Genomic DNA, 144,179 nt, shown 5'->3' with positions numbered 1-144,179 from the left:
GTTCAAAAGGAGGCCAAAGTCACGAGCAAAATTACCTCAAATAAAGGGTATTGTTAGAAATCGTTTGATACATACTAAATGAATTGAAACAACAATTTTCTAGTCTATCAATCAGCTTCAATTTCCGTCATCATACTTTATAATTAAGCTCGAAGTATAAAAAGTCCATAAACATGCTATGAATTTCTTGTTTGGTTATTAATAGCACATAAGAAAAGCGCATTTTTAACCACTTAACACTTTTGATAATATAAAGCTATTTATCAGGTAAGTATCAGGTGACCCAAATAACTTGAACATAGCATTATTCCGGATGGCTAATATAACATAGTGAGATACCATAAGACACAATTACATTGCCATAATTTTGGCTTTTGGAGAGCAAAATTCAAGCCTGAGATGGTTGGGGACTTGGGGTTATATCTTATATGTATTGTAGAAATTCATTGAAATTCACATTACTTGGGAACATTATATCAATACCTAAAATAATAAACATATGGGGAGATAATCACAATTTAAAGTGATAAATGAGATTTTTCAAATGATAAATTATGCTCCGCCTTGCGAGAAAAACTTGTTGCTAGACTTTGAAAACCACAAGGTTGTATGTCCACCAAAAGACCACTTTAATTGAAGTGAAAACGTGATATGATTTTAAATTTTTATTAAACCTCATTCAAATTTTTCTGCAGTGCTCATGGTGAGATATTTTACCTAAAATAAAAATAAAATTGCTGCTGGTCTTTAAAAATAATAAAGTGATATTATGTGAATACTCAAAGTCGTAATATTATAAATATCCTTGCAATGTTAATGATTCCTAGGCGAAACAGTTTGCTGAGATTTGAAAACACTAAAATCGCTAAAATGTGAAATGATGTCATTCTTGTGGAACAAGAAATTGAAGTGAGAAATTGACATGATTGATCTTTGCAATGTTTATGAGCTTTTTCATTTAAGATGATAAAATTATTCCCCACTGACCAGGTCAACATGCTGCTTGCTGGGCTTCGAAAATCACAATGTAAATTTGGCATTATTTTCCATGGAAGTTTTTGTTAAAATTCATTTATCAGTAATCAGTAATTTATTTTATCACCATATAAGAAATACACACTGTACAAACAGAACAAGATAAGGAAAGAGAGGAAAATAATGCATCTCAGGGTGAAAGGGGACGCGATAAACCAGCATTGGTTATCGAGCAGCGACACTTATGAATAGTTTAACATTGGGTCATACAAGATTGAAAATCAAACTAAATATAGTACTAGAGTGAGGAGTCGGACGTCATTTACCTTTTTTTGCAATGATAATGATAAAATCTTTTACTTGTATTACCCAAATTGGCAGGAAAAAACATGTTGCTGGGCTTTAAAAATCCTTTATTAAATGATAATTCGAGTAGGGTCATGCCTTTATGGAAAAATGTGTAAGTCCAAATTACTGTTGATAATTATTTTGTTATTCAAAAAATCTATGAGACCTATTAATAAACAATCCGAAAAGCGAATAAACACACCATACAGGTATAAAATCTAGGAAATTTACATATAAAATGTGGCCACAAGAAATTCAGTAGAATGATGAAGTATGTAAAAAACAATAGTAAAAAGTGATGACCGTACATTTGAACCCATGTACATTTGAACCCATGCGTATATCCACGGGTTCAATCTATATGCGGGTGCTAAAACCCATGGGTTAGGGTTAGTATGGGTTTAACTATCCGTGAAACAAAAAAAATTTCATAGGTGCAATAGCATACAGGTACAATTGTCATGGGTTCAAATGTACGTGGGTTCAAATGTAATGGAACCGTAAAAAGTAAGTTTTATCATTTTTAATATTGCAATGACATTGTTGAGGTATGTGTTCATATCAACTGCACCTATTACAGAATGCAGAATATTCAAAACAAGAACACACAGCATATAAATGCCTTCAAGCCAGGGGTCACCAAACTTTTTTGACCGCGGGCCAGGTATAACTCAAATTTAATGTGACTTGTACAGTTGTACTATTAGCGCAAAATGCATATTCGATCTGTCTGAGTGGAAAAAGTGTCTGAGTGGATGCGAAAAGGCTTATTGTCACGTCACTTTTTGCATCTTGCTGATTGGCCAATGTTACGAAATAAACAAGGAAGTCCATGCTCTGGGAAACATTTGTGGGAAAAAATTTCGCCTTTTTTTTGTGTTATCGCAGGCCAGATGAAGGGTCGCCAAGGGCCAGATGAAAGGCCACGGCCCACGAGTGTTCTCATTACACTATAATCAGATAATAGACCATACTACTTTGAAGTCAATTTCATCTGGATTGATTTTAAAATTCACATCTATCTGTCTATAAAATTAAGTTAGTGTTTCATGACACTCACAATTGGCTAACTAATCGTCTTATCCCATACATGACATGGACTGGTAACCAGACAAGAGGCCATAGCACACCATATTATTAAGTCGGCTTGTTGACTTTTCTCTTCCCCGGAATGAATATGTAAATTATATCCTAAGACAAGGTCATGAAACCAGTAAACAGTGAATGGAGAAAATCTTCAAAATAATTTATTAACCAAGAATTTTTTTGATGCAAATCCATTTTCAAGAATTGAGAGATCAACTAGGCCTATGAAATTGTGGAAATGAAAGTGCAATGATAAAACTATTACAAACCTTCATCTTCACTCCACTCCAGGTCATCTGACTCTATCTCCTCTGCCTCGTCAGACAGGTCTGACTCTGTTAGATTGTCATTATCCGAGTCACTAGATGGAACAAATTCGTCGCTCTGTATGAGCCAAAGACCATCTTCGCAATTCAAATTCTGTAAATCCTGACAAGACATTTGGTACTTCACAGCTTCACTGTCCCGTCTGTCCACCTTGAGTAGATATGACACTTTCCAGCCTATCGTCTTTAAAGCAGCTTTATTGACATAACAGAGAGATTTCTGTACAGCAATGACTCTCTTCTCTCGATACACTGATATGGTACCAGATCCTTTCAAACATTCAATATTCAGATAATATACCTTACAAAACAAGGTAACATATCCACTGAAACGAAAATAAGAGTTTAACCCTTCTTTGTTTATGGGTAGTCTAACGTCAGAACGTCATATCTCATAGTATAGGTACACTCGATACTGCTATACCGGTACATATGCAGATATTCTTTGTATGTGACCAAAGCCTGATCAGCTCATAGTTTATCATGAATCAACAATATTATGATGATATTAGCATGAAAAGATTACGGTACCAATGAATGACTCAATATAGTATAGGCTTTTTCATATCTGTTATGGAGTCTACTGTTAAGTTATATCAATATAATATAAACTTATAAAATAAAGTATATTAAGATATTGTAGGCCACTGAAGTTATGATACTAAGTCCGAATGTTAACCTAAGCGCCTATATCTGTAGATCACCTTCCCTTCCGCCAAAGAGTCCCACCTCCCTAACATTCTGACATTGCAATAACAGCGAGGTAACTGAGAACGCGGCATTTCTTCCATCTTCTCTCTGCAAAATCTGACTACCGTGCCATTTACTTCGCTGTGCCTTCATTGCTCTGCGCTCCTGCTCTCTCGTTTTTCTGGTCTTCATTAAGCGTTTTCATCAAAGTGACTATAAACCTTTGGTCACTTTGGTTTTCATTTAGGTTACGCAACGGCGATTTTCTGGCGGTGAATTTGCACTACGGCTGCCACTTTTTTAGATGTTTTATAGCTAGATCAAGATGTTTCGTTCAAGATCTAGCTATAAAATTGGGATTTTAGATGTTAGCTATAATATCATTGGACACATAGATCGAGGCTCTTCAAACTGAAAGTTCCAACCCACCGTTGGGTCGTTAATCGACTCACGATAGCCATTATTGTCAGAACAAGCCAAACATGAACATCATATATAAATTTATTCAGCTTTGTTAGTCGTTGGCTTTGTAAGAATACTAGTTTATTGTAACTAACCAACATCAATATGATAAACTTTACAACCCATTTTTGTAATGCATGCTACTTCTGGCATTCCTTGGATTGAACAAATCCTCTTGTACATATTTGGCTTGCATGTCGTTGTAGCTAATCGAAACAGTTATTTCACATGGGTGTCATTCGAAACAAATCAATGCTTTAATTTCACGTGTTTTAGGTTAGAAAAGAATCGCAAGCGATCAAAAAGTGTGTGTACCAATATGGAATGGGGGTAACTAATTTTGTTTGCCTACTTTACATCAAGTTGTGTAAAAGTACTGAAACCTATGGGTAGGGTTGGACATTTCCGAATATCTGATGATTTCGAGAATCGAATATTTTTTTCGAATCGAATCACGAATATCTGGGAATCAATGAGAAATTGTTCCTGTCAACACGTAATTTACTGGAAACATAGAATACATCACTCAGACAGATTGCTGAGCCCACACAATAAAAAACACGTTTTTCATCAATAGATCAATACAGAAAAAAGTCATATATGTCAGAAATGCGTTGAAAAAATTTATCTTCAATAAAAAAAATGGTGAATTCACCTCGACCATTGGCGGAAAGAAAAAAACGCGATTCGAAATTTTGCTCTGAATCTGGACCGATTCGAATAATTTACAATTCGATATGATCAGGGTATATATTCACTTGGCTATCACAGACCGTCCCCGAACTCGTAATAGAACTGAAATAAGGAAAATCAGTATAAAATTATGGCATAATCCTATAACCTGGTACACACACTACGGGAGTACCGATTCGCAGACGTGTGTTGACCCAAGCACAGCTCGTTTGACATTCGGGTAAAGATCGATCATCTTCAACTCAGTTGCAGCCTCGTATGAAACCACAGGGAATTTAAACCTATCGGTCTCAGAATTAAATGAGTCGACGAAGACGTAATCTGTAACGTTTTGTCTTCACTTCAAGGACTTTGCTCAAGTTGTAAATTGCGCGTTTGTCGCCTAATATTGTTTTCGATATGATTACGACGGCTGTTGTAGTGCAATCATCGATGACTTCACTGAACGCAATTAAATAATAAAAGAGCCATTTCAAATAGTCTAGTATGGGTCGTGAATACTTGGAGCAACTGAAAAATCTTTACTCGATAAAAAGTCGGCAGCGAGTGGTGTAATCGCCACTACAGTTACAAAGGCGTCCCGTGATGATTTTGATGCGATGAATACGTATTTATAAACTCCCCTTGAAAATGTTGACTGTGCCACTGAAAATGTGTATTGCAACGAGACTATAATCGATCCTTCTTTTATGACATTTGTGCCAGAATAATATGCAAAATTTTGGTTAAATATGCCTAGGATAACAGTTAAGTATTTCGCAAGCCTTCGTATACGGAGATTAAAGGGTAATCCATTCTCTAAGGTCAACCGATTTTTACGACTACCGATCTTTATAAAGATCTTTCATTGGCTTAATCATTGAGCGGAAGTTACAAACTTTCTATTACTATCAAATATCCCACGTATCGTGCTTTAAATTGTTTAAAACATTACGTTTTTACATGTATGGATGGTTGGTCGTCTCTCCATCCATTTATTCCTATGCATTCGCCGACCAGAAATGCGTCGGAGCAGAAGATCAGTCAAGCGTTTACTATCTGCAGCATAACAATGGTAAGACAATGGTCATTTTGATCCATTGTCAATGTATTGAGGTGCAATAAACGAGTCTCGAAGAAAGAATTTCCTTGTGACGTAATAGTGGACGATTGCATTGTAAAATGAATAGAAGGCCTTCATGTATCTTCGACGTAAAAGAAGAATGCACGACGAATCATAATATGTTCAATCGAAACGTGATGAATCGTAGTTTGAAATTATTTTTTCTTTAAAATAACCAGGACAAAAAGAGCCGTGAAACCGGAGAAAGAGCCGCATGCAGCTCGCGAGTCGCTGGCTAGCCACTTTCCTATTATTGTTTTCTTCGTCGTATTGACTTAGACCAACGGTGCACAACCTGCGGCCGTCGCGAAAAAAAAATGCGGCCGTCCAAGCAAAACAGAAGCACTGAAAAAAAGTCAGACGACACGATGCGTCACAATCTAGATGGTGTATTTGCTGCCAGTTACCTGACTTTGCAAGTTTATCTGCCCACATGCAAGACCAAAGAAGTCATTAAATTGCTACAATTCTTTGCAAACTTTTATAGAATAAATTCATAAAATATTTGACATTTTATTATACTTTTGGGAACAAGAAAATGGGGGCGACCGCCCCTCCCCGACTTTCGATTTTTTTCAAAATTGTGCAACCATTATGCAACTTGCAGAATATATCTGCTCTAGAATAGGTCCACCGAAAAAAATAATCCTTCTAAAATGCGGATATTATACTTCCAAGTAGTCCTACATACTTCGTAATTGCGCAGAGTGCACCTCGCACGGGTCAAATACGCGGTTATGACGTCATAAAGCCAAAAAATTTCGCGCGCCGACGGCGCGCTATTAACCTCCTGGCGGCCGTATTGTATAAAAATAAATGCAATGTGGCCGCTAATACCAAAAAGGTTGTGCACCCCTGACTTAGACTGTTTCGAGTCTGGCGTCAATCAGTACTTACCAAAGCCTAACGGACCGCCATAATTTAAAATAGTGATAGCAAAATTTGCCACTTCATCAGGGGCGCTCTCAGCAAACTTGCCACCTCATCGTTGAACCTGCGTTGTTTCGCGAGTTCGAATCCAGTGACAAACAATTATGTGCGAGACGATTAAGTCGCCTTACAAGTGCCTGAAACAAAAACTGAATACGGTAACTATTTTTAACCAGAAATGATAACCGAACAAAAGTCGAAATCGTCGTAATATTAAGTCACATTTCGTACCTAGTATAAAAATTTTTACATTCGCATGCATGAAATACGATATTGCAGTTATATGAAACATACCTATTGTTGAAACGTTGATTTTGAAAACAAGTTGAAAAAGGACCGGAAGCGCAGTTTTAATTTTAGCAAGGCAGGTCGATGAACCGCTACAAACATTTGTATTAACTTACCAGGGGTCATCACACAAAATTTCTAAGTGAGAAAGGAATCACACAGAGAGCCAACAGACCGTTTCGAAATAAATATAAGCAATAGCTTCAATGTAAAATACAATCTTCAATCGATGAAAACTCCAAAATAATTTCTAGTAGTCAAAGAGAAAAATGATTTTATTTTTTTATTATACGTTGACGACAAGAAAAAATTAGCCAACAAGAGAGCTGTGCTCAAATATGTAGACCCGGAGGGAAAAACTAAATATTTTATCATCGATTTCCCAAAAATCGTATGCGTATGCATACGAATCGTATGCATGTTAGTAACAAGTTGTTACTGACAACTAGGGTTAGTTCGGATACCTATAATTATTAATATCCGGATAACAAATATATCCGATATTCCGCATTTTAGTGCTAATTTTAGAGATTCGATTTCACAAGATTTTTGCGGTGAATTGACCAAAAACCACCACACAGTTCTATTGTAAACAAGAGAGCAATGCTCAAATATATGGACACGCAGAACAATTCCCCCAAAATCATATGCGGTGACCAACGACTAACATACCGGCGGTGACTTACCAGTACCTGTATCGGGGTACCGTGACGGTACAGGGACTGTCATAGATATTTTAGTTCCTGTGACAATTGAAACATCAGTTGAAATATCTCGTGATATGAGTCAATTATGTACCGTATTATCGGATCAGGTACCGAACCACAGTCAAACATTTCAGATAAAAACGTTACTAAATAACATGCGTCAACTTAACACCAGCCGAATCGGGGTACAATTTTTGGTACAGTGACTGTCATAGCCGTTTAGGGCTGATGGCCAATTCGACTACACGGACAACTCACCAGGCCTAGGGTGGTGTAGCCAGTCTGCGGACAATTTCATTCAAACCGCTATAAAACAAAAACCAATATATCTAACCCGTTAATTTTTTCACCGTGGGTGCATTGGCGGCATTTATTCTACACGCTAAACCTCGTATTAACTTTCTACGACAAAGGGTTAAAGCTATACAAATCCCCAAAGTACGGCACTCGAAAGACGTATTTGCGACCGAACGACCAGTGTGCGACCACGGATTTCAAGCCTTGATCATCGTTTATGCTGCGTCGAGACTATCGCATACGCAGCCATACAGCAATCAAACAGACAAAACACGGTGGTCGCTTGTGACAGCGTGAAAACATTGGGCTTCTAATTGCATTTCTGACCGTCATATATTTCAAGAACACGGTTATTTCGAACAAAACCCGCAGAACGTTTAGTGACGTCATAGCAAACAAAAACAAATCTTACAGAGCTAACAGAAATATTTGAAATAAATAAAAGTAATAGCCTTCTGGAGAAAAATTTCATCTTCAACCACTGAAAATTTCAAAGCAATTAGTCCAGTAATCAAAGAGAAAAGCGACTTTTTAAAAACGTGTCAAAGAACAAGAACAAGAACAACAACATAATATTGAAACGATCGTTATGTCCACTACGTGTCCAATAACTCAAATTCGCAAAGATACAAATTAAAACTGGATTTATTCGTGCAGCTTACCACGTATTTTCATATACTGTATGCAGAATGCGGTGGCATTTTAGAGTAGAAGTGCTTTTATTTTAACGTATGTCGACGCAATCGCTAGATACGTGGAACAAACACAGTTATTAAGGAAATACATTTTAAAATGCTCGAATCGGCCACAAATTGAATATTTTGCGCAACATAAAAAGTTGAAAACATGCACATTACATGCATTCGTGTACAGAAAATTTTGAAATGCTACACAGATTACATAGAATCTGAAGTATTATAAATTAGCCCTCGAAATCTAAACTGGTTTATTCCATCATGAAATGCGTTCTATCAATACACGCAAAAACTAAAAGCCACACCCGACCAAAAAGCAATAAACTCACACCCCCGCATTCAATGCTTTTTAACTGGAGTCGTTTAAATTAGTCTTGCTTATACTGTACATCCAGTTCCAATCTAACTTCATAAGCAAATGAGCTCTTCTATACCGCAAATACGCAATAATCATCCGGTTAACCGTCACAATATTATCCGGATATCAGATAATAAAATAACGCTTGGTTAACCGGATAACCGCTATCCGGATAATCCAACCCCATTGCAGTACACATAGGCGTGGATGCAATGGGCGAGCTTGTGGGACTTGAGTATCCACAAATAATTAGACCAGAGCCAATATATAATGGCCCTGGTTAGACTGATAATATGATTGCATTTGATTTGTCGTTGTGGTAAGGGGGTTGTTCAGGCATAATTATATTGTGATGTCTTATTTTTTATTCGTAAACAAGCTACTTTCCCCCATTTTGACTCGTGCGTTCAGTTAGGCAACAGGAAAACAAGCTTGGGCGAGTTTTGGCTATCTGTTTACAATTTATATTAAATCATCGGTGCAAAAGTTATCAAAATAATCCATCCATTTGCATCTCCATGGCTCTGTTAACACGTATTTTCTGCTCTGATTGAAATCTGTGATTAAAAGCAAAAAAGGGAGCGACTTCTTGAAATTGAAGACGAAAAACGGGTGAGCCTGGCAATGGCGTAACCTTGTTCCAATTGTTTTTTAAAACAGACACACACATTGCATTAACATTTGCAGAATAATTTGTTTAGAGCTAGCTTTAATTTTTAACAAGTTTGTCGGAAGTTTTTTTTATTTGCTTAGTGCGCCGCGAGCAAAATAAGTTTGCCTTAAAATAAAGAAAAATAACACGAGCCAACACATTTTTTTTGGTGTCCAAGGTTTCTAAGCGAATTTAGGGATGCTGAGTACGAAAATCACACTGTTTTTTTTTTCATCAGGTCAAATTGTTGAAATATTTGCTATTATATACCTGTTTTGTGCTTGGGTCGTGTGTGCACCAAAATGGCGCACAACCTGATAACCCTAACCTGGTACACATACTATGTTCTGATTGTGCACATTCTACTCAAGCGCCCCTTTCTACCTTAAAATTAGCGGTATTTCTGTATGCATTTCAGCGTTTAGTATACGTTTTTATTGTGATGTACGCCAAACGATTATGGCCTCACACACCTTAGAAGTAAAAGACAAATTTGCTATATAAATTTATATATGTAGTTGATAAAAAGTGGACACTGTGTAGCAAATAAGCCTGCCGATTGTTGCATATTTTGTTAAGTCAGACATTAAATAAAAAAGCTGCATTGTTTTGCTTCAGTTGCAGATTTTTAGAACAAAAATTAAGCATGGCTAAACTTTCTCTTAGGCGACATTGTTTAAACAATTTAAATTTATTTTGCTATATTTGCGGAGAATATACATTGCAATCCAACAAAAAACGGGTCAGTAAATTTGTGAAGTATGCTTATCTTGCCTACTTCAATGGGATGCTGGGTGATCAAGATAAGGTATGGGCACCCCATATTGTATGCAAGCAATGTGTTGAGCATCTTCCACAGTGAACAAAAAAGGATAGAAAGTCACTCCGCTTTGGTATTCCAAGGGTCTCGAAAATTTATTTTTATGACTGCTACTTCTGTGCAGTAAACACGAAGGGAATCAATAGAAGAAACGGGAGATCGTTAGTATATCCAAATCTCGAGTCTGCAATTAGGCCAATTCCACAATGCAATGAAATTCTTTTTCAAGTGTTTGAAGGAATTGCCTGGCTCTGAAGAAGACCAAACCTCCGTTTTGTCCACTGATAGTAGTGAATGCGCTGTTTCAGATGTCGGTTTTTCTTCTTCTTCACTGCCATAGTCTTTTTCTCGTTGATAACTTAATGATCTGTCTAGAGATTTCAACTTTTCCAAAGAATTTCCTGAATTTCTAGCTTCAAGACTCTCATAACCTTCTATAGAAAACGCCTTATTGAATTCTTGTCTTATTTCACTCAGGAGAAAGACATATTATATTGCAACGACGCTGCCGGCTTGCTGCGGCAGCTCAGTGTCCAATATTGGAGCCTTCTTGTAAACAGTTCCTAAAAATGTTGCGAAATGTGTGTTCTTTACAATTCTGGCTCCTCCTTGGGTTGAGCGTTCCAAAATTGTGTTTCCTCCTCTTCACATAAAGCTTGGCAGTTTTTGAATGCATTGAGAAAGATGGCGACTGTTTCAAATATATTTGCAGGAAATTTCCGGGTCTAACCAATGAAAAATAAAAAGCTGAAATTTTTGAAGGACCCCAGATTCGAAAGTTAATGAATGACGAAACTTTCTGTAATTTTTTGAATCCATGGACGGCGTTTACAAATGTAGTAAAAAAAAATTTGAGAAAATTAGAGGCGCGCACCTACGAAAAGCTTGAAAAAGTCTCCGTCAACTTGGTGCAAATATAAGCATCAAGTTACATATTTTTCACAGCCATCTTGCCCGTTTTCCAGAAAATCTAGGTGATGTGAATGCTGGGGCAAGAAGAGCCTTTCCATCAAGATATAAGGGGCATGGAAGTTCGCTATCAAGGTCGTGGTGATGCCACCATGCTTGCAGACTGTTGGTCTATCAAGCGCGATGATGCCGGGGCCTCCCATTCTAGAAAACCAGTAAAACGTCAATCTATAGCTGATGACATCTATTAGTTAGCATTTATTACAACTTCCAGCTTTTATTGTGAATATATATTGGTGAGATTCCATGGATATGTTCAATAAAATTACAGAAAAATGTTGTTTCTCAAATTTGCCTATCTTTATTGTAGCTATCGGCATCCTACAAAGAGGGGTATACCATATAAGTAAAACTAGACTTGATAGAGAAAAAGTAACAGCATTTCTGGAATCAGCGCTAAAAACGGTTGAAACATCTTAGGCACCATGAAAAAAAAAATTTTGTCGGCCAGTGTAATCTTCCGCCTGTGACATAAGCAGTCATATCCAACGCAGATGCTTTCCGTGGCCACAAATACATTTTAGTTTCGCACATTATAGAAATTATACAAAATCGACGTGCTAGATTGAAAACTCAGAGGGTCGGATCAGAATATATATATCTGTCTATTTTTACCTTATCTTGACCTAATTGATATCTGTAGTGCATACACATTTTAAATAGTTACAAATAATTCTATAACTAATAACAAATATCCTTAGTTAAGAAACATCCCTTTTAAATTAAAAATATGAGAATACTGGTTGCATTGCTATCTGAATTGTTCGAAGAAATATTGGAAAAGCCTTACCGCTAGAGATTTCCATATCCGAATACCAAGATATTCTAGAACAGGAGTGGGCAAATTGCGGGCCACTTTAGTGTTTTATCCGGCCCACTTATTCGTGCTGAAATTAGGCTATAGTTTTCATGCATAAAAATTATCGTTAAAGAAATCGGAGAAACAACAAATCGTCCGCAAATGTAAATATTGTAATTCCACACGTACTATCAGCCCTGAATATAAACATAAAACCATCTGAATAATTTCTGTACAATAATTCAGAAACGCCAGCTCCTGACATATCAGCATTTTGATCTGCATTTTACTACGCGCGTGTTCGTGGATGTCCCAATACATTTTGTTTACTTTTGTCCAGTACAGGGGGGATTTATTTGAAATCGCTGATATTTACTTCAGCATGTCATGGGAATTTAAGACGTGAACATCAGTAATATATCGGTAATCTATATTACAGGGAATCATCCCTGTATTATGAGGACGTCGAGAAAAGGATTTCCTTGGAACTGTGCGTGAAGTGTGCAAAACTCCTCATTGTGTCATCATCTGAAACGAGAGACTAAATACAAACTAAAAATTCAATCCGCAAATCCAATTAGCGACTAAAAATGTGGAAGTGATTATTGTAAGAAAGGAACCGAGTCATAAGAGATATATATATATCACAAAATATAATGCAGAACATCATAAATTTCGTTTTCAAAGCTCTATTTTTGACCTGGTAAATCCCAAAAATTTCGTTATTTTTCATCGGATCGGAAACTATAGCAAATCCCAGCGGTTCCCAAATATGTGTTTGTGCTGTGCCATATCGCCGCATTATTTCAAAGTTGCAATGCTTTTACTTCATCGTAATGAACTGTACTTGTGGGATTTTATGACCGACCTTGGAATTTTGCAAATGGTGATTTCTTAAAAATAATCTTAATTGGCTCAAATTAATCAAATCACCAAGATCGCTTCTCTTCTTAATATATAATTAAATTAATTATATTAAATTGATATGGCAAGACATTTTTAATTCTCGTAATAGTCTTGAACTGAATATTTTGCGCAACAGAAAAACCATCAACGGTGAAAAAGTCGACAATTTCCACAAATGAGTAATCACGTCGACTGTTGCCATTGGAATTTTCGTTTCCTATTTTGGATACAAAATAAAATCCATCATATAACACTCGCCTCCTAAATTAAATCCCAAGTTGATTTGAATAATCTATTTATCAAATACGGTCATCATGACCGCAATTGTTACATTGTGCTATCTTTATTATTAACGTTATCCTAGCCCATTATCTCAGCTGTAAAGCTTTTTTATCCATTTAATGCCGGAATTATGATCCGCTGAAAGAAAAAAATCGCCGCTCCGGTTATTTGCTAATTCAAGGCCGTAGAATACGAATTTGAACTTATTTCTCTTATCTTACCCCCCATTTGGGAGAAAAAATTTTGTCACGAAATCGATACACTCGTCCACGTGATGAATTTATTGTGTCAATACTCACACGTATTGCGACTGATACGAATGGAAATATAACAAATTCAATTCAAAATAAACGAAATCGGACAACAGAAAATGTTCAGTAGAGTAGACCGTACTGTTGGTCATTAATATACGCCATGGTACCACGCAAAGCAATTTTTGGCTTTGTTTAAGCATAAATATACTCCGCATTTGGTACATCTGATTACCGGCTTGCTATCACACCCAGGGAAACGCCATCGCTGTCTCTTAGCTTCTACCACAGGCCAATGGCCAGTGGCGTCGGTTCTAACCTCATTGTTGAGATGTAGAGTAGCTATGCTTCTGATTCGTGGTGGGGTAGTAGACAATGGCCTGCCTCGCTTAGGTGGAGTCGATGTTTTCCCAAGCTTGCAAAGAGATTCTGCCACATAACTTCGAAAGGATAAAAGATCTCGCTGCTTGTTACTCGCAACTCTCAGGGACTCACAATCTCTTCTGTATAGGATCCAGCTGTTTACAATAGCCAAATCAACCAGGTGGAAGAAGATTCTCAGGTAGTACTTTATTGACCGAATGCTTATTCTATAGTAGGCTATAAGCGCATCTAACAAGTCTACGCCTCCCATGCTACGGTTATAAAAATCTACCATAAAAGGACGAGTCACCATTATGTGCTGTTTCGTGACGTTGTCCCATCTTCGGACTTCTGATGTGGGCATGGCGCTGGCAAACGAACTGGCAATAGTTACACTTCGTTTATCATACCACTTCACAACTCTTATTTCAGTGTCCTCAACACATGACGTCTTTTCCTGATAACATCCCCGTCCTCTATTTTTCAAATCTTTGTCAGATTCCAGCTCGCATCCCAATAACCGATTTTGTCTCGCCGTCCCTATACAATAGATCATAGGTTCTCAAAGTGCTCCGTACGGAGCCCCAGGGCTCCGCGAGAGAAACCTAGGGGCTCCGTGAGCTATCCGATTACTTTTTAAAATAATGACTAGTTTTGTAACTGTTCAAAGAAACAATAACAGCTTTGATAAAATTTGACAACATTATAGCCTCGAAATATGGCAAAGAGGCGGAATCGAAAAATGACATTATTTATAAGCTGGAGCGCAGCCAGGATTCTCAAGAGGTGGGGATTTGAATCGGAAATTTCCGCGCAACATTCTTTGCGATTAAAAAAACGGATAACGAGATTTCTGTTGCGTAAAATATTCAATGTATGGCCGATGCAAGCATTTAAAGTGTCTCGTCGTAATAATTCAATTGTACTCATAGTTACTCAAGTTTCATTCGAGATTACTATTAGGATTACTAAAATGAAGGAATACTATTCTAAAATAACATAAAATACGTGATAAACTGCCACCTATGAATAAATTGGAGTCGTATTTTTGCGATTCTGGAATTTGTCAAACTTGATTTGTTCTTTTGCACTCGAGATTATTATTAAGCAAGATATCGCCGTTAAAAAAATCACAAGATCTGGGCAAAATACGATTGAAATTTATTTTAATGCATGAGGCTCCGTCGGTAGTTTCAGAATAAAAAAAAGGTAAATCGCGCACACAATTGACTGTGTTTCGATTTCTCAGTTACTGTACTACGAATAACCAAAGAAAACATTACACCAAATTTTGTGATTGACAATGCCTATAAAAGCGTTTTTAATCTGACGTGAGTCTGCTAAAACCAAACTTATAGTGTGATCTTTTATTTTGAAATTTAATATTTTGGAATGCCGTTTTTCAATCAAGAAATTTGAGTTGCGGATTTACCTCTTTATTATTAATTATTATTTTTAGCATTTCGTCGCCGATGACTATATATGGTAACATGTTTTCCACATTGAACTCATAATTCCCCACGAGAACAAAAAAGCAATATTCGTCGTCATTGTGGAACAATACGTGTATAAGCCGAAGAAAATTTTTGATTTAGGGAGAATAAACACTGGCGTAAAGATGTTTAACATGCCATGCTGACGAAAACTATCGGTGATTGTAACAAAATGCAATCGCGCACGTTATTAGCAGTCTTTTAGTTTTAAGTTAACTTAAGTCTTCCGAAAACGTCAAAAGGGAAAAGATTCGACCCATAGTTTATTAATATGTTTGTCAAGTGTCAAATTTACAGCTTTAGTAAGAGTATATATAATTTATCTTTGAAATTTTGATTTATTTATGACTTGCATTAACCCCATTAAAAAAAGGTTTAGCCTTTAAAATAAGTTAAGTACTTTTAACTTACTCAGGAATATTTATCGGAAAGCTACAATTTTAACATTTCTTTTGGGGCTCCGCGAATAATGGTCAACCTTTTCAGGGGCTCCGCAACACCAAAAGTTTGAGAACCCCTGCAATAGATCTTCCTTTTGGCGAGAACGGACATCAAAGGTATGGACGTAAACCAATTGTCAAAACAGAGTATGTGATTTACATCAGTGGGCGGCAACCTTTTTCAAATGACGGACCAGTAAAGCCTGGCCAAACTTTTGGCAGACCACCTTTATAGAAACGAACTAAGCTTATGCAATAAATTATACGCATTAGGAAATTTATGTTGACAATATACTAAAAACGACGGTGAAGCTATTTAATGCAATATCTATATTTGTTTGATGGCCATTGTTTTATATCCGAGATATGGTCGACATTGACACACGTAACGTGTTTCTTACATCCAGCCTACTTCGATATTTCGTTTTTGTAGTTATCAATATTGAAAACCAGGCCTCACATTAAAAAGATTTCGGAAAGGTTAACAAAGCCTGTATCATTTCGTTGTGGAGATCTTATTCGGACTGATGAGAGACATTCTTATACGGGCGTATGGAAATCAATTGACCCAGCATTATTGCGACATACTGGCATGGCGATTGTTTATGAAGTCAGACATGCTGCTCAATAGTGTTGTGCGGTGGTCGGCAAACTTCATGTTCTCTCGGGCCAAATATACACATTTCCAGTAGCGTGCGGGCCGCAATATTTCCGCCTTCGAACGATCGCTACATTTATTATACTTCAAATTATGGCGCATTCGCATTGCTGACCTTCTATTGCTGTGTTGAAATCCTGTCCTGTGTGTATGTGGCGTTTTTTTAATATGTTATCCAACAATACATTGTTTTTATTTACTTTTTCTCAACATGAAAGATGATGTTTTTATGGCAACCTGTCTTCCAAATGATAATCTGAAAAGCGAGTACGAAATGCATTTTAGATGAAGGTGCTCAAGGCCATATGTTCTTCCGAACGTGCACATTACACGTTTTGCAATGTCGCACAGATGAGCTGTGGCACAGTCCCGGGTCTCGGGATCGAATTTTCGACGACTCGTTTCGTAACGAGTTTAACATTGAAACCCTTAACAACTGCGATGCTGACTGGGCATATCGACCAAACCGGTTTTGTTATGCCCAAGAAAGAAAAATATTTTTCTGTCCAAGCGCTTTAGAATGCTCGACCCTCGTCGCTCCGTTTCCCAGACATTTTTAAAATCAAAATTAACTCGAACTTTTTTGGGATCAATTTTTGTTTTATGTATTAACATTCGGGTCGTTCAAGGGCCGAAACAAATTAGCTCGCGGGCCGCCTTTGGCCCGCGATTTGCCGACCCCTGGTATTGTGTTTGTTTGGTTTACTGTTGGGTGCTGTATTTAAGTCGTAGGTTAGATTGTAGAGGTTTTATTACAGCATTGTCCGTTTTTGTGTCACCCCTCTACGGACCGGAAGTAGCCTTTCCGCGGACCGGCGATGGGCCGCGGCCCGGTGGTTGCCGACCACTGATTTACATCATTCTCCACATTATCGGTCAGTTTGATGACTATGTTAGCACTAGCTCCGAGATCAGGGTAACCAGAAACAGCATGTATCTTTCCTGTATATATTTCAAAGTTGTGTACCAAACCATCTGTTCCACACAACATAAAGATTTTATACCCCCATTTGTGGGGCTTTTTGGGAAGATATTGTTTCAGCCCTGACCTCCCAGTAAACGGAACCATCTGCTCGTCGATACATAAAACTTGCTCTTGTTGCAGTGGTTTGAATTTTGCTTTAAGCATTTCTAACGGGGGTCTGATTTTGAACAATCGATCTTGTTGAACATCAGAATCGCCATGAAGTAAATTGTTGTTATTGAAATGGAGCATCTTTTTTATTCTTTCCCATCGATCACGGGTCATTACATCGGCAACGCAGTTAACTTTGTTTCCACAGCCCAAAACATACGTGTTCTCGGTAGACGAAAAATAGACATGTAAACGACACAACCAAGAAACTTCTCCATTTCTGGAATTGTAACGTTTAGTTGTTTGGAGGGATCGCTTTGGCTTGCATAGATATTGGTTTCCGCAACTATTGCTCGCACTGTTTCCGATTCATACCAACGGCCTTTCCATGCAGGCAGCTCTTGTGCTGATTCTGGGTCACTTTCCTGTACAATCCTCCATACGGGCTTCCTACGTGGGATATTGATTCCAATACACACCTCGACTTCAACCACGGAAGAAACTGACATCTCGCCTGACCCTCTTGCTTCCTCATCACTTTCTCCTCCCTGGTCAATGGTATATCCTGACTAGCAGCTTCGTCATCTGAACTTTCTGACAACAAGGCATAGTCTCTAATCTTTTTTGGTGGTAAATATTCATCTTCGCTATTGCTGCAGTCACTGTCTTCGCTAACATCCCCACTAGGTGGAAAGCGAATTCTCCAATTCTCCTCCTCATCCATTTTTCACTATTTAAATAAATTACATCTACCACTAAACAATTTAAAGAAATTCCTGCACATTACTTTAGCCAGTCAATATCAGAAGCAAATCTTGATCAATATATAATTAGGTTTAGATTTTTTTAACTATTTAAACATCACTATATATAAATTTCGATAACAGAGTTACACATACTTAAAACATATTAGATTATGTTTCTATTTCTGCTCTTCAATTTCAAGTGTCTTGGTTTATGAAAGACAACTTAAACTGGAAAACATGGACGGATGGGACGATTTAGTGACAGTTGGGAAAACTGGCGTCAGCAGTAAACAACAAATTGTTAGGCAAAACTCTTTTTACCAAATGAAAGTACACATAAAGGCCTCTTACTGTGATTTTTTTCGACTCTCTGGGGTAAAGCTTTATACCCAAAAAAAGACGACGAAATCCGACTGCTACAGACACCACATTTCAACCGACTTCAATGTAAACAAAGATGGCTGACCACAAAATATAAAACATTTGGTGGCGCTAAATAGGCTCAAACGAGAGAGTGGGTACAGACGATTTCGGGACAACCGCCGCTTTCTTTCTAGCTATCTTGGTTCGTACTATAATAATGTCCCGAAAACGACCCCGTCGTCGTTAAGTGGTTATCTATCAACTTTCTTTGCGCTGCTGTAATTTGCCAGCCCCTGTAATAACGGCCCATTGATCATTGTGTCTAGGACTCTATGTATTTGCAAATAACCGTTTCTGATCATACTAAATTTTGATCATCCGGCCCAGTAACCAATTCTGTTATCCGCATCCGGCCCACTCAGGAAAAGTAATTGCTCACCCCTGTTCTAGAACATGGTGGTCCAAGGTTGTCGGCATTGGAGGCCAAAAATTATTTTCGCATAGTTCGCGGGCCACAATAGTGCCCCAAGAATAGATAAACAGTGCAATACAAAAAAAAATTATTGTGCAAATACATGGATTGGTATTCGTCATTTATCAAGCTAAAACATGCAAAAACCTTACTAAAATCTGCAGAAGTTCTTTATATCTACATTTAGTGTATTTTTTCCAAACTATTCATAACGGAAAAAGTACTTCTGCAAATGTAAGTGCCTTCGAACATTTTTTTCCACCGCCCGGCAATACTGAACGCGTGAGTGAACAAAATCCCCAATTTTGTTTTTTCTAGATTTGTTAATTGTTCATTTCGGATGGAAAGGTGGAACACTGCGTATAGTCTCCTAATATATCTCAAACCTCATCTCCAATACTCAACCTTTGTGTGCCAATCACGAAAGCAGAACCTGTTTTCGCGAACACAAAGATGAACGTCACAATCGCCGCATTTTATGGAGCTTCTCGGAATCGTGCCTTCTCTAATGGTAGCCGATATCCGACTCTTTTTTGCGCAAACTGGGCAAAGCCTTAGGCAACCGGTGGATATCGGAAAGTGAGATCCCACATTGTGCAGTCTCGTTATTGATGCAGGCGTTAGAACTCCATGCCTTAAAGAAGCTCGATGACTTCCAATAAGAGCAACAACTAGCTCCATTCTAAACTCGCCTCCGCCACATCTCTGTCCTGCAAGGTTTTCAAAGACCACCCTGGCATTATGTACAGCTACTTCCAGTAAATACGAAAATATTTTGCGATACCACACCCTTGATTTCCTTGTTAAATTATAGTACTTTCGCATTTGATTCGACAAATCCACACCGCCCATGTACTTATTGTAGTCTTTGAGTAACGGCGGACATGGTATTTCAACAAAACTAGATGCACGACGACTTCCCTTCCTTTTCACAGTCTTTTCCCCGTCATCGTTCAAATCATATTCTGGCTTATGTATCGTGGACAAATAATAGACCATTCTATTATCGACCCATGATTGTGCAAGTAATTGTCCAGACATGCGCCAGTCGCTTGTGCCTCTGGGTATTGCTCTCGCCTGCTTCACAATGAGCTCCTTTGGAAAGCTCGCAGCATTACCTTTGGAAGTTCCACAAGCGTAAACACCTTTTGAAAGAAGGTATTCAAAGAGTTCCGCGCTAGTATAAAAATTATCGACATACAGATGATGATGCAATCCCTCATACGGATTGATCAAATACTTTACCACCCGCTTGGCCAGTCCTGTTTCTGGGCCAGCTGTCGGATCCTTGCCGGTATAAATTTGAAGCCTTGACACATATCCTGTTAAAGATTCGGCCAACACCCAAACCTTGATTCCATACCGCGCCCTTTTTCTTTTAATGAATTGACGAAAACTAATTTTGCCCTTGAATGGTATTAAAGTTTCGTCAATTGCAATGTCTCTGCCTGGCGTGTAGCAGCTTTCAAACAAGGGCAATACATGCGACAATAATCCACGAATTTTGAACAATTTGTCATTTTTCCGATCATCGGATGTACGCACCAAAGCTTCGTCACAAAAATGAAGATATCCATACAAATCAATGAATCGGTCTCTTGGCATAATTTTGTTGAAACTGGGCACATCGAATACCCAATTCTTCCTTTGCCAATACATATGAAGATTTGGAAGATGAATTATCCCCATTGCAATAAGCAAACCAATGAAAGCTTTCATTTCCTCCACATCGACAGCTTTCCATTCTCTTTCTTCACAATTTTTGTCAACAGACTGCCCTAAGGAAAGAAAAAACAAAGTGTGAATGAATTAATTTTTAAATGCCTATTCGGTATTGACCAGTGGTAGGCAACTACCGCGTCGCGGCCGGCCTATCGCCGGTCCACGAAAGAATTACTTCCGGTCCGCAGAAAGGTGACACAAAAACGAATAAAGCCCTAATATCACCTCTACATTTCAACAACCACAAACCATACGAATAAAATACCACACCCTACAGCAAAACCCAGAGCATCTGACGATGTCTGACTTCACAAACAATTCCCACGTCAATATGTCGCAATAATGCTGCGTCAATTGCGTTCTCTGCGTCTGGATAGAGAAGTCTCGACTCGGTCCGAATAAGATTTCGGAAAACAAAATGAACGCGACTATTTAGACTATGCTAAACCTATACTTCGTGATATACATAAAGTTAGTACACCTTATAATAAAATTGGTTATGGCTAAAAAAACATCAAAGATGCATTTCCTAAATAACTGAGCTGCGATATTTAACGAAACTTATAATGTAGAATGTGGATATACTGGGAACATCATCCGCAAAACAAAAAAAAATTTCAAGAGCAAGTCCATTGCATTTGCAAAAGGAGTTGAAGTGAGTGAGAACAACGAAGTTCTTCCAATTTGCGTACTTTTTCATACGAAGCACTCGAATCATGCAATAACAGAATGAAGCCTTCGAAATTTATTCGAGAGGTGAGATTGTCTTATATGGAGTATTTGATTGAAACTTCAAATGATAATGAGTTGAAAAGTGTCTTTGCGATATCTACCTGGGCAGTCTTTTGGTCAATATTCATAGATGAATACCAAGCATAGCAAAAAAGCAGATTTACAGGCATTGTTAACTTTTCCTTTATGTGAGACCGATTTTTCAATATTGACAACTACAAAAACGAAGTACCGAAGTAAGCTGTGCAAAAAAACGCAATTGTATCACTGTCGACCATATTCCCGAGTAAGAAACAGTTAATGGCCAGCAAACAAATTTAGATCTCGCATTGAATAGCATCACGTTTGTTTTTCAATACATTGTCAACATTAATATTCTAAAGTGTATAATTTATTACATAAGCCTAGACCATTTGCATAAAGAGGGTCCGCCAAACATTTGGTCATGCCTTACCGACCCGCAACTTGTATAGACTATCAAATTACATCACGAAAAATTATCTACCGACAGATATATCTATTAGTTTTTTCAACAAGTTGTATCCATTGAAGGTCCTCACCGTGTATTTTTCGGACAGCGTTGAGATTTGTCATGTCGGCGATGAACTGAAGTACAGTGGAGTTGAAAAAATGTAAAAAACAGTCAATGGGAGTAGACGTCTGAGTTAGCTGGCGGGTGGTTACTCCTCGTTGACCGCCGAATTGCTCGATGGATCTTCCCTTAAAAGATTTTGTCCAGTTGTAAACAGGACGCTTACTAGATAAAAGTGAGTGGCGGCCTTTTTTGGCGCTGGGCGGTGTTTCCCATTCTTCTTGTTCTCGATGGTTTTGAATTCGTGGACATCCCGATGGTGTACTTGTCGCTACTGGAAAAATATATAGGCATATATCTCTTAAAAGTTGGGATAACAGAAAAATTGAAAAAAAAAGAAACTAATTCAAATATAAAAGTAATTTTGGAATGAAATTTGTCCGTTGAAGCCCGTGTTTTCTGGGAAACAGGTGGTATTTGCATGCGCGCAGCAAGGAGGTCGAAATCAGGAAGTCTCATTCCCGACTGAAACAGGCGCCGTGATTACGCGCTTGTTAAAAGAGCCGCCTTTTTCAGCCTATACTAATTTTTTTGTGTTGTGAAATATTCAATCCATGAAAACAACGAGCTACTAAAAGGTCCTCACTCCTTATATATAAATTTGATTGTGCCCATTGTTCAACGCAACTTGAGTCTTCTTACAAAACATTACTAATCTAAAATACCACGGTGATCTGTGGACATAAAAATATGCCTAATGTATTTATTTTTGATACGTATTTTTGCAATCTTGCGAAGTCGTTATCGTCCTTCTCAAGATCTGATATAAAATCTGGTGGAGTACAACTTTATTTCATACAGTGAAAATACATATAAAGTTTAGCAGTAAACCAAAAATACATATTCATCGTCTCGAAATACACGCGGAACAGTGGCGGCGATTACGCCATTTGTTGAAAGAGCCGACTTTTTTAACAAATAATAATTTTTCCGTTGCGCAAAGTAATCAATCCATGACCGATAAGTCGATTGCAATGCTGCGATCATTACTCAGATTATTTAAAAGATAAAACAATTCGAAAAATCCGTAAATTTGCTGTAAAATCTTATGGAGTAAAATTTATTTCAGTACAACAAAAATTGATTGAATATACTTTGCGATTTCTAATGCGTAGAGAAGCGTTTTTAGACTGAAGCGGACCTCCTACAACAAAACCGATATTGCTTACTGTTTCATTTTCAGTATTTTAAATTGCCGCTTTTCAATAAAAAATTTGCGTCGCGGTATCACTTCTTCTTTAGCACCTCGCCGCCGATGAAGGTACAAAAATAAAGTAATTATCATTGTTATCGTGGCACAAACTTGTGGAAAATTTGTGATTTAGAGAGAATATACACCGACGTAAGGGCGCATGATGCTTGAATAACACATCACGCTGACACAAATAATCGGCGATTTCAGCAAAATGCAATAGACCTTATTCATTAAAAACCCATCCTACGCGCAAAAAAAAAAGTGATGTAAAAAAATATTTTTTAACATTAGCTCTTATGGGGAATGCGATCACCAGAGCAAAAATTTGCATTTTATGTAATTTTCTAGATATCTTTCATTGTATACGTGAGCAGTTTTGAGGATAGAACATTTTTTGCATCTTTTTTGATATTTTTATTATGATAAACATGGTCAAGATTTTCAATAATCGTTCATTGAAATTTTAATGAGCGCGGTGTTTCCGATGACGTCATTCTCACTAGAGCATGAGATTCTGCCAACGCGCCGTGCTCTGTGGGATATGTGCTCTAACTGCTTGTGATAACAGAATACTGGAATACCGCCAAAATTGGTGATGTTCAGGGCTGGATTTAGTTTAGACCATGAGAGGCCCCTTCATATTTTTGAGCTCAGAATTTCTCTCTAAACAACACCACATTTAATTGCTTAAAATTTAAAAATATGAAAGCATTAAACTTTTCATTCTCCCCATTCATGGGTGTGAATTTTTAATTAAAAGAATGATAATTTCCTTGAGGCAGTTTTGCTTTCAATTTCTTTGATCAAACAACCGCTTACAGCCATACTTTAACATAGAAACTTCCAGCAGAATGCGCATAATAATAATTTCCCTTATTATGATGCAAACGACGCAATAATGGCCGTTTACAATGTGGTTGAAACTTGTTGTATACAGAATTTTCTACTCTGAAAAGCTTTATATATATATATACTTTTTGTAGGGTTTAAACTTGTCAAGTTTACAAAAGAATTACAAACTTTGAAACCGAATTTCGAGGCTCTAGGTTTCAGCCTGCCTAGCCTATTGGTAAATCCAGCCCTGGTGATGGTCCCTACAGCAAATTTCTGGCCCTAATCACTCAGCAGAGTGAAATAAATGGTTTTCAGCATTTATTAGCAAAGATAGATATTTTAATTAAACATATAGTTCAACTTAAAGCCTGTATAATGATATTATAAATATTATGTCCCATTATTACTGCATTGTGAGAAGGCTTTCCACACTATCAAATCTATAAGGTTTTAGCGTCTTCCAATGTCTCAGATGGAAACTTCAGTCTTCATTTCGCATATTCTTTTCATTAATGCCATTAGCATTTGAAGCTTGACTGATTCCAATGTACCTTTTCCATTGTTGTTTAATGTAATATCCTAAACGTGACTTCAAATTTTTTTCTCACTTCAATCATCACATGTTTGAATACCCGAGCTGACTTCTACTGATTTGTTATTAATTTACAATTTTTTTTATAAATTAACTGTCCTACTTGCTAAGTGTTCATTAAGTGAAAATCTACAAAAAAAGCAGTGTTTAATAATGGACTACATTTTTAACCGAATTCAAAAATATTCCGTAACATAGTCATTTAGTCAACCCTTCCTCCGAGGAGTTTTTGTTAAAACATCTTAATTAACTGTTAATCTTGATAGCAAACATGGGGGGCAGAGGGGAGCTGACTGTGATGGTCGTATCGCTCCCCAGTCTATACCGAATAACTGTGTGTTTTGTATATTATGATTCTTATTGATTCAATGCTTGTATTCTGGTTGACAAAATAAATCTCCCTCTCGTATTCAGTCATGTTTTTTATTCTAGTTACGAGACCGGTATTGTACCATTATAGGTTGGAGATATTCATCTTTTTTGTATACCGGTACCGTACAACTTGTCCTGCCTATTGGCATGATGGCCAACATTTTTGTTCGTAGGCCTATTTCAGTATTTACTAAATAATTTAGTTTTCACCTCTTGCAGCTTTGGTACGGTAGCGGTAGTTTAAATAACACGTCAGCATGCCTTCAGTAAATGATTGCTAGCTGTACAGGTATAAATGCGTAAAACCAGTAAACAAACGTGATAGAAATGGTACGGGCTATAGATTGTCAATGTTAAACGCTTCCAGTACCGGACGGACACAGACCCAAAGCGACATTAGGGCCGCATTTGCAGCGCATATCCCACAGAGCACGGCGCGTTGGCAGAATCTCATGGTCTAGTGAGAATGACGTCAGAAGAAAGAAAATTACGTCTAGAAAATTACAAAAAATGCAAATTTCTGCTCTGGTGATCACATTTCCCATAAGAGTTTACATCACTTTTTTTTTTTGCGCTTAGGATGCGTTTTTAATGAATAAGGTCTATTGCACGCGGTATTGGCATAAATTAAAAAAAAAATCTGAAATGGTTAGGGTTATAGGTTATTGTTAAAATTTATTGGACATTACCTAGAAAGAATATAACCTAACAAAACCTTTTATTAAAAATGATAAACATAAGGAGGAACAATCAAAATTTAAAGCGATGAATGAGATATTTTTAAATGATAAAATTTGCTCCCCTTCCTTGCCAGAAAGTGATGTTGCTGGGCTTTAGAAACCACAACGATATATGTGCACCAGAAGACCACCTTAATTATAGTGAAAACATGACATGATTTTAAATTTTCATTGAACTTCTGTCAACTTTTCTTGCAGTGCTTATGAGATATTTTGGCGCTCCCGTAGTATGTGAACCAAGATGGCGGAACCGGTACGTAGTATGTGTACCAAATATAGGTTATGACATAATTTTATTCCAATTTTCCTTATTTTAGTTCGATTAATTAGGAGTTCGGGGATTAGCCGAGTGACTCCCGTAGTATTTGTACCTGGAATTATTGCCAACCCCAAAGTGACTATAAACAAGCAAATCGAACGCTTTTCAATTTTGCCGATTTTTGTATGATAATCGCGACATTTTATCTCCATCTCATAATTATAATTATTCTCCTAGATTGTCTTTCAAACAATATAAAACTTAACTGCATATAATATAAGGTTCATGAGATATGAGGTTTCAAAGTTGCATAATTCACACGGAATGATAAGATAACTATCACAACTTTCACGAAACCGCACGATACCAGTATGATTCCACGAGGCAAATAGCAAAAGAAAAATAATGAAATTACTCGAATAAAATGCAAAACAGTGAAAAATCTTCAAACAAATTGACGAACGAGACCTCCTGACGAAGCTAAAATAAACCGACGCTGTCGCGTTCCCCCGATTCGCTGGACACAAAATGACGTCCGATATGCATCATTGCACTCTGTGTCTCCACTTGGTTTATAGTCACTTTGGCCAACCCTAACCTGTACATATACTACATTCCGGTGTCCGTCACCTTGGTTCAAATACTATATGAGTACCGGTATTTTATCTAAAATAAAAAAAAATTGGCAATGGAACAACATGATGCGACTGGACTTTGAAAATACTAAAAATAATCATTTATAATATGATCATTGATATTATGCAAAATATACTCAGAAGACGTTATTTTATAAATATCCTTGCAATGAGGATCATTATTTGAAATAATGTGGCCACTAGATATTCAGTAGAATGATGCAGTATGTAAAAGTTCTGTCGTTTTCAATATTGCAATAAGATTAAGTTGAAAACACTGGCATGTGTTTATATCAACTGCACCTATTTCAGAATGCAGAATAATCAAAACACGAACACACAGCATACTAAATGCTTTTAAGCTAATCAAAAGCTATTAGTGCATGATTAGTTATCATTACACCATAACAGAACCATACTACTTCACAGTCAATTTCAGCTGGACTTTCAAATTTCACACCTATAAAATTAGGTTCGTGTTTTATGTCACATATAACTGGCTAACTAATTCCATACACAACATGGACCGGTAGCCATACGAGAAGCCATGTTACACCATATTATTGAGCAGCCTCACTGGCTTTCCTCTACCCAGGGATAATAGCATAAATCGTATTCTAAGCCAACTTCATGTAAGTGAAGTGAAAGCCAAAAATCTTTACAATAATTATTAAAACACCAAAAATATTTTTGTACAAACCCACTTTCAAGAATTGAGAAATGAACTACTGAATTAGGCCTTGAAATTGGTGAAATAAAAGTGCAATGATAAAATTATTACGAACCTTCATCTTCACTGTACTCCAGGTCTTCTGACTCTAGTTCCTCATCCTCGTCTGACAGGTCTGACTCTGCTAGATTGTCATTATCAGAGTCACTAGATGGAACAAATTCGTCACTCTGTATGTGCCAAAGGTCATCTTCGCTTTCTAAAATATGTAAATCCTCACAAGACATTTGGTAATCAAGGCAGCTTTATTCACGTAACAGAGAGATTTCTTTACTGCGTCCGCAATGACTCTCTGTTCTCAGCACACTAATCAGCTAATACAGTACCAGCACCAGATCCTTTCAAACATTCAATATTATCTCTTTTGAGGCAAGGCAACGTACTCACTAAAACAGAAAAAAGAGCTTAACCCTTCTTTGTTTAAGGATGGTCTATATCTTATAGTACAGTAGTATACACTCCATATGTTTTGTATGTGACCAAAGCCTGATAGCTAACCATGTATCAAATTCTGATGTATTTTAGTGCAGGTAATCAGGCAAGGTCCAGCGATTTTCAAGGAGGTAGAACCCTGGTTTCTTTCATACCCGACCTCTTATATCAGTATATGGTGGAAAAAGGGGTTTCAGCCGTGACACCATTGCTATCAAAACAACGAAATCGTCTTTTTCATCAGTAAACGAGGCAATTTGAGATTATTTGTGATTGACGAAAATGTCACCAAATATTAAAAAAAACTCGTTATACTACGTTTGGGAACCACTGGTATAAGTTATACTACGGACCGAATGTTAACCTAAACGTCTATATATGTAGATCTATTTTTTTTTGCCAAATTTAAATCTATTACCAATTGGGATTTATGAATATTATAGTTTCGATTTAATCAAATAAATTATTTCAATTTACATGAAGCCCAATTTTCAGATTCTCCAGGTAATTTAGGTGATACTGTGATATCATAAAGTGTGCAAGTACCTTATACAATACAAAATGAAAATGACATATTTGAGAATTCAGATACATCTACCCATTTAATTCCATTATATCCAATTTAATTTGCATCCATGTTAGTGATCCAAGTAATCCAGTGTCCATTTCAATACATTTTTCTATTACCATCAGTCATATCATACAATACATATTATCAATTTATCCATCATTAGCATTTTATATGAAAGGATTTTGAAGGATTAGACAAATAATCAGAAAAATTACCTATCATGCCCTGGGTATTATCTACATTCGCTGTCTATGTAAGTGACTTGTTTAAATTATTTCCAATATTGAAACTGAACACAAATGGGAACAATGGGTGTCACAACATGAACATAATCGATTTATTAATTATATAGTCCAAATGATCATTTTCGAGCAATTCATTTCTTTCCTCATTGTTTATTAATCTCATCATCTCAATTAATTTGCATTTAAAAATGGCTCTCATGTCATATCCGTAGATCACTTTCCCATTCGGTCAAAGCGCTACACCTCCCTAACATTGCAGTAACAGCGCGGTTACTGAGCACGCGGCATTCTTTCCACCTTGTCTCTCTGCGAAATCTGGGGCGCCATTCGCTAAACTTCGTAAAAAGCCGGGTTTACGATCTGGTAACTGTGTCTCTCAGAATCGTGATAGCGAAATCAGGGGCCCCATTCACAAAGCTTCGTTACCGCTTAACGTGTTAGTTAAGCACCGACTTTCTCGTGAAAAGCAAAAATGGTATTCACAGAGCTTCGTAAATATTCGAGAGAAATTATTCGAGAGAGTTTTTTTGGCGCCAAATGAGACGTCTCGTAAAGTGCCTTCTTCTCACATTTTATCGAGAATCGGTATTCACGAAAGTTCTTTAACCGCTGAAGAGCTCGCTAGCTAACGAGAACAATCTTCGCCTCGTTAACAGTTCGGATTGCTCTCAGCAGTGATTCAAATTAAAATAGGCTCGTTGGGACGTTAGCATACTTTGTAAAAATTGGCATAGTATCAAGGGGCCTTACTCAGGTAAGCGTGTATGTAGTCTAGTGCCGTTAACTTAGCTGTGGAATATCTGCCGCATTTACAGATTAAACTAGGGTTGAGATTCAGAGATTGTTCAGTTGTTGAAGTCATTGTTTTTTGTTTATTCTAGCACTGGCCTACAGTATTATGAACACAGATTCACAAATGGCTACCTATATTGAAGCTTGCAGAAGAAAAGTCCAACAATCTCTCCATGTCGTATCCGAAAGAAAAAAATTAGCTAGATGCAAATGAAAGGACCTTAATAGAGGACTATAGACTCAATGAAAAATTAAAAATATGGAATCTTAACAAGCTTTGGCAACTCACTGATTCTATTGTCTGTTACACAAATAGTTCACAATATGTAATTTGTTTTGTGGCAATAAATCTCTCTCTGTGTAACTTCAGCATTTATTCCATGTAGCCTATCCGTCAGTCTATAGATTACGCCACTGCTATATGAACAAAATTTCAAAACGCAGGCTGCAAAGGTGAAGCAGAGAAAGCCGATAGGTTACCGCGAAGGCGAAAGACGCTCGACCGTAAGCGGCGACAACTGATACGGCTGAGTGATCAGTCAGTGCATTTTGTTCAACTGCGACCGTGCGTAAGATTTCGAGAGAATGCTGGTGACCGTGCGTCAAGTGCTTACGAGGTCTTTGGTGAATCGCGTTTAACGAGATTTCGCTATCACGATTCTGAGAGACACAGTTACGAGATCGTAAACCCGGCTTTTCACGAAGTTTAGCGAATGGCGCCCCAGGTTAAATGCGATTCACCAAAGACCTCGTAAGCATCTGACGCACGGTCACTAGCGTTCTCTCGAAATCTTACGCACGGTCGCGGTTGAACAAAATTCACTGACTGATCACTCAGCCGTATCAGTTGTCGCTGCTTACGGTCGAGCGTGTATCGCCTTCGCGGTAACCTATCGGCTTTTTCTGCTTCACCTTTGCAGCTTGCGTTTTGAAATTTTGTTCATATAGCAGTGGTGTAATCTATAGACTGACGGATAGGCTACATGGAATAAATGCTGAAGTTACAGAGAGAGAGAGATTTATTGCCACAAAACAAATTACATATTGCTGTATTGTGAACTACTTGTGTAACAGACATCTGTTCTATGGCGAAATCTTCAGTCGCCATAGAACAGATGGCAATTTCAATAACTCCACAGGATACTTCACCCGGATTCAACATGAAACAATGGACTGATTCAATAACTAGCACACCATTCTAATTTCATCACCATGCTTAAATAATCAGACAAAGAAACAAGATATAAATGAAGCAAACAATAGGGATGATGATCACTGTTAAAGTATCATGCTGCTTTATTTAACTTCATTCCATTATTCTCGCCCAGCACCAAATTAAACAATCTCATTCCTTTCTTTATTCTAGGATATCATATTTTAATTATATTATTGTTCTTATTTTATTATCAGCACTAAATCGAACAATCCTAACCCTTTCTTCATCACAGGATACCATATTTTATTATTATTTTAATTCAATTTGGAAATTTCACGACATGGCAAAATGATACTCTTTATATTTTATTGTTCTCTATTTCAATATACTTTTAAACCTTTGAATTGTCTGGCTGAAATGCGATCATGATAGATTTTATGGAAATGCAACCTTAATATCCTTTTTTTGAATCCTGATCTTTTTTAGCGGTATTCAGAACTATAAAATACAAAGTACCTTGAAAAAGCGAATAACTTGACAGAACCTATTACATTGCATTTCCCCAAGCCTGGAAGGAACGCATTTTTGCTAGATTAGCCATATATTACTTAAGACACTCACCCTTGAGTGGTACATACCATATATGCACATACTCCTATAAACTTGACTATTTTTCCCATTTATAGTATGTGGTATCATTACTCGAGGGTCCAAATTTTATTAATATGTATTATATTTCCTGTTGTATTGTCTCTATTTATTGATGTTGTTTTGTCCTACCAACTTCGTTGTACAAATAGTTGGGCATACTCCACCATTACCCATGTTGCCTAATCCACCCTTCTCCACAACTGTCTGTATGAAGGACCATATTATACCTATTCGATTTATTGCATTTTATGCTTATCATAAGGGGTGTATGCTTATCATAAGTAGGCTTACCATACGTCCCGGTTTAGCCGGGACAGTCCCGGTTTTGACGAGCTGTCCCGGCGTCCCGGCCGGTCGACTCAAATGTCCCGGTTTGTCAGCACGGCTGTCATGGGTGAAAAATCCATATTCCTTATTGTTACAATTTTTTAACGGTGGCAGCCCATTTACCACTGTTTTGCGACACACTTCGCTAATTCAGAGAGTAAAAAATTGCTCTATTGTTATGTCACAATCGGTATATGTTTTAATGCGTTTTCTGGCGTTAACTACAATGCCGTTAAGTTGTCGAAATGCCATAAGAAAAAGTACAAATTTTCTAATGAGTTGAAAGGAGATTTTCCTTATTTTGCGCAAACTGAAGAAGGAAAGGTCACTGTACGCATTGCAGATCTGTTTTTCTATTAGTCAAAAATAAGATGGTCGTTCTGATGTCAACGATCTTATCCAAAGCAGGAAGCACAAAACATTAATTGAGGCATCGACTCGACTGACCAATTTTTTCCGATAACAAATTCGGATGATTGTTTGTCGTTGGCAGCCGACATTTGCTTATCACACAAAGTTTTGACTGCACCTCTGAATTAATTTTGATTTTTTTAGCCTAAATTTGCATTAACTTGTAAATATACACAGTTAGAATTTCTGATGTCCGCTGTCTGATAAGCGGATTCGCTGATTTTGCACGTTTAGCCAGAAATAAATGAGAGTCGGTGATTTTTAATTGAATTGCTCCGCTGTTCTCCTCTGAACCTAATGATGATTTACTTTAAACCAGTTTCGTATCAGTAACCTTCGATGCATCAAACAGAAAGAATTTAAAGCTTGTTCCAGTTGTGGTTCGTTATTTTTTTACCTGATGTTGGTGTGAAGATAAAACTATTAGAATTCAAATCTTTACCCAGGGAAACCGCCAAAACTTTTACTGAATACTTGCTCTCTTTTCTCGGAAAAGTTGTTGGATTCTGTGCGGATAATTGCAACATCAACTTTGGAGGCGTAAAAAGACGAAAAACAAATAATGCCTTTTTCAAACTAAAAGAAATATAACCGGTATAGATTGTGCATACCATGTAGTTCAACTGTGCACTGCGATGCCATTTTCAACATGTCGTAGATACTTTGCCTGTTTGTGTTGTTGTCAAAATGTATAAATATTATTACATATACACTGTCCGAGTAACAGAGGAGAAATCATTCTGCGATTTTGTTGATAGTATCAACGGCTATTACAGCATGGCAACACTCGGGTTTTCCCTTTATTACCTGCTTTGCAAAGAATTACGGAACTGTTTGAAAGCTTGATAAGTTATTCAGATTCTCAAGAAGGATGTCCTACTCTTATGCTTAAATGTTCCAGCGTACGAACTTCACTTGAAATTTGTCCTTTGCCAGCTCACCTACTTCAACAAAATTATTTTAATTTTGAAAAAAGATAATACTAATGCCGTAGATCAGGGGTCGGCAACTTACGGTTCCAGGGTCGGATCCGGCCCGCAGAATATTATAATCCGGCTCGTGACGCTTCACTAAATTATAGTAACAAAACAGCCGTTTTGACGATTATATTTTTTAAACTAAATTATATTATAACCTAACAAGTATATAATTCACAACTACTCGTTTAATGAGCCTATAATTTAATTATAATTAGACAAATGGCAACAAAACGCAGAAAAATGATGCGAAGTGCAAAGGGTTCAATGGCGCTGAAAATATTCAAATGCAATTTTTTGCGATGCAATGAGGAAATAAATCTATATTCTATTCGAAAGATGTATTACTGCTTGATTTTTATTATAAAAAGTATCATTCGTTCGGTTTCAGCTTTCTAAAAATATGTACGGCCCGCCAATGACTCGCAGCCCTTAATTTTGTCCCGCGAGCGACAAAAGGTTGCCAAGCCCTGCCGTAGATGTCAGAGGTGAAGCTAAATTTGAAGGAAAAAGGGTGAAGACTGTTAATTCCGTCGCAATCACTTGTACTTCTGGAATCCTTGGAACGCTCTGGCGAAATCGATGTAACTGTATTTAAAAAGAATGTTTGCGGTATATAGAGCTGCATGATGAAGCCTAAAATGCTCCCCAGGCCCCACATATGGACAAATTATGGGTGATTTAAACTGGACTAAAGTGTTTGGTATGCAAAATTGATAAATGATATGTTCGGTTAGCTAGTCAGGTTTTGAATAGAGATGCACTTTTCGACGAATACTGATAAGGAGATATTTATCTGAGCATGGTTCAAATGCAATTTGGCTTACTTTGCGGTTGAATTTAAGTGGACAGAGATGTTTAACGTTTTTTCTAACAGAAATATTAGCATTTCGAATTTGCAGAAACTCGTTGATTTTGTTTGCCGGAACATCGGCATCTGTTGAACAGATTTTTTCTCCATTGTTAAAACTTTCTGGTCTGGAAGCAGGTTCAGAATGCCAGAAGAAAATATAAAAGCACTCGTAACCTGCAAATTTAATGGTGATGTCTCTTGTTATCAGTTTTATGACAAAATCAAAACAAGAATTTTTGAGAAGGGTTCCATCTGCGAACAAATACTTTTGGTCTAAATAAATAATACAAACTATTTTTTTGTGTTTTTTCTAATTCAATGATCAGTATAGAGATTTAGAGCCGTATATACCCACAATGGCTTGGTAGACGTTTCAATATTACAAAGACTGGCAATCAACCAAATGTTTGCCAAATCGCACCGTCCCGGTTTTTTGTTTCAGATTTATGGTAAGCCTAATCATAAGGGGTGTTTAATCTGTAAATGCGGTAGATATCCCACAGCTAAGTTAACGGCACTAGGCTACATACACGCATACCCGAGTAAGGCCTTTTGATACTATGCCAATTTTTACAAAGTATGCTAACGTCTGAACGTGCCTATTTGAATCACTGCTGAGAGTAATCCGAGCTGTTAACGAGGCGAAGATTGTGCCCGTTAGCTAGCGAGCTCTTCAGCGCGTAAAGAACCGATTCTCGGTAAAATGTGAGAACGTCTCATTTGGCGCCAAAAATATTCTCTCGAATATTTACGAAGCTCTGTGAATACCATTTTTGCTTTTCACGAGAAAGTCGGTGCTTAATAAGCGGTAACGAAGCTTTGTGAATGGGGCCCCTGGTCTTTCCCTAACGTCGACACTTGGGTTCCGCAGCGGCGATTGTCTGTCTGTGAATATGCACTAGGGCAGGGGTCACCAAGGTTACTCTAGCCTACAATTTGTCAGCCCACAATTACATGGTGATCAGAGGGTTAATCAATCATACATATATTTACAGCGATTACGGTATTTTAAGCAAGGTTAACCCAATGAATTTAGTTACGGGACTAATAACATGTTCTTTTACATCAAAACCAATTGCCACAATCAAATGTGCCGACCGCTAAACAGAAACAGAAATTTCGGTTGGCATAACCAGAATTGTGGGCTGGGGTAACCGAAATTGTGAGCTAGGGTAACCAAAATTGTGGGCTACGGTAACCCTGCTCTACAACAAAATTCAACTGTTTCTAAATGCCCTACTTATTTCCACGGTAACTTTTTCCCTTTTTTATTCATTCTGAAGCAAAGTTGTAATAGAAACTTTGCGATACAATAATACCTGAACTGAAAAAAGCCTCCAAACCTCGAAACTGAAATTGTGGGCTAGAGTAACTTTTTGCACCAACAGACGAATAAATATCCGTAAACACTAGAGGTCGGTGAATACCCACTAGCAGAAACTTGGATTTCTGATGGAAATTGACAATGATAACTATTTTTAAAACTGTACATTGCTATTAGGTGAATGAAAAAGTACACGAAGCAAGTACAATATAGATTATAGAAGACATATAGATAGTGGATCGTGGAATTGGTGAATTGAACAGCAATATCACATTTCGTGCCTCCGTTATTCACAAAGAAATAATTACTATTTTCTTGAGACTTGCCACGCGTAAATTTAATATAGTTTAACAAAATAAAAAAATATCTTTCCGAAAATAATAAAAAAAACTTGACTTTTGTGGGGAGTTAATATGCAAATTATCTTCGAATTGTCAAATTTGCTCTCTGCTACATCTAAAATGACTCATTTTTGGTCGATATATGGAAGTATATGGAAATACCTTTCAGAAAATGATAAAATAAACTTGACTTCTTTGGGGAGTCAATATGCAAATTAGCTATGAAATAATTCTATGCTAGGTCCAAAATGATTTATTTTCGTTAAATATTTAGTAATATATTTTTCTATTTCCTGAAGACTTGCCACGCATAAGTTTACTAAAGTTGGATAGAGTATAAAAATACTTTTCAGAAAATTATCAACTAAACTTGACTTCTTTGGGGAGTTAATATTGAAAATAATCATCTTTGAAATAATCATCTGCAACGTCCGAAATGATTTTTTCAGTAAATATTTAGTAATATATATTCCCATTTTCTGAAGACTTGCCACGCATAAGTTTACTACGTTATGCGTGGCAAGTCTTCAGAAAATAGTAATATATGCTACTAAATATTGACCGAAAATAAATCTTTTCGGACGTGGTAGAGGATTATTTTAAAGCCTATTTGCATACTAACTCCCAAAGAAGTCAAGTTTGATGTGGCATTAGTTTCCTCTCCGCAAATATCTGATTCATACCTAATTTATGAAACAATGATTGTCAAACAACACTATATGCTAAACCCATTCAAAATTGTAGTTATGGATTGTAAGGTAAGTTCGATGATGTGCAACAATCATTATAATGTATCAAGCGAAATATTTTCCATGATGAGGGTCGAATCCAAATTTGTAATGACTACTAAATCAGTAGATACAGGTCAATGGTATTTATAGAAAGAGCACTTTTTGACTGTTTATTCTCCCAAAAAATCATTTTAGTTCTTGGGGGTAATATCATGCCATCAAATATTAGGAGATTGCGGCTCATTGATTTTCGCCGGAAATTCAGGTAGAGAAAATATCGGGAAACCAGATATGTCTTGGGCGGCAATAATTTGCGCAAGGAAAGTGTCGGGAGACTTTTTCCGCCGTGTGTCTCATATATTACATTTCCATACCATTCGATAATTCAAAAATCAACCTGCAAAACGATTCAAAGAATTTGCGACACCTACGAATTACGGCGGGTTAGAGAAGAAAGTGCGATTACTGAATATTAGTTTTTGCAGCGCAAAAATAGTGGACAAAGTAGCATTCAGTGGTTTTATTCGACAATTTTACGTAAAGACTGTATGTGAATTTGACCTACTCAGAAAGTGTTGATGGGCTAAGAATAACATAACAACGCTACATGATTCTAGAATCTAGCTAGATCAATCAAACAGCAATTTGATTGTCAGTTTATTTACATTTTTTTCGCTTTTTGTACTATTAGGATTAAGATTTTTCCCCAAATTTTGATTCTTGCGGTCAACTTAGGAAATTTGATTTCGACGATACAACTACAATATGGCCATTACTACATGCCACAATAAACAAAAAATCAAAGTCAGTTGGCAAATGGATAGATAGCGTTGTACAAGAAACGCCTTGAGGCCTAGGTATTGATGTGGACAACAGATTTCGAGAGAAAGGGTCGTTTGTTCAGCTATTTAGTTGATACAGGCTTTCCTCTAACCCGGATTGATGTAAAAATTTTATCCATTCAATACACCTCGAACTCGAATAATATTGCTTAAAATGAATGCATTTTAAAATACCAAACACAGAATAACGAGTGAACTAAAATGATCCAAGTAAGAAGATACACAATTTTGATTTAACGGTAAATATAGGTAACTATTGTCCAGCAAAATCAGTTGTTTAAGCTCACTCATTTTACGCAATAGGATCCTGTATTTGATTATAGTTGAGTTGGTTTATATAAATCGAGCACAGAGATGATCGGACATGATTTAGGAAACTTAAAGGTTATCAGATTCAATTCGTTTGCTTAGCTAGAATCACCGGTCCATTCGCTTTTATCTTCTACGAAAAAATACGTTTATTCACTTTTTTCTTTTTTTTTTAAGTCATTTTATAATGTAGTCTTGATAAAATCTGCCAGTGTCGTATTCAATTTATTGATTTCTTTTCTTGATCATAATATTTATACACACAATAAGCGGTGAGAGCACCTACGACACCAATAGTAGCTCCTATTGCCAGTGAAGGTAACGATATTGTCAGTGCTGCCATTGATGCCTCGAGTACAGCTATGGCCGGAACAACTTTTGTCACTGGCTTTATGACTGTCCAAAGTTTTTTTATGATCGGCAATGCGGCAACAACAATTTTCAGTGCCATCTTGAATTTTTCCTTAATGGTGTTCCAATCTAATTTGGGTTTCTGTTGGGAACGCTTCTGGTTTCTTTTTTTGAACACCTCAAACTCTTTGCCTAGTTCTTCTAGACACTGATTCAGCACATCGGCCCGATCTCCACTATCTATTTCTTGTATTTCTTCTTTTAAGTTTATTTCCAGTCTTTGTGTTATTTCTTCATGTATATTCTGGAGATCTTGGGGGTCACAATAATCCTCATGGAGTATCTGTGAAAAACGATTCCAGGGTCAGGGTGAATATAATACAGACACAAGATAAATGGCTGTCATTAGGAACGAATTATTGAGAATATTGCTGCCAAAAATGCAATAATATTAACAGGAACAGAAAAAAGTGATTTATTACTGACATCAAATAACATTTCGAAAGTAATAGTATAAGATTTGCAGAGACAGAGATACCTATGGCTATATAAATTAATAGTCCTAAATCATGAGGCACTTACCCCATCCATTGTTTCACAATATTGTGCTTTCATTTTTGTTTTTGATTCCTGTATTATATTTTCAAAAACATCCTAATAAAACAAGAAACCGAAGTATATATTAATTAGTTATTACTAACCAAATATTATTTCAGTTTATAACTTTTGTTTTCTATAAAGAAAAAATAAACAAGACAAGGATAATATGAAGTAAAGGTAATACATTACAAGGTAATTTTTTGTTCATCTTGTTATCTTTTTGACAATCTGAAAAGTCTAGGTCCTATACCTAAGCCTGATTGTCAACTGGGAGCAGTATACTTCATTCGATTTATTTTTAGTACTTTTTCCAAATGTAATTTAAATATGTCATAAGATTTTTTAAATGCACCACGGACCTTGTTCCTTGCGTTCAAATCTAAGCAATCTTGATATTCTTCATTCAGTAACTTCAGAAATCTATCTCGGAACGCTGCAATGTTTGCCCCATGTCTGGGCCACCTATCTTCAAACAACTTATAATATGCATTTTTCATCTCATTTAGTTGTTTCTTTAAATCATCTTCGGCAACATACAGGACAGAGAACTAGAAAATGAGAGTGATTCCTTCAGATGTCAAGACGCCAAATTGACGTAATTGCGATGCATTTACCTGAATCAAATCCCGGTTGCTCATTATTATTTTTCACTTAAAATTTTAGGAGGAAAAAACAAGCAAAAGTAATGACATAGGTTAAATTAAATTAAGGCATGACGCCATGATAAATAGTAGTAATTTTAATTTTAGTCATTTTATAAGATGTAATAATAAAGCTTAATCATATCAGGAAACAAGATTTCTCAATCATCAGGCCCGCTATGGAAATAGTTAATTCACCAGTTAATCAGTGGTCACATTCACTATGGTGAGGAGTGCGGTAATCTTTTTGCACATACTCATTCTTCATAACAACTAAAACAGCGATCAATGTTCAGCATGGAACTGTCCAAGTAATTTCAATAACTGATAACAATGAACTAACAATTTTTGAACTGGTAAGTCATAACTTGTACAAATTATTCAATACAAACTTTTTCAAATTCCTCTTTGTATTGGAGTGATAATTCATAAAACAGAAGACAAGCTTCATATTGTCTAACAAGATCCTGTTGTTCCTGTCCAGGAAATAAAATTGGAAGAAAAAATAAGAAATAAGTCTATATTTCTCTATTACAAGCCAGTCTGAATATCTCTGGTTTCTATTTCCTCTTTCTCGTTGTTCAACAAGACATGCTAAGATAGTAAAGTAATAGATTAGAAATTGTTTAGTTTCTGTAATCTATTTCATAAAGACAGTAAACAAGAAAATAAGTTTATAACAGTGAAACACACAGCAACGACATCAATTTGCTTATAGAATTCATAGTTCTAACAGACATGTCCAACGAGTGATTAAAACGGGGAAAAGTTAATTGAAATAAAAATGAATAAAAAAATAAACTATTTGAAAAGAAAACGATTATGATAGTTTCACCAATACTCACTTCAGGCAAAATATCTTCCGGTTGACGGTCGGATGGAACTTGACTTCCTAAAGCCATAAGGAAACCTAAATCATCATTCATTTGTTCAAACTTCTCTTTAGAGTGGTTGATGCTCTCTATCAGTAGCAATTCATGTTCTTTACTATAGGATGCATATTTTGCAGTCTCACTTCTGTAAGCCTCCAACAAAGCTATTTGATTTTTTTTATGATGCTTTTTGAAAACATCAGGTTCATTATAACCAGCACCAAGGTCCTAAGATGAAAAAAATGGAAAGTTTTAAATACAAATATCCATACCAACACGTGCAAACAAGATTAATTACTTGATAAACATTGCTATCAATTTTTTGAACTCCTAACAAAATCCATACTATAACAATAAATGAGAAAGGTTTTGACGCTATATCTATACGCAACATACAAAACAGTGTCAACAGGGGAGCATTCAGGATTATCCAAAAAACGGGTGGCAACGGCTTCAGAAACGGTACAGGTTCGTGAAGAGAGCCGACTTAGTGTGAAATGACTTATTCTGTCGCGTAATATTTAATCCATCACAACTACGAAAATTTAAAATGGGTTTCTATTTCAATTCAATTGTTAAACGTTCCTCGAGATTGCGCGAACCTACGACAAAATAAAGGCATTGCCAATCTAAGGTACCACGACAATCTGCGAATAATTTGGTTTTGATACATATCTCTGCGATCTTGCGTATTCGTTATCGCCGTTGGAAAAATCTCCATGCGAAGGAATCAGAAACCACGTTCTTTAAAAAACACAGATTAAATGACTTTGAGTTAACTAAAAAGACAGCAGAAATTTATGATATATATCCGATGCATCAATTGAAGCTAGTTTTGTTATATCATGGAATATTGCACGTGCTAAACACCCGATGTAGTCGCCGGTTTCGCATCGCACTACACAAAGGCTAATCTCCCAAATGTAACAGTTACAATGCAAAATGATTCAATGAGTTCTAATATTAATAATTTCAAAAATTATGCGGCTCTCACATATTTCCGATTTGCTGCATGCGGCTCTTATACTAAAAAAAGTTGCCCACCCCTGTTATATACCGTCATAGAGTCGCGGGTCTTCCAACAAAACTTATGGCGGTTCCATTTTATTCTTTGTATTTTATGTTACTGCGGATTTACTCATTTGTTTATCCTTAGCACCTCGTCATCGATAATAATATAATAACTTTTTCTCACTGGACTCCTAGTTCCGTGCGATAACAAAAAAGTAAGAATTAATACGACCTAGTGGCATAAAACATATGTCCAGGGAAACTTGTGAGTTAGCGAGAATAAACGCCGAAATAAGATGTTGACGTCACGCTGGAAAAAACAACCTGTGATTTTAACAGAATGCAATCGTATGCGTCATTAGCGTTTCTCATTTCCTAAAAAGGGAGATGGGAATGTTTCGACCCCGACCCCACATCCCCTGACTGCGCCACTAACAGTAACATCAGAACAAACCTTCGGAAAAGTACCGGGCATTAGAATCTCTTTAACACGATACCACTATCTTAGGGTATATTTTAGCCAATCAAGATGCAATATAGAATACCTACTGCCTGTTGATTCAGGAATACAAACAAAGTGACACGCCAGAAGGTATGGTACTGGAAGCAAAACTGCATCACACAAACAAATCATGAATGCATGTTTCAAAAACTGACATGCTGAAATTTATGTTATAGAAATCATGACTAAAATTCAAGATGCAACATTATATTGTTTGTATATGTCATTTTTACAGATTTCTTCGAAATAGGTTCCCATTTAATGATTATATTGCTCACCTTTTTCATATTTTCCCGATATCTAGTCAGAATTTCATGACTCTTTTGTGATGAAAAATTTTGTGCTTTGATCTGGACGATAAATTATAACGAATTGTGTCACAATTCATTTGTTTACAATGTATACAAAACATATTTTCTGTTGCCATATAAATGACAAAAATCTAGTTACTAATTATATAGAATAGAGGTTTCTGAATTGATGACTGTAATAATTAGAGTCTAATTCATAACATATAGCTAACTTTGCTTCATCTCGATACACCAGGCGTTCTAGCAAAATGTATATACTGATTAATTCACAGGGACCAGCAGTTGAGGTAATAGCTCTTAAAATTTAAGTTTAAAAATAGTTGGTTTAAATTATAATACACATAGAGCACAACAAAGTGTGTGTAATAGCTTATCGCAAAAGCAGGTTTGTAAAAAAAATAAAATAAAAATGCCTATGATTTGTTTATACCAGGGGTCGGCAACGGCCCGCGGGTCGGATCCGGCCAGCGACGCTTCACTGAATTATTGTAACACATTCAGCTGTTTCGACGATTATATTCTTTACGTAACAGAATTTATTGTGAGACGCGTGCAGACTAAATTATATCATAATCTAACAAGTATAAAATTCACAATGACTCGTTTAATGAGTCTATAATTTAATTATAATTAGACAAATGGCAATAAAAAAGAAAAGTTGATGTTAAGTGCAAAGGGTTCAATGGCGCCGAAAATTGTCAAATGGAATTTTTGAGATGCAATTCAACGAGGAAATGAATCTATATTCTATTCGAGAGATGTATCATTGCTTGATTTTCATTACAAAAAGTATCATCCGTTCGGTTTTCAACCTTCTAGAAATATGTGCGGCCCGCCAATGACTTGCAACCCTTAATTTTGGCCCGCGAGTGACAAAAGGTTGCCGACCCCTAGTTTACACCTTTCTCAGATCATCCCAGTTCGCATATATATGAAACCGGTCCTGACATTCCGATATCAAGATCTCCTGATAATCAATTCTTAGATCTTCTCCACCAAATCTACTTTGATCTTCAAAATGTTGTTTTGCCGCATATAGAGATTTTTCATAAAACTCATCACGATTTCTTTCCAACTCTTTAGCATGCCTGAATTCTTCCTGAAATTATAATTAACAACACTAATACTAATTTTACTACATAATTCATATCTTTATAAGATTACATTGATGTGTGCTGTATAAGCTGTGACCATAAAGCCTAGCGTTTCCTATTTTTGAATGAGGGTACTGTGCAAGAAATGTGTTGATGCGAGATTCATGGAAACTTACTAATAATGCACAATGATAGATAAACACTTGATTGTTAATGATACTTTAAAAAATATGTACCATCATTGAGGCCAAGGGGATTAAAATATTTTATTAAATTGTTGAATTTCTGACAGATTTAACACTAATAAAATAATAATTCAAGCCACAGAAACCTTGTTACTTTTCCTTATACAAACGGACAATATCTTACATCCATATTCATACATTTGGAGCAATTAACTGGTCTGCTATCCTATATTTGACATCGCCTAGTAACATCTTGTGCACTTAATAGTAGAGTAAAACTTTAGCATGTTTATTTAATCAATGTAGTGAATGAAAAATTATAAGTTGTATATTATCTTCATCCCTCTATGGAAATTTGAGTAAAGTAGAGTATATGATTTTAGTATATCCTACTTCCTTGTATGTTTCTTCAAATATGCGCGAGGCTTCTGTTACGGCAATTCTATTCCTCATCCTAGCAAAGGCCTGTGAAGACAAAAATTTACACTTTTTTAAGATTTGAAATATCAATTCAGCAATTTTGCGAAGATCCAGTTAGACCCTGAAGGCCTAAAAATTAGTAACTTAAAAACTCGTAAATTAAAAAACCAATTCAATTGTATAAGATGTGAATATAATCTGTTGTCGAAAGATTGTCGAAATTTCAACATCAACATATTGATGGTAAAAAACAGAAAATTTTTTTTTTGCTAATCGTGCATTAAAAATTCCATATAATCAAATTGTATTGTACAATAGAGCTTCGATTATAGACTGCAGCTGAAATAATGTGGCAAAATTATGAATACATTGTTAAATGTATATCTACTTCAACATTGTATGGTTTATATTATAATTTCAAGGTTAACTTGGAGAAGCAATTGGAATAAAACAAAACAAGACAAATGATTCAAATTAACGTTAAAGTTTTGAATGGATTTATCTAAGTTCAACAAAATAAAACAAAACATTAAAAATTACTTCAATTAGAACATTTGAACAAAAGATTTTTAAGAGTGCATAATGTTTAAATACTGAGCTACTTTTCACATTCATAGACATAGTGCATACCAAAACCATGTTCCCAACATCAGGAACCTTTCCATTGATGAAAGTTTCATTACAAGATTGAAGAAGAAACCAAAGGTCTTGCCCTGTTAGATATTTCTGATTGAATGATTTTAACTTTATGTTAGTTGGTTCAAACAGTGTTTCTGCAAGACCTTTTACATTCTCAAGAAAGTCTGCATTCATGTCTTAAACAAAAAATAGTTGTTTCAAAACGCTGAATTGATAACATGCATTGTATTATCAAAATGGAAACGAGTATAGGGTTTTGTTTTTTATCAAATCCAAAAAAAAACATCGTGTTTTAAAACAAGGGCTTGTTTTAAATCAATTTCATTCTGTACTTTTCGTATTTTTCATCGAAATACTCTTTGCATAGCCGCGAAACTATGCCAAAACGTTGCATTCTGGCAGCTACACACGCAGCCGGAATTATAATTTCAAAAATATAAGTAAAATTCTTATTTTGACTTTTATTTCTATTGCGTACATTTATCGCCACGGTGGTATCTGCAACAAAGTCATAAGATTTTAATCGGAATGTTTATCCTAGATACCAGAGAGATGTTTTGAGTAAGAAAAATCGTGAAACTTAGCCCACGAGCCTAACTACAAAATTAATTAGATCAAGGGCAGCCTTCGAAAAACGAGTGGATTACGATAATGAAGAATCAACTTACATCGGCGACAATCTACTGATTTAAACGATGAGACGCGCTAATCTGGAGTTCTAGACTATGCTAATTGTAAGAGTCCTCTGATGCAAAGACGCTACAACTAACCTATTTTGGCGCCATAATAAGGATTTCGAGCTTATGTATTGACATTTTTCTCAGAAAATAAAGGCGTTATTACTGTTAATACTGTTCGATAAATTATACTTAGCATACTTTGTTCTTAATGTTGAAGTGAGTTTTTCATAGTTATACAAACTGATTTATTAGATCACATTTCAATTTTCGCAAGATGGTTTCGTAGCAGGGTCGTTCACGTAATGGCTTATCGGTTACGTCTTACTGCGCCAACCACGTTTGCGGTCGCACTGAACTACAGCTTGAGGAGGTGTGTATGGGCCTTTATCGATATTTATGGCATTTCGAAGGATTTATAGCAAAAAAGAAGCGCTTGGCAAGTTTTTACATTCATTTTCCTTCAACCTATTTAATACAAAAAAATCAAATATAGTACAGCAATTTTGAACAATACAGGCAAAAAGAAAACTTGATTTAAAACAACTGTTCTAAAACAATTCTTTTTGAACAAATCCCTAGAAACGAGATAAATAATCAGGTAGGTAATATTTGGTATAGCAAGCGACATCAACAACATGTTGTCAAAATATTAGGAGTCAGGAGGAAAACTTGGCGTAAACAATAGCTGATTCATTCAGTTACTTTGTCAACGTCTCACCTTTATTTTTGCCATCAAATTCTGCATTAGAGACACATGGGCCGGGCGATGGCATCAAAAAACATTTCAAGTCCTGGAATGTGGATTTCAAATTTTGCCTGACACTATTCAACTCGGCTTTGGAAACTTTTTGGTCTAATTTAACTTTGAGATACTCTTGTCCTCCTTTCTCTCCATAGGCATTTTCATATGAATATTGCCAATCTCGGATTAAAAATAAAAGATTCTGAAATTAAGACGAATAAATATAAATTGAAAATTAAAATTAAACATCAGTGTTTAAGCACTGTGTCACTGCTATACCAAGATAGAGTATAACCTGGTAACTCTTTATTTATCAATTGCATTTTGTCACAGCAAAACATAGGAGCATAAGATAAAGTTGCACAACATTGGTAATTCCAATTAAAGCATTCATTGGTCAAAAGTCAAATTAAGGCAGAATTATTTTTCTATAAATATGCCATGATATATCCACCCCCTCTATAGTTACTACTACCCCATCTATAGTTACTAAACTATACTATAGTATGTAGATATATAATATTTAGTATGATTCGTTTTCTCAGTATAACCATTAAAGAACATCTTTCATGTTAGTAATCAGAGCTAGATGGAAACAGACTATTGCATATATAATGAGCAATAAGTTTGCTTCCTTTAAAAATAACGGAAGTGAGAGCAACAACTGTCATTTAAATATCTCACCTGAAAAGGACATTCACTTCCTGGTTCAGCAGATGCACTTTTAGCATATTCAGTGAAAAACTGAAATTTTGTGGAGCGTAGTAAATATTGGTATAAAAAAACAATTTCCTTACAAAATATATGACATTAATTTATTGTAGTCGACTATTTTTATGACAGAGATAAAGTATATAAGAAATATATGTCCATGAATGTAAAGATATGCTGCTTTAAATGTACCCAGATAGATTGTATTATCTACATCTATGTGCCAATATTTGAGACAAGTCATTTCGAATTCAAGCTAAATTAGGAGATGAACCTATATATAATGATTAAAGTTCTCGAGTCTAATTGTACACCAATTAGTCATTTCAACCTTTCAATCACTTGGGGCACCATACACAGTGTTAAGAGAAAGCTTGCTATAATGTGGTTTGGTTTTCTCGTTTGAATCATGTGGTGAATGATTATGTACAAGAGTTTCATTCTATCATCAGAGTTCACACACCCGGAATATTAAAAATATCAATTACAATTATTCCTGGTAGTATTACAGGTAACAAAGCAAAAAATGTCGATCATCATATCATTAATAGTTTTATTGGCTTTTCCCTGCTGCAGAGGAATAGGATTATCATATTTCTGACCACATTTTAGATCTTTATTTTCCGGGAATATTTTAAATAAGAAATAAACAAACCTCTAATGATTCCAATTCTCGTTCATCTATTTGGGACTTGATATTCAGCATGAGATGTGATGTCATCAAAACTGTAAATGTAAATATTTTCATATTTTCTTCTTTTGACATAGTGTCATCAAAAAGACCCTGAGTGTCCAACAGCAATATCGAAATCTGAAAACAGAATAAAGTATTTATATTTAATTTTTTCATCACTTTTGAGATATCTTCATTTGCTAATCACTTTCGGATATAAACTCAAAGCATTTTTAACTCAAAGTAGGTAAACTAAATACAAAATAATAATTAAATTTGCTAATTTGTAGCATTTTGAAAAAAATTAATGGAGATATTACATTTTCATTTATATCTTATATATTATTATAGATTAATATGCAGACATTTCCTACTATCGCATCAAAATAAATTAAAAATAGACAATGGAAAACAGAAAAAGTAGGATTATTGGTGAGGTAAAGAACTCAAAGACAACATCCAACCTCTTCGCCATTTTTCTCCACGGTAAAAATTTCGTTCCACAGAACTATTCCCCTGGTGTGAGCTTTAGTACCTTTTCTCCATTCAATACCATCATCTGCACATTTGTCATCGTCTCCAATCCAGGCCGAATTCTTCCACTGGAAAATCGAAAAAGTAAAATAATATGACGAAGGAACATATTACTAACATCGCATAATAATTGGCCGTTCTTCGAACACGCTTAGATACAACACGTTCGTGGTTGGGTTATATAAAAAAAAATATTGTATATTATAATGAAATTAGGATGTTATTAGGCGTACATTTTTTCTTAACAATTGATACATATTACATCGGACTTTTAACACCGGACATCATTAATGCGGCAATACATTTCGCTGTCTCGTTAACTTATTTTCATTTAATTATTTTCATTCAGCTTCGACAAAACTGTACTATATATTCGAACGTAAGAACTTTAAACGCTATGATACTCTAATTGAAAAACTTACTCCTTTATTTTTAAGATATCGCATCAAAATTAACATCAGAAAAGACTTTCCGGTTCTAAGTGCACCTGCAATACCAACGACTGCAAGTGGTTTGTCTTTGATCGCTGGTTGGCACAATACTTTAGACAAGGCATCCAGTGACAATGTTAATCCGCCATCATCGCCAGACCCAAATTCGAATATGTTTACCAACTTCTGCACTGCAATAGAATAATTTAGAGAAATGTTAGAACATGGATTGATAAGCCATGCCAGTTGGAATAAGCTCGTCTTAATTTTATTACACGTGGAAATTAAATTTTCTTCCGATATTTTTTTGAAATATTCAACGTTGTGATTAAATTAGTCCCATTAAAAACGATGAATTACACTGTACAAATGATACCCCCACAAACACATTAAAGCAATTGTGTTAATATCCATCATTCTCTGCGATTTACACTAGCAATAACGCGTCGCCGATTACGTGCTGCGGATGGATGGCATCAATGTTCAGAAGGGCATAATAGCGTAATTTTAGGCTAGGCTAGATGTGTCTTGTAGATAAAAATAACTGAATTTACTTGAAGGTGGTATAGGGGGTTTCAATAGAAATCAGACACTTCATTAAATTGTTTGAGTACGCTTGTAATATATGTCAAGAAATAATAGATATTCAAATATGTTCATGCTTGCGACGGCAATACTCATTACTGTTTTATTGTTTGAAACAATTCCTTTCAATTTGGAAGCATATATTTTGAGCTCAAATTACAATAGGAAAAGCGTTGTGCTGATACAATACACCTATTACTAAATGTCAAAATGCCAACACTCTATGGTTAAAAGTTCTTCACCCATAAAGTTGTATCATATCGATTAAATGCTTTGACAATAACAGTGAAACAACTATATGCCAACGATGTATATATACATGTACATATTGGATGCCTGGTTCGAAGAGACGTGGACACGTGCCACTCACTCGAAAATCAGTAAATGCTGACGTTGAATCATGCATGAAAGTTTGATGCGCTAAACCTTGAACTAATATGGTCGTCTGAAGAGTGGTCGTGCGCAATAAGCGCAATCGAACCGATACCACAGTTTCGACTACGTTTGAAACATCGACAATATTACGACTCTTAATTTTGTCTTAGCTTTATTCCTTCGGTTAATGTTATAACATGCATTCATAAACGACCTTCAAATTTCCTTAAATCGGAAACCCAATCGTTAACTAATAGCGTCTTCAGAAAACAGACTAGAGTCGAGAGACATATTGAAATGCACAAAATACATACAATAAAATACATATACAATAAAATTGATATCGCCGGATGTCCGTATCAAAAAATAGAGAAATAATTCTTTCTTACACTTTGTCGATGTATGTCTTTACTATCCTTATTGAAGTAATACTTTTTGGTGGAAACAGTAGACGACAACAAAATAGAGGCAAATAAATTTAAAAAAAATTCATTTACTTGTATTGGCGTCGGATGCCTTAGTCATGTCGATGGGAAGCAATAATTACCGTACTATCCAACCTATATTACATGCTTTAGTTTTGTTATAAATTGAAAATGATAAAATAAAGCATTAGTATAGAAAGCTTGCTTACCTTTTTCCATTATGTAGATTTTTCAGTCCTCTTTTTTGTATGCCAGCTAATTTAAAGATGTTTCATTGCCAATAAAATATATCACGGGTCACCACAGACAATAATCAAAATCTATAAGTAGCAAGCATCAGACTGACAGAGGCAAAAAGACGGCTCTGAAGGCCTACTTGGCAGCGATATAGTCTGTCACACACAAAGCAAATCAACAAGATAAATTGTGCGTGAGGCGACTACACTCTTGTGACAAAATTTTGTGATCAGAGTTTTCTTTTTATCTTTCCGCCTAAATTTATGCTTATCCATAATTGCTATACGGTAATAATAATATGATAGTTCATAACATGATGGCGCTGCTTTCTTTTCTACGAGGTTAAAATGAAATACTCTGTGGTACGTCGATTTGAACAATAAAGATAAAGAATCTTTTGCAGAAAGTCAAATTAATGCAAAAATGCGGTGTCTCGAAAATGTTGTGTCCCACTTGTCCGACGTAAATATAGTTCGCAGGCAAGTATTTCATCCTGTCAGTCCCTTACAATCCAGAATAAAATTAAATATTATCGGAATATCAGTATCGGAGTACCGGCAATATCGGCATTTCAAAATATCGGTGTGTCGATATTGGATCGGTACCAGTATCGGCGATAAAAGCGTTATCGGTATATCTTACTGCATGTATCGCCATAAAAAAATTTGAATTAAACAATATTTTTTATGAATAGTATTTACAATACTCGAGGTCACCTTACGATGAGGTCACCTTACAAGTCCATGTGCCTGGAACAAAAACCGAATAATTATTTTTTTAACCGAACAAAGGTTGAGATCGTCGTGAAATTTAGTCGTGTTTCCTACCAATGGAGGATCAAGATTTTTACAGTCGCATGAAATACGATATTGAAGTTATATAAAACTTGCTAAAACGCTGAATTTCAAGACAAGTTAAAAATGGCTCGGTTTGTTTGTTTCGAAAGCTCGATAGCAAACATACTACCTAATAATGTACTTTATCGGGTTTTGTCTTTTATGCCTATGTATCTATAGTACAAACAGTATGGTATTTCTCTTTTTTAGATCACAAAACAGTCATTATTACGTGAACGCTGGTTGAATACAATTTTTTCAGGAAGTGCGCTTCAACATCTTTTGCAATCGACCGCTCCAAACGTTGCAATCGACACCGTCCAATTGATGTCCAGAACTTTCTGAGCATTGTCATGTAACGTTATGAATTCACCGTTTTAGCTCTTCCATTTCCATCTTCAAATCTATATGGACAGCTTCAGCAGAAAACCAACTGAGTGATTGACAACGAATGCAAGTCTGTTACCAACGCCAAGGAGTTCATTTGAAAGATATTATAAACTAGAGTGAACATAACGTTTGTGCAACGCGTTCTAGATATCGTAAACTTTTGGGTATAATCATGCTCAAAAAGAAGACCAGAACAGGTTCGCTAATTATCACTCAAGAACGGGTTCGTGCGAATCCTCGTGGGGCAAATTCTTGCATCGCTACAATTCATGATTTGTTCCCGACGCATGAATTTTATTTATCTCGGGCCGAAACGACTTCACAATATATATATATACTTTCGCAGTATCTCTTCTCAATATTCTGAATGTTAGGGTCGATGGTGAAAATTCATTTCCTCTTAACTAAAATTTTTGTTTCAACTTCGTTTCATTCCAAAAAAAGAGAATGGTTAGCGTTAGCGCAATGGCCGATAGGATTGGGCCAAGATCATCCAACAGAACTAATATATATGCAATAAGTATTTTCCAAATATTCTTTGTCATGAAAAATTTTCTGCAACTCTCCGAGCTTTTAACCTGTTCATGTTGGTGTCTTTTGTATGGCAATGGAAATTCATAACAATAACTATGAAATTTTGCTTTGTAACTTCTTCCTCAATTCCAACTCTAGACTGGTAACTATCTTGCCCCATTGCCACGTAGAGAGAATGGCTACGTTTGAAAAAAACTAATTTTGCACGTTAATTCACTTTAACATTATTATGTTGTTCTAATAAACAATAACAACGTTCATCCAATTGCAGTGAAAAGAGTATATTTCAGTAAGTTTCAAAAATTGGTGATGAAACGGTCAATATAATATCATGTCTTCTGTAATATTCATATAAACATATAACTTTTATCTTTATGTATGTAAAAACTTAAAAATAAATGATCACAGATATGATCAATAAAAATTTAATCTATAACACTTTGAATTGGCATAATTAAAAGGACAAAACACGAATCACGCGAATTTAAAATAATTGCAATTCCTTAATGGATATTTCAAAAACGCAGAAACATAAAGCATCTAACTTTCTGATATTGGCGCTTGAGAAAATTAAATAAAAAAACGTGAAAGTAAGTTTAAAAACAGTACCAATTTTATACAAAGTTCTCAATTTTTGTACTCAGTAAAACTTATAGTTATAAAATTTTTTGACTATCATTTTTCATTAATTTTCGATTTGTTTTCGTACGCGATAAATCAGGAGTTTTATCGACATAACCATGTACAAAGTAACAAAAAAAGTCGCAAATATGTAGAACTATTGGATTTGACAAAGAATCAAAGAAAGGTCACAAAATTGTATTTGTAATACTGGTTGTTATATAATGAATATGTTATGTCTTATCGATTATATTTATCAGTAATTTTCAACTATTCAATTTGTGATTCTATTAACTTTGTTGATATTGTAGATGTTCATAATATTTGGTGTTCTCATTCCTCCGTCATGTTCATCATTGTTTTCTAGTGGTGTACGGTGTTCACCTCGATTTATATAAGGAAAATAAACATTTCGAGATAAAGAAGGATCGAATAAGCACACGTAACGAAACTCATCAACTCCCACAACTCCTGGTTGTGGCATACCATGTTGTAAGCGTGGGACATCTGCATTTCCAATAGGAAACGCTGCGGCTGGTGCTTCGACCCCCTCCTCGACAAGCAAGCTTTCTTTTCTAGTGGCAGATTGTTCCTCCTTCCAATGCGTCTTTTCAGACCTGCATATATGTGGCGGATAGTCATCGTCGTTGAAATACAAACCAACTTTTACTTCTTGGGTAGAAGCTTTGAGCTTTGTAATGTAAAATGTTCCACTGCTCACGAATTCGACATTCCAGTCGCTCATTTGTATGAGATATTCGCAAATGTTTTCAGTTGTTGCAGCCATTGAAATAATCCTCAAATCCATAACGGTAGGAGATCCATATGTCATAGCTAAAATCTTGACAATGGTAGCTTGATCTTCCGCTCCCCCACGATCATCCGCGTGAATGATCTGAACACAATTTGCTACTGTTTCTTGAATATCTTTAGCGACGTCATAGTCAAATCCTTCGTCAGTCTCGCTGATACTGAATCTTTCAGGAACTGTCAAGAATTTCTTCTTTATTTTGTACAGACTCCCATCTTTATACTCTATAACAGCGCGGCCATCATCTGAAAATCCAATTAGGTTTGCGGATCGTGTCATAGCTTTGATAACCTCATCACTTGCGTCAACCTCCCTGAGTTCAGCGGCCACGTAGTTTGGAGAACCAACATCAAGATAAACTTCATCGCCCACTTCAATTTGTGTTACCTTGTTCTTGATCATTGAGTGTTTTTCAATTTCGTCCTTCGATGCTTTTTTCAACGTAGTTGAATATGCTGAGACATTCCGGTCAGGAGCGTCGTGCGCGAGTGGAGCGTAGTTTGAGATGTCTGCAAATGTCGACGCGTCTCAGACAGGAAATCTATAGTGTCATTCGAGTATAAATCAGGAAAGAACTAGAAAGTATACTTGACTGCCTGGATTACAATTCAATAAAATGGATTACTCCGCAGCTGCAGCAACACCACCAACGGAATCAACAAATTCACCTGTAAACACGCAACGGCTGACAGTATACCTGAACACAAAGCAAGACATGGATTTCGCCACTTTATTGGACTTACTGAAAGAAAACGAAAGAACACAGAAATTCTGCGACCAAATAAGGGGGTTATTTGAGTCTCGAAAGGGCTCATGGTTACTCTCCTTTGCCGAAGTAGATGGAAAAAGCTGCCGCGACGAATTCTTCAAAGCTACTGGTGGGTTGATCAGAGCAGATGGAGTAGAGATAGAAGTATCGATGCCAAACAAACCACCTGTTCGTATCTCCATAAGGGGAATTATATACGAAACGATATTTTCCAAGGCCGCAGCAACCGTGAATAACCTTGGTTGTGGAAAGATTCGAAGTGCTGTTCGTAACTTTTATAGAGGAACACAAATATACAATGGATATACTTCGTTTTTAATGGAAGATTTCAATAAAGAAAAATTGCCGGACTTTGTTACCATCAATGGCCGAAGATGCAAAACGTTTCTACCACGAGAACTATATACGCCTACGTGTGGCAGATGTCTGCAGACGGGCCACATCTTCTATGAATGTGAAAATGACCCCGTTTGCAGACACTGCAAGAAATCGGGTCACCTTCGAAGAAACTGCGACCAGCGAGAGAAGGAATATCCCACACTCCAACGCAACCCCAGCGACGCATGGTCTGCACCCAGACGTAGAGAACAACCAACAACTGTTCAAAACGCCTCTGAAAACCTCGTACCAAAAAGTACTCAACCTGTACAATGCAATGGACGTGAAGAAGACGCAACAATGCCATCAAAGTCGCCCGAAATAGGCACAAACAAGGGAATCCCTCAAGAATAGAATGAACGGCCGAACAACCCTGTGGAAGACGAACGAAAAATCAATGAACCGAAACAAAATGGTGAGAAAGAACGAAACGCAGAGCAAAATCAAAACAAAGGTATCATACAATTGGAAGACACTCAAGAACCTGCACAAATCGATATATCAGAATTCTCTTCCTCCGCAGTGGAATCACCAACAAGCAATTTAAAAGAGATATCTAATTGGTCGGAGTGTGAAGAAATCGAGAATGTAATTAGCCCAATCATCAAGACACCGCCGAAATGCATCAATACCAGGCAGACGTCACAAAAACCTCAACGATTGGCAATACGCCCTATAACCCGCCATCAAAGGGCAGGGCATATGTTAAGGTGATGGTCCACAATATTGAACAACAGGACACACCATCGTCCTGTTTCTCTACCTCACCATTAGAAATTCATTCCGCCCCCGCATATCTAGAAGAAAGTACTCCTCTGCCGAACAAACTGAATTTGGATATAAATGAAAATAAGGACTACAACAACAAGAGAAACAGACAGGAAACAACATCTTCCGAGTCAACATTGGACAAGGGGATCATAGGAAAGAAGAAAAAATGATGTAAGTGAAACTTCTTTGTTCTGCTATAAACCCGTAAATGAACAATATTTATTTAAACTAAAGTGACCAAATATCCAACTACCACAAACGGTAGCTCGAATTTTTCCCTTTTTACACATTAATGTAAGTCATGGCCCTCATAAAGCTAATCTCCTTAAATGCAAACGGCTTTCATAAACACTTGAGTGAAATGAAAAATTTCATCCAGCATGAGAACCCCAATATACTCTGCGTACAGGAAGTTCATAGGATAGATAAAAAATCTTCGACAAACTGGGCCAATATGCTGGGATATAATATTTATTTCAACACTCTCGATATAACGGATAAACATCATAGTCGATTTTGGCAGGGAACCGCAATCTTAGTAAAGATAGAAAACCCGATAGTACCGAATACGTACAATGCCTATATCGAAAATCGATGCGACAGCGTGGAGATTCAGATTGACGGTAAAGTCATAAAAATATTTAACATATATGCGCCAGCACAAAATGGACCGGGAAAAACTGAATTTTTTAAAAATTTGATCAATCTGTTAACATATTACGGTAATAGTCAAAACTTATTATTAGTGGGCGACTTTAATTTCGTTCTGAAACAAACTGACATCCTGGACCCCAGAAAATTTAAACTTCGACCCCCAGAAAAACTTTTTATAAATTACATCCAAGAAAATAACATACAGGACACTTTTCGGAAGAAGTACCCACTAAAACAAATTTTTACCTATCATACTGGATCACACGGCAGCCGTATTGACAATATATTTAACTCAAAAAGCATGGAACACCTCATTGCCTCTATATCGCACACAACAAACACCGTAGCCGATCATCTGCTATGTCCGGTAATCCAACTTAGAAAAACCCAAAAAGTCCGCTGGGGAAAAGGAACGTGGCGCAACAACTTGTCTCTATATAAAGATCCGACCTACGTAGAAATCATAAACAACACGTTCGAATCTACTCTGACTGAACTAGGAAATTTTTATCAAATTCAAGACTGGTGGGACAAATTGAAGCTTAAAATTAAAAAAACTACAGTCGCATACTCTAAAACTGTCGTCAAAGATAAAAGGAACCAGATAACTCTAATTCGGAAAAATTTAGACAAACTCATTAATGAAGGGAAAGCCGAAAATCTTTTGCAAATTGAAAACCTTAAATCCCAATTAAGATCTCTACAAAATGAGAAGTACAGATTAGATGCATTAATGGCTAACCTGACTGACCTGGAAGAGAAGGAAAAACCAACCACAAGTTTTTACTCGAAAATCAAACAGCGAGCAAAACAAACCACAATAGTGAGGTTAAAAACGGCAAACAACCAGGTAGTGACAGAAGAGGGTGCGATCATGTCTATAGTTGAAGACTTCTATGGGAATTTATGGGGTAAAGAACATGAAACGAACGACCACTATCAGCGACAATATCTATCATTAATGAGCTCAACCCAAATATCTGAGCAAGAAAACTTTTTATTGGAACAACCGGTTACCAGCGGTGAGATTTACAGTGCAATCAAGTTACTTGGAAACAACAAATCACCCGGCATAGATGGACTTAGCAAAGAATTTTATATGACTTTTTGGAACACAATAAAAACGTCATTTACCCAGCTCATCAATAACGTCCTTTCTTTCGGCCCCTTTCCAAAATCATCAGCAACCGCAAAAGTTAAGTTATTATACAAGAAAAACGACGAGACGGAACTGAAAAATTGGAGACCTATAACGACTCTTAACATGGACTATAAAATTATAGCAAAAATTATAGTAAGACGGCTAGAGCCGGTTGTATCCAAAATAATAAGTAATTCACAAAAATGCTCCTTATTGCACCGGAGTATGAATGATATTCATTATAACACCGACGCCATTTTGCGATATTGCCGATCTAAAAACATCCCGGGGGCGCTGATCCTAATCGATAATTTAAAGGCGTTCGATAATGTGAATCATAAATTTCTGTTTGATATTCTGGAACAAATTGGACTTGGGGACAAGACCTTAAAAGTCATTAAAAATATGTATCTTAACATTAAATCGCAGATAGATGTCAATGGTAAGTTGTCTAATACAGTCACCATAAAGCGTGGCATAAGGCAAGGATGCCCGCTGAGCATGTTGTTATATGCAATATGTGTAGAGCCTCTTGCTAGATCCGTCTTTTCAAATAATAACATTCACGGTATAAAATTGGGGACATACCATCATAAGATTGATCAATATGCCGATGACATCACATTTGCAGTAACCGACCAACCTTCCATCAAAGAAATATTCAAAGAATTAGATAACTTCAAACTGGCATCTGGACAAACAATTAATAAAGATAAAACTGAAATTTTATGTATCACGGAATCCTCACGCAGATCAATATCCAACTCTTCTCTTGTTCGATATATCAAAGATGACGTAAAAATACTCGGTATAAATTTCGGAAAAAAAACACTAGCTAAAATGTGGGACGAAATTGGAACCAAACTTACCCGGACACTAAATTACTTAAAAACTAGACAGCTCACCTGGTATGGAAAATTGGTGATCATAAATTCCTTGGTTATGTCAATTATTATATTTCATGCGAGAACTAAATCAATGTCATTGGGAGAGATTAAGAAAATCCAAAATTCGATATGCAAATTTTTGTGGTATCCTGAAAAAATTGAATCCGTAGGTAGAAAAAAGCTGCAGCTACCATGGACTCGGGGAGGAATAAACTTAATCGACGTCCAAGCAAAGGTAAAAGCCTGCCAGGTCGAGAAAATGAAAGCATTTGTAGACGGCAGAACACTTGATCAATTTTGGCACATCGAAGCCTTATACGCTTTGGGCTCCAAAATCAACACAATAAATAAAAAACTATACAGCAACTCAATGCCCCACGCTCCTGTAGTACCGCATTATTGGAAATATATCTTAGAAATTTTCTGGACTTTAAACTTTTCGCATGAGGACTGGCAAACCTCAAAACAAAAACACCTTTATCAAAAACTTAAAAACATTTATCCTGACCCGCAATCGGAAGATGCAAATTGGGAGGATGTCCATCTACGGAAAAACGTCACTAGGTCATTTTTCTCCAATGCTGAAAGAGTTGTTACTTACAGAATTGCCAGGGAAGGATATGTATTCGGGGATAGGATGAGGGGTATGACCCTCAGGTTTGGAACATCCGGCGTTCAAAAAATACTTAACTGTAAATTTTGTAATAACAATTCAGATAGTACCAAACACCTGTTTTTTTACTGCAGTGTCGTAAAAGCTTACATTTCAGAAATAACACAAATCCTCAACAAAATACTCTACAGTCCCATACAAATAACAAAGGACGAAATTTTCTACAACAGCTACAATGGACCGCACCAGATTATTACTATAAAATGCTTCGTACTGATAAAAACCACCATAATTCAACAAAAGATCAAACTGGATATTGAAAACATATATTTGGCCCCCACTGACAAAAGTATAATCCAATCAACGACAGTAAAGATTGCACAATTTTTGAACATAATGGAAAACAAGCACAAAGATCTACTGTTTTTGGGGCTGCTGGTCAATTGGAAGGAGATCCTGAATGGGTATTTGCTGACCTAACGCTTTCCTCTCTACCATCTGGTCAACGTTAAAACTTTTCCCGAAATTGAAAAATGTTCAACCACCACAAACAATAGCATACCTTTCGGCTTAGTAACTACAGCTTTTAGCCCTTTTAAACACTAAGAAATACCATCTCCCACTTAGCGGATGTGATGAATCGGAAGCTTCGCGGTGGATGGCATGCTGTGTGCAATTTTACGCAGTATGTACGGAAGCCGGGAGTGGCGGAAGTTGTGTTGTGCTCTGCGTGGCATAGACAGAAGCCCCGGAATAAAGCAATGCTGTGACAAACAGCATATGCCGAACCCCGGGGTGGAAGTTTGTGTCTTGCAGTGGCGCAGCAAATACTGAAGCCTCCATAAGTATATGACTGCTGCTCACGAAGTGGCATGCTTATGAAGCGTTCGTTATACCGATATGACTCGGATATGACGTGTCTTCAAGACACTGATCCGAGCTACTGAAAAAATTCTGATCCGCAATGTATAAAAAAAAAAAAAAAAAAAAAAAAAAATTATATGTTATGATATAATCTATATCATCATCAACTAGACTAAGATTTGCTGTCAGCCTCAAGTATTCAAAGAAGGCCAATGGCACATTTTTCGCATCCATGAGCATTCGAATGTTTTGTACAATTTTAATCTTAATAATGTCGCCTGGAACAGATTCAACATCCTGAACTTCTGCTTTAAAACTTGTTTCATTTTGTCCTAACACAGAGTCAGAATTTATTCTCCAGGATTTGCCGGTGCCAAGTTGAACAACAAGTGTTCCGTCTTTGTGAATACCAATGACCACCACTTGTTTTCCCGCTATTTCACTCATATCATCGGCCCATTCACCTTTGTTACTTATCGATCTTAATTCGGGAATTCTATTTTTCCGAAACAGGTAGTACGTTTTCTTAGCTGGAGAGTGTTAAGTCTTTGGGACGCGACATGTCAAGAGATTTTTTTGCGATTTTGTACAATCTTATTTTGCTAGCAGAATAAAGAAGATGTATGGTGCATGCAAGCTTCTCATTGTCAATGGCAACCTTTCTCGTATCTTCTCCAGCTCCCTTATCGTCACTGTCATCGCTTTTTGTCTCAAGCATTTCCATAATTTTTTCTAACTTTTCTTGTTCTTTAGATGTCGATGCCATTTGGATAAATTTTATTTTTTTCAAATTCTATGCGCAATAAAAACTTTTTTTAAAGGCCTGGATATGTAGACCCTTACGATGATTTTATATCGAACCTAACAACTATTTTTGTTTTGATATATATCTTCTGCAAACAAAATGAAGTCATGTCACCTTGGAAATCCGGCTTTATAAATAATTCTGGTTCACTGTGCTGAATTGGTTCTTGTAACACGTTTGATATCTAATTTAATTCAACCTGAAGAGCTTGGCTCAAGATATTTAATAAGGAGTTGCATAAAAACAATCGCGTGCAATTTGACTAACGATTAAGAATTGGGACCTCCTGAGGTATGCGCACAACCTGAACTCAGGTTGTGTACCAGCTTAGAGTTCAGGTTAGGCGACATATCGGTGCGCATACTTCAGGAGCACCGAGAATTGCAATACAGTATCTATATATGAGAGATGAGTAAACACATAAGCAAGTGTCCTTGGAACCGTCATGCCGTCAAGTATAAGAGAGTTTTGAATTTTTTCGCAATGTCTGGTGGTTGTCATCGGAATTGTTTACTAATTTACCAGAATACTAAAACACTTTTTAAAAAGCCTTACCGCGACCGACCTCGCTAGCATAAATTTATTGACCAAAATTCTTCAACATCACTCCCAATAATCTACCCTTGATTTTAATGAGTTTTGCTAGTCATATCTATTCATTTTGTAAAAAAAGGGCTATCTGTCTTGCTTAACGCCAATTTAACACTATTTTTTTTTTAAATAGTAGGCCTTGACCCGCCTATACCGACCTTTAGGGAAGTTCGGGGGAAATGCGATAACGTTTATCTAAAACATTTATGTTATATTAATCATTCACCTAATACTAGGGTTACCATATATTTGTGACCTCAAAGAGGGACGCCTCCAAAGACCATAGCTGTGGCATTTTCAATACTATAATATGTAATTCAAGAGTCCTGCTGCACACTAACACAAATATATTTCTGTAACGTTCCGTCTGACCAAAAGCAAGACTTCCTCAGACAAGTCCTTTCCGAATCTACAAGCAGTTTCCAAATCTGACTCTAGTTAGTATAACATATCATCGTTAATTCTCTTTAAATTTGGACGAACTATAGCATGAATTGTTATTAAATTACAATAATTAACTTGGAGAATGAATAAAGTTAGAAGAAAACACGGAATTCAACTACATAATATATTAGAGAATATTTATTTTTGTTACATAGAGTTATACTCAATTATATTTACTTATTACACAAATTTATGTTCGCAAACAATATCGAATGATAAACGCCAGTGAAATATGCGTTAGTACCGCTTGCGCTGTGATTTTGAAGAAAGCAAATGATAACGAGGAAAGCATGGCAGATCTGTGTTTTCAATGAGGAATATTGTTGTTATTATAATGACATTATATAGGTTATTTTAAGACACGTTTATATAATGACATTTTTGTAGAACTTCTTAATATTTTAAATAGTCTAAAAACATTTAACGAAACCATTGGTTCCTTTAAAGCTGTGACCCATATGAAATATAACAACCTGTCACGTCTTTTGATAGCCCGGAATCTATATAGACGAGACACAATGAAAACGTATCGAACGCGCCACTCTCAGTCCCGTTGTCCACAAACAAGACACATGCATAAATCACCTTTTTCCTTATACACTTGGCAAAAAACAGCGGTTTTCTTAAATGAATAAAACACAATTGATTAACATAAGTCACAAAGAATATAACAACAACGAAAGGCAAATTTCTTACCAAACGGTTTCCGATCCGGGTGGCTAATACAATTACAATATATATATATAAAGGATAAACAGTCCACAATACGGACCAATATCTGCGGCTCTTACACGACGAATACGTGATGCGAAAATGACCGGAAGGAAAACGATAAACCAGACAACAGATAATATTCCTAATTTACGCTACAAGCAAAGGGAAAAAGGGTAATAATGGGCCTACAATGATTGGTTACAAGGCAGTGCACGATGCACTGCATACAGTGGCAAAATGTACGACAAAACTGTAAACAACGTACGTTTACAACGTTACACAACCCCCGGAGTGTTACGACTTGGGAACGCTTCTGATAAGCGTCGGGAAAATAAACGTTTTTGGTCAATGATGACGATGAGACAACCTGCTGCGATTGCATCAAATCGATGTTGCTTCGAATCGCCTCGATTCGAAATTCTGAAACTTACATCCCTGAATTCGATAACATGCTAATTGGTAATGTTCGTGTGTGATGCTGACTGACTGAACGCCAAAGCGGCACTTTTGGCTGACCAGTCGGGACGCCGGGACAAGACGTTGAAAAGTGGGACTGTCCCGTCTAAAACGGGGCGTATGGTAAGCCTACCTAATACTGACAACCCAGGTTGGGATGTACATCAAGCGAATATACGAATCTGTGTAAATATAATTATACAAAACGGTACAATTTATGTTATACTCACAAGTTTGACCAAGTTAGCATGAGGCAATTAATACCAAATTTTATGTTGGCTAGTGCCACAGACTACCATAACCATTCTTCTAATTGATAATAACGTATGCGATTTCAGTGTTCTCTCGGCGGTGTGGCGCATCGTGCTATGCGTTAGGAATGCGCTCGCCGCTTCAACTACGATTACCCTTCGTGGGTTCTCGGGTTCGAATCCCACGCAGGGATAATTATGTGCGAGAGGATTGCTGGACTCGCCGCCGTAGGTTGGTTCACGTAATCGCTGATCGGTTACGCAGTTACGGCTTCCCTCATAGGGATTTGTTTGAAAAGAATTGTTTTAAAACAATTGTTCCAAATCAAGTTTTTTTTGCCTGTTTTGTTCAAAATGGCTGTACTATTTGATTTTTTTGTATTAAATAGGTTGAAGTAAAATGGATGTAAAAACTTGCCAAGCGCTTCTTATTTCCAATAAATTCTTTAAAACACCATAAATATCGATAGAGGCTCTTCTTGTGCACCCATTCAAGCTGTAGCTCAATGGTTGGCACAGTAAGACGCAACCGATAACGTAACACTATTACGTAAACGAACTGCGACGAAACCCCCTTGCGAAAATTGAAATGCGATCGAATAAATGAGTTTGTATAATCTTGAAAAACTCTATCACTTCAACCTTAAAAACATAGCTTGCTAAGCATAAAACAGTATAAAGCGAACAGTATTTACCGTAATAATGCCTTCATTTTATGAGAAAAATGTCAATACATGAACTCGAAATCCACATCATGGCGTTATAACAGATTAGTTAAGGCGTCTTTGCATCAGAGGACTCTTACAATTAACATAGGCCCGGCTAGCGTGTTTCATCCGCCGTCGATATAAGCATATTCTTCATTATCGCAACCCACTCGTTTTGCCGAAGGCTGCCATTCCTCTAATTGATTTTGTAGTAGGCTTGTGAGCTAATTTTCATGATTTTCCTTCTCAAAACGTCTCTTTGATATCTCGGATAAACATTCCAGTTAAAATCTTACGAGCTTTGTGGAAACACGAAAGTCGCGATAAATGTACGCAATAGAAATAAAAGTCAAATAGGAATGCAAGGGGTATTTCAATAAAAAATACAGAAAAAATTTGATTTAAAACAAGCCCTTGTTTTAAAACACAATGTTTTTTTAGAATTGATAAAAACAAAACCCTATTCCTCCACCATCAAGTCTATGCATCTGAAAAACAAATAACAGGCTAACTAATCCCGTTGCCCGGCAAGGACTGGTAACCGGACGAGAGGCGTGTTTGCTATGAATGAGCCGACTCATAAGCTTTCCACTTTCTTCAGATAAATATATAAATCCTATCCTAATCCAGCATAAAGTTGTCACGCGAAACAAAAAAAAAACTTACATTTTATCGCAGTCACCATCAAAACAATCAGAATGATTACTATAGTAACAATAAAATTGGCCATGGATAACCGAATTTAATTTTTGTTGTGGGTTTCCAGCTAATGTATGTTAATTTGATCTACGCAGAAAGTATGATTGGGCTAATAAGAACAGCACAGTTTAATTCAACGGCAATTTGATTACCAGTTTACTTACGGGTTTTTCAGCTTTTTTTACTACTAGGAATATTATCATTCTCCAATTTTTAATCTTACTATCAACTTAAGAAATTCGAATCCGACAATATGGCGACTACTACATGCCACGACGAGCAAAAAAATGATTTAATTTAAACTAAACTCGTCTTGGTATGGATATTGGATAACAGATTTAGAGACAACGCGTCGTTCGTCCAGCTATCTAGTTGATACAGTCTTTCCTCTACTCCGGATTAACATTAAAATCCTATTCATTTAATAAACTTTGAACTTGAACATTATTGCTTAAAATGAATACATTTTAAAATACTAAACACAAAATAACGAGTGAACTAAAATGGCCCAAGGAAGAAGACAATTTTTTCTGTGTAAATATATATTGATATTGTTCAGCAAAATGAGTTGCTTAAGTTCGTGTATATTACGCAATAGAAATCCTATATCCAATTATAGTTGAGTCGGTATATATAAATCGAGCTCAGCGAAGATGGCATGAGTTGCAATCTTTAACCTTATCATATTAATTTTTTTGCTTAGCTAGGATCACCGGTTAGCTTGTTTAATTTTAGATTACACAAAACTAAGTTTATCCACTCATTTTATAATCTTGATAAAATCTGCCAGTCCATCTGTCATATTAAGTTCATCTATTGCTCCATCGATTGCTTTTCCCTGTAATAATATTTATACACACAATAAGCAGTGAGAGCACCTACAGCAACAACAGAAGCCCCTATTGCTAGAGAAGGTAACGATATTGTCAGTCCTCCCATTGATGCCGAGAGTCCAGCTGTGGCAGGCAGAGCTTTTTTCACTGTGTTTATGACTGCACAAAGCTTCCTTATGATCGGCAATGCGGCGACAACAATTTTCAGTGCCATATTGATTTTTTCCTCAATGGTGCTCCTGTCTAATTTGGGTTTCTGCTGGGCATGCTTTTGGTTTCTTTTTGTGAACACCTCAAACTCTTTGCGTATTTCCTCTTGGCATTGACGCAGCACATCGGCCAGAGCTCCACTATCTATTCCTTGTAATTCTTCCTTTAAGTTTCCTTCCAGCTTTTGTATTGTTTTTTCATGCATATTCTGAAGATGTTGGGGGTCACAATAACCCTCATGAAGTATCTGTGAAAAATGATTCCAGGATGATGGTGAATATAACACAGACACAAGATAAATGACTGTTATTGGGAACGATTTGATAGAATATTGCTAAAAATGCACTCAAATACAATAAATACTATTGACAGGGACAGAAAAAATGTGATTTATCTCTTATATCAAATAACATTTCAGAACTAATAGAATATGATTTGCAGAGACAGAGATACCCATGGCTATATAAATTAATAGTCCTAAATCATGAGGCACTTACCCCATTCATTGTTTCACAATATTGTGCTTTCATTTTTGTTTTTGATTCCTGTATTACATTATCAAAAACATTCTAATAAAACAAGAAATCAAAGTAAACATGAATTAGTTACAAAAATAGTATTTCAGTTCATGAATTTTGTATTCTATAAAGATAAAAATAACATGGTAAGGATAATTTAAAGTAAAAGTAATACATCACAAGGTATTTTTTTTAATCTTAGTTATCTATTTGATAAGATGAAAAATAGGTCCCCTACATGAGCCTGACTCTCAACTGGATAGAAGTTAGCAGTATATATCATTTGACTCTTTTCAGTACTTTCTCCACGTGTAATTTGGATATGTCATAAATATAAATTTAATATGCACCATGGACCTTGTTCCGTGTGTTCAAATCTAAGCAATCTTGATATTCTTCATCCAGTAACTTCAAAAATCTATCTCTGTAAGTTTCAATGTTTGCCCCATGTCTGGGCCACCTACATTCGAACAACTCATAATATGATTTATTCATCTCATTCAGTTGTTTCTTTAAATCATCTTCGGCAACATACAGGGCAGAGAACTAAAAAATGACAGCGAATTCTTCAGATATTAAGCCGTGAAATTGACGTAATTACGATGCATTCACCTGAATCCAACCCGGTCGTTCATAAATATTTTTTGCATTTTTAGAGAAAGAAACAAACAAACAAACAAGGGAAGGTAGGGATAGAGGTGAAATAAAATTGAGGCGTTACGCCATGATGAAAATTAATATATTTAAATAGTAGAGTATCAGTATTTTTATTAGATGTGATAATAAAGCTTTATCGTACCAGTCACCAGGTAATCAGTGGTCATATTCACTATGGTGAGTACAGCATTTTTTTTTACACTTACCCATCTCTCAACTTAACCACTCAATAAACTACCACAATGTGATCAGCATGGCACTGACAAAGTAATTTCAATGACTCATAACAATGAACTAACAATTTTTGACCTGATAAATCTTTTATAAAGTCATAACTTGTACAAAATATTCAATACAAACTTTTTCAAATTCCTCTTTGTATTGGAGAGATAATTGATGAAACAAAATATTGTCTGACAAGATCTTGTTGTTCCTGTCCAGAAAATAAAATCAGAAGTAAAAATAAGTAATCAGTCCATTTTTTCACAATTTCAAGCTAGTCTGGAAGACTCTGGTTTCTATTTCCTACTACTCAGATAGTAAACGATTACAAATTGTTCGGTTTCCGGGAACCATTTCATATCATAAAGACAGTTAAGCATGGCAATAGGCTTATGACAGTGCACCACACAGCAACGCAATCAGTTTGTTCATAGAAATTCATAGTGATTGAATATTATTTAATTGAATACCTAGTTGTTGATACAAAGCAAGGTTATCTTAAAAAGGGAAAAAGTTCTGACAGAGATGTGAGTGAGATGTGTGAGTGATTGAAGCGATGAAAAGGTAATTAAAATGAAAATAATAAAAGTGTAACGAAGAAAACGTTTTGAAAAGAAAACTATTATGATAGTTTCAGCAATACCCACTTCAGTTGACATATCTTCCGATTGACGACTGGATGGAACTTGACTCCCTAAAGCCATAATGAAACCTAAATCACCATTCAGTTGTTCAAACTTCTTTTTAGAGTGTTCAATGTCCTCTATCAGTAGCAATTCATGTTCTTTATTGAAGGATGCACATTTTGCAGTCTCACTTCTGTAAGCCTCCAACAAAGCTATTTGATTCTTTTTATGATGTTTTTTAAAAACATCAGGCTCATTAAAACCAGTACCAAGGTCCTGGAAGAAACATTATAAGTTTTACTGTACATGTCCATACCAACATGTGCAAACAAGATTAATTACTAGGTACACATTTGCCAGCACTTATCTCATCTCTCAGCAAAATCCATACCATAATAATAAATCAGGAAGGTTAATTCTTCAAGTTATATCTATGCAACCTATGAAACAGTGTAACCAGGGGAGCAGTCAGCAAAAAAGGTGGTTCAAAATCGGAAATTCAGATGCAACGACTTTTGAAGCGGTCGCTGCGATTACACGTTCGTTAAGAAAACCAACTTTTTTTTAGCGTGAAATGATTTATTCTGCCGCATAATATTTAATACATGACAACTACAATAATGTCTATCTACTTTAATTTAATTATTCAACTTAAGGTTGCGTAAACCAACAACAGAATAAAAGCATTACTAATTCAAAATAGTAAGTTAATCTGCAGACATAATCATGCGAGATAGACTGCCCGATTATATTCCGTTTTGAGACACATATTTCTGCGATCTTGCAAAATCGTTATCGTCGTTAGAAAAATCCCAAGATCCGCTATAAATCCCAGATAATAAAATTTTGTACAATAAAATTACACATAAAGAGTATCAGTATGTCAAAAATACATAATAAATACCACCACCACCAACAAATTTTCACAGAAAGGCATCTGAAACAGTTGGCGCGAGACACCACTAGTCAAAAGAGCCGTTTTCAACGTCGACAAAATAAATGTATATCTACCTACTCAAAAATACCACGGCAATCCGGGGACTCAAAAATGTGTGATGATATCTTGTTTTAATACATGTTTATTTATTTCGACCCGACACCACCCCCTGACTGATTCAATGAGTGGAACATCCGTACACATCGTCGGATAAGTACTATGCATTAAAATTCCTTTCCATCATATGACCCAATGCCACTACATTAAGATATAGTTTGGCCATCACGTTGCAGTATCGCTAATTGGTTCATATTTCCAAACAAGCCGTCATAACAGGCAGGTGCAGGCAAAACTGCACCACACAAACAAATGATGAATGCATGCTTCAAAAACTGATAAAAGAAAGAATTTATGTTATAGGAATCAAGATTAAAATTCTCGTATATTGTTCGTATATGCTATTTTTACAGTTTTTTCAAAATATGTTTCCATTTGATAATTATATTGCTCACCTTTTTCATGTTTTCCCGATATCTAGTCCAAATCTCAGGACTCCGTTGTAATGAAAAATTTTGTGCTTTGGTCTGGACGATAAATTATAACGAATAGTGTCACAATTCATCTGTTTACAATGTATACAAAACACACTTCTGTTGCCATATGAATGACAAAAATCTAGTTAATAGTTAAATACAATCATGGTTTCAGAACTGATGAGTGATGACCCTTATTCTTTAAATATAGCTAACTTTGCTTTATTTCAATTCATCAAGGCGTTTTTGTTACAGGAAAATTTATATGCTTTTTAATATTATTTCTCGTGTTACGGCATGATTAAATTCGCACTCATTTTTTGAATGATTTTTTCTATATATATATACTGCAATACTAGAATATAAATCATTTCACCAAATATTGTGCTTCATATTCTGGCATATATGATTCGGGAATAACCACATATTGAAAATCAAAAGTAGCCAAAGTAACCAGTTTAGGTAATATCTTATAAAAATCAACGTGCAACAATGTATATATCTATATGGAAAAGATGATGGTCAATAAAACTTGAAACTATAGATCAAATGAATTTGCTCAAAAGTTGAATTATCTTTACTAATAAAGAGTGTGTGTAACATCTTATTGCAAAATTTGAAAACAAAATTCATAAAAATGCATACGATTTGTTCAAACCTTTCTCAAATCATCCCAGTTCGCATATATACGAAACCGGTCCTGACATTCCGATATTAACATTTTCTGATATTGAATTCTTAGATCTTCTCCACCAAATCTACTTTGATCTTCAAAATGTTGTTTTGCCGCAAATAGAGATTTTTCATAAAACTCATCACGATTTCTTTCCAACTTTTTAGCATGCTTGGATTCTTCCTTTAAGTATAATTGACAGCGATAATACCAATTTTCGACTGTGTTGATGTAAGATTCATGAAAACGTACTAATAATACACGATGCTAGCTAAACACTCGGTTGATGGTGATACTTTATTTAAATATACCATCATCGCATTTAGGCATAATTTATTCGAATCCTTCATTAATTCGTATAGATCTATAAGAATGAAATAATAATTCAATTCATGGAAACCTAATCAATTTTGTTTATACCAATTGACAGAATCTAACATCTTGGTTCATTTACCTGGATCAATTGACGTAATGAATATAGAATTATAAGTTGCATATCGTCTCGCTAATAACCGAATTGCGCAAGTCATTTTAAGCAGTTTTAAGAAACACGTAAAAAACTTCCTGATGATATTGGTTTGCCATTGAGAGTCAATAATTTGCCATGGTTCAATTTTTTAATCGTAGCCGGATTCGAGTTAATTTATATAACGCAGTTATGTGACGTCATAATGGCGCACTGTGACTTAGGCAAAAATGTGTCTATGACTTGGGGACATACGCAATTTTGCAACTTGACTATATGCACCAGTCCTGAAAACCAAACATTCCAAAAACGAATGTAATTCTCAGTATTTACGATGTCTAATCCCCAAAATAGATAATCTGTTTCAATTACATTATTTTTTATTATTAAAAATATATATTTCATCATTATAACACGCTCTGCACACCCACCGAAATAAGACTAAGATTAAATATAAAGAATAAAACAGCAATGCACCCAATAAAAAAGCCAACCAATGTGAATTGGACTCGGACAGTGAATATCACAAGTGCACGCCTTTCTATACTGTGATATAAATTCAAATTCATAAGAGCTAAACTAGAATCTGAAATGCAAATTCTTGAAAATCCTTCGCCGAGGTTATTACATATCGATTTTGATCGGTAAGTATGTTGATAGGTATTTGTCTGTCTGTCTGTATGTCTGTTTGTCTATTAGATGCACGCGATATCTCACGAAAGCGAGATTAAATCTGCTCCAGATTTTGCATGTGCGTTCATCTTATCTCGGACCAGAAGCCTATTGATTCTGGGCGAAACATGTCGTATAATTAGCGAGTTATTAATTAATTAGTGATTGGACACAAGGTGTCACTATGGAGTAAGAGCGCTGTTTTGGGGGATACCCTAACTTTCGATCAATAAGTCTTCGGTCTCTGACCGATATTCTCGTTTTGTCTTTGTGACGTATGACGTCACAATAGTCATGCAGCAACAATGATAATTCATTATGACGAAATACTCGCACAAATGTGCATGTCATACAAAATCTCCATTTTTATGGGTTTCGGAATTCTTAAAATAAAATCTGAGTTAACAGACAGGTGCGCAGCATCATTACATGAATACCTATTTCCAAAAAAAAAACTCAAAATCGCCTAAAAATGACTTACGCAATTCGGTTATTAGCCTGACGATATTTAAATCTTATCCATAAATTTGAGTGAAGTAGAGTGAGTGAGTATAAGAATATAGTATATCTTACTTCCTTGTATGTTTCGTCAAATTTGCATAGGGCTTCTGTTACAGCAATTCTATTCCTCATATTAGCAAAGGCCTGTGAAGACAAAAATGTTCATTTTTTTAAGATAATTTAAGAAATAATAATGCAGCCAATGAGAATTTAGGTAGACCCTACACAGATTAGCAAAACAAATTCAGTTGTATAGGATCTGAATATTGAAATTTCGCACTTTAATTTGTTTTCAGATAAATATCAAAATGCCAACGTCAACATGTTGATGGTACAAAATAGAAAATATTATTTTTTACTTAGCATACATTAAAAATTCCATATAATCAAATTGTATTGTACAAATAGCTTGGCTTATAGTCATCAGTTGAAACAATGGGGTTGAATTATGAATACATTGTTATAAGTATATCTTTGTATGGTTTATATCGGTGGTTCCGAAAGTGGGCGATAATAACACGCGGATTGCTGGACTCCTCCCCGCCGTAAGATAGTTCGCGTAGGGCCCGGCCCGCGATGCTTCACTGAATTATAGCGACAAATCGGCGGTTTTGACAATGTTTTAATTTTCATATTCTACGCTCGAGGAGTAGATTATATTTTTTAGGTAACAGAATTTATCGTGAGACATGTTTGGACTAGATTATATTATAACCTAGCAATTTGGAGCTACTCGTTTAACGAGTCTACATTTTAATTATAATTAGACAAATGGCAACACGCATAAAAGTTGATGCTGAATGCAGGAATTCAATGGCTCAGTAAATATTCAAATGGAGCTACTTGAGATGCAATGCAATGAGAGAATAAAATTCATATTCTATTCGAAAGATGATGCATCAATGCTTGGTTTTTATAAAAATGTATCTTCTGAAGGAAAATCTTTATCAAAATTTGATAAACGGCGCGAAAAAATTCACTCCGATGTTTGGAAGTACATATATATTTGTGCAAACAAATATTTTCAAAAATGAACATTTCAAAGAACAAGCAGAGAACTAGGTTTAGTGATGCCAATTCAAAATATATTCTAATCTTGGCTTCATTCAGTGTGCCACCGATGTCGAAAAGCTGTCAAGCGTGATGCAGCAACAAGGCAGTGTCACATTAAATATCATTTGTAATTTTTTTCTTTTAATAAGACGACTAAGTTGAGCTCACGAATTGTCGCAGTATTGGCGTGCTGTTCCGTTTTTAACTTTCGAAAAACATGTGCGCCCCCCAAGACTTGCAGCTCCTAATTTTAGCCCGCGAGTGACGAAAGGTTGGCGACCCCGGCGTAACCGCGGGTCGGTTACTTTTTTTCCCACTATCAAGTCTATGAATCTGCAACAAATAAATGGACTGGTATCCGGACCGGAGGCCGTTGTACATGATGAGGAATCGATCCATATGATGTATTTTGGTGCAGGTAATCAGACAAGTACCCGGCGACTTTTGATGAGGTACCCTTGGATTCTTTCATTTCCGACCTCTTATATGGTGGAAAAGGGTTTTCAGTCGTAACACTATTGCTATCTAAACACCGAAATCGCATTTTCATCAGTAAACGGGGTGATTTGAGATTGTGCCTGACGAAAATGTCATCAAATATTAAAAAACTCGCTGAAAACCACCAAGCTCATCCATCAGTCCATCTCTTTAAAAAACACTATGAACTACGATTTGTCTTCTTGTTTATTTGGTCTGTAGTATATTCGTTTCTGACTTTACATTTTCCTGTTGTGCCGGGAAAGATGCAGTTGTTTAAATTACTGTAGAGGGGCGATGGTACAAAAACGTTTGGGAACTACTGGTTTATATAACAATTTCTTGGAGGTTGGTGAGGCAGAAGCGATCAAACGACTCGATATTTTTATAACTTCCCGACGTTGTGAGATGGCCACTCTCCTATGTTATGTAGCATATAAAATGACCTTCAAAATAAGCCCTTATCATACTAGCTTTTGTTATTGGTTAGCGCAACGCCAAGGTTTATTGAATTATTTTCTCGTTGTGCGACGTTTTTCTATCGCAGAGGGAAGTACACGCGTGAAATGTAAGCGATATTTTATTACTTCCAAATGTCATATAACGTTCATTCTTATATTGCTGGGTAGGAAATGAGCTATTCTTCCAAACAAGACCATAACAAACATTCCAGACCTCATGGTTTACACAAAACGTCTGAAATTGCGCAAATGCGCCTAGTAGACAAAAATAGAAACACTGAATTGCAAGCATGCATTGTAATATCAAAATCGAAACGAGATATATAATCATACATAATATTTGGTACAGCAAGCGACAACAACAACATGTTGTGAAAATATTAGATTGACATGATAAAGTCAGGAGGAAAACTTTTTTTCGTATCACTCATGAGTTTTAATTTGTACTTCTTCGCATGATAATTGGATGGAGGTCAAGCTTGCAGAGTTCACTGCCAATTGATTATAAAAAGACCACTTTTCAAATTTATTACAGTTGAGGCAATTGAATGATTGGGTATTGGTGGATATAATGACTAAATGTTTTTACCTACAGAATTCCAGCTTCTATTGTAAGCTGTAAGGTAATTGCAACCCTTATAGTAGTATACCTGTTGAGACACAACTGACTAATTATTATGTGTACACATTCGAGGTAATTCGAGTGACACAAATACCCTTCAGTTGAAACATTGTTTCATTTCAAAATATGGATCTATAAATATCAAATAAAAATGTAATAACAAACAATAGACGAACTATTCACTTACTCTTATCGATGACTCATCTTTATTTCTGCCATTAAATTCTGAATTGAGGACACATGAGCCAGGGGATGGCATCAAAAAACATTTCAAGTCCTGGAATGTAGATTTTAAATTTTGCCTGACGCTATTCAACGCAGCTATGGGGACGTTTTCTTCTAGTTTCACTTTGAGATACTCTTGTCCTCCTTTCTCTCCATAGCCATATTCAAATGAATTTTGCCAATCTCGGATCAAAAATAAAAGATTCTAAAATGAAGTCGAAAAATTATGAATTGCAAATTAAGATTAAACATCAGTGTTTAAGCACCATGTCACTACTATACCAAGATAGAGTATAACCTAGTAGCTCTTTATATATCAATTGGCTTTCGTCAAAGCAAAATACAAGAGCATAGGATGAAATTGCAAATCGATGCTAATTCCGATTAAACCATTCATTACTACCAAAAGTCAAAGTCAAATTGAGTCAGAATTATTTTTCTATAAATATGCCATGATATATTAAACACCCACTTGCTATCTATAGCTAGTAATCAGATATAGATGGAAACAAAGTATCGCCACTATAATAAATGATAAGCAAAGAGTTTGCTTCATGATTTCTTATGAAAATAACGGAAGTGAGAGCAACAACTGTCAGTTAAATATCTCACCTGAAAAGGACATTCACTTCCTGGTTCAACAGATGCACTTTTAGCATATTCAGTGAAAAACTGAAATTTGGTAGTATAATAAACATTGGTATTTTAGAAATGCAAAAAATAGAACTTTGAAAGAAATCATTAAAAACCAATTCTCTGTCATAATAAATTACAATAATTTATTGCAGTTGTTATTATGACAGAGATAAAGTATATACCCATGAGTGCAGAGTTATGCTACATTAACATTATCCAGATGGTTTGTATTATCTGTATCTACATGTGTCAATATTTGAGACAAGCCATTTCGAATTCAATTCAAGTTCAAGTTTAATTTTGAGATGAACCTATATAATAGATAAAGACTAAGATATTAGTTGTATTCAATTAGTCTCAAGTCTGATTATAAAACATTTAATCTTTTAAACCTCTTTAATCACTTGAAGCATCATACACAGTGTTGAGATCAAATGTATTATTCTACAATAAGAGTTCACACATCCAGAATATTAAAAATATCATTTATTCCAGGTATTATTCCTGGTAACCAAGCAAAAAATGTAGATCATCATATCATCAATAGTTTTATTGGCACGTCCTTACTCAAGATTGAGAGGATAATCCTATTTCTGATCCCATTCTAGATCTTTATTTCCCGGAAATGTTTTAAATAAGAAATAAAAAAACCTCCAAGGATTCTAATTCTCGTTCATCTATTTGGGACTTGATATTCAGCATGAGATGTGATGTCATCAAAACTGTAAATGTAAATATTTTCATATTTGCTTCTTTTGACATGGTGTTATCAAAAAGACCCTGCGTGTCCAACAGCAATATCGAAATCTGAAAACAAAATGAAGTATTCATATCTGAGTTTTATCATTTCGAGATATCTTCATTTACTAATCATATTTAGATATAAAACCCAAACATTTTTAACTCAAAGTATCTAATTAGCTATATAAAACAGAAAGTGAGTAGTACTTTGAAGAAAAATAATGGAGGTACTGCATTTTCATTTATATCTATTATATTACTATAGATTAATATGCAGACATTTTCTTCTATCACGCCAAAATCAATGTGCGTTATAGAAAATAAATTTAAAAAGACAACAAAAAACAGAAGAAAAAAAAATACATTAGGACACAATTTAAAAGAATACTATATTAATGAAATATGATAGACTTGTTGATTATTTATGAGAAAATGGACTCAAATACAAAATCCAACCTCTTCGCCATTTCGCTCTATGGTAAAAATTTCGTTCCATATAACAATTCCCCTGGTGTGAGCTTTAGTAACTTTTCTCCATTCAATACCATCATCTGCACATTTGTCATTGTCTCCTATCCAAGCCGAATTCTTCCACTAAAAAATCGAAAAAGTAGAATAATATGACGAAGGAACATATTCCAACATCGCCTGATAATCGGCCGTTCTTTGAACACGCTTGGATACACCGCGTTCGTGGTTCGGCCATATAAATATAATATACTGAATATTATAATGAAATTTAGATGCTACTGGGCGTACGTTTTTTTCTTGAAAATCGATACATACTACGTCGGACTTTTTAACACCGGATATTATTAATACGGCAATACATTTCGCTGTCTCGATGGTCTCGATTTTCATTTAATTATTTTCATTCAGTTTCGACCAAATATATTCTAACTTAAGAACTTCCAACGCTATTATACTTTAATTGAAAAACTTACTACTTTATTTTTAAGATATCTCATCAAAATTGACATCAGAAAAGATTTTCCGGTTCTAAGTGCACCTGCGATACCAACGACTGCGAGTGGTTTGTCTTTGATCGCTGGTTGGCACAATACTTTAGACAAGGCATCCAGCATTTCCATAGCCCAATTCTAATAGGTTTACCAACTTCTGAGCTGCAAATAGAATAATAATTAAGAGAAATTTTGAAACATGGATTGATAGGTCATACATACTCGATGAAATATGTTTGTCTCGCATTTTATCACAAATTAAATATTCTTCCGATATTTTTATGAAATATGCAGCATTAAATAAGTTTCATTAAAAACGATACATTAAAATCAATCGTGTCAATATTTATCATTCTCTGCGATTTGACTGGCAAAGATGCGTCGTCGATTACGTGCCTCGGATGGATCGCATTAAGGTGTAGTAGGGCATAGTTGGTTCGTGCTCGAAAGGTCGTAATTTTGGACCCGGCCAGATTTGTCTCGTAGGTAAAAATAAATGTATTTATTTGAAGGTGGTATATGTGGGTTGCAATAGAAAACAGACACTTCATTGAATTGCTGAGTATGCTAGTGTAACCAACATGCAGAGATACGAAATAAATGATGCTTTCAATAATAAGAATAATATATATTCAAATATGATCATATTTGTGAAGGTAATACTATTTTATTGTTAAAACTATTCTGAAGCATTGTGCTGATACAATACACATGTTACTAAATTTCGATAGTTTTTGTATTATAAAGCTGCATTATATCGATATGCCTCGACAACAACAGTGAAATATGTACCAACGACGCATACATGGACATATGTGGTGCCTGGATCAAAGTGGCCTGAACACACGCCACCCGCCCTGAAATCTGTATATGCTGACGTCGATTCATGCTTGGAAGTTTAATGCGCTGAACTCATCGAATATTTAGAAAGCTGTCTGAAGAGCGGTGGTGCGCAATAAGCGCGATCGAACCGATACTACAGTTTCGATTGCGTTTGTGACTTCGACACTCTCACGACTCGTATTTTGCGCTAGCTTTATTCCTTCGGTTGATGTTATGACATGCATCCATAAACGGCGTTTAAAATTGCTTACATCTGAAACCAAATCTTTAACTGATATGGTCTTCAGAAAACAGACTCGAGCCGAGAGACACAATTGAAAACACGAAATACATACAATAAAATTGATAATGCCGAATGTCCGTACCAAAAAATAGAGAAATACTTTGTCGATGTATGTGTTAACTTTCTCTATTAATTAAGTAATCCTTCTTAGTGGAAATAGTAGACAACAACCAAAGTGCGTGAATTTTTTTTTAAGTCTTTTCACTTGTACTCCCGTCGGATGCCTTAGTTATGTCAATGGGAAAAAATGATTACTGTAATATCCAACCTATATTACATGCTTGAGTTCTGTTATAAATTGAAATGAAAAAATAAACCAATATAAGCTTGCTTACTTTTTTCCATTATGTAGATTTTTCAGTCCTCTTTTCTGTATGCTAGATAATTCATAAATGTTTGATTACCAATAAAATATATCACGGGTCACCACAGACAACAACCACAACATATAGCCAGACTGACAAAGGCAGAAAAGACGGTTCTGAACGCCTACTTGGTGAAGTTCCTTCCCGTCTGCCACACACGAATCAAATCAATGCGATTGTGCGTGCGGCGACTACACTGTTGTGGCAGAAATCGGTGCTCAGAGTTTTGCTTGATTTTTCGACCTAAATATATGCTTATTGATATTTGCTGTAAGGTAATAATAATATAATTATATATCAGGGTGGTCCAAGGTTGCGAGGTTGGCAGGCTGCAAAATATTTTGAGGATGTCTCGCGGGCCGCAGTCGGAGAAAACCCAAAATAGATCAAAACATCGCATGTTTACTACTGGTGGTATCGTCAAAGAACAACCGAGTCCGTCTGAGTTGGGACTGCGGAGTCAGCTAAACAAACTGGATTGCGTGGCGCTAAGTCAGCTCTGCGGTTTGTCACTATTGTCACATGGCCAAAGCTTGAAAATAGAGGAGTGTTTTTACTAAAATAAAGGCACAAAACGTCTCTCCAAATGAAGAGTTACTTGACGCGAGCTTAAAAAGCGCGACCCATCTTTTATCGGCTTGGTCCTGTATGCACAAGACAATCCATTCTCCTTGTACCGATCAAATGACGTCATTGGCACCGTCTTGACGTTTATAGATACAACATTGAAATTAAGTGATTTTAAGAAACACGAATCCCGACATCATGATTAGGTAGGCTTACCATACGTCCCGCTTTTTAGCGTGTTGTCCAGACAAGTCAGCCAAAAGTCCCGCTTTGGCGTTCGGCTATCCACCATAATACACGAACAATACCAATTAACATGTTTTTGTTACTGTTGTTGCTGTGCAGCGCAGCGCTAGCCCACTTGCTGGAGGTAAATGCGTTCTTTCGTTTGTTTCGTTGTTTCCCGTAACGTATAACATGTAAAATCAATAGTAATTGGTCCTGTTCTGACGTTTACGTGAATGTAACATTGAACAACGTTTTTTTGACGAAGGCGTTATCTACAGAAAAGCATGCTTGGGCGAATAAGTAAATTCTCAATGCTTGAAAACGGCAGGCTATCTTTCCTCCTTTTGCTGTGCATGAAATAATCTAAATTCGAATTATTTGTATCATAAACATCAATTCCTCTCTATTTTTCAAACTGAACCCGATATTTGGACAGAGAATATGCGCAAGAACTATCGATAGCAATATGGTCAATGAAGACAGCCGGGATGGCTTTAAATGTAGGCATATGTAGTAAAATCCAAAAATGTAAACTCACAAAATCACTGCTAAGGGATCGTTGTCTTTGGAGGCGTCCCGCTTTGAAGTCACAAAAATATGGTAACCCTAGGATTATGAAAAGGGCTATTCCCAGTTAGAATAGTTTGAAAATGACTCAAAAATGTTCTGCCAGTAAAGACAAAAATCTGCCAATGAATCAGTGCACTATAAAATTGTTTTGCGGGCCTCACGGAATGTGATGAAGTGATGTGATGAAGACAAACGATGAAGACATGACGACACGACACCGATCCAGACGACTTGACTCCTAATACAAGACTTTTTAATACCTCTCCCAAATATCCAATTGAAACCTTATATACGTATGCGCGTATGGTGATATCGATTCCATTAGGTTTATCGATTCGGGTTGGAATACTAATTAGCATCTGGTGTCATCGATCCAATTATATTTTGGGTTGGCATCTGTTGTATAATTACAACGGGCCCTTTATCGATCTAATTTATGAATTTGGAGAATTTCGAAATAAGCAATTTCCAGTCTTTTTATAAATTTTACTTCAAATAACGAATTTATCCCTAAATATATCTACGCCCTTTAGATCAGAAGGTTGCGTGTTCAAATCTCGTCGGGGTCACCATTTTAGCCAATGAAGTACACGTTGAACGTTTTTGAAGTAGATTAATATTGTAGATATACACAGAGCACAAACGATGACGACACGATACCGATCCATACGACTTGACTCCTAATACAAGACCTTTTAATACCTCTCCCAAATATCCAATTGAAACCTTATATACGTATGCGCGTATGGTGATATCGATTCCAGTAGGTTTATCGATTCGGGTTGGAATACTAATTAGCATCTGGTGTCATCGATCCAATTATATTTTGGGTTGGCATCTGTTGTATAATTACAACGGGCCCTTTATCGATCTAATTTATGAATTTGGAGAATTTCGAAATAAGCAATTTTCAGTCTTTTTATAAATTTTACTTGAAATACCGAATTTATCCCTAAAAGGGTCCCTTAGTATAACTTGATATATATATGTTCATTTTTTTCTGAGCGTTGGCGTTTTTTTAGAGGGAACTTTCTACAAAAGATCCAAGATGAATATAAAAATTCAGCATCCGCGTCGGACGCCACACCACACTCTTTAAATTGAGAAATAGTTATTACATCGCTAGAACCTATGGACTAGGTGTTTCAAGATGAGTTTGAGCAATGAGTTTAATTCCAAATTTCTTATAGTTCTTTCCTTTTGGCAAGGGGCGTAGCCAGAAATTTTCGAGGGATGGGGGAGGGGGAGCTAGCGGGTCTGAACAAACGTAAAAAAGTGTGTTTTCGTGATTCTTGAGGGTCTAGAAAGCGTTTCAATCTAAAAATTGCTATGTATGATACATAAAGATCCTTTTATTTTTTTACAATTCAAAATAGGGGGGTCTCGAGCCCCAAAACCACCCCCTGGATACGCCCCTGGTATTGACTTGAACTGTCTCAAGTCTGGCGTCAATCGGTACTTACCAAAGCCTAACGGGCCGCCATAACTCAAAATAGTATTTGCAAATATTGACAATTCAGTGGTCTCAGCAACTTGCCATCTCATCGTTGAACCTACGTTGTTTCGCGAGTTCGAATCCAGTGACGAACAATTATGCGAGGACGATTAAGTCACCGTACAAGTCCATAAACAAAGGTCGAGAAAAAAGTCGTATTTCTTACCTAGTATCAATATTTTTACATTCGCGTGCATGGAATACGATATTGCAGTTATATGAAACATAACTATTTTCCAAAAATTCTTTGCCATGAAGAATTTTCTGCCACTGGCCGAGCTCTCAACCCGTTCATGTTGGTGTTTATTGTGTGGGAAGCAAAATTCATAACAATAACTATGAAATTTTGCTTTGTAACTTTTCCCCAAATTCCAACTCTAGACTGATAGCTATCTTGCCTTATTGCCACGTAGAGAGAATAACAACGTTTGCGAAAAAACTAAGTTTGAACGTAAATCCACTTCAACATTATTATGTTGTTCAAATAAACAATAACAACGTTCATCCAATTGCTGTGAAAAGAGTATATTTCAGTAAGTTGATTAAACGGTCAATATAATATAATATTGTTTGTAATATTCATATAAACATATAACTTTAATCCTTATGTATATGTGAAAACTTGAAAATAAATTCTTACGGATATGAACAATGAAATCTATGAAATTTAATCTATAACACTATGTAATGAAATAATTAAAAAGAAAAAACACGAATCACGCGAGTTTGAAATAATTGCAATTTCACAATGAGGATTTCAAAAACTTAGAAGCATAATTCATCTAACTCGATAATCTTGGCGCTTGAAGAAATTAAATAGAGACGCGAAAGTAAGTTTAAAAACAGTACCAATTTTATACAAAGTTCACAAATTTTGTAGGCCTACTCAGTAACATAAAAGTTATAGTAATATAATTTATTGACTTTCATTTTTTTAATAGTTTACGATTTGTTTTCGCACACGATAAATCAAGAGTTTTATCGACATCACTATGTACAAAGCAGCTAAAAAGTAGTTTTGTAAATGTATGAAACTATTGAATTTGACAAACAATCATAGGAAGGTCACAAAATTATCTTTGTAATACTGATTGGTATATGATGAATATGTTTTGTCTTGTTGATTATGATTATCAGTAATTATCAACTATTCAATTTGTGATTCTATTAACTTTGTTGATATTGTAGATGTTCATAATATTTGGTGTTCTGATTCCTCCGTCATGTTCATCATTGTTTTCAAGGGGTGTACGGTGTTCACCTCGAATTACATAAGGAAAATAGACGTTTCGAGATAATGAAGGATCAAATAGGCACACGTAACGAAACTCATCAATTCTCACACCTTCTGGTTGTGGCATACCATGTTGTAAGCGTGGGGCATCTGCATTTCCAATAGGAAACGCTGCGGCTGGTGCTGCGACCCCCTCCTCGACAAGCAAGCTTTCTTTTCTAGTGGCAGATTGTTCCTCCTTCCAATGCTTCTTCTCAGATCTGCATATATGTGGCGGATAGTCATCGTCGTTGAAATACAAACCAACTTTTACTTCCTGGATAGAAGCTTTGAGCTTTGTAATGTAAAATGTTCCACTGCACACGAATTCGACATTCCAGTCGCTCATTTGTATGAGATATTCGCAAATTTTTTCAGTTGTTGCAGCCATTGAAATAATCCGCAAGTCTATAACGGAAGGAGATCCGTATGTCATAGCTAAAATCTTGACAATGGTAGCTTGATCTTCCGCTCCCCCACGATCGTCTGCGTGAATGATCTGAACACAATTTGCTACTGTTTCTTGAATATCTTTAGCGACGTCATAGTCAAATCCTTCGTCAGTCTCGCTGATACTGAATCTTTCAGGAATTGTCAAGAATTTCTTTTTTATTTTGTACCGACTTCCATCTTTATACTCTATAACAGCGCGGCCATCATCTGAAAATCCAATTAGGTTTGCGGATCGTGTCATAGCTCTGATAACCTCATCACTTGCGTCAACCTCCCTGAGTTCAGCGGCCACGTAGTTTGGCGGACCAACATCAAGATAAACTTCATCGCCCACTTCAATTTGTTTTACCTTGTTCTTGATCATTGAGTGTTTTTCAATTTCGTCCTTCGATGCTTTTTTTAACGTAGTTGAATATGCTGAGACATTCTGGTCAGAATTATATGTTATAATATAATCTAAATCATCATCAACTAGACTAAGATCGGCTGTCAGCCTCAAGTATTCAAGGAAGGCTAATGGCACATTTTTCGCATCCATGAGCATTCGAATGTTTTGTACAATTTTAATCTTAATAATGTCGCCTGGAACAAATTCAACATCCTGCTCTTCTGCTTTAAAACTTGTTTCATTTTGTCCTAACACAGAGTCAGAATTTATTCTCCAGGATTTGCCGGTGCCAAGTTGAACAACAAGTGTTCCGTCTTTGTGAATATCAATGACCACTACTTGTTTTCCCGCTATTTCACTCATATCATCGGCCCATTCACCTTTATCTTTTTGATTTTTAATCAATGTCTTGAAATGCGGAATAATTTGAACTTTTTCCCCAATTTTATACCCTCCGGCGTGTTGTATAGGTTTACATTCGATCGGTGTCTGGTCTGGGCATCGTAAAAGCAGATACGAATTTATGTCAAAGCTCATCTTTTCATCGAAAGTCACTACTATAGCTACTCTCGTCACGGCAATAACTCTGCCTTTTCTTCCTAAATATTTTATTGGAATATCATCCAGGTGTTTTTGTAGAAGTTGAACTACTTTGATATCTACTTTTGTGGTGACATAGTCATTCACTTTCCACTGTGACGACACGGGATCATCATCTTTGTCTGGTGCAATCTTTTCCAGCAGACCGACGTAGAGGGAACTGTTGCATAGTCTGGTCGGTGTGTACACAGTCACAGCATTTTCATAAACGCTTTTCAATTGGGTGACGATTCCAACACACCCGTATACATTTCTCAGCCTCGCATTCCACCCTAATGTACGATTTTGAATCGATTTAAAATCTTTCATAGAATATTTGATTTTGACTTTATCTCCGAGTCGGAAATTCCATGTTTCAGCTTCCGGAATAGGTAGCACGTTTTCTTGGCTGGAGAGTGTTAAGTCTTTGGGGACACGGCATGTCAAAATCTTTTCTGCGATTTTGTACAATTTTATTTTGCTAGCAGAATAAAGAAGATGTATAGTGCATGCAAGCTTCTCATTGTCAATGGCAATCTTTCTCGTGTCTTGGTCAGATTCCTCGTCATCACTGTCACTGTCCTCGCTTTTTGTCTCAAGCATTTCCTTAATTTTTTCTAACTTTTTTTGTTCCTTAGATGTCGATGCCATACGGATAAATTTAATTTTTTTTTTAATTCTATGCAACAATAAAAACTTTTTTTAAAGGCCTGAATATGTAGCCCCTTACGATGATTTAATATGGATGTTTGCAACAGATAATTTGAACCTAACAACAATTTTTGTTTTGACATGTGCTACAAACAAAATTAATTCATGCCATCTTGGAAATCGGGATTTATGAATAATTCTAGTTCACTGTTCTAAATTGGTTGTAACATGTTTGATACATAATTTATTATTCAAGAATTTGGTTATAATCCTTAACTTGAAGAGCTCGACGCAAGACATATATTTATTAAGAAGCTGCATAGAAACAATCGCGTTCAATTGAACTAACAATTGAGAATTGCACTGATATATATATATGAGAGCTGTATAAACACACAAGCAAGTGTCCCTGAAACCGTCATGCCGTCAATTATAAAAGAGTTTTGAATTTATTCGCAAGGTCGGATGTTTGTCATCGGAATTGTCTAATAATTTACCAGAATACAAAGAAACTTTTTAAAAAGCCTTACCGCGACCGACCTCACTAGCAGAAAGGTATTAACCAAAATTGTTCAACATCACTCCCAATAATCTACCCTTGATTTTAATGGGTTTTTCTAGTCATCTCTATTCATTTTGTTAAAAGTCTATATGTCTTGCTTAGCGCCAATTTAACACTAATTTTTTTTTAAATAGTAGGAATGACTTGACCCGCCGATACTGACGTTTTTTTTATACTTGAACATGCAGGTGAGGCTCGCAGATGGTATTTATTTTTTCTGTAAAAATGAGGAGTAAACGGAATTCCAGGCCTCAACGAAACATTCCCGTCGAATAGGGAGTTCGGGGAAAAGCGATTTTAAAAACTTTTATGCTATATTAATCATTCACCTAATACTGAGAACCCAAGTTGGAATTTACATCAAGCGAATACACGAAGCTGTGTAAATATAATTTTATAAAACGTTACAATTTGAGCTATAAGTTAGCATGAGGCAATTAATTCAAAATTTTACGTTGGCTAGTGCCACTACCATACCGCTCTTTTAATTGATAATAAATGAATTTTACTTGATAGTAAATATGACTATATGCGATTTCAGTATTGTCTTGCGGTCTGGCTCGTCTTGCTAAGCGTTTGGAATGCGCTCGCCGCCTCAACTCCGATAACCCTTCGTGGGTTCTTTGGTTCGAATCCCATGCGGGGATAATTAAGTGCGAGAGGATTGCTGGACTAGCCTCCGTAGGTTGGTTCACGTAATCGCTGATCGGTCCTCCACCATCAAATTCATGCATCTGGAAAACGAATAACAGTCTAACTGATCCCGTTACCCGACAAGGATTGGGAACTGGACGAGAGGCCGTGGTTCGCTATGATTAAGCCGACCTCTAAGCTTTCCATTTTCTTCAGATAAATGTGTAAATCCAGCATAAAGTTTTTTCATGTTGAACAAAAAAAAAAATTTCACATTTTATCGCAGTCACTACCAAAACAATTAGAATGATTACGTTAGCAACAATAAATTTGCCATGGTAACCGAATTAAATTTTTGTCAGGCAGCAAATGAATTCTCATGCTGCAAGCTCATGATCTCACAAGCAATGCATATTGTCATTTATCACATCCCAATATTTTTTCTTACAACGTGCACAATAATTCGTTAGCCAAACACTTATTATCTTCTTTCTTTTTTCTATGAAGAAGGGATAGAAATATGAAACTAATACCGTTTGAATCTACCCACTAGGACCAAGGGTTAACTCATGACCATTTCTTTCTATATGAGAGATTTTTCTCTATACTAAAATAGGTGTATAATAAACTGGCGACAAAGATATGGAACAATGAGGCTGCATCACATTGTGTCAATAGAAAAGAAAATTGTAACTGAGTAAAAAGTGTCGTGATGAAAATAGAAATGTCAATATGAAAAAATGTATTCTCAAATACAGTACCAAGGAATGTAATCTGTAGCGTATGAGTACAAACGAATTACACCGGTTAAGAGAATGAGAGCGATCGCCGAAATTGTGCGCATCTTGGTTAGTTTTTGCAGCTCAAAAATACTGAACAAAGTAGCATTTAGTGATTTTATTCGACATTTTACGTAAACTATGCTCACTCTGTATGTAAATTTGATCTAATCAGAAAGTATTAATGGGGTAAGAACACCATAAAAACACCATGACACTATAATTCCAGATCAATTCAACCGCAATGTGATAGCCAGTTCATTCACGGGAGTGTTCGGCCTATTGGACTACTAGGGTTATTATCATTCCATATTTTGAATCTTACAGTCAGCATAAGGGATTCGTTTCCCGCACTACATTATGGCCAACGAGCAAAAAAGACTGATTTAATTTCAACTAAAGCCGGTTAGCAACTAGATAATTTTGTAAAACCGCCTTGAGGCCTAGGCATTAATATGGACAACAGATTTGGGGAGAAATGGTCGTTTGTTCAGCTATTGAGTTGATACAGGCTTTCTTCCCGGGTTAATGTAAAAATTTGATCCGTTCAATGCACCTTGAACTTGAATATTATTGCTTAAAATGAATACATTATAAATACTAAAAACAAAATAACGAGTGAACTAAAATGATCCAAGGAGGAAGATACACAATTTTAACTTAACGGCAAATATACGTAGCTATTGTTCAGCTAAATCAGTTGTTTAAGTTTACGCATATTACGCAATAGGATCTTGTATTCGATTATAGTTGAGTTGGTATATATAAATCGAGCACAGAAATGATCAGGCATGACTTAGCAAACTTTAAGCTTATCAGATTAAATTCTATTGATTAGCTAGAATCGCCGGCCATTATATATATAATCAAGCAAACACATAAGTAGGGGTCCTTAGCCCTGTCATGATATAAATTTATAAATGAGTTTTTGATAATTTACCAACAAATGTCTGGTGACTGTCATCGGAATTGTTTAATAATTTACTACAATACTAAGAAATTTTTAAAGAAGCAGAACGTTTTCAATCAACATTTTTCAACATCACCAATATTCTATTATTGATATTAATGTGTTTTGCAAATCATCTCCACTATTTATTACTTCTAGAAGTATTCATGTTGTGCAAAAAAGGCTAGCTAAGGTAACTAGGGCTCGTCAGTTATTACCACGAAGTAGTGAAACATTTTCTCGATCACTTTTAAGCTTCATTAATCATTCACATATTACCTGGAACCCGGGTATTCATCTAATATATGCTAAGAACCCAGGTTGGTTGGAATTTCTATCACGCAAACAAATGACGCTGTGTGGATAAGTAGGCTAAAAAACGGTACAACTCAAGCTTTTAATCAACAAATTTGACTAAGTTATCAGACATAGGCTGGTAACCGGACGAAAGAGCGGCGGGCGATATAGGGTTCCCTCTCCCTTGGGACAAATATATAAATCATATTCTATTCAGCATCAAATTGTCACGCAAAAATCTTTTTTTTTCATCGCAAAACATTCAGTGTGATTACTAGTAACAATGGATAACCGACCTAAATTTTCGCTAGGCATCAAATGGATACCGAGTAATGTTTTTCATTGCCACCATTCGGATTTTAATCTACAAGGCTCTGAGAATTCTCAAAATAAATAGCAAGCTCATGGTCTGACAAACAATGCATGTCATCATTTATCACATATCAATATTTTCTCCAACAACATGCACATAATTCGTTGGTAAAAAGGCCAAACACCTTGGCTTTTTATTATAGAGTGTTCGGTAGAGAGTTTGCAGTAGCAAAATATGGGATGATATTTAATTACTTAAACGGATTGATTTTGTCTTTTTTCTGTGACGCACGGATGTTGATTCATGACCATTTCTTCCGAAGCAGGAAGCACAAACAACAATTGAGGCATCGGCTCGACAGACCAACTTCTTTGCGATACCAAATTCGGATGATTCGTTGTCGTTGGCAGTCAAGGAGGCGACATTTGCTTATCACACTGCTATTCATGGCCAAAGTTTTGACTGCACCTCTAAATTATTTTTTTTGCCTTAGAACTGATTGTTAATTGCATTGCTGCTCTCCTCTGAACATAATGATGATTTACTTCAAACTAGTTTTGTATCAGTGACCATCGTTGCATTAACATAAAAGGTTTAAAGCTTGTTCCAGTTCAATTGTCGTTCGTTATTATTTACCTGATGTTGGTGTGAAGAAAAACTATTAGAATTCCAATCTCTACCCGCGGAAACCGCCGCAACTCTTTTTTCTGAATACTTGCTCTCTGTTTTCGATCAAAATCATTTAATTAAAAGGAAAAGTTGTTAAATTCTGTGCGGATAACTGCAACACCAACTTTGGAGGCGTAAGAATACAAGGAACAAATACTGTTTTTTCAAACTAAAAGAAAACCTGAAATAAAATATAACCGGTAGGCTTGCACGTAATTTACAGATTTACGGAATTACGGAATTATTTCGAGTTACGGAAGGGTAGTTACGAATTACGTAAAGTTGTAATTATTGGTCGAGCGCTTTCGCGATTGAAACGAGCTCTCTTCAAAGCAGTCAATTCGGTCGATTGTAAAAAGTGAAAGTTTAAAAAGTAGAAGAAGTTAGAGCTTCGGTATTTGCAGTCGTTTTTCTCACTTTTCTCTCTCTTGCCAATACGTCACCGTGATAATTAATGTCGCGCTTATCAAACAGCAATATGACGACGGAAGAGAAATTGCGTAATGAACCAACGCAACTTCGTCTTTTCGGCATGGTAAAGCGATTGGGACGGCAGAGAAACAACAATATGACGGGATTCCCCGCGATCCGGTAAAAATCCTTTGCGGACCGTTTACGGTCCGCGGACCGGCGGTTGGGAACCACTGTTTTAGAATACTTAAATCGAATCCAGAATCCTATTCTATTTTTATAGTTACCCGTATTTAAATAGTGGGATTTCTCCACCACAATGCATGATTAAAATTTAAAAAAAAAGCTAAATTTTAGCCTAAATATTTAATGTATAACTATCTTTGTGCAGTATTTAATTGAAAATGTCCTGATCATTGGATTATATTTAACCAAGGCAACGAGATTTAAGAATTTCGACGATCGTTTTTTTGTTCTCGACAGTTCAATATTCTCAATTTAACTACTATCAAATATCAAGTATGGGCCAGTGTGTTTATTCTGTGCGAGAACCATTTTCAATTACAAAACCTTGATGTTCTGTTACCGGTTTTATCGTTTTATATCAGTCCGGACTTGTCCTTGCTAAATATATTTTCCACAAGGCCTCGCAATATTTCGGCCAAATATGATTAACTGTCTTTACCAAATGCGGCAACTTATTTTGATTCTTGAATACCACCGACACTCGACCAAATTTGTGTCAATCTTGGCCGATAGGATCGTCGACTTGAGTTAGAAAAATAAGTTAATTTTTTCGTGAGTGCAAAATAAATGTCACAATACGCATTTTTTTGCGATATAACTTTGTATTTTCGGAAAAGCCATGTCATATAGGCCTAAGTACGGTATTTAAATTATGCGCAAATGATTAATATTTGATCTAAATTTGTCGCAAATAATGTTACAACATTTAGGCCGCGAAATGATTTAATGTAAAATGAAGCATGGTAATCGGAATAACGTCAATAAGTCGGCATCAATAATTATTATAAAATGCTGACTAGATAGTAAAGTCGAATAATGTTAAAAACGGTGCAATAAGAAGTCTTCGTCGCGAGGCAAGCGCAAGTATAATCAAACGAGAGAATGCGCTCGTCGTGGCATTGATAAATTGGAAACCCGACATTTTTTTTAATACGATTTTAAAAGTCAACTATCGTTTCATAAATATCCGTATACCAGTGTCGGTAATGATAAAATTGATCGCATAAAATTGGGACGGTTAATTTGCGAAGGTGATAAAGAAAATCAAAGCTAGCACATAAGATAAAAATCAGAATAAAATTAATTTGAATTCACTCTTGTCTTAACATCTGTCGCCGGCGTGTAGTACTGTAGGAATATGAAAACCCAAACTCGATGTCCCGATCAAAAAAGGGAGTGGATTCAATTGATTGTTATGATAGGTTGAAAAGTGTGAAAAAATATCGCAATTACGGGGTCATTACGTAATCGATTTGGCCGTAATTACGGAATTGATTTTTGTCAATTACGTGCAAGCCTAATAACCGGTATACGATGTGAAGCTCATGTAGTTTATAACTGCATTCAACATGCCGTAGATACTTTGCCTGTTAGTCTAGGAAGTGTTGTTGTCAAAATGTATAAATATTTTTAACTTTACATTGTCCGAGTAACAGAGCTGAAATCATTCCGCGACTTTGTTAATATTGAATATCAACGGCTATTACAGCATGGCAACACTCGGTTTCTCTATTTATTACCTGCTCTGCAAAGGATTACGGAAATGTTTGAACGCTTAAAAAGTTATTTCAATTTTCAAGAAGGATGTCCTACTCTTATACAAAAATGTTTCGACGATCCAGCGTACGTACTTTACCTGAAATTTGTCCTTGGCCAGCTCACCTGCTTCAACAAAATCATTCTAATGTTGAAAAAAGATAATACTAATGCCGTAGATGTTGCAAATATTTTGTCAGAGGTGAAGCTAAATTTGCAGGAAAAAAGGGAAAGTGTGTTTATTCCGTCGCAATCACTCGTACTTTTGAAATCCTTGAAGCGCTCTTACGAAATCGATGTAACAGTATTTAAAAAGAATGTTTGTGAATTTTATTAGGAATGCCTATATCGTTTATAGAGCTGTATGATGAAGCTTTCAATGCTGTCAGGCCCCACATAGAAAAAAATTTGAAGGGTGAAATAAACTAGACAGAAGTGTTTGAGTCTGCATAATTGATATATAAATGGTATGTTCGGTAGTCAGGTGTTGAATAGCGATGTTACTCTTCGACGAATACGTGCTGATAAAGAAGAGATATATATATATCTGAGCATAGTTCAAATGCAATTTGGCTTACTTTGCCTGTTGAAGCTATGTGGACAGAAATGTTTAACGTTTTTCTCTAACAGGAATATCAGCATTTCGAATTTGCAGAAACTTAGTGAATTTGTATTTTGTTTGCCGGGAACATCGGCATCTGGTAAACGGATTTTATTTATTGTTAAAAAATTTTGGTCTGGAAGCAGGGGCAGAATGCCAGAAGAAAATACAAAAGCACTCGTAACCTGCGAAATTAATGGTGATGACTCTTGTTGTCAGTTTTATGACAAAATCAAAACAAGAATTTCGGAGAAGGGTTCTATCTGCGGACAAATAATTTTACTGTAAATAAATATTACAAACTAGTCATTTGTGTTTTTACTAATTTGGGACAAGTGGAGATTTACATCTGTATCTCTGTATCTACCCGCAATGGCATGGTAGACTTTTTAATATTACCAAGGCTGGCAATCGACTGAATGTTTGACAAATCGCACTGTCCTAGTCTTTTGTTTCAGATTTATGGTAAAAGCCTTTTCCTAACCCTAAATGGATAATTAATAATTGTTTTCTTTTGTGCGGTGGCGGGTTGTTTTTTGGAAGGGGCTTTCATCCAAGATAAATATAAGCAAAGTGTCTCCTAGAGCGGAGCTCCAATATATAAAAGCTAAATAAACACATAAGTAGGTGTCTTTGGCATCGCCATGCGATCAATTTATAAATGAGTTTTGATAATTTCTCAACAATGTGATTGTCATCGGAATTGTTTAATAATTTACTACAATACAGAGAAACTTTATTAAAAGCCTTACCGCGACCGACTACATTAGCAGAACGTTTTCAATCAACATTTTTTCAACGTCTTCACCAACATTCTATTCTTGGTCCTAATGTGTTTTACTACATTTTGGAGTATTCATGTTGTGTAAAGAAGGTTATCTGTCTTGCACTATTTAAACACTAGGCCAAGGCAACTAAGGCTCGTCAGTAATTACCACCAAACAGTGAAACATTTTCTCGGTCACGTTTAGGCTTCATTAATCATTCATCTGATACCCGGAACCCAGGTCTTCACCTAGTACTATTAATCCAGGTTGGTTGGGATTTCTATCAAGCGAATATACGACGCTCTCTCATGGATAATTAGGCCATACAAAACGATACAACTCAAACTTAATGCACACATCGGACCAAGTTACCCTACATGGACTGGACGAGGGGGCGGGTTTGGCCATGTATGATCAAGCTGATTTATAGGGTTCCCTCTCCCCTGGAATAAATATATAAATCCTATCCTGTTCAGCATTAAGCAAAAATTCTTATGGAATGACAGTATTTGTGCATAACCTTAAATGGCTTCATTTGTATATTGAGTTGGCTGTTATGTATAAGTGTTGGCGGTATATGCATGTTCTTGGCAGCCTATGTATGACACGTTTCCAACCCTATTGGTCCATGTCGGGTATTAGATTAGTCAGCCAGATAGAAGCGAATTACGCCGGGTTAGAGAAGAAACTGCGATTGCCGAAAATTATGCGCATTTTGGTTAGTTTTTTCAGCTCAATAATAGTGAATAGAGTAGCATTTAGAGATTTTATTTGACAATTTTACGTAAAGACTGTGCACTCTGTATGTAAATTTGATCTTACTCTGCTTGGGTTCGCAGATTCGAATCCCCTGCGGGGATGGTTATGAGCGAGAGGATTGCTGGACTCCTCGCAGTCGTAGGGTGGTTCACGTAACCGCTGGTCGGTTGCGGCTTCCTCCACCATCAAGTCCATGCTTCCGAAAACAAATAACTAACTAATCCTACACCCGACATGGAATAGTAATAGAAGAGGCCGTGGTTCACCATATGATTAAGTCGTTTTATCGATTTTCCTTTCCCTCGGGATAAATATGTAAATCCTATCCTATCTACTTAGAAAGTACGAATGGGCTAAGAACACCATAGAAACGCTACATGATTCCAGATTAATTAAATGGCAATTTCATTAACAGTTTACTTACGGGTTTTTCAGCTTTTTGTACTACTAGGATTATTATCATTTTCCAATTTTTATTCCCACTGTCAGCTTAAGAAATTCGATTCCGACACTACAATATGGTCATTATTACATGCTACGACGAGCAAAAAACTGATTTAAATTTAATTAAAGTTAGTTAGCAACTGGATAGTGCTGTAAAACTAACGCCGTGGATGGATAACATATTTAGAGAGAAAGCGTCGTTTGTCCAGCTATGTATATATCTAGTTGATATATACAGACTTTCCTCTACTTCGAATTAATTTAAAAATCTTATTTATTTAATAAACCTTGAACTTGAACATTAATGCTTAAAATGAATTCATTTTAAAATATTAAACACAAAATAACGAGTGAACTAAAATGACCTAAGGAAGAAGATACACAATTTTAACAGTGTAAGTATAGGTAATTTGGGTTCAGCAAAATTAGTTGCTCAAGTTTACGCATATTACGCAATAGGAAACTTACATTCGATTATAGTTGTTTTGGTATATGTCAATCAAGCACAGAGATGATCAGGTATGATTTAACAATTTTATGCTTATCAGGTTAATTTTTTTTTTTTTGGTTATCTAGGATCACTGGTTTGCTTGTTTAATATTAGATTCTACAAAAACTCATTTTATTCACTCATTTTATAATCTAGTCTTGATAAAATCTGCCAGTCCATGTGTCATATTGAATTTATCTATTGCTCTATCGACCGCTTTTCTTTGTCATAATATTTATACACACAATAAGCAGTGAGAGCACCTACAGCAACAACAGAAGCTCCTATTGCCAGTGAAGGTACCGATATTGTCAGTCCTCCCATTGATGTCGAAAGTTTAGCTGTGGCAGGAAAAGCCTTTTTCACTGTGTTCATGACTGCACGAAGCTTTTTTATGATCGGCAATGAGGCAACAACAATTTCCAGTGCCATAACGATTTTTTCCTCAATCATGCTCTTGTCTAATTTGGGTTTCTGTTGGGCATGCTTTTGGTTTCTTTTTTTGAACTCCTTAAACTCTTTGCCTATTTCTTCTTGGCACTTACTCAGCACATCGGTCTGAGCTCCACTATCTATTCCTTGTAATTCTTCTTTAAAGTTTCCTTCCAGCTTTTGTATTGTTTTTTCGTGTATATTCTGGAGATCTTGGGGGTCACAATAACCCTCGTGAATTATCTGTGAAAAATGATTCCAGGATCAAAGTGAATATATATATATACAGATAAATGCCTGTCATTGGGAACGACTTGATAGAATATTGCCAAAACTGAACGTAAATGCAATATTGTTAACAGGGACAGAAAAAATGTGATTTTTTACTGACAGCAGATAAGCAATAGAATAAAATTTGCAGAGACAAAATAACTATGGCTATTTATAATAACAGCTCTAAATCATGAGGCACTTACCCCATCCATTGTTTCACAATATTGTGCTTTCATTTTTGTTTTTGATTCCTGTATTACATTTTCAAAAACATTCTAATAAAACAAGAAATCGAAGTAAACATTAATTAGTTAATACTGACAAATTTGTTTTTGATAAAGATTGAATAAACTGGGTAAGAATAACATGAAGGTAAGGTAATTTTTTTCATCTTAGTTATCTACTGAATAAACTGAAAATTATTGGTCCTATACATAAGCCTAACTGTCAACTAGATGGGAATTAGCAGTATATATCATTCGACTTTATTTTGGTACTTTCTCCTAATATAGATTTGTCATAATAAATTTCATATGCACCATGGACCTTGTTCCTTGCGTTCAAATTTAAGCAATCTTGATATTCTTCATCCAGTAACTTCAAAAATTTATCTCTGTAAGTTTCAATATTTGCCCCATGTCTGGGCCACCTATCTTCAAACAACTCATAATATGATTTTTTCATCTCATTTAGTTGTTTCTTTAAATCATCTTCGGCAACATACAGGGCAGAGAACTAAAAAATGACAGCGAATTCTTCAGATTTTATGACGTGAAATTGATGTAATTGCGATACATTTACCTGAACCCAACCTCGGTCGTTCATTATTATTATTTATAACTTAGAATTTTAAGAGAGAAAAAAACAAGCCAGGGAAAGTAGCGACATATGTAAAATTGAACTAAGGCATGACGCCATGATAAAAATTAATATATTCAAATAATAGAGTATCCGTATTTTTATAAGGTGTGATAATAAAGCTTAACCATACGATGAAACAAGATTTCTTAATCATCAGGCCAGATATAGAAATAGTTAATGTACCAGTTAATTAGTGGTCACATTCACTTTGGTCAGTATAGCAATATTTTTGCACATATCCATCCCTCAACTTAACTCAAAAACGACCACAATGTGATCAGAATGGCACTGATCAAGTAATTACAATGACTTATAACAATAAACAACAATTTTCGACTTGATAAAACTTTTCAGTCATAATTTGTACAAAATATTCAATACAAACTTTTTCAAATTCCTCTTTGTATTCGAGAGATAATTGATAAAACAAAAGACAAGCTTCATATTGTCTAACAAGATCCTGTTGTTCCTGTCCAGAAAATAAAATTGTGAATAAGAAGTAATAATTTTATTTTTCACTAATACAAGCTAATCTGAATACCTCTGATTTCTATTCCCCTCTTACTCGTTGTTCAATCAAAGACATGCTAAGACAGTAAAGTAGAAGATAACAAATTGTTTGGTTTCTTTGAACCATTTTATAAAGACAGTAAGTATAGATTTATGACAGTGCAGCACATAGCAACGGAATCAATTTGTTTATAGGATTCATAGTAATTGACAGTTCGTCAATTTTCCCATGTCCGCTTTTCCAGCTGTACAACAAAGCTACTTTTTTCATACAAGTTTGCACGAAGCAGAATTTTTCGGAAGAAAGATTTTTCTATATTTATCTTGTGGAGAAGGCAATTGACAGCCTAATAATAATGTGAACCGCAAGTCTATGTCGGGTGTAGGAATAGTTGGTTGACTGTTATGCATCGACTTGGACGACAAAGCTATAACCAACCAACGGAAATGAGAACCACGCTATGGCGGCAGGGAGTCCAGGTACTCGTGCAATTAATTCCTGAATAAGCTCGCATGATAGTTATCTATCACGGGATTTAAAACTGTTAACACGCATGGGGTAAGCAGAGGTGTGGTGACAGGCGGTCGTTCGTAATGCTCAGGGCAAGTCAATAGATCAGCCGTCAAGCCCGATGTTAAGACAAAGCAAGATTATCTGAAAAGTGAGAAGTTCGGACAGAGATGTGAGTGAGATGTGTGAGTGATTGAAGCAATGAATAGGTAACTGCAATGAAAAAGAATAAAATGGGATGAAGAAAATTTTTGAAAAGAAAACTTTCTCATAGTTTCACCAATACTCACTTCTGTTAAAACATCTTCTGGTTGACGATTGGATGGAACTTGACTTCCCAAAGCCATAATAAGACCTAAATCATCATTCAGTTGTTCAAACTTCTTTTTAGAGTGTTCAATGTCCTCTATCAGTAGCAATTCATGTTCTTTAGTATAGGATGCACATTTTGCAGTCTCACACCTGTAAGCCTCCAACAAAGCTATTTGATTCTTTTTGTGATGCTTTTTAAAAACATCAGGCTCATTATAACCAGTACCAAGGTCCTAGGAGAAAGATTAAAAGATTAACTGTACATGTCCGTACCAACATGTGCAAACAAGATTAATTACTTGGTAAACATTTGCCAGCACTTTTCTCAACTCTCAACAAAATCCATACCATAACAATAAATGAGAAAGATTACCTTTAAGTTATATCTATGCAACATATAAAACAGTGTAACCAGGGGCGCAGTCAAAAAAAAAATGGGGGTTAAAAATCGGAAATTCCCATGCAACGGCTTCTGAAACGGTCACGTCAAATACATGTTTGTAAAGAGAGCCAACTTTTTCAGCGTGAAATGACTCATTCTGTCGCGTAAAATCAATCCACGCCCACTACGATAATTTAAAATGTCTATTTTCATTTAATTGTTCAACGCAACTCTAGGTTGCGTAAACCTACGATGAAATAAAAGTATTACTGATCCGAAATACCACGCCAATTTTCGGACATAATCATGTGAGATAAACTGCCCGATTATATCTAATTTCCATACACATTTCTGCTATCTTGCGAATTCGTTAGAGAAATCCAAAGATGTGCAATAAAATCCCAGAAAGTAAAATTTAATTCAGTACAATATAAACACGTATGAGGTATATTAGTATTTCAAAAATACATATTCATCACTTTTAAATCCCCACAGAATAGCTTTTGAAACAGTCATCAAAAGGAATATACTTTGAATCATTTATTTATACCGTCATAATCCAAGAAAAAGTCGCGTAAAGCTCGGTTAAGAGCTTAAAAATTCACAATGTGTACCCTTTTCAATCAGTGGGTTGTCCTAAAACAAACATTATGATGTTTCTGTTTTAATCTTAGTATTTTATGTTGCCGCTTTTCAATCTAGAAACTTTGGGGTGCGGATTCACCCATTTGTTTATCCTTAGCACGTCGTCTTCGATAATTATATAAGCACTTGTTTTCCTCACTGGAGTCACAGTTCCGTGCAATAAAACAAAATAAAAATGGGAAACGTCCTCGTGTCATAAAACATTTGTACAGTTTTCTTGGAAATAGGTTCCTATTTGATTATTATATTGCTCACCTTTTTCATGTTTTCCCGATATCTAGTCCAAATTTCATGACGCTTTTGTGATGAAAAATTTTGTGCTTTGATCTGGACGATAAATTATAATGAATAGTATTACAATTTGTCTGCTTACAATCTATACAAAACATATTTTCTGTTGCCATATGAATGACAAAAATCTAGTTACTAGTTAAATAGAATCAAGGTTTCTAAATTGATGACTTTTATTCATAGGATATAGCGAACTTTGCTTTATCTTAATGCATCAACGAGTTTTTTGTTCCATCAAAATGTAAATACTGATAAAATTCACATTCATATTTTGAATGCTATTTCCTATATATTCAATTAATTCCAGAAAATAAAGCATGTCATCAAACATTGTGCTTCATATTCTGGCATATATGATATGGGTATGACCACATATTGGAAAATCGAAAGTAGTCAAAGTAACCAGTTTAGGTAATATCTTATAATGTCAAAGTGCAACAATATATATATACCATGTTTCTCCATGCATAATACGCACCCCTGGATAAATACGAGTGTGTATTTTAGCATATCTGTGGGAGAATATTTCAATATACATGCATAATACGCATATGAAGTTTCCTTCCGTTCCTTTCTTCGTTGTGTTTTTATTTTGAGAATGCCTTTTGTTAGCCATATATCCTAATTAATATGTTGTTTGATGTATTTACCATGTAACGACTGCCAATTATGATGTGATGTTATTTGACATTAAAGTATCATGCTGTTATTTGTCTCATCTCTTTAAAAGCTGATATGGTCTGACATTGAGCGTGTTTTTAGACGCCGCACTTCAAAGAGAGGCCACCGGCCAGTCACTAATTCCAGTAACATATAGTGATTCATGACCCTAAAGTATTGCTGATTCGGCGGAACAGAAAAAAAAGGCAGCTGGCAGCTGTTTTTATCTGACCTGGAATTAATGAACTGATTAAATCTCTTTCTATTTTTATTAACATTAAATTTTGTTGGATTGGGTACGCTTCTACCGAAACAAGCATGATCTGATACTAACAGACTTTGCTAAATGGAATTAAAACACTTAAGATTAATATATGTAAAATTTATTACCCAGTTTAGCATTAAATAAGGAATAATATTTTTTGCGATGTTTTCTATGTCAATGCATAAAACGCACCCTTTTATTTCGAACTTGAAAATTTGGCCTTGGAAGTGCGTATTATACACGGAGAAATGTGGTATATATATGGAGCATATGGATGATGGTTAAAAAAACTTGAAACTATAGATCAAATGAATTCCGTCAAAAGTTGAATTATCTTAACTAATAAAGAGCTGTAACAGCTTATTGCAAAACTGGAAAATAAAATTAATAAAAACGCATATATGATTTATTCAAACCTTTCTCAGATCATCCCAGTTCGCATATATATGAAACCGGTCCTGACATTCCGATATTAACATTTCTTGATAAGGAATTCTTAGATCTTCTCCACCAAATCTACTTTGATCTCCAAAATGTTGTTTTGCCGCATATAGAGATTTTTCATAAAACTCATAAAGATTTCTTTCCAACTTTTTAGCATGCTTGGATTCTTCCTTAAATTACAATTAACAACACTAATATCTAACGACTTTTCCTTATACCAATAGACAGAATCTAACAAATATGTTCATGTATCTGGATCAATCACCTGGTTGGCTATCCTGTATTTGAAATTTACTAGTGACATCTTGTGCACTTAATAGTTGAGTAAAACTAACATTAATATGTTTGTTTATTCAATGTAATGAATGTAAAGTTATAAGTTTTATTCATAAATTTGAGTGAAGAGAGAATATAGGATTTTAGTAAATCTTACTTCCTTGTATGTTTCTTCAAATTTGCACAAGGCTTCTGTCATAGCAATTCTATTCCTCATTTTAGCAAAGGCCTGTGAAAACACAAATATTCAATTTTTTGAAGATTTGAAATACAAATGCAGCATTTTTCCTTGTGAGGATTTAGGTAGACCTTAATGATTAATCAACATTTTGATGGTACAACGCAAAAATAATATTTTTCACTTATCATGCAATAAAAATTTCATATAATCAAATTGTATTATACAAAATAGCTTATAGACTCCAGTTGAGATAATGTGGCAAAATTATGGATACATTGTTAATTGTTATGAGTATTTCTACTTCAATACTGTAAATAAGGTTTATATTACCATTTCAAGGTTAACTTGGGGAAGCAATTGAAATAGAACAAATCAAGAGAAAATAATGAGGCAAATTAACGTTAAAGTTTTATACAAGTTTATCAAAATGAAACAAAATATCAAAGATTAATTCCATTACAATATTGAATTAAAGGATGCTAATAAGCAAAATATTTTTAAGAGTGTTTATAATGAGCTACTTTCCACATTCATAAACATAGAGCATACCAGAACCATGTTTCCAACAATAGGTAGCTTTCCATTGGTGAAAGTTTCATTACATGATTGCAGAAGAAACCAAAGTTCTTTCCCTGTTAGATATTTCTGATTGAAAGATTTCAACTTCAAGTTAGTTGATCCAAATAGTGTTTCAGCAAGCCCTTTCACATTCTCAAGAAAGTCTGCATTCATGTCTTGAACAAAAAATAGTTGTTTCAAAACACTGAATTGCTAACATGAATTGTATTATCAGAATGCAAACGAGATGAATAATCAGGTAGTTAAAATTTGGTATAGCTAGCGACATCAACAACATGTTGTCGAAATATTAGATTGACATGTAAAAATCAGGAGGAAAACTTTTTCTCATACAACTCGTAAGTTTTAATTTGTTTAAATTAAAAGTTTTAAATTCTTTGCAAGACAATTAGATAGACATTTGGTTGAAGTTCAAACTCTCAGAGTTTACAGCCAATTCATTAAAAAAAATACCACCTTTCTATTTATTACAGTTAAGTCAATTGAGTATGGGTGAATATAATGGCTGAAATGTTTCAAATCTTCAGAATTCCAGCTTCAATTGTCAGTTGTGAGGTCAATGCTCCAACCAATGGGGGATTGTAGTATAACTGTTAAGACGCAACTGAGCAATCTTTATGTGTAAACATTCAAGATAATTAGAGTGACTTGGGAAGAGGGACATGCAGATAATATTTAGAAGAAATGATTAAATGACATTAATTTAGTTCCACTTTGAAGCACCAATACCCTTCTGTTGAAACATTGTTTGATTTTAAAATATGGACTTATAAATATTAAATTAAAATTTAATAACAAACAATAGACGAATTATTCACTTACTACCTTTATTTTTGCCATCAAATTCTGGATTATAGACACATGGGCCAGGGAATGGCATCAAGAAGCATTTCAAGTCCTGGAATGTAGATTTCAAATTTTGCCTGACACTATTTAACTCAGTTTTGGAAACCTTTTGTTCTAATTTTTCTTTGAGATAGTCTTGTCCTCCTTTCTCTCCATAGGCTCTTTCATATGGATATTGCCAATCTCGAATCAAAAATAAGAGATTCTAAAATGAAATCGAAAAATTATGAATTGCAAATTAAAATTAAACATCAGTGTTTAAGCACCATGTCACTACTATACCAGGATAGAGTATAACCTAGTAGCTCTTTATATATCAATTGGCTTTCGTCAAAGCAAAATACAAGAGCATAGGATGAAATTGCAAATCGATGCTAATTCCGATTAAACCATTCATTACTACTAAAAGTCAAAGTCAAATTGAGTCAGAAAAGGGAAATTCTTCCATATATTCCATGATATATCAATCACCCGCTCTCTACAGTGAATTATAGTGTTAAAGTAGATGGATAATATTCAGTATGATTTTCTCAGTATAACTAAAGCATGTTTCATGTTAAAAATCAAGAGCTAGATGGAAACAAACTATCGCAAATATAATAATTAATAAGCAATAAGTTAGCTTCCTAACTTTTTATAAAAATAAATGAATCTCACAGCAACAACTGTCATTTAGTTGATAATCTCACCTGAAAAGGACATTCACTCCCTGGTTCAACAGATGCACTTTTAGCATATTCAGTGAAAAACTGAAATTTAGTAGAGCGTAATAAATATTAGTTTTTTGGGAATGCAAAAATTAGAATTTGAAAAAATTAATAAAAAAAAACAATTTTCTGCATAATACATTACAATTATTTATTGCAGTCGACTATTATTGTGACAGAGATAAAGTATATAAAAAAATATATATCCATGAATGCAAAATTATGCTACTTTAACTTTACCCAGATAGATTGTGTCATCTATATGTATCAATATTTGAGACAAGCCTTTTCGGATTTGGGTCAAGTTCAAGTTTAAATCTGAGGTAAACCTGAATAATGCATAAAGTCTGCTTGTATATAGTAATTTCAACCTTTGCAATCACTTGCCTTGTTTGAATCATGTGGTGAATAATTATGCACAGGTGTATTATTCTACCGTCAGAGTTCACACTTCCGGGATAGTAAAATGATCAATTTTTCCTATACCTTTACTGATAACCAAGCAGGAAATGCGGACCACCATATCATTAATAATTTTATCGCCTTTCCCCTACTCCAGATAAATAGGAATATCATATTTCTGACCACATTTTAGATCTTTATTTTCCGGGAATGTTTCAAATGGGAAATAAACAAACCTCTAATGATTCTAATTCTCGTTCATCAATTTGGGACTTGATATTCAGCATGAGATGTGATGTCATCAAAACTGTAAATGTAAATATTTTCATATTCTCTTCTTTTGACATGGTGTCATCAAAAAGACCCTGCGTGTCCAACAGCAATATCGAAATCTGAAAACAAAATAAAGTATTTATATTTGTGTTTTATGATTCATTTTGAGATATCTCCATTTACTAATCATTTTTGGATATAAAATCAAACATTTTCAACTCAAAGTAGGTAAACTAAACATAAAATAAAAATTAAATTTTCAAATTTGTAATACTTTGTGAAAAAAATTCATTTATATCTATTATATTATTATTGATTAATATGCAGATATTTCCTTCTATCGCACCAAAATCAATGTGCGCAAAATCAATAAATTAAAAGCAGATAACAGAAAAGATTACATTAAGGACAAAAATAAAAAGAATAATAAATCAAGGAAATATGATAGACTTTGAAAATCTGAATCTGTTGAATATTGGTGAGATAATGGACTCAAATACAGCATCTAACCTCTTCGCCATTTTTTTCTATGGTGAAAATTTCATTCCATATAACAATTCCTCTCGTGTGAGCTTTAGTACCTTTTCTCCATTCAATACCATCATCTGCACATTTGTCATCGTCTCCTATCCAGTCCGAATTCTTCCACTGAAAAATCGAAAAAGTAAAATAATATGACGAAGGAACATATTACTAACATCGCCTAATAATCGGCTGTCCTTCGAACATGCATGGATACACCACGTTCGTGGTCGACCGGTTGGGTATATATATATACTGTATATTATAATGAAATTTGGATGCTATAAGGCGTACATTTTTTTCGTAACAATTGATACATATTACGTCGGAATTTTAACGCCGGACATTATTATGCTGCAATACATTTTGCTTTCTCGATAACTTATTTTAATTTAATTGATTTTATTCAATTTAAAAACTGTACTATATATTCGAACGTAAGAACTTTAAACGCTATGATACTTGATTGAAAAACTTACTCCTTTATTTTTAAGATATCGCATCAAAATTGACATCAGAAAAGACTTTCCGGTTCTAAGTGCACCTGCGATACCAACGACTGCGAGTGGCTTGTCTTTGATCGCTGGTTGGCACAATACTTTAGACAAGGCATCCAGAGACAATGTTAATCCGCCATCATCTTCAGAGCCAAATTCTAATATGTTTACCAACTTCTGCGCTGCAATAGAATAATTGAGAGAAATGTTAAAACATGGATTGATAAGCCATACCATATTTATAAAGTTGCAATTTAAACTGGCAATACCGCGTCGTCGATTACATGCTGCGAATGGATTGCATCAAAGTGTAGTAGGGCATAGCTGGTTCGTGCTCGAAATAGCGTAATTTTAGACTCGGCGCCTTGTAGGTAAAAATAAATGTATTAACCTGAAGGCTAGTGTAACGGACATGCACAGATACGAAATAAATGATGCTTTTAATTAATATTAAAAATGTTAGATATTCGAATATGCTCATATTTGCGATGGCAATACTCATTACTGTTTTATTGTTAAAACTATTCCTTTCGATTTGACAAGCACATATTGTGAGCTCAAATTACGATAAGAAAAGCGTTGTGCTGGTATATACGATAGACCTGTTACTAAATGTCAATAGTTGTTCTGTTATAAAGTTGCATTATATCGATTAAATGCCTCGACAACAACAGTGAAATATATACCAACGATCCATACATGGACATATTTGATGTCTGGATCGAAGTGGCTTGATGAACACAAGTCATGCCACCCAATCTAAAATCAATATATGCTGACGTCATGCTTGGAAGTTTAATGCGCTGAACTCAAATCAAATATTTGGATAGCCGTCTGAAGAGTGGTGGTGCACAATCCAACCGATACTACAGTTTCGATTTGCGTTTGTCACTCTATCACGACTGTTAATTTTGCCTTAGCTTTCTTCCTCCGGGCAACGTTATAACAAGAATTCTTGAAGACGTTTAAATTTGTTCACTTCTGAAATAAAATTGTTAACTCATAGGGTATTCGAAAAACAGACTAAAGTCGATAGACAAATTGAAAAACACGAAATTCATACAATAAAATTGATATTGCCGAATGCTGGTACCAAAAATAGAGTCCGTACCGAAAAATAGAGAATTAATACTTTCTTACACTTTGTTAATGTATGTCTTACCTGTCTTTGTTGAGGTAATACTTTTTGGTGGAAACAGTAGACGACAACCAAACAGAGGCAAATATATTTAAACAAAAACTATTTACTTGTATTTGCGTCGGATGCCTTAGTCATGTCGATGGGAAGCGATAATTACCGTAATATCCAACCTATATTACACGCTTTAGTTGTGTTATAAATTAAAAATGATAAAAGAAATCACTATTAATAAAGCTTGCTTACCTTTTTCCATTAGGTAGATTTTTCAGTCCTCTTTTCCGTATGCCAGATATTTCATTAATGTTTCATTACCAATAAAATATATATACCAGGCTGACAAAGGCAAAGAGACGGTTCTGACGGCTTACTTGGCAACGTTCCCGTCTGACACACAAAAAGCGCGCGTACGTGCGGCGGCTACACTCTTGTGACAAAATTCAAGGCTCAGAGTTTTGTTTGGTGTTTCGTCCTAAATATATGCTTATCGATAATTGCTACGAGATGATAATAATAATGTTATCGTATATCATTCATACCATGATTGATAAAAATTAAATACTATGTGGTACACTGATTTGGATTTAATTCGAAATCTTTTGTAAAATCTTTTGTAGAAAGCCCCCGCCACTTTTCTTCTGAGCGGTGGTTGGGGTGTTTTTTGGGGGGCTTTCTACAAAACAACAAAGACAAATATAAAAATCCTGCACACGCTGCATGGCGATCTAGGCCAGTGGTCGGCAACCTTTTTTAAGTGACGGACCGGTAAAGCTTGACCAAACTTTTGGCGGGCCACCTTTATACGAACGAACTAGGCCTATCCAATAAATTATACGCATTAGGAAATATTTCCGCCTTCGAACAATCGCTACCGTAATTAAACTTCAAATTATGGCGCATTTGCATTGCTACCCTTCTATTGCTGTGTTGAAAGTCTGTCCCAATGAGATGTATAGGTGGCGTTTTATTATCCAACAATACATTGTTTTTATGTACTTAATATCAATGTGAAAGATGACGTTTTAGGGCATCTCGTCGTCCAAATGATGATCTGACAAGCGAGTACGAAATTTAATCTAAGTGTAATGCATTTTAGATAAAGCTGCTCAAGGCCATATGTTCTTCCGAACGTGCACATTACACCTTTTGCACTAACGCACAGATGAGCTGTGGCGCAGTCCCGGGGTCGAATTTTCAACGACTCGTTTCGTAACGAGTTTAACATTTAAACCCTTAACAACTACGATTTTTCGTTCAAGCACTTTGAAATGCTCGACCCGTGTAGCTCCGTTTTCCAGACATTTTCAAATTTTAAAAATCAAAATTAACTCGAACGACATACAACTGACGCTACTTGTTACATGAGAAGCGCCGTACATCAGCGCTTGTCACCACATAAATCCGTGTAGAGACAATAATAAATTTGGGATTAATTTTTGTTTAATTTTTAAATCGGGTCGGGTCGTTCAAGGGCCGCAACAAATTAGCTGGCGGGCCGCATTTTTCCGACCCCTGGAGTTGTGTTTGTCTGGTTTCCTGTGGTATGCTGTTTTTTAGTCATAGCGTTTGTGGTTAGATTGTAGAGGTTTTATTACGGCATTGTCCGCTTTTGTGTCACCTCTTTGCGGACCAGCAGTAACCTTTCCGCGGACTGGCGATGGGCCGCGGCCCGGTGGTTGCCGACCACTGATCTAGACAATTGAGAGGCGCTGGCTGTCAAACTGGGCGATTGGAGGGCGCTGACATCAATACGGGAATTAACAAGAAGAATGATATTTTATGCCATTTACATACGCATACGCTTCCGTCTCCATGCACTGCAGGTTCGTTGTACTGTTTCGATAAAACAGCTTCATTTTACTATCAACATGTGAAAAAAACAGCTAAAGATGTGAATAAAACAGCTTCATTTTACATATGGTGCTTTGAAGCGGTAGTGTAAGTACAACAACACCCTTATGTTATAATTTTGGTTTTGTTAAGAGCAACATGTGAGGGCATCTGATTGAACTGACGTACGTCAGATAGAACCATCTCCATTTGCAATTTAACTGGTTCATTTTTATTTTCCGGGCCTTTAAATAATAAGGCTACATAAGTAATACATAAATTGGCGAAAAGCAATTTTCTAGCCTGTTGTTATATCATGTTGTGTCTGACATTGTTTAATGTCGGTTTATCATTCGTGTAGCGGGAGTTCAAAATATCGAATACAGTGACTTATGCAGCATATTTAACTGATTTATATTAAAAACAGTATTATACAGCGTGGTCCACAAAAAACGAGACCATTAATTTCTCGATTACTTATACGAAAATGGAGTGAATTATTTAATTTTGTCTACACTTGAACTTCTGTTTGCGTATGTTTGTACCCAAAAGTGTTGGAAATTCTAAGACGTTTTGGACAAAAATTATGTTGTACCCAGAATATGTTCCAAATGCTCTCCTCATTCTTTTTGCAACATTGTCAATCACTCTTCTTTCGGTATTTCTCTATTTAATTTCTGCAATTGCAGCCTTGAGTTCACCAATCGTTTGAGGATTGTTCTGAATCAAATTGTCCTTCGAACTTTCTAAATATCAAAATCTGAGAGGTTTCAATCCGATAATTAAAATCTCCATTGGATGTCACTGCTGACTTCTTTCTCAGGATACGGAGGGTCACATCGGCATGCTAGAACCACTGCTGATCACCTCTATCAATCCCTCAAGTAATGTCCAGATTTTCCCCACACAATAGTAATGTTCTGAACAGTATTCACCGTTTGAACTCTTTCATTTCCATGTCCTGATAGCAGAAGGTGCGCTTCAGCAGAAAACTAAGTGAGAGGTTCGAAATTTTGCGAAACTTCTGAGTATAATCATACGCAAACAGAAAGTCAAGCGTCAATTAAATAATTTTTTTGGAGATAGTAAAGAAAATTTTGGTCTCCGTTTTCAGGTTAACCCTGAACCTCCAGAAGCGAAAATGCACCACTACTTTTGGGTTTATACTTTCAAACTCAGGTTCAGTGTTCCATCTGTTTGGGAACAATCAAATTGAAATATCCTCACGAGGGAGATCACGGATAAATCCATGGTCAAAAGTTTTTTTTATTGCTCTTGCCAGCTCATTCTCGGTAGAGCGAGTATTTAGTTCAGTGACCGCACTTTTACATATCGAGAAAGATTCCCTCGACAGTGTCGGACGAGGAGACTCAAGACTGTTTTTGACTGAAATTAAGCCAGATATTATCAAGCTGGTGGCATTCCACTGGGCTCCACCCTCACATTGTACTAATGATAAATGGATAATAAAGTTGCTTTGACTTTTTTTTGTTAGGGGGGCGTTTGCTAGGGAAAAAGTCGTCCAAGGGGGCGCTGGCAGAAAAAAGTTTGGGAAACACTGGGCTAGGTGTTTCAAGTTAACACTTTTAGTATGGCGAAAACAAATGATTATAAATATATTATTATATATATAATAAATAAAAGCCAATATGTTTAAATTATAAATTTATTATAGTTGTTTCGCGAGTTCAAATCCAGGGACGAACAATTATGTGCGAGACGATTAAGTCGCCTTACAGTTACAAGTCCATGTGCCTGGAACAAAAACTGAATAACTACTTTTAACCGAACAAAGTTCGACATTGTTCTGAATCTAAGTCGTATTTTCTACCTAGTATCAAGATGTTTACATTCACATGCATGAAATACGCCATTGCAGTTATATGAATTTAACACAAGTTAAAAATGGCCAAGATCATATATATATGTATAACTTCATAGTGCCAAAAAGTGCGCTGTTATAACACCTGTAATGAACAACTTTATATAGATGTGATGCTGAATTTTGAAACGTGCAGAATTTGGTATTATCAGGGATAGCCGATTTTTGTAATGTTAGACTGCAGGGATCGGGAACGTTTTTGGTCAAGAGAGCTATAAAAGGTACATGTTTGCAATTGCGTATCCGTGCGAGCCATATATTATTTCTTCACTTAATCAGGCCTGAAATATTTACTCAAAAGTCAACACATACAATATACATTAATTATGACATTTTATGTTGCATGTTGTCGGTGCGGGACTTGAACGGCTGCTCATATGCATCACAAGCTGAAATATACGATACTCATCACCCTTCTTTCGTTTAGGCATTTCTGTAGTATTCTGAAAACTAGCTTCGCTAGTCCGATCCGATCTAAATATGACAAATACTGCAACCAGTACTTACAAACGAACGAAAATTTTTTCTCCATTGCTCCGCGACGCGACCGTGATGTCACAAAATATCTTACAGAATTCCTTAGTTTTGTCACAATGCCTGTCTGGTAATAGACCTAATTCATTAAAAACCCATCCTACGCGCAAAAAGAAAAGTGATGTAAAAAAAACAATTTTAACATTAGCTTTTATGGGGAATGTGATCACCAGAGCAGAAATTTTGCATTTTTTGTAAGAGACCGAAGACTTATCGATCGAAAGTTAGGGGATCCCAAAACAGCGCTCTTACTCCATAGTGACACCTTGTGTCCCATCACTAATTAATTAATAACTCGCTAATTATACGACATAATTCGCCTAAAATCAAAAGGCTACTGGTACAAGATATGATGGATGCACATGCAAAATCTGCAGCAGATCCAATCTCACTTTCGTGAGATATCGCGTGCATCTAACAGACAAATACCTATCAACATACTTACCGATTAAAATCGATAAGTAATCAAGCGTATTCTAGTCTTTTATTTTGTAATTCTGTAATTACGGATTTAAAAGTTAATTCTGTAATTTTGGTCTTCAGACAGTCAGTCTGCTAAATGTGCCTTTGTTCTGTTGTTTAAATTATTTTATTGGCAATTGGTTTTAGTTTATATAGACTTTACTCATTTTACTGTTTATTTGGTTTCCGCAAGCATCACTCCACTGCTATGGCTGCTAATGTTTTGGTACACAAACTGACCAAGGCCTTTGAAAGCAAACAACATGCAATTGGAATATTTCTTGATATTTCAAAAGCTTTCGACACCATTGACCATTCCATCCTTTTAAGTAAGCTCTATCACTATGGAATTAGAGGCGTCCCATTCAATTGGATCAGGAGCTACCTGCAAGACAGGAAACAAATTGTGCAATATGACAACTCATTCTCTACAAATATTTGTGTCATGAAGCACGGAGTTCCACAAGGATCTTTACTTGGCCCATTATTTTTTCTAGCTTACATTAATGACATGTCCAGGTGTCTGAAATCCTCTGAGTCGATCATGTTTGCTGATGACACTGACTTGATTCTTCATGGGAAAAACCTTGAAGATCTACTCACAGTTGCGAACCAAGAACTAACCAACATTCATAGCTGGATGTTGGTTAACAAATTATCTCTTAATGCTAACAAAACTAAATTTGTATTATTCCACCCAAGCAAGCATAAAAGTGTGAGTTGTTCAAAACCACTACTGCTCAATGACAATGAAATTGAAAGAGTGAAAGAAATAAAATTTCTAGGAGTTATCTTTGATGAAAATCTATCATGGAAATCACAAATGTTGCATGTTATTGGTAAAACAAAAAGGAACTTGGCAGTTGCTGCTAAAGTATCCCAGTGCGTTAATCAATCAGCTTTACTAGCAATGTTTCAATCTCTACTACTAAGTCATATCCGATATTGTAGCTCAGTCTGGCTCCATGGTAATAAAACACTTGTCTCGAAATTGCAAAGCATTTGTAATAATTTTTTAAGAATTGTCTTTAGGAAAAGTAAACGTGAAAGCGTAAATCATTTCTATAAATCGCTAAATATACTCAAGGTTGAAGACATAATGAAATTTGAAGTATTATCATTAGTTTATGATTTTCATGACAACTCATTATCAAACTGCTTTGACGACATACTAACCAAAACCACCTCCAATCGAAGAAGTAATTCCAATTTATTTATACCGTTTATGAGTAAATCTGTGAGTCAGCATGCCCTATGCTATAATGGACCTAAGCTATGGAACTCTCTCCCCTTGAATTTGAAGTCATTAAAATCCAAAAAATCATTTCAGAAACAAGTTAAGTCGTACTTGGTATCCAAATATTAAAAGTTATTTTCCCATAACCACACTGATATATATACTCTTTCGTATGAAATTAGCTACAACGTTTTGATAGCTCGGACACAAAAAATATTGAACCTTCATGAATGACCATGATAGAAAGTTGGGACACTCTTCACTTGCACATACTTATTTTCATGAAAATATTAAACAGCTACAATATTGCTATTGCTCCTGCAGCTGCTGATTGTTGTTGAGCCGGCAGTTAATCTCTCTCCACCTGTTCTACATCTATTGTTGGTGTGTCGGGTTCTGTAGCATGCACAGCAAATTATTTTATTTATTTATTTTTCAAATGGCTGTTTACACTCTGACATCTGCATGCGCATGTTCCCTTTTTGCTCAACGTTGGATTTTTGACATTACACATGCATGATCTTTGTTTCTATATGGGTGGTGTGATACCTTATGAGGGTTGTAGACCGTATAGTTTAGCTCCTGTACCTATTATTGTAATTAGGCGACCAGTGGAGATATATTGGATTCTCCCCTTCATTTTAATTTGTTGTGGTATTCTATGATTTGTTTTGTGTGTATACAAAATTTTATCCTAGGTTGAAGTTCTGCTGTGAAGTTGATGTGAAGGCCAACATACGAATGGTCAGTGTGGTTTGAGAGTTTCTGCATGGTTTGCGAGGAATTCACCCTGTGTCCCAACCATATTTCAACTCTGGTCTTTGAACTAGCGTTTTATAGATAGATAACTAATAATCAATATCTACTCGAAATAATAATTAATTCTAAACAAAAGTGTAGGGTAGTGCTGTTTCCAAATATGTAACCCTTGAATATCCTACTCGCAGATTTGTTTTCTGTTTTTCAGGTCGTTCTGTGATGATCAATACAATGGCTAGTTTATTGAATATAAATGGTGTCTACAACAACAAAATTCGCAGGCTGATGTCTCATCCACGATAAACTTGAACCTATTACGCCATAATAATTAAATGAAGAAATGATCCTGTGAAATAACAATACTAATTCCTTTATTCCTAATTCCTTTATCCTTGCAGAAGTCAATATCTAAGAATGAAAAAAAAAACCTTATAACCTTAGCAACCAACATATTCCTATACCCTGTCTTTCTACCCAAATTAATTATAATTACTCATACTTATAAAGTTACTGATAGATTTAAATACTTATTGCAATCTGGACTACAATTTGGCAATAATAGGCTCTAGTTTGGGCAATGAAGTGGTAGCCCACCTCTTCATGCACCCAATTCTGGCAACTTTGGTTGGGCATTTTGGCATTTGACTCCATCTATAATCAGCTTGACAATATATTTAGGCCGCGAGCCGAGGCCATTTATCTTTCAGTTTCGTGGCGCACATAAGGTAACTAACCGAAAATGATTTTAAAATGTTCCTTAGAAATTCAGTAACTAATAATGCCTTGTTCCCATTTCCAAAAGTTGCACATTTAACGGAAAAAACACTTTTACTACAAGAAATATGTGCTATCATCTGTCCTATATTCTCTGCTCTTCCGGCAACATTGGCCAATGAACGCAGACTTCTGCGTGACGTAACACATAACTTTCAATCAGCTGTTCGCGTGCGGATGAATCTCAGTTTTATCGCTCAGTCTTGTGTTAGGTTGGGTGCGGTTGCCTTTCCATCGTTTTTTTAGTTATTATTAATTGAGTTATGCTAAGACGGTGTTAAAAAGTATAAGTAAGGTGTTATACACTCGTAGATTCTTACCATGGATAGCAATTTTAGTTGTTAAATAGGCTTGTAGGGCAACTTCAAGGACTGAAGGAGGACTAGACCTAGAAAGATATAAAGTTACGGCATCACAAACAAACAAAGATATTTCCATGCTTGTATGGAAGGTTTAGAATTAATTTATTGACGATTCTTGAGTATTCAGCAGACCCTTTAATATAGACTACAGTATATTTGAATGAAAAATAATGGCCGTTTGTGTGATGCATGTTTGTAAGAACGAGGGGAATGTGACCAATTTTACTGATGTCAGTTGGTCTAAATTTATAGAGTCGACAAAGACCTGGGCAGCAAAGATAAGTCATGCAGGAGTTGAAAAAGATGTAGCGTTGGAAGTGATTGAAAGGTGAGAATTCATGTATCACTGTATTGACTTATACAATGACAGTTAATGTTTTAAAATATATATGTATGCAGGGCAGGGACTGTGTGATTTAACGAGATTCAGTGTACACATAATCTTTTATGCAAACACTACATGACTGTAGTACCGTACATGAGATAAAATGCATTATGTATGAGTGGTTTTAGTCAGTGTTTAGTGGTATTTTTATTTGTCGAAAAACACTCATGTTGTTCAGAATATGCGTTTCTTCCTCATTTTAGATACTTCACTTCAGAAGAAAGTGGCAATGTTCCACCCATTCCACCTAATGCAGGCTACCATCGCTGCTGCTATCAGCGCTATACATGTAAAAATAAAATGGGTCGAAGAAAAAGTCACAAGGAAAAGCGTAAAGGTATATGAGAATCATAACAATTGCATCAGTTTAGCTACCGGTACCGCTAAATCTTGTCTGAGGTTTTGTTTGCTCTCCTGATTTCAAGACCAGTTTTTATTTATTCATTTTTACAAATCATTTTATTGCCAGTCATGCTGATTATGGAGTCTAAATAAACTTATACTTACACTAAAATGTGATGACAGACCGTGAGTAGCGGACAATTTGGTAATTGAAAATGAATAATTTGTTTTAGCCGAGGAGCTTGATCCTGACACACTCGCACTGCCTAAAAAGATGCTACGCTCTTCTATACCAACAAAGGGTTTGAGAACGATTGAACGACCGCATATTTTTTCCGTAAAGTGTACTATATGTGGAATTACGAGATTTAAACGCAATAAGGTGACTGGGAAGAGAGTATTAGAGAAACTTACTCGGTGTCAGACATTGGAAGCAGGATGCCTTCTCGAAGCAGCAAAGCGAAAAAAAGATGAGGTGAGTTTGAAATATCAACCTTTACATCCATCAGTTATGATTGTGGTGTAGTCACCAGTAGGGCTGTCCAAGTGAATCAATTATTCGAAATCGAATAGAATTGCATACTATTCGAAGCGTTTTTCGGCCAATTTGCGAATCACTAAAATATGGTACATAATGCGCCTCACGACCACCTTTGCACGGCGTTTTTCACGGAGCAAGCAAAAACCTATTTCTATCGCTTTCTTTGCTGTAAAAAGATGTCTCTCCTATTGCCCGGTAACATGTAATTATCCATTTCATGCATGGCCATAAATGAAAAGTTATCGAAAACAAAGATTTGAAGATGACGTTTTTTAGTTGTTTATCATTTTGCTGAAAATTACACAAAAAATCTTGAGTTAGTAATACCAATGATAACAGGATTTGCATGCCCTATTAAAACTGAATCCATTAAAAGTGAGTAAATACCGTAACGGTGAGAGTTCGTGCAATTTCAAACTCTTAAAACTTGATAGTATTCGAACCCCTATTTTTTTGACCAGTTCAAAGAGGCTTGTGATCTCCTTTTATAACTCTGGAAACATAGTTATGCAATATATTACCAATAATTTGAGTGTAACTGCAAATACGTTATCACAATATCGAAGAGGAAGTTTTTATTGTGCAATAGAGACAAATTTAGGATTGCACAATAATATTCGGTTCGATTCGAGAAAAATATTCGGTTTGATTCGAATCAAAAAAGTATTCGATTTTGAACAGCCCTAGTCACCAGGATAATGTTTCATTGATAAGCTTTTATATTCCTCGTTAGCTCATGTTGATTGTATCAATTTCAGATTTTACTACTCCAACTACGGGATGTTGATCCGGTTGCATCCGAAGTCCGGTACCATTCAAGTTGCTACCAAGGCTATACTCGCTTCATGAGAAGAAAGATAGAACAGTCAGGGTCTGTGGATACGCGGTATGCTACTGCATTCAAAATGTTTTGTGAAGAATTTATTGTACCAAGGATAATTGTGAACAAGGAGATATTTCGGTTAACATTCTTAAACACCCTCTTCAAGAGATACATCGAACAGTTTGAGCTTTTTGATTCTCCTGGTTATCGTACCTCCAACTTGAAAGAGCGTTTAAAAAAAAAATTTCCACAACTTGCATTTATACGGTCCAAAGAGCAGACGTGCAGTGATCTGGTGTTCGTGGATACCATTTCAGTTGTTGATGTCATTGAAGAAAAAGAAAACACTGCCGATCATACTGTCACATACACTGTTTCGGAGGCAGAAATGGAAGACGATTCTGAGAATGAGCAACCAACATGTTCGCAACCATCCGCGCCTCCTGCAACTAATCCACAGCAAATATTTGCTTCTGCGATGTATCTCAGAAATGTTATCAATGACCATGACCCTTCTTTTCAACACTGGCCTCCCACTTCAGAGCACTTCGATGATAATGCAGTGAAAAAATCTGTACCAAAGTTGCTGGTTCAATTTATTAGTTGGATTACTGGGTTAATCTTTGATCCTTTTTGTGTAGAAGTAGAAGAAAGAATGTCAAAAAAAATCTACTCCATCTGCCAGGATATTGTTTACCTATCCAAGGGCGGAAGAATGCACATGCCCAAGCACATGTCACTTGCTATGGCAGTCCGTCATTTGACTGGATCAGCCTCGTTGATTACCCTCCTCAACGGTCTGGGGCACTGTGTGTCCAATACTCTTGTTTTAGAATACGACACTGCTCTGGCCACCTTACAAGAGCTGAAGGGTCCCATCTCTATTCCATCATGTATCAAATCAAATCGGCCTGTGACGCTTGTGTGGGATAATAACGATTTTGGGGAAGAGACATCTACTGGAAAGGGCACCACTCATAATACTAATGGTATAATAGTACAGAGAACTATTCCTGAATGTGAACAAGTATCTGGGTATTTGGAACCTACAGCAGGACTTTCACGTGATAGAAAACGCTCATTTCAGCCTTCATCTTCTGGTCTAGTTGCATATCGTGGACAAAAGAAAGCCGCACCGCAACAGATTGATGAGAGCGTAGTGACAACTAGATGCAGTTTTGTGGTACAGGAATATGCCCGAAAGCTTGACCAGGCCTATATTCTCACAAGGATTCCAGGGGACAACGAAGAATCTTTTTTTCCTACATGGACAGGATTTAATACAAAGCTGGTGCAAAATGTTCCCCTTTTATCATCTGTGGGATATTTGCCTGTAATTGATGCAAGCCCTACAGAAATGGACACAGTCTTGACTGTCCTGGAACGAAGTGTTCAGATTGCAGATAAACTCAAGTTGCAGACAATAGTAATTGTTTTCGATCAGGCTATTTATTCTAAGGCTCAGACAATACGGTGGCAGACGGAACTATTTAAAAACAGAACCGTTCTTCGACTTGGTGAATTTCACACTGCTATGACTTACTTAGCTTGCATAGGTAAGTGGTTTGGCGATGCAGGCCTTCGTGATATAATCATCGAAGCAGAACTTTGTGCAGAAGGTTCTCTCACTGGGGTGCTAAGTGGACATCATTATAATCGAAGCGTAAGGTGCCACAAGCTGATTTATGAAGCTCTTCATCGTCTTAGATGGCAGTCTTTCCTAGAGGAAATTTCAGAAACTGATTACAATCTTGTGAAAAAAGTCATATCTGACTTGAAAGAACATTTCCCTTCGCATATGTATGCAGAAGTTGCTGTCTCACCTGAGTACAACACTGTGTACCAGAAATATGTTGGATTTATCAAGTCAAAATCAAAATGCCCAACTTTCAGGTTCTGGTCTTCTTACCTTGAGATGATTGAAATTCTTCTTCTTTTTCTGCGTGCCACAAAAGAAGGGAACTGGGCATTGCATTTGTCTGCTGTCCGTGCCATGTGTCCATGGATGTTCATCACTAACCGCAACAAATATGCCCGATACTTACCAATATATTATCTTGAGATGATGTCTCTTCAAGAGACCCACCCAGATGTTCATAACATGTTTGTAAATGGAGAATTTGTGGTTCAGAGACAAGCACGCTATGGATTTTCACAAGTTGCATGCGATATGGCAATAGAGCAAACGTGCAACAGAGATACAAAAACGAAAGGTGGAATGGTAGGATTCACCCTCAACAAAGGTGCTTCTCAGAGGTGGATATTATCACACCCAGAAAGGGCACAAATAACAAAGGCATGCTTTGGGTATGCTGGGAGAGACTCGCAAGGGCGTGATAGGAAAGATCTTGATAAACCTCATTCTGTACGAGAAGAATCAGCCATTTGTCGCATTATTGAGTGTATGGAAGGTTTTATAAACCCCTTTTCACGTGAATCTGAGGATCTTATACATATTGTTTCAGGAGTCGTAGTTCCCAAAGTAATTGCCAGTGATATTATGACTGCTGAAGAGAGAGGAAGATTCTGCTTCACTCAGTTCTGCAAAGATCGGCTTTTATCAAACAAGAAAAGTTTTCATGATACTATAAGTAATTTGAAATTAAAATCGTTTTCAAGTGTTGGAAAAATAATTAAGACCAAATGCAGTCAAAAGGAGATGGATTTAAAGTCTGAAAGAAATCTGATGGCGCGTCTTGCAATCATAGGAAGAGAGAGAGGTATCAAGATTGAGGATTTGCTCAAATACTCTCTTGGCCCTTTGCCCTTGTCGTTGGCATACACAGACGGAGGCCTAATGAGGACATCCAAAGCAAAACTGATGCATTACCTCTGCGAAAGTATACCATCTTCTATTGCTAAAGGATTACCAACCGAATCAGTTTGGATACTAGATGCAATGGCTGTTCTACAAAGCATCAACCACAGGAATATTCCCAAAACATTTGGAGATCTTGCCGCACTATACCTTTTGAAGTTGGTGAAAATTGCCCAGGAAAGTTGTGCAAAGGTTGTGCATCTTGTAATGGATAGATACCCCTCAATAAGCATTAAGAACGCAGAAAGACATCGGAGGGCTAAGCATCAAGCTGTTTGCCAAACAAGAGAAAATGAAATTTATTCAGAGAGCCAGAGGATACCACTCCAGTGGAAAAAGTACTTATCCTGCGGAAAAAACAAGGAGCTCCTGATGGAATTTTTTATTAAATCTTGGAGTCAGAATGTCCAAAGTCTTGACTTCACACTGTTTATCGGCTATGCGGAATCTTGTCTGAAAATTTGCTTTGCTAGTACATCGCATACTCCAACAATTGCAACAGTAGATGAATTGGAATGCTCTCATGAAGAGGCTGACACCCGTCTAATGCTTCACGCTAAGTTTGCCGCTAACTCTTGCAACTCTATAGTAATCCAGTCACCAGACACGGACGTGCTCATACTGTGCATTGCAAAATATGACAATTTGGATTGTTCTCTTTGGTTTGAAACTGGCGTTGCCAAAGGTAGACGGGTTATTGATGTTGGTGCCATACATTGTTATCTGAGCCAAATCCACCCATCGGCTCCAATGGCTATGGTAGGAGCACATGCATTCACTGGCTGTGATAGCGTGTCCTCCTTTTATGGAAAAGGAAAAGTGAAGCCCATCAAACTGGTGTTGGAGGAGTCAAAATTCATTGAGTTTTTTGCTCAACTAGGAAGATCTTTTGACGTTAACGAGGCATCAATGAATAGAGCTGAGGAATTTGTTTGCTCGCTGTATGGAGAGAATATGAAAAATGTAAACGATGCCAGGGCACGTCTTTTCAAAACAGGCAAACACATGGATCACACCCTTCCACCCAACAGTGATTCACTAAAGGAGCATGTTCTGAGGGCAAATTACCAGGCAGCAATTCATCACCTTTGCCTAGAACCAAATAGGCCGCGAGCCGAGGCCCTGAAAAACGCCTAGAAAGTGAGTTTCGTAGCGCACATCTGGTAACTATATTTATTCTTCAGTTTTGTATCAAAATGAACATACTGAACGCATTACAGCTTGTTCCCACTAACGGAAGTTGCACATTTTCTGTAAATCAGCCTTCAAAAATCGTGATGCAAAAGTTGGATATCAAGGGGATTCCCCGAAAATCAATGATCATAGGCTTAAAACGACAGAGCATGGAACGTCGCTTTCATTTCATATATGCCATCGAACGCATCAATTTTTTATGCGATAAGATCACAAATTATCTCCTTAAGCACAAAAACACAAGTTAATCGGTTAAAACCCTGGTGCTAAATTCGATATAAGGTGGTTCCCAGAAAATCAATAACCATAGGTTTACAATACAGCAAAAGAACTATGCAATTCAAGAGCCCAGCTGCATTTAACACTAATGTATTTCTGCAGCGTTTTGTCTGACCAAAATCAGCCTCCCTCGCACAAGCAACAAAGAACGGTATAAGATGTTGCATTTATTTTATAAAAGCCATCAAGCGCATTTATTTTTATGCAATGAAGTCACAAAAACACTAATAATGAAAAAAGAGAAATTGACACTGAAAAGTCAAGAAAATTGAATGAATGAATGACACTATCACATATCTGTAAGAATCTAATAAATTATAATTTCAATATCTAATTCATTTTCATCTGTCTCGGTTTCGAAAATCGACTTTTCCTCTATTAGTTCACACTGGTTTTGGCAGTCAACACAAAAACAAAATTCTGTACAATTGAGGTTGTTTTTGGCACATGTGCATAAATTATTTTGGCACCTATTCTTCTTGCACTTGCAGTTTGCCAACTCAAGAACTGATTTGGGGGCTGGAAGTAGATCCATCCATTTAACTTGCAAAACGCCATCATCAAGAACCCATCCATGGCCAATAGGTGAAGGAATAATTGGCTTTTAGGCCGCGAGCCGAGGCCATTTATCTTTCAGTTTCGTGGCGCACATAAGGTAACTAACCGAAAATGATTTTAAAATGTTCCTTAGAAATTCAGTAACTAATAATGCCTTGTTCCCATTTCCAAAAGTTGCACATTTAACGGAAAAAACACTTTTACTACAAGAAATATGTGCTATCATCTGTCCTATATTCTCTGCTCTTCCGGCAACATTGGCCAATGAACGCAGACTTCTGCGTGACGTAACACATAACTTTCAATCAGCTGTTCGCGTGCGGATGAATCTCAGTTTTATCGCTCAGTCTTGTGTTAGGTTGGGTGCGGTTGCCTTTCCATCGTTTTTTTAGTTATTATTAATTGAGTTATGCTAAGACGGTGTTAAAAAGTATAAGTAAGGTGTTATACACTCGTAGATTCTTACCATGGATAGCAATTTTAGTTGTTAAATAGGCTTGTAGGGCAACTTCAAGGACTGAAGGAGGACTAGACCTAGAAAGATATAAAGTTACGGCATCACAAACAAACAAAGATATTTCCATGCTTGTATGGAAGGTTTAGAATTAATTTATTGACGATTCTTGAGTATTCAGCAGACCCTTTAATATAGACTACAGTATATTTGAATGAAAAATAATGGCCGTTTGTGTGATGCATGTTTGTAAGAACGAGGGGAATGTGACCAATTTTACTGATGTCAGTTGGTCTAAATTTATAGAGTCGACAAAGACCTGGGCAGCAAAGATAAGTCATGCAGGAGTTGAAAAAGATGTAGCGTTGGAAGTGATTGAAAGGTGAGAATTCATGTATCACTGTATTGACTTATACAATGACAGTTAATGTTTTAAAATATATATGTATGCAGGGCAGGGACTGTGTGATTTAACGAGATTCAGTGTACACATAATCTTTTATGCAAACACTACATGACTGTAGTACCGTACATGAGATAAAATGCATTATGTATGAGTGGTTTTAGTCAGTGTTTAGTGGTATTTTTATTTGTCGAAAAACACTCATGTTGTTCAGAATATGCGTTTCTTCCTCATTTTAGATACTTCACTTCAGAAGAAAGTGGCAATGTTCCACCCATTCCACCTAATGCAGGCTACCATCGCTGCTGCTATCAGCGCTATACATGTAAAAATAAAATGGGTCGAAGAAAAAGTCACAAGGAAAAGCGTAAAGGTATATGAGAATCATAACAATTGCATCAGTTTAGCTACCGGTACCGCTAAATCTTGTCTGAGGTTTTGTTTGCTCTCCTGATTTCAAGACCAGTTTTTATTTATTCATTTTTACAAATCATTTTATTGCCAGTCATGCTGATTATGGAGTCTAAATAAACTTATACTTACACTAAAATGTGATGACAGACCGTGAGTAGCGGACAATTTGGTAATTGAAAATGAATAATTTGTTTTAGCCGAGGAGCTTGATCCTGACACACTCGCACTGCCTAAAAAGATGCTACGCTCTTCTATACCAACAAAGGGTTTGAGAACGATTGAACGACCGCATATTTTTTCCGTAAAGTGTACTATATGTGGAATTACGAGATTTAAACGCAATAAGGTGACTGGGAAGAGAGTATTAGAGAAACTTACTCGGTGTCAGACATTGGAAGCAGGATGCCTTCTCGAAGCAGCAAAGCGAAAAAAAGATGAGGTGAGTTTGAAATATCAACCTTTACATCCATCAGTTATGATTGTGGTGTAGTCACCAGTAGGGCTGTCCAAGTGAATCAATTATTCGAAATCGAATAGAATTGCATACTATTCGAAGCGTTTTTCGGCCAATTTGCGAATCACTAAAATATGGTACATAATGCGCCTCACGACCACCTTTGCACGGCGTTTTTCACGGAGCAAGCAAAAACCTATTTCTATCGCTTTCTTTGCTGTAAAAAGATGTCTCTCCTATTGCCCGGTAACATGTAATTATCCATTTCATGCATGGCCATAAATGAAAAGTTATCGAAAACAAAGATTTGAAGATGACGTTTTTTAGTTGTTTATCATTTTGCTGAAAATTACACAAAAAATCTTGAGTTAGTAATACCAATGATAACAGGATTTGCATGCCCTATTAAAACTGAATCCATTAAAAGTGAGTAAATACCGTAACGGTGAGAGTTCGTGCAATTTCAAACTCTTAAAACTTGATAGTATTCGAACCCCTATTTTTTTGACCAGTTCAAAGAGGCTTGTGATCTCCTTTTATAACTCTGGAAACATAGTTATGCAATATATTACCAATAATTTGAGTGTAACTGCAAATACGTTATCACAATATCGAAGAGGAAGTTTTTATTGTGCAATAGAGACAAATTTAGGATTGCACAATAATATTCGGTTCGATTCGAGAAAAATATTCGGTTTGATTCGAATCAAAAAAGTATTCGATTTTGAACAGCCCTAGTCACCAGGATAATGTTTCATTGATAAGCTTTTATATTCCTCGTTAGCTCATGTTGATTGTATCAATTTCAGATTTTACTACTCCAACTACGGGATGTTGATCCGGTTGCATCCGAAGTCCGGTACCATTCAAGTTGCTACCAAGGCTATACTCGCTTCATGAGAAGAAAGATAGAACAGTCAGGGTCTGTGGATACGCGGTATGCTACTGCATTCAAAATGTTTTGTGAAGAATTTATTGTACCAAGGATAATTGTGAACAAGGAGATATTTCGGTTAACATTCTTAAACACCCTCTTCAAGAGATACATCGAACAGTTTGAGCTTTTTGATTCTCCTGGTTATCGTACCTCCAACTTGAAAGAGCGTTTAAAAAAAAAATTTCCACAACTTGCATTTATACGGTCCAAAGAGCAGACGTGCAGTGATCTGGTGTTCGTGGATACCATTTCAGTTGTTGATGTCATTGAAGAAAAAGAAAACACTGCCGATCATACTGTCACATACACTGTTTCGGAGGCAGAAATGGAAGACGATTCTGAGAATGAGCAACCAACATGTTCGCAACCATCCGCGCCTCCTGCAACTAATCCACAGCAAATATTTGCTTCTGCGATGTATCTCAGAAATGTTATCAATGACCATGACCCTTCTTTTCAACACTGGCCTCCCACTTCAGAGCACTTCGATGATAATGCAGTGAAAAAATCTGTACCAAAGTTGCTGGTTCAATTTATTAGTTGGATTACTGGGTTAATCTTTGATCCTTTTTGTGTAGAAGTAGAAGAAAGAATGTCAAAAAAAATCTACTCCATCTGCCAGGATATTGTTTACCTATCCAAGGGCGGAAGAATGCACATGCCCAAGCACATGTCACTTGCTATGGCAGTCCGTCATTTGACTGGATCAGCCTCGTTGATTACCCTCCTCAACGGTCTGGGGCACTGTGTGTCCAATACTCTTGTTTTAGAATACGACACTGCTCTGGCCACCTTACAAGAGCTGAAGGGTCCCATCTCTATTCCATCATGTATCAAATCAAATCGGCCTGTGACGCTTGTGTGGGATAATAACGATTTTGGGGAAGAGACATCTACTGGAAAGGGCACCACTCATAATACTAATGGTATAATAGTACAGAGAACTATTCCTGAATGTGAACAAGTATCTGGGTATTTGGAACCTACAGCAGGACTTTCACGTGATAGAAAACGCTCATTTCAGCCTTCATCTTCTGGTCTAGTTGCATATCGTGGACAAAAGAAAGCCGCACCGCAACAGATTGATGAGAGCGTAGTGACAACTAGATGCAGTTTTGTGGTACAGGAATATGCCCGAAAGCTTGACCAGGCCTATATTCTCACAAGGATTCCAGGGGACAACGAAGAATCTTTTTTTCCTACATGGACAGGATTTAATACAAAGCTGGTGCAAAATGTTCCCCTTTTATCATCTGTGGGATATTTGCCTGTAATTGATGCAAGCCCTACAGAAATGGACACAGTCTTGACTGTCCTGGAACGAAGTGTTCAGATTGCAGATAAACTCAAGTTGCAGACAATAGTAATTGTTTTCGATCAGGCTATTTATTCTAAGGCTCAGACAATACGGTGGCAGACGGAACTATTTAAAAACAGAACCGTTCTTCGACTTGGTGAATTTCACACTGCTATGACTTACTTAGCTTGCATAGGTAAGTGGTTTGGCGATGCAGGCCTTCGTGATATAATCATCGAAGCAGAACTTTGTGCAGAAGGTTCTCTCACTGGGGTGCTAAGTGGACATCATTATAATCGAAGCGTAAGGTGCCACAAGCTGATTTATGAAGCTCTTCATCGTCTTAGATGGCAGTCTTTCCTAGAGGAAATTTCAGAAACTGATTACAATCTTGTGAAAAAAGTCATATCTGACTTGAAAGAACATTTCCCTTCGCATATGTATGCAGAAGTTGCTGTCTCACCTGAGTACAACACTGTGTACCAGAAATATGTTGGATTTATCAAGTCAAAATCAAAATGCCCAACTTTCAGGTTCTGGTCTTCTTACCTTGAGATGATTGAAATTCTTCTTCTTTTTCTGCGTGCCACAAAAGAAGGGAACTGGGCATTGCATTTGTCTGCTGTCCGTGCCATGTGTCCATGGATGTTCATCACTAACCGCAACAAATATGCCCGATACTTACCAATATATTATCTTGAGATGATGTCTCTTCAAGAGACCCACCCAGATGTTCATAACATGTTTGTAAATGGAGAATTTGTGGTTCAGAGACAAGCACGCTATGGATTTTCACAAGTTGCATGCGATATGGCAATAGAGCAAACGTGCAACAGAGATACAAAAACGAAAGGTGGAATGGTAGGATTCACCCTCAACAAAGGTGCTTCTCAGAGGTGGATATTATCACACCCAGAAAGGGCACAAATAACAAAGGCATGCTTTGGGTATGCTGGGAGAGACTCGCAAGGGCGTGATAGGAAAGATCTTGATAAACCTCATTCTGTACGAGAAGAATCAGCCATTTGTCGCATTATTGAGTGTATGGAAGGTTTTATAAACCCCTTTTCACGTGAATCTGAGGATCTTATACATATTGTTTCAGGAGTCGTAGTTCCCAAAGTAATTGCCAGTGATATTATGACTGCTGAAGAGAGAGGAAGATTCTGCTTCACTCAGTTCTGCAAAGATCGGCTTTTATCAAACAAGAAAAGTTTTCATGATACTATAAGTAATTTGAAATTAAAATCGTTTTCAAGTGTTGGAAAAATAATTAAGACCAAATGCAGTCAAAAGGAGATGGATTTAAAGTCTGAAAGAAATCTGATGGCGCGTCTTGCAATCATAGGAAGAGAGAGAGGTATCAAGATTGAGGATTTGCTCAAATACTCTCTTGGCCCTTTGCCCTTGTCGTTGGCATACACAGACGGAGGCCTAATGAGGACATCCAAAGCAAAACTGATGCATTACCTCTGCGAAAGTATACCATCTTCTATTGCTAAAGGATTACCAACCGAATCAGTTTGGATACTAGATGCAATGGCTGTTCTACAAAGCATCAACCACAGGAATATTCCCAAAACATTTGGAGATCTTGCCGCACTATACCTTTTGAAGTTGGTGAAAATTGCCCAGGAAAGTTGTGCAAAGGTTGTGCATCTTGTAATGGATAGATACCCCTCAATAAGCATTAAGAACGCAGAAAGACATCGGAGGGCTAAGCATCAAGCTGTTTGCCAAACAAGAGAAAATGAAATTTATTCAGAGAGCCAGAGGATACCACTCCAGTGGAAAAAGTACTTATCCTGCGGAAAAAACAAGGAGCTCCTGATGGAATTTTTTATTAAATCTTGGAGTCAGAATGTCCAAAGTCTTGACTTCACACTGTTTATCGGCTATGCGGAATCTTGTCTGAAAATTTGCTTTGCTAGTACATCGCATACTCCAACAATTGCAACAGTAGATGAATTGGAATGCTCTCATGAAGAGGCTGACACCCGTCTAATGCTTCACGCTAAGTTTGCCGCTAACTCTTGCAACTCTATAGTAATCCAGTCACCAGACACGGACGTGCTCATACTGTGCATTGCAAAATATGACAATTTGGATTGTTCTCTTTGGTTTGAAACTGGCGTTGCCAAAGGTAGACGGGTTATTGATGTTGGTGCCATACATTGTTATCTGAGCCAAATCCACCCATCGGCTCCAATGGCTATGGTAGGAGCACATGCATTCACTGGCTGTGATAGCGTGTCCTCCTTTTATGGAAAAGGAAAAGTGAAGCCCATCAAACTGGTGTTGGAGGAGTCAAAATTCATTGAGTTTTTTGCTCAACTAGGAAGATCTTTTGACGTTAACGAGGCATCAATGAATAGAGCTGAGGAATTTGTTTGCTCGCTGTATGGAGAGAATATGAAAAATGTAAACGATGCCAGGGCACGTCTTTTCAAAACAGGCAAACACATGGATCACACCCTTCCACCCAACAGTGATTCACTAAAGGAGCATGTTCTGAGGGCAAATTACCAGGCAGCAATTCATCACCTTTGCCTAGAACCAAAGCCAATTATTCCTTCACCTATTGGCCATGGATGGGTTCTTGATGATGGCGTTTTGCAAGTTAAATGGATGGATCTACTTCCAGCCCCCAAATCAGTTCTTGAGTTGGCAAACTGCAAGTGCAAGAAGAATAGGTGCCAAAATAATTTATGCACATGTGCCAAAAACAACCTCAATTGTACAGAATTTTGTTTTTGTGTTGACTGCCAAAACCAGTGTGAACTAATAGAGGAAAAGTCGATTTTCGAAACCGAGACAGATGAAAATGAATTAGATATTGAAATTATAATTTATTAGATTCTTACAGATATGTGATAGTGTCATTCATTCATTCAATTTTCTTGACTTTTCAGTGTCAATTTCTCTTTTTTCATTATTAGTGTTTTTGTGACTTCATTGCATAAAAATAAATGCGCTTGATGGCTTTTATAAAATAAATGCAACATCTTATACCGTTCTTTGTTGCTTGTGCGAGGGAGGCTGATTTTGGTCAGACAAAACGCTGCAGAAATACATTAGTGTTAAATGCAGCTGGGCTCTTGAATTGCATAGTTCTTTTGCTGTATTGTAAACCTATGGTTATTGATTTTCTGGGAACCACCTTATATCGAATTTAGCACCAGGGTTTTAACCGATTAACTTGTGTTTTTGTGCTTAAGGAGATAATTTGTGATCTTATCGCATAAAAAATTGATGCGTTCGATGGCATATATGAAATGAAAGCGACGTTCCATGCTCTGTCGTTTTAAGCCTATGATCATTGATTTTCGGGGAATCCCCTTGATATCCAACTTTTGCATCACGATTTTTGAAGGCTGATTTACAGAAAATGTGCAACTTCCGTTAGTGGGAACAAGCTGTAATGCGTTCAGTATGTTCATTTTGATACAAAACTGAAGAATAAATATAGTTACCAGATGTGCGCTACGAAACTCACTTTCTAGGCGTTTTTCAGGGCCTCGGCTCGCGGCCTAATTTTTTTATAAAAAGTTTATTTTTACTGTTCACTCCCATTTATAAAATTGATCAATTTGGCAGTGGCAATCATGATAAATTTATTAATATGGTGTGGCAAGTAATTTTTATTTATTTATTTTTTATTAACTACCAGTATGTAATTTTTCATGTTCCCTTTACTTAATAACCTCTATATGGTTGTGTGTGTGGGTGCGTGTGAGCGTGTGTGAAATATTTCAATTATTTTAGGTGAGTGAACACGTACCACATCTTCTTGGCAAAACCTTCCATCTTATATACATTCTGTACGTTTTAAACCTTATCTAAGGTTTTGTTCGCTCTCCTGATTTCATAATCAGTTTTTATTTATTTATTTTTAGCATTCATTTTATTGTTTTGCTGATTATGGAGTCGAAATAAACTTATACTTATACTTTATAGTAGTCTAATGACTGAATGACAGAACTGCAGTCTGCAGAATGGTAAAACCTTGAATATTACAATATACTGATATAGTATGAAGTGCAGTGCAGTAGACTATGAGGAATGATGGAGTATGAAAAACTCATTGAGGATCCCTTATTGAAGAGAGCCTTTCATGCATGGTGGATTTATAATAACAATATATATCTTCATGGTGGTGTTGACAAATACAACAGTTTAAAGGAACCATTTGAGGATGTGGTGGAAATACAATTACCATCTAAATCTGTTCAACCGGCCAAATGCAAAAATTTTGGTCCAAGAAAATCTCATCACAGAGCCATTATTATTGATGAAAAATGGGTCTGTCTTATCGGAGGTTGGGATGGACGACAGAGAACATCGACAGTTCATGCATTGAATATGGAAACATTTGAATGGACAAATTTATCTGTTGATGCACTGTGCTCACCTCCAGTTGGGTTAAGCGGTCATACCTGTACAAAAGTTGGCCTCCGAGAAATTATCATAAGTGGAAGAGAAGGTGGAGTAAGAATGCAACGTCGATATGGTAGTGTTTATAAGCTTACTGTCAATATTGAGAATTTGTCATACAATTATAAGGAATTACCAATACATATTTCATCAAGGTCTGGTCATGTTTCTTGTTTACTTGAAAAAAATTCAATGTTGAACCTAATTGTGGGAGGCGGTAGGGATTCTGACTCTGCAGAAATAGTTGGAACGTGGCCAAAGAAACAAATAAATTTTTCACATAATGTTCATGAATTGGAACTGAGATTAAAAGCACATTTGCCTTCTCAGAGAGTGGAAACCCAAAAGAGGCCAGTTGCTAATTTATTGATTCCCACCAAACCACGTAGTCTTCGCTACCATGCTGCAATTGAAGCGGGTTGCTTATGTCTTGTACATGGGGGAGAAGTATTTGGAAGAGCCCGCGATACAATTTCGGGAGATATTTTTGTCCACAACAATGTTGCAAGCAAGTGGTGGGTAAAAACTTGTACTGCACCAATATTGAAAAGAATGGGACATAGTCTGTGGTATGATGATGGATATTTATATATAATATCAGGCATTGGTAGTAATGGTAAAATACCTGATGGCTCTGTTGTTTCTATTCCACTTTGATCAGTTGAATCTCTACTGTCATCTGTTTTAAAAACATCGATCTCATTTACAAGCATCCTTTTATGTTCAGAATGTACTGTAATGCTCAAAAAATGTAATGTGAATGAATTAGGAATAGAAACTACGCTATATCATTCATGTCATTTCAAATATGCTAGATGCTAAAAAACCATCAAGTCAATACATAAAATGTAATACGAACCACAATATGTGTTTTATTCGAATTTTTCAAGATGAGTTGATTTTTATCGCATTTCTTTATTTACACAAATTCACTGTAGTGTTAACGACTATTTAAACATCTAGGTTTTTACTGTTTTATGCGGTGTGATACTGGGTTTTATTTCACCTATTTTATTCAAATATCTATACAATCACTGTACTTCTTTTCAGGTAGCTATCAAACCTTTTATTTAATGTTTAATCAAGACCGGAGAAGAAAAGAGCAAAATGTTGATTCAAGAGAACTTGCTGATTCCCAGCCGCATCAGTCGTATACAAGGAGTATATGAACAAGGACCAGATGGCACATTTCTATACTCTTGCTTGTCACCATCCAATCATACTGAAATTCGGCTGTTTGAACTAGCAACAGAAAGAGATACTCTAATGTACAAATATGACAGTGCTGTTGATATTGTTAATGCTTCTTTGAATCCAGATCGTAATGTAATTGCCTTTACAATATTTGAAGAGAAGAATTCTGAGAAACTAAAGAAAAAATCAGTAGATATTGAAAGTGAATTAAAAGACCAAAATGAAACTACTACGGATCATATACGTGAAGCCAACGTCAACTGGATAACGCCCATAAGTGAAAATTCTGGTACGCGATATGATAACATGGATTCTGTGAAAAAATCTGAATTCTCCTTGCAACCGGTGAAGGGAAAATACAAGTCTTATTTGGCAGATATTTATCCCTCAAAATGGTTGTGGAAATTCAATGTGAATCGATCTTTCTATCAGAAAGTGATATTTACCAATTGCTCTAAACAAAAAGAGATCAACGGTCATCCTACTATTGAAAATCGTCTCTTGTTGATAATGCATCAAAATTATATTGCTATGTATACTATCTATTTGAAATGTTCTACTGTGAATGAAAAAAGCCTGGATAAAAATAAAACTGTTTCTTCTTTTTCAACCATATTTGAAGACAAAGTAGAGATACACGACAAGCCAAGAGCAGTGTCAGTCGGAAAATGCTATTGGAGTCAATGGGATTATTCTCAACAGCAATTATATTATCTTCATGTTAAAAAATCCAGAAAAACAAGTACCGATTTGAATGAAAAATATGTCACTTATTCTACATCCCTTTGTTGTGATCAATATGCAGAGGAACAATTTCAACAGCAAGTTTTCAGTTGCAGCATCAGCTTGGATCTTGAAGAATGTTTTATCACATGCAAAGATTCATTGTATGAAATCCTGAACATGGAAGCCACTGTGTCATCTTCAGGTTTTAATATGAAAGTGTTGAGAATAGAAAATGGTATGATATGTCTATGTTGGCAATCAAGGACTAAAGAAAACGATACCATCTATAGAATTGCTGTTATTAATAAAGATATTGTAATGACATGTGTATCTAACAAAGTTGAATGTGATATTTCCTACCATCGGTTATCATTTTCCAGCATTGGAAACAACATCCTCATTCATTCCCCACAAATATCTGTGCATTTGATAGCAATTGATGCCTTGTCTAGTGAGCATTACAATTTCAAGCAACATTGTCACTACCTTGCCAATACACCAGAATTACCAAATATTGTATCCCTTTGTCAACTTCCCTATCCTGTTCCAAACATTCTCAACAATGATGATATTGGAAGAAGTAATAGTCGGTGTTATGTTTATGATCAAGCAACCAACAAAATATCTATAATTTACATCGAAAGAGAGAGTATTGGTCGCTCATTTTTCAGCAACGAAACAACTTTGGAAAATAAAATTGCCATAGCCAGATTTGCCTCGATTGCATTTCTTGGAGATTCATCCAAATCCACATTACTTACGAATGTTCTTCTGAGCTTCTTAGAAAAAGGTATGATTCTTAGGGCTGATAAAATTCTAGCAACGTTGCTGTTACACAATGCAGCCAATGATTTATGCTCTCGATTGCCAGATGTTGAATTTTTGAGAGATATTCTTCCACTCGCAATAGATATGCCACCTGTTGAGTCAGATAAGTTCACGTTTGTGCTCAGATTTATAAATATCAATGATGATATCTGTCATCAGATATCACAAGCGGTTGAAAAGAGCAAATATACTGCGGACAGGTGGCAAAAATCAAAATATGGCCTGAAGCATGGAAGTCATCTAGAACCTTATGATACACATGCAATTGATGAAGAGATTTATATACTTGGAGAGGATTCTTCCAAGTCCCATCAGCGAGAACAAAAATCTCAACTGAAGGAACGCCTCAACACCATTTTTGAGCGGGAATTTTTGAAGGCTATTGACCCTGATGATGGGAATAACGAAGAAAGTATATTGGACTGTTTTAGTTCGCATCATCAAGATCATATTAGAGAGAATTTAATGGCTCTCACGTTTGAAAAATTGTCTGATCACTTGAAGCAACATCTCCCTGACAATTTGCCCATTAAATCAATCGCTAGAAACTACATTACTGCCCAACTGAGAGCAGTGAATCATTTTGTTTGTTTGTTTATTTGTGCTCTTATGTTTGATGAGCCAGATCGAGGGCTTTTTGAACCTATTTGTCCTAAAGAGAAAAATCTTTTACAGCTGCTCAATCAATTGTTTTTATCATGCACTTTAATTAACTTCCCCATTCCGACTGGATTTCAAACATGTCTCACCTGTCTCACATTTCGTTCCTGCTTTACGACACACCTGTCCATTGATGATAATATGTATTTTGAAGACAGTAGTTCAAGCGGGGGAGATGCAGTGTTGTATCCAGAATTTTCATCAAATAAAAAAGAGGATATTGAATCATTTTCATTCGAGTTTTTTCAAAAAGTTGACTGCAAATCTATCCTTCTTACTCGGGAGTTCGTTGCACGTTTCTTGAAAGAAATTCCTAATCATGAGACTTATGGATCTCTTATTATAGAAGTGTTACAAAGAACAAATCATGATGTATCTATGGTGTCGAAACAGCCACATTTGACTAGCTTGTTGGCAAGGGTGCAGATGAAGGTAAATGTTTAGTCAACTTTCATATATACAATTAACCAATAATATTGTTTCCACTCTTCATGTTTTTTCTTGAGGACTGTGTGTGCTCAGTAATTATACCAACTTAACCTGCAAAAATGTACATCAAACTGTTTAGATTTGCAATCTTTTACTCATGAAATGATATTTCTAGAAAAAAATTAGGATTTTGCTGCAATATGAAATATTAATATGATGAAAATTCCTCTGTCACTTTTTTGTTGAGATGCGAAATACCAATTTTACAGAACAGTTTCATAACTTTTATATTGTTATTGTCTTCAGAAGTTGCTGTCAGCCCCAGAGAAAAAGCTCAGAAGTGATTCAAATATTAGTGGAAGTGACATAAGTTTCATCACACCCTCCCAAAGTGGTTTTTCACCATATGACAGGTTTTTAGATTTTCTTCGACACTGGGCAGAAAACTGTGGTCGGGATGTTAGCGGCATTGAAGAAGCAACCATGCAGTATACCATTCGTAAGCATGGAAAAGAAGCTTTAAAACATATATCTCATTGAATTTATGAGGAAAAAATGCGCCAGTAAAGCTTGGCTTTACCTGATGACCCTCCGATCTATTCTTGACTCTTTAAGATATATAAATATGCACTCGTTTAACTCTCTCGCCGCTCGTTAGTCCATATGGGATTCTCAACGCTATTAAGTCTAGCACATGGTAACCTACTGTTAATATCGCTCTTAGCTGTTTATTGACGTAATGCCCTGATATGAGAGAAGCGATAAAACCTTCCAGCCGTGACGCAAAGTGCGAATCGTATAAATAGCGTGGATTTCAAAATCGCCTGTCAGACGTCTGAAAATGTCGACTCAGCTCAGACAGAAAATACTCCTTTATAACGACTTATTATTGCTTTAGCATGTATTTTCAGTCATACTAACTATCCCTGATCATTCCTGGCGCTGTGTTGTTTTGATAAATATGATTTCGACTGCTCCATAGTTGGCAGAGGTATGGAGATTTTTTGTATGTAAAAAAAACGTAAAATTAATGGTAATTTTAACGCGTGAATGCGCGTATGAGATTGTTTACGTCGTTCTACGCGCATTTCCGTCGAAAAAATTTAATTTTTTTGCATTGGGGGTGGTCTGTGCAGTAATAATAAGAGCTGTGACGTCATCAGTATCGGTAATTTGACCTTGAACTTGACAATACTGTAAATACAATTGTGAATTTCAGAGTAATAACCATTTATGCTATAATAGTCGTTTCGGTATTGTTATGTTAGGAAAAACTTGACGAAAACGTTGAAGAAAAAACTAATTAATTAGGAATTAATTATTAACCCTCTACTGTACACAGAATATCTCAAAGTCCAATTTTTTTTTTAGATATTTTTGAAATTTTTTTGCAAAATTTTTTTTTCGAGGAGTGTGTTTTAAAGATATATTGCTGAATAGAACTCTAGCAGACGCTTTTAAAAAGCCATGATTGAAGCTTAAGGGCTTAATGGTTGACAAAAAAAATAAGTTTAAAAATACCCATAAAATGGTGAGGGATTGGAGCGGTCGGAAGGTTAAGGGAATCTTGTTTAAATCTTTCATTGCAGGATGTAGGCATGTCCAAAGAATTCGAGAAGCTTGCCATTTTGCAATGAGATAGTGATTCTTCAAATTTTGAAATAAATTAATATATATATACTACAATTAGATCTGATTTAGTTATTTAAAATTATTTCCAATGAAATGAGATATGCGGAATGCACACTCCCAACAAAGTTCTGTTACTATAATGATATTCAATATGATAACTCTTGTCTTGGTAAGGTTCTTATCTTGATTTTCGATCTAATGTGGGCATAATCACTGTTCTGTGATTAAACTGCTGTAATCCTTTTTGATATATCCTGTAATAAAATAGTATTGTACTACTGATTTTTTTTTGTGAATTATTTTTTTGCATATGATTTGGGTATATATATGGTTGATATAAATTTGAAATTTCGGATAAAGTCAATGCCAAATGAAACAAAATTATTGGGAATGAATGAGGTGGGCGATTACCCGAGAAACCGAAATTGGATGATATCTCTTGTATGAATGAATTTGTACATTGTATGTTGTTTTATTGCAATAGTCTTGATTTATTATATTTATGGTATATTTATCTATGCATACTTTTTAATTGTTTTATTTATATTTGCAATTTTTTTTTAAATTCTATGTGTGTAATTATTTTTTTTTTAATTAACAACATTATATATTATTTAATATATACAGTTTAATGTTTATTTAATTTATTTCAACTCCATTATTAACATAATATGCAATAATAAAAGATAACAGGCAATAAAACAAAGAATAAGAATAGCTAATATATTGCAGGGTAGTCGAAAACGTTGGCAAAAAGTTCTTACACAAATTCATCAGCCTAAATTTGTTAAAATTACCAATATATTATAAGCTTATGCATGAGTTTAGCGTATCCATCACAGAAACAGATTGAAAAAGAAACAAGTTAGAACTGGAATCAGAATTAGAATTTAGATTATTATTATATTATTATTATTTTTATTATTATATTTATATTATATATATATATATATATATATATATTATTATTATTAGATTAGAAAAAAAAAAAAAAAATAGAAAAAAAGAAAAAAAAAAATAGAAATAGAAAAAAAAATAGAATTAGGATTAGAAATACGCTTGCCATCGCGAATTTTAATCAACATTCATGGATTCGCATGTACGAGTCCCGTGGGGGCTAATTGTGTTCTAGTTTTTTTAAAGAACTTCGGTTATGTGATTTCCCTAACTTATAGATGTTTTCCAGATTCTATTGAGTAACTGCTCTTAAGTCTCGCGTCAATCTGTATTTACCAACGCGCAATTCTACACTATAGTTAGGCTTACCATACGTCCCGCTTTAGGCGGGACAGTCGCGCTTTTAAGCGTTTTGTCCCGCCGTCCCGACAAGTCAGCCAAAAGTCCCGCTTTTTAGCGTTTTGTCCCGACAAATCAGCCAAAAGTCCCGCTTTGGCATTCAGTCATCCAGCATAATACACGAACATGTTCTCGTTACTGTTGTTGCTGTGTAGCGCAACGCAAGCCTATACTTACTGGAGGTGATTGCGTTATTTTGTTTGTTTCGTTGTTTCCCGCTAACATTGTTAGCGAACGTATCACATGTAAAATCAATTCTATTTGGTCCTGTTCGGACGTTCACGCGAATGCAACATTGAACAACGTCTTTTTGAAGGTGTTATCTACAGAAAAGCATACTTGGGCGAAAAAGTTAATTCTCAATGCTTGGAAACAGCAGACTATTTCATTATTTTTTTTGCTGTACATAAAAAATCTGAATTAGGATCATTTGTATCGTTAGCGTCTATTCCTTTCTATTTTTCGAACTGAACCCGATATTTAGACAAAGAATATGCGCATGATGACAATATGGTCAATGAAGACAGCCGGGATGGCTTTAACTTCAGGCCTATGTAGTAAAATTGAAAACTGTACAGGATACAGAAGTTACAGGATCACAGCTAAGGGGTCGTGTCTCTAGAGGCGTCCCGCTTTGAATTCAAAAAATATGGTAACCCTAACTATAGTTCCAGTAGTTTCTATCACTTCATTGACGCCCGCAACTTCGGTCAGAGCCAAGGGACGAATTCCTTCATTTCTAAATGAGTGCGCGTGACTTTTGTTTACAGCAAAGTTCCTTACAAAATCTGTTCAATGGAAAAATGTTCGAGTGACTTGTTTAGTTGTAATTGCTGCGTCACCATTCACATATTGCTAATTAGCCATAATACAAAAAAAAAGCCGATATTCATGAAATCGGTAACGCGAATCGTTGCTGTGCCGAGCATAATTCCCGTTTATTCACATCTGTCACGCAATGTCCTGTTACCAATTTTTTATTCCAAAACAAATGTTTTCTATTTTGCAAAAGAAGTCAACCCAACGCATTGAGTATGTGTTTAGTTCAAAATGATGAAGTCAAACATACTTGTTTTCTGGTGATGATATTCATTTTATAATATTTTCTTTGCTTGCTGACGAAGTCAAAATATTGCCTTGTTAGAATATTTATTCCATAACTTCCGTGTTTTCTCAAGTGGATTGAAGTGAGATATTGGAGTACTATAGCGGTGTTAGATAGTAGTCATTTCGACGTCGCCTAGTTCGAAAAGGAAATGCACGAGTCTCGGCCGGATCTTACGGTATTTACACAAACGTTCGGGATAACGTTTGGTTTCAATAATTTCTCGTACAATTTGAGAATTGCGGAAGTAAATCAACTCTTAGTTAGACAATAATGGTTGAATTTTACCTGATCGCGGCACACGAACTATAGCTTTGATCGCCGACTGAGATATTGACGGAACTGCATAAATGCAATGCAAAATAACTAAGATGATTGTGCCCAACCAAACATAATATCCAATAAATGCACAATCATGTCAAAGTATCAAACTTGGGTTAATGCCTTAGCTATCAAAACGTTGGTTGTCTTCAACACATATTAAGTATTCAACACCTTCATGGATTACCGATCATACGAGTAAAATTGATTGTCACATATCACTGAATCGCCCCACCGAATCGTGCTTAATATCACAGTTGCTGTGTTGTGTTACACTGCAGGGCTGGGTTTTCTGTATTGGCCGACATTAAAACCTAATATGTGATTTGAATAAAGGTTGACGGAGTAATGCAGCAGTTTCAAAATTCGATAAACTTTGCAAAAATCGTACTTGCTTCTAAATGTGAGTACAGAGCTTTGTATTCTGCGTAGGGTGACAATTGCATGAAGTTATAGCAGAAATTTACATATATTATGGCCTAAATTGAGTCAATTTTGTTAATTCTATGAATACACAAACATATTGTGTTTACTACCCACGTTTGTCTTTTTCTTAGTGTGTCATTGACCAGTTCTGCCTACCTTCGTCACAAGGAAACTCACTAATTTTCCAACAGTTTCGGGAGCTAATTTTTGCAATCTCGAAACTGTAAATTTGTCATTCACTCATGTTAAATATAATATAGTATCAAAATGTCTCACTATGTATTCGCATTTTAGTTGAATTTTATTAAGCATCCTCATGAGAATTCAAACAGAAGTTTTTAATAGATTTTGACAGTGAGCTTCTCGAACTATATCACTACTTATCAATTTGCGTATGGTAGAGTTTATGTGTAAAAACATAAGTTGTGGGCCTGTGGCCATTCGTTAAATTAAATTGGCAGAATGCAATATTCACTCGGTTATTTATTGTGAAAATAGAAATAGTGCGCAAAAATATAACATTAATTTCAAACACGCCCATAGCAGCAAAAGTCGTAAACGTTCACCATGCTCAGACAAGAATTACGTTGAATGAGATTTACTCTCGTCTAATGTAACTGAAAAAGAACACTTTCCAGCGAAATACGCCAAGAATTTAGTAACATTGGTACACAACACTTACACACTGCTTACTTTTATCATGAATTTCTGAATTGATATGCCATAACGTCATACAGGTCATACTTAGAGCAAATATAATCATATGATATAAAGAATTAAATTAACCGTGGAAATTAAATTGCTTCAGTTGTCTTTATATAGCGGCCCTTTTGTATTGACAGCAAGTTGCATGTGGAATCTTGGTTTAAACATTCGATCAGATATATATTAGATAATAAAAACTAAAAGAATTTCAAAAAAGGCAAGATTAGTTATTGAAGGCATGCTTTTCGAGAAGTAAATTCATTTAAATTGCTCTGCTAATTTAGATTAATCTCCCAAACGAAATCTGTCACTTTTTCAAAATTTTAAACCAAGATATGCGTCATGTGCTAGTGGAAATGAAGCTGATATTTATAAAGCTCCGTGTTATTTTCACCTTATACGTAATATCTCTGAGGCAGAGTACCAATCGGCGTCAGATGTTCGGCGTTAATCGGCGTCAGATGTTCATGTTTTCTGGAAGACTTTTGTATCGCGTGAAATTATTGAGTGTAGAACAAGAGATTTAGAAAATTTTTCTAAGTCTTCAAATTTTCTTTGTAACATTTCGAGTTCGGCAGTCATGATAGTATTTTCTCTTGCTATTTTTTCAACGTCGTGCCGCAGTTGTTGTCGTTTGATATCAAGTTCTTCTTTTTGAGTCAATCTCTTAACTCGGCAAGATGCGGCATATCCTCTGTTTTTGAGAGTTCGCCTTCTTTGTTTCAAGGCTTTAACTTCTTCTGCGTTAAGTCCTCGCAAATGCCGATTTAGCTCTGGTACACTAATATTGAGGAGCTCTTCGTCTGTCAGTCTTATTGGTGCACCTGTAATAACGTTATTTTTGTTGTCGTATGGTCTCCGCGGGTTCATTATTCGTACAAAACTGGTGCTGAGATTTGTTTGCCTCGATTCGCTAAAGTTTTGGGAACGCGGATGCATGTTTTCGCCAGTATCCATATCCATCACTTCAATTCTTGGTCGTTTTAGTATCGACATTCTATTTTATTTAGCTACCAATTAGCCTATATGAAAATATAAAAAGTTGATTTTAATTTTAGTAGGACGGAGAAAATAGCGCCATTTGTTCGAACATAATTATTGTGCGCAAATAGTTTCTAATTGTTGGTTTTTTGTTATAACTACTTGTCACGCCCATTTCACCAACGGCGTTTTCTGACTGCCGAGGGCGCCACGATTTTTATATCACCATTTTAATATAGTCTGTTATTATATACTGAAAAAGTACTGACATCAAGATGACAAGGCAATAATTTAACAACTCGATGGCACATCTTCGTTTTTATAATAATAAGATGCTATGTTATAACTGCAAATATTGCAATCCTAAAATAGATAAATAAAATATAATTTCGAAGTGATTCAAATTCATGCTCGAAGAAAGTGTCGATACCACGTCGGCCATGAAATGAAAATTGAACACATCATGAGATATTGCCCAAGCTATTGATGCTAATATCAATTTTATTTCACGCCATTTTGAAATGCGTTCTTTAGTTTGAAAGCGGATCGTTTAAAAAAATGTATTTGGAATTGTACCAGCAAGTGAAATTAAGGCCACCAATTTATATGCTTGTAATCTATAAACTATAGCCAAAAACTTCAGAAAAGTGCACATATGTAACGCAACACATAGATTCCACAGCGATGTTTACCACGTGACTTGTTAAAGAAATTGTTGAATTATAAATTCAAAATACAATGTTCATTGTTTATCTTTAAGAATAAGTAACTTTAATTTAAATTTATTAGTTGTCAGTAAACGTTTTAATGTGTATTAAAAATAAAAATTCGGGCTGCGACACCCATGTGACATCATATTGCCGAAAATAACATAATATCATTTAACGTCTTTATGATTAGAAATACCTGACGCTTCATTGATTTTGTTTATAAATAGTGCACAGCCGCCATTTATCGATTTCCCGCTAAAAGCGTTGTCATGCAGTGATCTAAATAAACGTGCAATAACATACACTTTACCTTCTAAACAGTAAAAGAAAGGTAAAAGTATTTGGGCATAAACATATACAAAATGTTAAGCCCTTTACCCGAATCGAATCCTGTAAGAATGCTGTGGTTTAAATTTACCGAAAACACTTCATGCCAAACTTTTTGACTTGTTCTAAGTAAAGTTAAAAACGTAACTCACAATGCAATGTCAGTAAATTACGGTAAATTGGCATTACACATCCTAATTGATTTTAAATGCGGCTGGACACATACAGGGCTTTATCCGGTTCAAAAAAGTTAACGCCGAACTGGAATCAAACACAATTAAATTTTTGGGGGGCAATACAAAATGATAAACCAGTCGAAATCCAAGTTTTAAAAAAGAATGAAATGCTGAAATATTTTAGAAGTTGTTGAAATTTCCAGAATTTAGGATATAATTTCGAACGTTTATCAATATAAATGTATTATATAGCATTTGATTGGTTTAAAATGGTCAATAAACAAATTACATTGTTGGCTTTTCTGAAGTGTCGGAGAAATGCTCCGACATTCATAAATATGACATAGTTTATGTTCCTTTTTGTACAGTATACCAAATAAAGTAACAGAAAACAGTATTTAAATCTAAAATATTTAAAAAAGTTTTTATTTTATTTTATAAAATCGTTTTAATATTTTACCGTCAAACTATCATAATTGGAATATTCTTGGTCCTTATTTACCGTATTTATAAAGTACCACAAGTAAAACAGATTTAGGCAAACGTAGTTGAATAGAACAAACAAAGCAACGAGTTTCATCACACAAATTTAACGAAATATTGAAAATCATGCAAAATGGTATTTTATCACATTCTAAAAGAATGGGCAATTTTGTTAAATTATTTTCCGGGATACGGATTGCCCGTCGACCAAAAGAAAAGGTAAGTGAATTTCAACTATTTATAAGGCTTTTCTGTCTCTCTTCTAATATTCATAAACCACAACATTGAGGTCTAGAGTAACGCTAAATTGTTATTAACATAATCTTTTCAGTTCGGTTTAGCCTCATGAGTTTCTTACACGTTATTAGAGGTGATGGTATTGGCAAGAACCCTAGATTCCTAACCTGTAGCGGAAAAAATTTCGGAGTCAATATATGCTGCTGACCAAGTTGAAATTGAAAATTCCGCTGACGTTTTCTTACAAAGATAGTAATATTTCCAATGGACAAACCCATTACAACAGAGTCTATACTCGCAACTTGACGTTTAAATGCGGCTAATTTATTTGTGCTCGCACAGACCCGCTTGTCGGGATATGTGCTTTGTCATCGTGATACGAGCTTCTGACTACAGGGACCATTAATTTATACGAGCTCGTGCGTGGCGTAGTGATACGGTAGAGAATACAAAATACAGACTAGTTGGCGAATTCCGAGTTAGTCGAGATTAGATAAAAACGAGTCTTGAAATATAGTCTAACGTGAAGGCCTTTTAACAATTTGCTTATAATAATAAAAATTCTCGGCATTTATGGAAAACATATTGACATTATTCTGTGAAAACAATGACCCGCGCACTAAATTGGCTGTTCTCTTCTCTCAATTATAATGACTTTGAGAATAATTAAAATAAAATAAATGGCGGGGATGTATTATATAATGTCATCATCAATGAACTTGTGGGTGGAGGTTCACCAAAATGAACATAAATTAGTTTGTTCATGTATTTCATTTGATTGATAATTTAACAAAACGGGGTGATCGATTCGACCTTTTTAAAAATATAACATGATAAAGTATCAAAATATAGCTACTGTCTGCATACGTTGCTGTATCCTAATTTGTAAAATATGCTTGCTATGCAATTGCCTGCCGCTATTTAAATTTCGGAAATAGCCAACACTCCATCAAATATTCGAATCATATAATTGACACCATTTCATATAAAGAAATTTACTGTATTCACAAAGCAGCATTTACAACCCAGGAAAGTTAAATAAAAGAAAGATACAATAATATCATCGCTTCTGCTCAGAGCAACTAAACATACCATAATGGCAATGAAAGAAGTTCAAGCAGTGTATAGAACTATAGATACTAGAGTAAAAGATGAAAATTGTTAGGTGTACTTTTATCGCGCTTCCCGTTCTAAGTGAATTTATTGGCAAATCAGCCACAAAAGAAAATTATGAATTGAGCAACATTTAGAACTTCTCGCCCTTGACGAAACCGACTTCAAGCTTCAACTTCAATCAATCAAGCTTCGTGACTTGAGAATCTTCTATCAATCAGCGAAATAGAACTACTATATCACTGAAATTTCGATCATTTTAAATAGAAAAAACATAACAGTGAGCACAATAAGCAGTGTGCTTAAGTTTAACAGCAATTTTTTTTGTTTCATACCAATGGCCGTACCAGAGAAACTGTGTCTGTCGCGTTCAAACTTCAGTTCAGTGCCGGTGACCGCATTACTCGATTCTAGGTTCGTGGTGACAGGTGTGTACACAACGCCTTTCATATGCGACCAAGTGACGTGCGCATATGGTGTCTTTGCTGAGTTGTGATACTTTGTGACGATTCCATTATCTTTGCAGCCAGTGTTTGTTTGTGGGTAAACACACTAATGATTATAATGCTTGAGTATATTTAAGGATATAACATAAACATCATAAATCATAGCACTAAGCAGCACGCAGTACAGCGAGAGAGAGAGAGCTCAATAGTAACATCAAGCGACCTAGTGAAGCATTAATAATGACGTCATAAATATCATCTTAAATATATTTTCTCTATAGAAATGGGCACATAATTGAAATTATTATTAACAACATTAGCTTGAAAAGGAACATCATTTGAATCAGACTCATTTGAGTAAACGACATCTTCTTCTGTGCGAGGAAATTTAGATTCATTTGCTTTTAGGATATGTCTGCGATCGCGACGATATCTTCTTTCACCAGATTCAATAATGTAAGATCTTGGTAAGTGACTGGCTCTGGTATATGACACCTTTCTTGTCATACCTTTTTTTGGTTTGCATTCTGACTGTATTGATCAAGCACTTCCTTCGGATTTCTCATTTCAGGATTTAACAAATTCTTTGATATAGGTATGTCACGTTTTGTGCGACGTTATGCAGAAGAACCAAGTATCTATATCTAGGCACATTTCGAATGTTTAAAAAGCAAGGTGAAGATCGGATCAATCTCGTCTGCATTTCTCTGGTGAATTTTTAGCTTGTTTTACAGTATTTTCACCTACTCCATTGCTTCGAGAGAATTCAGGACTGCTCATAACATGTTTAAATTGCCATTCTTCAGAAAATTCTTTGGAATAATGCGACGATTATTGAGAAGCACCATCGCTCAACAATATATCTGGACTGTCAAATCTAGCAAAGTGTTCTTCCAATTTTTTCGTGACAGTTCATGAGGAAATATCATACAAGTGGTTAATTTTAAATCATCCAGAGACCAGAATAGGAGTCAACAAGAACCAAGTGTTCATTTCCACACCAGTGAAAAATATCTGTATCAAAAATAGACCACGGACGACCAGGAATTCGACCAGGAATTACCAGCGTGGGTAATTCGAGGTGATGATTTTTTGAGCCATTCGAATTCAAAACATGACTTTTTGTGCCATAAATTTACATTTGGAAAAATTCTGTTTCAAATTTACTTCTATAGCTCTTCCAGGTTTAATCAAAATACGATCAAAGTATTCTTTTTTAGTCGAACCACAACCACAAATAATAATGTCATCAACAAGAATACGACAAGACAGCTTATCTAAAACATGATCCATACCAGGGGTCTCAAACTCAATTTACTCGGGGGCCGCTGGGGCAGAGTCTGGATGAGTCCGGGCCGCATCAGGTTTTCCACAATAAAAGCTGAGCAACTCGTTTAAATTGTATTCCTTGTGCACTGTAACTTTATTTCTTGAAACATGTCGGGATGCTCCTATGCTCAACAAAGAAATATTGCATTTTTGAAATTGTCTGTGCTCATCACCAACCTTTCTGTTAACTGAAACTTCACTTCCAACGATACGTTTAGGGATGTGCAAAATTATAAAATTATAACTTGTAACAACTGTTGCGCTGATGTTTCAATCAAGCATTTAGCCGATGGACAGTGATGTTTCACCACATGAAAAACATGGTTACAAAGTATCAAGATAAGTCTGAGCGTTAGTGATTGTGACGTCAAAAATCATGGAACATTGTTTTTAAATTATTTCAGGCAGTCCCGCGATCGAATATCAGGCCTACAGGTATGGTACTGGTAGGTTACCGCACCGCATATTCCTTTCAGGGGATAGATGATAAAATATTTTGTTTTGCCCTACGGGAGAGTTTCCCCTTTTTCGACCACAGAACATTTACACTATTTATATCTCCTCGCGGAACACCAAAAAATGAAAGGGTTAATTGATAAAGAAAAACGGTGCAATGTAGCGGTTCCCAATGGTTTCGCCGTGACGAGTTGCAAATGCGCGACAAACTTTCAGCATTTCAAAGTAAAACCAGGTAGAGATAGCGGAAGAACGGTTGACCTTTTTCATTTATTCTTTAGACTTACTTGTTTGTCTTTAACAAAACCAAAAGTCAAAAGTTAACAGTCAAAAAGCTAAACCGACGGTTAACGAAAATGCCACTACCCTAACTTAGTTAGTCTACTTTAGGCCGACGGTGTCGCAATTTTAAACGGTCAGTTGGGCAACATCTTCATGATGCTCAGATTGCCATGGCGACCAATTTAGATGTATTTTTATTTCCTTTTCCACGCAACAATCGGGAGATGCTCGCGGAACACCGTTTGGAAAACGCTGTTATATTAAAAGCAATAATCATGCTAACTGAGCTAAGTGACTTGCGGGCCGCACTAACTTTAAACTTTAATACCAAGGCTGGGGCCACAAACTATCGTCCCGCGGGCCGCGAGTTTGATACCCCTGATCTATACCTATTGGAAATACTTCTGAGCAAGACAAAATTCTAAATGGCATACGCAAAACAAACGAAATCTACCAACTGTTCAGTTAAAAGTAGTTTTCAACGAGGATTCGTGATCAAGCTTAATCTGCTAAAAACCAGATGAGGCATCTAATACAGCAACATTTTTAGCATTGGGCATGGTTGCAACAATATCAAGTTTTTGCATTGCAACAGGAACTTTTCTGGAAGGTCTGATCACCGGTTGTGAATCAGATCGAAGTTTCATGTGATAAGTAATAGGCAACTCACCTAACTTACTATCAGAAAACTTGTGGTGCAAATGTCCATGGGTTTGTCGCAAATGTTCCTGGGTTCTAATGTCGGAGGCTTAGTACCACCGAAGAGCCCCAGCCAAGCTAAGACAGCAATACTTAGTGGACGATCAGTGATTTGCTTTGACAACTTAAATTGGCGCATTTCCGGCCACTGACGCTGTGTATTCTCTCTCAATCGAAGCCTTGGAAATGTTGAAACTAATCAAACAAAATTTGTACGATTTATCTGAGCTTCCAACCTAAAAGTTTTATTGGTGATATAAATTAAAATAAGAAAAACATTTAAACTAGGTTTTAAACTAAAATTCCTGGATTGGGAAAAAGTGACTGTTTTAATTTAATTCCAATCGGCTTTGTTTATCGGACTACACATCAAGACAAGGAATGAAGCGTTGTGTCGTCAACGTATGAGAGTGAATTGCAAAATAAAACCATGCGGGAGATCATTGTTACATATTAGAAAGCATTGAGAAATATTAGGTTGATCAGTGATTTAAATACTTTGAGTATGATTGGCAAGAGATCAATTTGCAGGTTTGTCCATGAAACATATTTTTTCTGTCCCATTCCATAGTAATTTAAGCCTGTTCTCTTCTCATCCAATCCCATGCGATTCCCATTTCCCATTGAGAATATAATTCAATAAAAATTATAACATTCATGAAAATGTATATTTAGTAGCATCCAGGGGAGGGCGCA

At 35.9% G+C, this 144,179-nt stretch overlaps 8 protein-coding genes across 12 annotated transcripts; 4 read left to right on the top strand and 4 right to left on the bottom strand.

The window, feature by feature from the left end:
* Positions 1-36,965: 36,965 nt before the first annotated feature.
* Positions 36,966-49,806, bottom strand: LOC120331981 (atlastin-1-like). Of its 2 annotated transcripts, XM_039399181.2 has the most exons (15): positions 49,603-49,805; positions 48,000-48,199; positions 47,508-47,645; positions 47,026-47,181; positions 46,344-46,403; positions 45,636-45,861; positions 44,229-44,413; positions 43,572-43,643; positions 42,801-42,998; positions 41,867-41,938; positions 40,049-40,303; positions 39,596-39,679; positions 38,922-39,110; positions 38,545-38,616; positions 36,966-38,305 (listed from the first exon to the last, which is right to left on the bottom strand). In XM_039399181.2, the coding sequence occupies exons 1-15, from the start codon at positions 49,610-49,612 to the stop codon at positions 37,832-37,834; spliced, it is 2,391 nt and encodes a 796-aa protein (XP_039255115.2). In that variant the 5' UTR covers positions 49,613-49,805; the 3' UTR covers positions 36,966-37,831. The 2 variants fall into 2 exon arrangements, with proteins under 2 accessions (XP_039255115.2, XP_077969582.1); XM_078113456.1 differs by lacking the exon at positions 41,867-41,938 and having other exon boundaries at positions 49,603-49,806.
* Positions 49,807-51,625: 1,819 nt separating this feature from the next.
* Positions 51,626-59,782, bottom strand: LOC120331983 (uncharacterized). Its single transcript, XM_078113765.1, has 2 exons — positions 59,031-59,782; positions 51,626-53,295 (listed from the first exon to the last, which is right to left on the bottom strand). Exons 1-2 carry the CDS (start codon positions 59,344-59,346, stop codon positions 52,286-52,288), a joined length of 1,326 nt encoding a protein of 441 aa, XP_077969891.1. The 5' UTR covers positions 59,347-59,782; the 3' UTR covers positions 51,626-52,285.
* Positions 59,783-63,221: 3,439 nt separating this feature from the next.
* LOC120331979 (atlastin-2-like) lies at positions 63,222-104,161 on the bottom strand. Of its 4 annotated transcripts, none has more exons than XM_039399178.2 (15): positions 103,996-104,161; positions 102,594-102,793; positions 102,103-102,240; positions 101,556-101,711; positions 100,900-100,959; positions 100,190-100,415; positions 99,335-99,519; positions 98,762-98,833; positions 98,301-98,498; positions 96,924-96,995; positions 95,620-95,874; positions 94,694-94,777; positions 93,994-94,182; positions 93,651-93,722; positions 63,222-64,856 (listed from the first exon to the last, which is right to left on the bottom strand). In XM_039399178.2, exons 1-15 carry the CDS (start codon positions 104,003-104,005, stop codon positions 64,380-64,382), a joined length of 2,394 nt encoding a protein of 797 aa, XP_039255112.1. In that variant the 5' UTR covers positions 104,006-104,161; the 3' UTR covers positions 63,222-64,379. The 4 variants fall into 4 exon arrangements, 3 of the variants coding, with proteins under 3 accessions (XP_039255112.1, XP_077969580.1, XP_039255111.1); XM_039399177.2 differs by lacking the exon at positions 63,222-64,856 and adding an exon at positions 92,356-93,417; XR_005568045.2 differs by lacking the exon at positions 63,222-64,856 and adding an exon at positions 93,341-93,417 and having other exon boundaries at positions 93,987-94,182.
* On the bottom strand, positions 80,460-83,361 carry LOC120331982 (uncharacterized). The gene has a single exon (XM_039399183.2). It carries the CDS (start codon positions 83,284-83,286, stop codon positions 81,094-81,096), a length of 2,193 nt encoding a protein of 730 aa, XP_039255117.1. The 5' UTR covers positions 83,287-83,361; the 3' UTR covers positions 80,460-81,093.
* A 7,171-nt stretch (positions 104,162-111,332) lies between the features above and the next one.
* LOC144424434 (uncharacterized) lies at positions 111,333-117,635 on the top strand. Its single transcript, XM_078113775.1, has 4 exons — positions 111,333-111,917; positions 112,178-112,311; positions 112,550-112,791; positions 113,616-117,635. Exons 1-4 carry the CDS (start codon positions 111,760-111,762, stop codon positions 117,633-117,635), a joined length of 4,554 nt encoding a protein of 1,517 aa, XP_077969901.1. The 5' UTR covers positions 111,333-111,759.
* Positions 117,636-118,782: 1,147 nt separating this feature from the next.
* Positions 118,783-125,485, top strand: LOC144424602 (uncharacterized). Its single transcript, XM_078114039.1, has 4 exons — positions 118,783-119,365; positions 119,626-119,759; positions 119,998-120,239; positions 121,064-125,485. The coding sequence occupies exons 1-4, from the start codon at positions 119,208-119,210 to the stop codon at positions 125,342-125,344; spliced, it is 4,815 nt and encodes a 1,604-aa protein (XP_077970165.1). The 5' UTR covers positions 118,783-119,207; the 3' UTR covers positions 125,345-125,485.
* A 582-nt stretch (positions 125,486-126,067) lies between these two features.
* LOC120330962 (kelch domain-containing protein 9-like) lies at positions 126,068-127,972 on the top strand. The gene has a single exon (XM_039397958.2). It carries the CDS (start codon positions 126,551-126,553, stop codon positions 127,577-127,579), a length of 1,029 nt encoding a protein of 342 aa, XP_039253892.1. The 5' UTR covers positions 126,068-126,550; the 3' UTR covers positions 127,580-127,972.
* Positions 127,973-128,029: 57 nt separating this feature from the next.
* Positions 128,030-131,392, top strand: LOC120330961 (protein pigeon-like). The gene is made up of 2 exons (XM_039397957.2): positions 128,030-130,762; positions 131,066-131,392. The coding sequence occupies exons 1-2, from the start codon at positions 128,030-128,032 to the stop codon at positions 131,297-131,299; spliced, it is 2,967 nt and encodes a 988-aa protein (XP_039253891.2). The 3' UTR covers positions 131,300-131,392.
* Positions 131,393-144,179: the final 12,787 nt, after the last annotated feature.

This window comes from Styela clava, chromosome 6 (assembly GCF_964204865.1).
Source record: "Styela clava chromosome 6, kaStyClav1.hap1.2, whole genome shotgun sequence".
NCBI lineage: Eukaryota > Metazoa > Chordata > Ascidiacea > Stolidobranchia > Styelidae > Styela > Styela clava.
The sequence above is the reverse complement of the archived record's forward strand: the minus strand, read 5'-3'. Positions and strand labels throughout refer to the sequence as shown.

Bases quoted from the DNA above. Each gene is read 5' to 3' on its own strand.
- LOC144424602 (XM_078114039.1), top strand. From the start codon at position 119,208: ATGGCCGTTTGTGTGATGCATGTTTGTAAGAACGAGGGGAATGTGACC. The intron at 119,366-119,625 runs GTGAGAATTCAT...TCCTCATTTTAG, and splicing joins GCGTTGGAAGTGATTGAAAG to ATACTTCACTTCAGAAGAAA. The intron at 119,760-119,997 runs GTATATGAGAAT...AATTTGTTTTAG, and splicing joins TCACAAGGAAAAGCGTAAAG to CCGAGGAGCTTGATCCTGAC.
- LOC120331981 (XM_039399181.2), bottom strand. The intron at 47,646-47,999 runs GTAAGTTTTTCA...TCGATTTTCCAG, and splicing joins GATATCTTAAAAATAAAGGA to TGGAAGAATTCGGCCTGGAT. The intron at 38,617-38,921 runs GTCCGTGGTGCA...TTGTTTTATTAG, and splicing joins ATTTGAACGCAAGGAACAAG to GATGTTTTTGAAAATATAAT.
- LOC120331979 (XM_039399178.2), bottom strand. The intron at 100,416-100,899 runs GTGAGATTATCA...ATTTCATTTTAG, and splicing joins GGAGTGAATGTCCTTTTCAG to AATCTCTTATTTTTGATTCG. The intron at 94,183-94,693 runs GTTTGTATTGAA...GTCATTTTTTAG, and splicing joins ACAAAGAGGAATTTGAAAAA to TTCTCTGCCCTGTATGTTGC.
- LOC120330961 (XM_039397957.2), top strand. From the start codon at position 128,030: ATGTTGATTCAAGAGAACTTGCTGATTCCCAGCCGCATCAGTCGTATA. The intron at 130,763-131,065 runs GTAAATGTTTAG...TATTGTCTTCAG, and splicing joins TGGCAAGGGTGCAGATGAAG to AAGTTGCTGTCAGCCCCAGA.
- LOC144424434 (XM_078113775.1), top strand. From the start codon at position 111,760: ATGGCCGTTTGTGTGATGCATGTTTGTAAGAACGAGGGGAATGTGACC. The intron at 111,918-112,177 runs GTGAGAATTCAT...TCCTCATTTTAG, and splicing joins GCGTTGGAAGTGATTGAAAG to ATACTTCACTTCAGAAGAAA. The intron at 112,312-112,549 runs GTATATGAGAAT...AATTTGTTTTAG, and splicing joins TCACAAGGAAAAGCGTAAAG to CCGAGGAGCTTGATCCTGAC.
- LOC120331982 (XM_039399183.2), bottom strand. From the start codon at position 83,286: ATGGCATCGACATCTAAGGAACAAAAAAAGTTAGAAAAAATTAAGGAA.
- LOC120330962 (XM_039397958.2), top strand. From the start codon at position 126,551: ATGATGGAGTATGAAAAACTCATTGAGGATCCCTTATTGAAGAGAGCC.
- LOC120331983 (XM_078113765.1), bottom strand. From the start codon at position 59,346: ATGAGTGAAATAGCGGGAAAACAAGTGGTGGTCATTGGTATTCACAAA. The intron at 53,296-59,030 runs TTTTTTTTTTTT...CGCACGACGCTC, and splicing joins TTATATCATAACATATAATT to CTGACCGGAATGTCTCAGCA.